Here is a 144,179-nt window from a genome sequence, read left to right as displayed (position 1 = left end):
TTGATTCAATCTTTCTTTTTTCTTTTCCTTTTTTTGCCTTGTATTTATGAAATTAGTCAAAAGCCGAGAGTCATTTAGAATTGGAATCTTCTTTCCTAGCTCTATGATAGCTACTCACATTTTAAGAACTAAACTTACCATGGGCGTGTACTTTTTAGTCTATGGTCTTACTAGTTTCATAGAAATTAATAATGTAACCTTCCAAGAAGTACCTGTAACCTGCATGAGGAGTGTGTCCACCAGAGTTATTCGATCTATTTTCTTTTAGTGCCACCCTCCCCCCACAAAATACACATACAAAGTCCACGTCAAAATGGATGAAACCACCCTTTGGGTTGGTTCAAAGTTACTTCACGCAAATGAAGAGCTTTTAATCCAAAACCTATGGATAGTGGGTGGAGGAGAGCTTATCCTAGATGACGAAGGCAATTAGATATGGCAATTTTCACGTTTTATCGGTATGGCAATGAGTTTTAACTATTTTATGGCTGAGAGACAAACTAATGATTGCTAAAGAACTTGAAATCGAAATAGTTATTATGAAATTGTGACGCAAGCGGAAAGCCACAAGAAGCAAAACATATTTACTTCAAGATAATAACCATTAAATTCATATGCAAGGGGTTGCTTGTATCAATAAGGAAAACTTCCAAAATCCACTAGAAAAAATAATAGAGAAAACTCTTTGAAATTTTATCAAGTCAAAATTTAATTGTCTTGGAGGTTGCAATGTTCTTAAATAGGAAAAGAAACCCTAACGCTACCAACTTCATTCCAAATGCAACTAGGAGACACTAAAAACCCTAATTTGTGTTAGGCACAAAATTAGGCTTGAAAATCACCAAAATATGCATAATTGAAAAAAATTGCAAAATCAAATCCTAAAGTCTCTAGGAGACATCCCAGATATTATTCAGACTTTATTTAAGTTAAAATTTATAATGAGAAGAAAATTATTATAAATAGCAAAACCAATTAATTTGGGGCATAAACGAAGGAATTTGCTCAAAAAGTGGCATATGTCATAGGCAAAGGCAGAGTTTTGAACCTTGCATCTACTTCAAGTGACCAATATTCATGCGATTCAATCATTGGCTCATATGATTTCTATTAATACTTTTCTACTTCTTGAATTTCTTACGTGCAAACTTCAAACAGCCTCTTTACTCAAGAAAAGTTTGTACCATTTGTTCAACATCAAATTGGAAGTTTAAGAAGTAGTGATTGACATTATGCTGATAGTACTAGTAATATTAACAAACTAACTTAGATTTTTGTAATAGACTGCAAGTTTATGCTCTAAGCTATTCAAGATTACAGGCTGGAGCACAGTTTCAAAGAAGCAAACAAAGCAACTCACAATCTAACAAGAAGAGGATGCAACCAAGCAAAACCTTTTATAGTTCATTTTGTTTCACTTTTGAAAGTTTCTTTTTTATTAGTCCTTGATAATTCAGATGTGAAAAAAATTTACCAGTCAAGATTCATAAAATCGTTCATGTATATCTTTTGTTACATAACTCAGTTAACGACTCCCTTTCAAAAAAAAAAAAAAAAAAAACTCAGTTAACGACTCATTTAGCTTATTTAAATAATACATGTGTATGTTTTTATGAATTATCATATAATATTTTAAAAAAAAATCATCTAATGGGTTAAGAATAAACTGTCCGTTGGCATGAGAAAAACTAGTATAAAATTATCTTCTTTGGCTTTTAAAAAGAAAAAAAATAAAACTAGTTGAAACTTGTAAGCCAAGCCGAGAGACCCATTAATCCAACCAACACAACAACTAGGGTAACTTTTGGTAGCCATGTACAACAAGCTGAGTAAGCACAAATAATAAACAGACCCAAGTCACCAAAACCATATAGTAACGTTGATTTTTTTTTTTAAAAAAAAAAAAAATTAAAGGTACCGTTTAGTTAGTGGCCTTGTCGGGCCTACTTGTTTCTTACTAAAATGGAAGAGTTATTAGAACTGAGAAAGATCACGGACCATTTCTGTATAGCTCAGCTCATCTGTACCATCATGACTCATCATCATCTTCATCAACAGTATAAAGTGTATATACACATCCAAAAAAAAAAAAAAAATCAAAATTTACTGTTTTATCAAAATTTATTTAGTTTTCTAATTTTAGTTTTATTTATTTTAGTTCTCTAAATTTATATTTATTTAATTAAAGTATTTTCGTTATATATCATGGCTGATTGTCCTTTTTTTTTCTTCAAAATTTTTATATTAAATAAAAATCCAATTAATGATTAACTGTATTTTCTATTTAAAAAAAACTAATATGAATTAACTAAAAGTCTTCAATTAAATAAACTTAAAATTTAAAACACTGAAAAGAAAGAGAATGAAATGAATTATAATGAAACTTAAAACATAAATTTTATATTTTAACAAAAAATTATAAATCATAACAATTTTTTCAACCGTTAAATTGACAATATTTCACTCATTTTTAGCAAAACCTACTATTAATATTATTTTATTACGTACCACTCACTCACGAATTACTATATTTTATCAAATTTTTGTTTTTTTTATAAACTCTACTATCAATATGATCATCAGGATATTCTCAAAAAAAAAAAAAAAATGATCATCAAGATTATAGAATCCGACTCTCGGCCGCGTAAACCTGAGTCCTAAGATATGGATGGACCCCACTGAACTCACAGTTAAAGAACCCGATCCCTGGTCCGACCCGGACCACCACATCATGTACCTATCTTAGGGTTGGCCCGCTATATAACAGGTTATGTCATCATCTCATCATTTTGTTAATTTTTTTTCCATAAAGTATTTGAAAACTGTGAATTTATGATGCTGTCTACCTACTGAAATTACTTTAACACCCTTGTGAAAGGTCATTTATGTCATGTAGACGAGGGACTGATATGGAAATTCGATGAACAAGAAGAATCTGGGGGGGCCCATTTGGAATGATGACTAGCAGTATCAATAATGGTCTATGATCACAGGGTACCAGACCTGACCGATTAGTATATAGTCTGACCAATTGTGGCCATAGCCATAGACCCAGACCCTATTTCTATTGTTTTTGTTTTGCCCAATATTTCAAAGAAACCTCTTTTTTTTTTTTTTTTTTGAATAAAAAAAAGTTATTCATGTGAACTCATCAACCAATGGTCACGGCAATAAGTAAAATCTTTTTTTTTTTTTTTTGAGAAACTCAATAGGTAAAATCATATACCTTGACGGGTGCAGATCGCATAACATATTTGTTAAAAAACCATTATTCGAATCGATCTAATCAATTATCAATTTATCATGTAAAAAAATGATACGAAAATTCCTATCACTGAGTCACGTCATAACATTTGACACCCCCATACATACACAATATCCACATACAATACACAAAGCATTAAGCGTGTATAAAGATGGAATTAAAATTATCGATAACAAATATTTTTTTTTCTTTGTTTTACTTTTGTAAATATAAGATATATATATATATATATACACACACTTATATTTAGATTAAGTTAGAATAAAATTTATATTTTATATAAAAAAATATATTTAACATAAAAATACATTTAAACATAATCATGTGTTATCAAAGTGTAGAAGTATTTCTTTCTTAAAAAAATGGAAGTAATTAATAACTATTATGTTCGGTGTAATTGAACACATATTCTTTTGAACTATGCTACGCACTTAACACTAGAAATACCAGAAATTTTTACTCATAAACCATAGTTTATCCAATGATTTTTATTATAGAAAATATCATGTAAATGAAAATTTTCAAAGAAAACAAAATACGATTAAGTTTATATTAAGAACTATTATATTCGAAATGAAAATTATGTAGGCAACAATAAGAACTATGTTAAGACGGTGGATCATCTTCTTCCAAGTTTGTAATTTGTCTAGATGTTTATTCCAACCCCTAAGGAGGTTCATATAGCACTTCATTAAATGCATCTTTTAAAATCCCCAAGATCGGATGGTATTACTAAACACGTGTGAGGAACAACAAGCAAGTGCTCTTACTTCAACCCGCTTTATTCAAAGTAAAAAAGGAATTAACCAATTACAAGATCCTCTTTACTCATCAAATCCAACATCTCCACACACCGTTTTGCACTAAGCCTTTTCTCGTAACCACCCAATACCTTTCCCAAAGTCAACTTTTCAGGCAAGTCCCTTGCAATTCTCACAATCTTACCCGCAACTTGATCCAATTGGTGTTTTCATTATAGGTTTCGATTTCAACTTTGATATCAGAAGCTAGGTGCCATGTGGAGCGGTGATTCTTTTGGAGTGAGATTTTGGATGAAGTGCGAGACTTAAAGAATCTTATCAATGTGTTTTCTTCATCATCTTCTTCTCAGTGACGGTTTGATGCATTTAGGGGTCTCAGGTGAAAACTCAAATTAAGACGTTTTATATATTTAGATATAACTTTAAAAAAAATTAAATGTTACTTAAACTCTAATATATTGTTTTATATGCAAAATTATTACTAATTAACATGAATCACGTAGAATTTTTTATTTTATTTTATAGAAAGTCTATAAATACAAAAAATTTAACAAAATTTTCACATCTATTGATGTGGTAGATTGACAGTGGTAAGTAAAAGAGTGATGTTAGTGGTGAATCTAGGTGAAATTAGTAAAAATTTGCAACTCAAGTATTGTGAAAAATGTTATAATTTTTTTTGGGCATTTTTTTTTAAAAAGTGTTATATTTACAATATTTTGTTACTGGTTTTAATTTGAACTCACTACTAAAATTATTTTTTGAAATCAATAACAGTCTGTAACAACTTGTTACTTAGAATTTGTTGTAAAAGTTGTATAAAAAAAACACTTCTCTATCTTTTTACTTTTCTTTTTTGTCATTTGATAAAAAAATTTATTTTATTTATTGGCTGATATTTGGGCTTAATTAAATTAAAATCTACGGAGTTTTTTTTCATTCTATTTAGGGCCTTAGACAACTGCATCAATTACTTATAGTTTAGAGCTTTTTCTTCTTCTTCTTTTTATTCTTCTTTATTATGATATTCTTCTTCTTGTCTTTGGGGTTCCGTGTGCTCCATCTTTGAAAACGTGGTTTTTGAGGAAAAACAACAACTAGGTCATGTAGAGAAGTCAAATTTGAGGCCATTGCCTAAGGGAGTTGTGGGTGAGAATATGAGAATTGTGAGGGACTTGCCTGAAAATCTGACTATGGGATAAGAATTGGGAGGTTATGAGAAAAAAGTCACTGAAAAACATTGTGTGGAGATCTTGGTTTGACCAGTGATGAGTATCTTGTAAATTTTAGTAAATATCTTAAAATGGAACGAGTTCAGAAGCATTTTCTTGCCTGCGTTTTTGTAAAGACCCCGTTGCTTATATGATTGTAAAATTCCCTCTTTGTAAATCCTTTTTTTCTATTTCTCCTGAGATTGTTTAGTCATATATGCCTTCCATTGGCAAAATATTGGCAAAATTATTGAATTTTTTTTTAATTATTGTTTAATATTTTTGTGCGTTAGTACTTATTATAAGCTAGTGTGTCATGTGTGTGTCTATATATATATAATATATTACTCAAAAACCATTGCAACCAACTTCATCATATTAAATTTGATTGGTAAATCTCAGTGTTTTATGATCTATGGGGTTAATCTCCATGGTTGGAAATAAAAAGATGGAAGTAAAAAAAATAAATAATAAAATAGGATGTAAAATCCAAGAAAAGCTATATGAAATCTTGATCCCAGTAGGAGCTGGAATAAGCATCTAGACAAATTATAAGTTGGAATATAATCCATGTATTACATAGTCAATTTACACTTATTCGTATTTTTTCCATAACTTTTTCTTTGATAATTCTTCATTTAATGATGTTCTCTAAAAAAAATCATTGCAAGAACTTAATTCAAGCGTTAAAGTTTCTAGTATATTAGTGTTAAGTGCATAGATAGTGAAAAGAATATGTGTTAAATGAATTGAACATAAGCCATTATTATTTCATATATAAATAACACATTGTTATGTTTAACTATAAATTAACATGGTTATGTTTAAATAAATTGTTATATTATGTTTTAAATTCAATGGACATTAAAAGCAATAATAATTTTTTTTTTTGNTTTTTTAGAGCACACAGAACCCCAACGACAAGAAGAAGAATATCATGATAAAGAAGAAGAAGAAGATGATGACGACGATGAGGAAGAAGATTCAATGATAAGATTCTTTGAGTCTCACACTTCATCTTCAACCCAAGACCTACAATGTGAATCCAAACTCTCACTCCAAAACAATTGCCACTCCACATGGCACCTGGCTTCTAATACTGACGTCAAAACTGAAATCGATATTGAAAACGTGGTTTTTGAGGAAAAACAACAACTAGGTCATGTAGAGAAGTCAAATTTGAGGCCATTGCCTAAGGGAGTTGTGGGTGAGAATATGAGAATTGTGAGGGACTTGCCTGAAAATCTGACTATGGGATAAGAATTGGGAGGTTATGAGAAAAAAGTCACTGAAAAACATTGTGTGGAGATCTTGGTTTGACCAGTGATGAGTATCTTGTAAATTTTAGTAAATATCTTAAAATGGAACGAGTTCAGAAGCATTTTCTTGCCTGCGTTTTTGTAAAGACCCCGTTGCTTATATGATTGTAAAATTCCCTCTTTGTAAATCTTTTTCTATTTCTCCTGAGATTGTTTAGTCATATATGCCTTCCATTGGCAAATATTGGCAAAATTATTGAATTTTTTTTTAATTATTGTTTAATATTTTTGTGCGTTAGTACTTATTATAAGCTAGGTGTGCATGTGTGTGTCTATATATATATAATATATATACTCAAAAACCATTGCAACCAACTTCATCATATTATCAACTTTCATGTGAGATAGAATTATCTCACTTTGTTTTCTCTGACTCTAAGAAAGCTTAGTCTCTCTAGGCAGTAGAATTGGGGTCCCTTTTTTACAAAGGTGTTTTTGTCTTCCTCGAAAAACAATTATTTCCAGGATTGTGGGGTCTTTTTTCTTGGGTTACTGGGAAACAGAAGTGTGTCAATCTACTTTCCTTTCACTATCATCTCATACTCTACCATGGAAGATCTTACAAGAAGTTGGAATCGCTCTCTTTGTCTGAGAAAGAGGGCCCAGGTTGGTTAAACAAGTGAACTCAAGTCTCAAGAATACATCATCGCAGCGAAGTTTCTCACAGAGACAGCGCTGAATATTGATGCCATTGCACAAACTTTCAACCCACTGTGGCGGACAAGGAATGCTTTAAAATACAAAACCAAGGTGACCACATGGTTCTTTTCATATTTGAAACAAGGAAGATATGGAACGGTACTCAAGAGTGAACCTTGGAGCTTCGATAAACATTTGATTATTATGCAACGGTATGTGAAGGACAACCCACTTACGGCTTCAAGTTTTAACAAAACTGCTTTTTGGTCCAGGTGCATAACATCCCCATACGATACATGAACGTGCCAGCAGCAGAAAATTTGTGAAGTCCTTGCGAGTGGTACGAGGTCCCAGAAACTTCAGTTAACGAGGGAGGAAATTTATTCGAGTTAGAGTCGTGATGGACGTTACAGTGCCTATTTCTCGTGGTCGTGTTATTACACTTGAAAAAGGAGAGCAAGTGTGGGTGAATTTCAAGTATGAAAGACTCCCTAATATTTGCTATGGTGCGAAGCTTCGAGCACGATGACAAAGACTGTGATATCTGGATTGACAGTGATGTTCCCTCCTGCCAGAGCAAAAACAATTCGGTCCACACCTAAGGGCTGCGGCTTTTGGTCAACTAGGAAGAACGTGGTGTATGTCCCAGGTTTTTACAAATCAAAAAAAGAAGCAGTGCAGAAATCCATGGATTCCGATGAGCAGCAAACCTTCAACTGTGACACAGATGGAGCATGAGCCGCCTCCCCAACCACCGCGGTGACAGCAAGGGAAGAGCCGTTACAGGTTTCAGTGCAGCTAAGCAAGGAAGTTAATGCTCCGGAATTTAATTTGGCAGAACGTGGAGGCTGGGACAGCATTAAAGTGGGTGAAACGGATCCAGGTGTCTCACCTCTTAATGAGGGCAAGGCACACGCTATTAATATGGAGACAAATACGGTGGAGTCTGATAAGAAGTAAATCCCCTTAATGACCCGTGTCCCCTGCAATCATTGACCCAATCATTTACGGCTCCAAATTAATCTCCCCAGCCAGACGTAGGAAATTAATGTGAGTCTCAATGAAGAGGTGGCAGCTAGGGCTTCATCACATGAAGCCAATTGCGTGTCCTCCCAAGTGGACTCGTTGATCAGAACAACAACACAAGGAATCAGTACACACTCAAAGTATCATACGTAGCAAGGGGAAAAGGAGCCTTGAGCAAGCTGAATTTTTTCAGAACTATCGGGGAAACGGGTGCAGGTGTTCAACCGTTGGGGTTCTGTGTGCTCTAAAAAAATTTGATATTATTTTTTAGTATTTGTTTGGATCTGGTTGTTGCATTTTGCGTTTGCGTTTTTTCTCTTCTTTTTTTGTTTTTTTTTCCTCTGCTACAGCATGTGTTTCAGGGAGACAAACAACTACTATTCATGCTACTGTTTGTGAACAGTAGCCGTATATTTCTGACTTTTTAGCCCCTTTTCATCACACCGTGGGTTCCGTGCACTGTTCACGGACCTACAAACTTCACTTTTCAGCAATTTTTTCATTAAAAATGGGTCCTATGACACTATTCATATATTTAAAAATTATTTTGCTACAGTGTTTTTAGTTTTCAGTTTCAGCAAAATAAGTTCTATCCAAACGGAACCTTAATCTCACATGAAATTTGAAACATAATGTTTAACATAACAATATAGTTAAACATAACAATGTGTTATATATATATATATATATATGAAAATAATTAATGACTTATGTTCAATTCATTTGAACTCTTTTCTACTATACTATGCACTTAACACTATAAGTACTAGAAACTTTAACACTTGAATTAAACAAAAAACTAAAATGACTTTCAGCTTTTTATGTTTTTTGACGGCAAAGACTGAAATTTCTATTGCTCCGGGTGAAGTCATTATGAGTGCAGTTGCCCAAGCCTGTTTCCATGAGAGCAATCCGAACTTTCTGGATATTAGGAGAGAGAAAGTAGGCGGATGCTATATACTACAATAATTAAAATAGCACATAAATTTTTTTTTTTTCCTTTTAAGTTGATACAAAATATATTTATATTGAAACTTAATATAGATATAATTACACTTGATTGATAATATATTTTAATATAGACATAATATATTTTAATAAAATCATCAATTTGATTGATAACCATGGATATACTTGGCATGCTGGGAATATTCCCAGGATTAAAGATATAATTACAGTATTATTAGTCAAAATGTTGTTCATTAAAGAGTTACAAACACCAACTGACACGAAGACCAATATAATCATTACAGATCTATTTGAAAAAAAAGACAAAGTAGAAACAAAAACAATTAGGGGCCTAAAAAATAAAAAGACAAAAAGGACAAACACTAAAAAACATAGAAGATGATTGGGAGAGAGCGTCGGAGACGCATGACTATGTTTATCGTAAAAAAAATTTACCTAAAGCGTACAGTAAAGATATCAACAGTGATTACCAAAAAAAAAGATATCAACAGTGACTTCACTAATCATAGAAGCAGATAGGATATCTAAAGAGATAATATCGGAAGAAAGCTTAAGGTCTTCTAGGTTTAGGTAAGTTGTGGGATATGAGGGAGAAGAAAGGGCAAACAATAATAGTGAAAAACCCTTATGCCCCTCCTTTTCAATTTCCCAAATGTATTCAAAAGTTTTTTCTACCTATTCCCATAATAACATAACAATATAGTTAAACATAACAATGTGTTATTTATATATGAAAATAATTAATGGCTTATGTTCAATTCATTTGAACACATATTCTTTTCTACTATTCCATGCACTTAACACTATAATTACTAGAAACTTTAACGCTTGAATTAAAGTTCTTGCAATGATTTTTATTTTAGAGAACATCATGTAAATGAAGATTATCAAAGAAAAAGTTTATGGAAAAAAAATACGAATAAGTGTAAATTGACTATGCTAATACGATGGATTATATTCATCCAATTTTATAATTTGTCTAGATGCTTATTCCAGCTCTTAAGGAGGTTCATATAGCTTTTCTTGGATTTCAAGAACTTCATATAGCTTTTCTTGGATTTTACATCCTATTTTATTTATTTATTTATTTTTGACTTCCATCCTATTTTATTTTCCAACCATGGGATTAACCCCATTGATTATTCAAAGCTTATTTTGTGATGTGCACACAAGATGATGCCACATGGCACAATTTAGACCATTAAGTGGTTGTAGTGGAATTTAATAATCTTTTACCTGTATATATGAGAATTTCTTTTATTATTATTATTTTTTTTGAGAAAAAACATACATAAAAATGGAATAGGATTCTAATACAAAGGTACAGAAACCCCCTTCTCTTTCATCCTCACATTCCCAGTCTTATTATTGTCTCCTTAATATGTAATTGACTCATCTACGCATTTTGGTTGAAGAATCCAATATATGAAATGAAACACGCACAAGCACATTTCCATAATTTCTCTTCCAATATCAAAGGAAGGTTGAACTTGTAGCACAAAATTTCAAAATCTTCCAATCTCCATTGATCATAAAGTACACATGTTTTCAAGTTTTCAACCCACGAAACACTTGTCTTTTCTTCCAATTATCTGCCAAGAAGGTTATTAAGAAATTTCACTTCCCTATATACCATGCATACTTCCTAATTTAATAAATTAAGGAAAAGAAAAATTAATGCGACATCGTTAATCTTAAAATACTTACTTATAGAATTTTCATCTATGCAATAAAACCTCAAATTTATGACATCTTCATAGACTGCTCTAACAGCTAGTATACAATAATTGATCTTAAAATTCTTATGGTTATGTGTATATTAGAATCCTATAATAATCAGTTACATATCAATCAGATCAATTAGTAATTTTTTCAGATCAATGGCTTTTCTTACTTTTCTTTCTCTAAGTTTTTCCATTTTCTTTGACTCTCCATTCTTTGTTTAGTTCATAGTCCAATTGCTTAGCTTTGCTTTGAGACTGTAATTGGTATTTGATATAGGTGGGAATTAAACTCAAATATCTTATTTGATGACAATAAATTTTACTAGGTGAATTAACTAGAACTCACTGAATTTTTACTCATTGAACTTAATTCTTAATATTCAGTCTTTTAATCCCTTTTTTTAAAGTAGAACTGTACATTTTACTGAATTTATCACTCAATTAAAATAAACCTATAAAAAGGGTTATATCAAACAACCTAAATATTTTTAATTGGACTGTGGTTTTCTTAAATAGATTAAAATTAGGTAAACCATTATTAAACAAAGAACAAGAGAAAGGTTTTATCATATAAAGTGGTGAAGACTTGTAGGTAAGTAGGTTGTAACTTGTAAGAGACCAAGACTGCAAAAAAAATATATCAAACAAGTTTTGCTCATCTCGTCCCATCTCTCTACTCTGTCCTAAATGTGTTAGTATATATACTATTTAATTATATTTGCATTAATCTTTTTTATACACTCTCTCTCTCTCTCTCTCTCTCTCTCTCTCTCTCTCTCTCTCTCTCTCTCTCTCTCTCTCTCTCTCTCTCTCTCTCTCTCTCTCTCTCTCTCTCTCTCTCTCCATATAAATGCGCGTGTAATGGATCTCTTACTTTTATTTTGGACAAGTTATGATCGGTGAAAGTATAAATTCACTGTTATTCTTGTATTTTTATTTACTAATCACAACCACAGGTTTGCATCTCAACAAATTATAAAATAAAAAGCATATAAAATAAAATCCATAGTAGATATACTCATTTCATTTGCTTAATATACTTTAGAATGATGGTAGAATTCCTCTGCCTGCATTTAAAAAAAGGAAAAAGAAAAAGAGATCATTACTAGTGCATGGTTCTCAGAACCGGACTGGACTGGGAGGTCGAACCGGGATGAAAACCGGTTTTTTAAGCTTAAAGAACCGAATTTTTTGTTAATTCCGTAAACCTCTAAACCAGGGTTGGACTGCACTAACCGGTGAGAACCGTGGGGTCCAACCCCTTAGCAATTTTTTTTTTTAAAACAACTTAACATGATTTTATTCTACTTAATTAAATTATCCATCTCTTACAAGGAATAAAAAAAATTATAATTAAAATCCTTCAAAAATATTCAACTTTACTTCAAAAATTAATCATAAATTTTAATGTTTTCATGGTTATAATTCTATTTTGTTAACTTTCTTATTTAATTATTAAATATATGCTTGAAAATAATTAAATTTTCCTTACATATATAGATATATTAGTCAATTTGGCTAGTTTTATAAATTTAATATCTATATTTAGGCTTTAATTAATTATTAAATTAATTATGACGTTATCACGGTTTGACCCTAGTTCGACCTCGGTTCGACCTCAAAAACCTTGAACTTCTCCCTTTTACGGTTCAATGAACGGTCCGGGTTTAAAAACCTTGCACTAGCGCTGAATATATAGCATTTGGCATTAGCACCCGTATCACGCGAAAAACCTTATCACCCAAATAAAAAATGACAAAACTAATGGACTGAAGGCATTGCAAAATGGAGAGGTTGAGGTTGTAAAATTTTCACAAAATTAAACTCTTTAGAACATGCTAATTGAGGTTGCAAAATCCATGACTTTCGCCTATTTTAGACAGAAATATAATTCATTCATATTTAGAAAGAGTGTGCTATCAAATTTTGATGATTTTTCAGGCCATATATTTTTAACTATAAATAATATTAATTTAAGGTGGTGTTTATGTGTCATAAATAATGTCATCAATTTGCTATATTTGAAAGTAGAGCATGTAAAAATCTCTGTGGTAGAGGCGTAGAGATCACGGTAGGAATAATAGGTTTAATTTTCATATGATCATTATATAACCAGTTGCTAGGTCTTTAGTCTTGATCCAATGAGAATATATATGTTAAAAATAGTGGTTAAAATTTTTCATTCACACTTTTTTATTTAAGTTTTTGAATAAAGTATAAGTTTGTTTATCCTCTAATATCTTTGTAGGTGATTTTGAATTTAAACCAATCCCTATCAAATTATTATTATTATTATTATTATTATTATTATTATTGAATAGTGGGCTTAGCAGCCTTAGATTCATCATGTGCAAAATGAACATTGAACCTAAGTTTATTCTATTGTACACAATTTTTTTTTTTAAATTATAATATAAATAAACCCTAATTGGGATTTGGGGATAGATAATATGCCTAACCTCGACACTAATTATTAGACGAGTTGGGACATAGGTGTATAGAATCCTAAGTAAGGTCGAGCATATAAACCTTTTTCGTTTCCCAACGAAAGATAGGCATATGTTAATAACTTAATATAAATCTTTATTTGCATATACATATAATAATAAAAAGTGGCACATCAAATTTCAGTAGGAAAAAAAAAAGGAGGACATCAAATCGATGAACATCTAGATTACTGAATTTGCTGCCTTTAATTAAGAGTATTAGTATTGGGAAATGCTAATGCTAAATGTAAGGAATATTTGGCATTTCTAACTCTAAAATGTTTTACATCAGGAAATGCTATTGCTAAGTATATATTGCAAATTTTTTTGCAATAGTGCTACACTGTAGCACAATTCTAAAAAAAAAACTAATATTTTATTGTGATGGTGATTGGGAGAAAGAAAGAATAAATGATGGTGATTGGGGGAAATATTATTTTATTGTATAAATATATTATTTTAATGAGTAGAATAGGAAAACAAAAGATTGGGATGCTGGAAGTATTGTATAATAGGATGGTATAATTAATAGATGAACTTTTTGAGATGGTAAAATAGAATAGAGTAGCATTTCCTTATGCTAATGTTCTAAGGCTTTAAAATGTAAATAAGTCTGGCTGTAATTCTGCAACCCTTTTTTTACTCTCTAGTTTCTAGGTTCGCAACTTATGCATTCACTTTTTTTTTTTTTTTCTTCTTCTTCTTCTTCTTTATTATTATTATTTTTAAAACATTTTACACTTCACACCTTAACCATCAAATTTATCCACACACACCAAAAAATTGTATATAAGATAAAACTCTAAAAATTAGAATAATGAATAATCCCAAATGACAATAATATTTTAGCTTATCCTTCTATTCGAACAAATTTTGGCCAAAAATCTAGAATTTAAATTTTCAATTACTTTATCGTGCATATTAGAGTTTTAAAACAGTGGTTATAGGGATTCTCGAATCCGTATCAACCAAAAGTAAATGAAACCTATAGCTGCACCTATGGCTTTTCTATGCACTAAAAAAACCCTTATGTGAATACCATGGGTATTTTAATTTTAATTTTAATTTTAATTTTTAAAAATTGCACTACAAAACAATAGGGCACTACTATTTTTAGCCTCAACTTTAGTCGAGTAGGATTTGGCAGTTTTTTCAACCAACCTAACCTATATGTTATTTTATTACTTTTATTTTAATTTGAGTTTGATTTATTTTGGTATTTTGAGAATTAGTGTTGATGAATCTGAAATTTTGAAATACAATTTAGTTATATTATGTGAATTATAATAATTATTGACAAAAAAAAAATGCTTAAATAATTTATGAAAATTCAATTTTTACCACCCATTAAACATTTAAGCACAACTTGCTAAACCCAATTTGACTCATGTATACACTTGGATTGGGTTAGAAATATGTTCACTCCACTGGACAAGGTCAATTTAGGTGAAGACACCTTCCAACCCAAACCATGCATTTCTTTGTGAGATATGCTATGTCCACAACATTTTCAAAACAAATCTTATGTGGCAAGTTGTCATTAGTTGTTACGGATGTGCAAAAATGTAATTTAAGCCATGAATTCAAATTAAAACTAATAACGACTTTCCGTCTATGATTTGTTGTAAAAGTATTATGAAAATGTTTTGGATGTAACATTTCTCTTTCCTTATCGGTAAGGGGTAATTATAAAATACTTCTAAAGTACTATAAATGCGTACTACCCCTTTCACATAATAATGAATTTCACTAATCAAATTCATGATGGGACTCACAAGTCATGTATGTATAAGTAAAATGTATTTAATTACTAGTTGAAAATTAATGCTATCATTTTTTTTATACAAGATAGAAATTTTACTCTAACCTAATTTAAGTGTATATGTGTATGAATCTCTCTCCTAGAGACTTGAACTCCGACTCTTGCCATCATCACTTGTTGAAGGAAAGTTTCAAAATCCCATGCCATTAATGCTAAACTAATGTGTAGCCCCATGTATATGTACGAGTACAATTAAAAAAAATTACAATTATACAGTTCAAATTATACTTTTTTTAAAAGAGGTTCAAATTATACATGGTAGTAGTTTACACTTTTTTAAAACCATACATTTTTAGAGTATGTAATAGTTTCTCATTATATATAAATATGATTTAAAGTTTAATTAGTTAAACCCATACATTTCTAAAATATGTAATGGTTTCTCATTATATATATAAATATGATTTAGAATTTAATTAGTTTTAAACTTTTCGGTTTTTGCATCCAATAATTCACTTGTCACTAAAATTAAAAACTTAGATGGACACATGGTGGAAAATTAGATTTTAATTGAAATCCAATTTAGAATCTAATTGGATTTGGACACTTCAATTTTTACACTCAATAATTCAGTTGGCATAAAAGTAAAAATTAAAAATTAAATGAGATACAATGCGCAAAATTGAGAATTTAATTAAAATCTAATTGGATTTTCTTTAAGCTTTTGGCTATTAATATATATATATATATATATATTAGTCTTTGAAAATTGAAACTCAATAGACTAGTTACGCCATTAAGTTTTCTTAACTCCCTTATTGTACAATGGTCAAATTACTAATTCTTTAATTACTAAATAATTTTGCATAATGTTATTTTAAAATATTAAAAAAAATATTTTTTCTTAAAAATTGCATCTAAAATAAGGTTTAAATTCAAAAGCTAGATTTATATGAACATAAATGTAACTCTTGGGAGGAAGACGCCTTTAATCCCTAATGAACTTATTTGAAGTTTGCCTTTAATACTAAGTTAGCAGTTGATTCTCAACGACTAGTTACACGGTAAAGTTTCACACTTTCACTAATTCCTTAAGTCTAGACTTTAAGCGATAATCTAGTGGTAATGGAATCTTTTGTGATGCTTTATAGTTGTTTTTTCAAAGCCCACATCTTCCTCTTCACTATTGTTCATATGCCTTCGAACATTATGGACTAGAGACATGACAATGATCTATTTGCAACTTGCATCCTATTCATACGAAAATAGAATGGACTTAAGTGGACTATCAACATCCTTCCTCTCTTTTCCTTCCTTAATTTCTATCCTACTTGACAATAATGAAACACAAGAATCCCTCTCTTGTGTAACTACTTATTTGCCATAAGGTCATGTCCTGGAACAAAAGTTCGAAAGGATGAGTTATAACCGCCCAAATGTCTTTTTAATAAAATAGAAAAGAGTCAAATTTTTGAAGGAGCATTTGCTTAATTATGCTCCGAACAAACAATCTACTGTACTCTTTTTTTATTTTATTATTATTGATGTATGTTACGGTCCTTAAAAAAACAATATATGTTACAGTTGTTTTCTTTGTTATTTGTGTTGGGAAATTTAGTCACTGGTTAATAGAATTAATAAATTTTAAACCCAAGTTGTTAATTAAATTTATTATGAATAAGCCTTGATAAAACGAATTAACATCAATATCATGTCAATATCATGCACAGTGGAATAATAAATAAGCCAAGATATGATAACCCAAGAAAATTAATGAAACAAATTAATTTTACAATAAAAAAACCTGAGGGGAAACCTTCCCAAAAAGTAATTCACTATAATAAAGAGAAGTTTCAGATCTAATACAAAACCTTTATCCTTAGACTTTACAGTTTCTGTAGATGAATTTACAGCATAAATCTTCTACCGCTTCAGAACCTCTGAACTCTTCAAACGCCACCATTTTGCACAGATTCCAGTACGTGACTAACCAATGATGTACGGCTCCTAATACGTGACTAACACATCAACTTGAGGAAGATGTTGGCTACAAAATTCTTCACTTCATCAACAATGAAGATCAAAAAGTATTTGGTTACAAAATCCTAAGGCGCAAAGATGTAGTAGCTTCTTTCAGAGAGAATAAGTCATCGGTCACTTTTTGTATGTGTTTTCCTTGACGGCTTTTAAAATAAGCCTTATATATGTCTAGGGTTATGAGAGAAAAAAACCTTACACATACATGTCAGCATGGGCTGAAAATCAGATCTAAAAATTCTGATTTTGTAATTCTCGATAGATACAGCTGGCGAGCTATATGTCAAGACCTTGATAGATAGGTTATCTGTCGAATAGCTGTCAAGTTTTAATGAATCAGCACTTATTTACTTGTTTCTTGGACATATTAGCATAGCTTCAATACTAGACTTAAACTCTTGTTCTTTGAAGTATTAAACACATCCTAGATTTACCCAATTACAAATAAAGTGCGTTTTGTCAAAGGATAAGCCAATTTTAAATTACATATGTTCATAACATGTTCCACATATGTCTTAACAATTTGGTTGTTATGCGAGACTATTTTTATCTATCATTCCTTTTTATAATTACAATGATCAAAAGTGAATCATATGGTGACTTCAATTGTATTCCAAAATCTTTTTGAATGCGACTAGAGGCAAGAACTAAGCCTAAAAGAAAAGCATTGTAGATATCCAAGAGATGGTGACAACAACTTAAAATTTATAATTGTTTAACCTCTATTAAATTTAAAACATACTTTTGAACATAAAAGTATATTTAAACATAACTATGTGTTACTGATATAAGGAAGTAATTCCTTCTTAAAAAAATGGAAGTAATTAATGACTATTATGTTTAGTGAATTTGAACACATTCTTTTGAATTATACTACGCACTTAACACTAGAAATAATAGAAACTTTTATGCATGAACTATTCATGCAATGATTTTTCTTTTAGAAATAATCATGTAAATGAAAATTTTCAAAGAAAAAATTGAGGAAAAAAATACGAATAAGTATGTGTTGACTACTATTATATTTTCGAAAATGAAAATTATGTAGGCAAAAATATTAACTATGTTAAGACGATGAATCATCTTCTTCCAAGTTTATGATTTGTCTAGATGGTTATTCCAACCTTTAAGGAGGGTTCATATAGCTTTTTGTTAAATGTGTCTTTCAAAATCCCCAAGATCGGATGGTATGACTGTTTATTATTTTTATTTTTTATTTTTATCAATCTCATTATCATACTGTGGATACTAATTAACATTGTGAATGTTGTTTTCTGTAATATTAGTCTATTAGATATAGGGAGACGTTTCGTTGTGCTCCTTGGATTTACCATAAAGGCATTAAAGAAAGTAATCCAATTACACAATTTTCTAACCGGTCGTACGTATAACCTTGACAATCACAACTAATAAATCACACAATTATCTGACTGGTCGCTTGACCTTGTTAGTCACAATCATGCGAAAATAGGATCATCGAAGCTGTTTCCATCATTTGTTATTTACTCCATTGCTGAACTCATTTCAATAATTTTGGACATATTTGAAATGTTGTGGATATCTAAGTAATGGAGGCGGCATTGTACGGAATTTCTTTACACTTATTTCTTCACAAACTTGACTGCTTAGAGGTAAAATTGATATCCTCTTTAATTTGTTCTTTATCTCTCTGTAGATTAATTTGTATCTTTTTGTTAGGTTTTTCATGAATTTCAATTCTTTATACCACCAAGGAGATCTAAGAGGGATCGAAGACTAGGTGGCTAGCTGTGTAAGTGTTTGGGTTTCAATTATAAATGTAGAAACTTGAACTTTATTATTGTTTAATCTCTTTTTAATGTAAACATAATGTTTAACATAAACTTATATGTAAACATAACCATTTATTATTAATAATATATTAAAGTAATTCTACGGTCCATAGTTCCACTCAAGTTAATCCATCTCTCTTCTCATTTGTGAGGGTTAAAGTGTGGACTTAGGTATATCGCCATCCTTCCTATCTTTTTCTTCCCTAATCTTTTCCTTTTGAACTTTTATTTATTTATTTTATTTTTTAATATACAAATTTTAAATCCTCATTTTTCATATGAATAATCATACATTTACTCAATTTATCATTGAAATAAAATAAATTTATAAAAAAGGGTTATATAAAATTAACTCTAAATATTTTTAATTGAGAATGTTGTTTTGTTAAATTGATATAAATTAGGTAAGTCGTTAAAAGAAAGAAAGAAAAAAAAAAGGGGAAAGGTTTTCTCATATAAAGTGGCAAAGACTTGTAAATAGTAACTTGTTAGTGATCACAATAGAATTATGTCAAAAATTCTTGTCTTACAGAGGTGGTGTGACAAGGATAGATTTTGCTCATTTTGTCTCATCTCTCTCCCCTACCCTAAATAAGTGTGTGTATATATATATATATATATTTATGTATTTATTTATACTTACATGTAAAAGTTAATTTTTTTTATACATATCCAATTTATAGTTTTAGATTTTTTCTTTTTCTACTTTATCATGATTGTTCATCTTCTTTTTCTTTAATCACTCTCTTGTTAAGCTCAAAACCATCTCATCGTGAATGACAAAATACCTTCAACTTGTTACGTCCTCGACTTGTCCCGCCTCTTACCCTGTGCACTTTTTTTAGGTCCTAATCCGAGAATGGGACACCTTTGATTCGACCTCGCCACTTCCATTGTCTTCCTTACGAGAACAAAAAATAAAAAAAAAAGGGTTAAGGTGGACCCATTCCCTATTCTTGTCTTTCACCCCACATCATACGCTTGGCGAGATTTCCTTTATGTGCAGATCCCTAGTATCACTTTTTAACCTTTTAAGGGAACTGAACTTTTTAACCTCTTCTTCTGCACGCGAACGGTACCCAAAACCAAAGGGATCCTTACACGTGGCTCTCTTAGATTGCCATTGAATTTACCACTGCACCACTAGAGTCATCAACTTCGTCTGACTCAAAAGCCACAGATTAATCAATGACTCTTCTCATAAACATGACTACATGAGTGTATAATAAGTCAAAAAAGAAAGTTCTTTTTTTAGTATTACTTAAATAAATGTCTTCGAAGGAATAATTAAATTTTTTCCCCTTCATTGTGGCTTAAGAATTCTGACAATGACAATTTTTTTTAATTACAATTTTTTACCTCATAAATTATTCTTAGATTCCCATTTTTATGGTTGATTTTGAAAGGCTAATTATAATTTCAATAAAAATAATGATAACGTGGTAAGAAGGATGGAGATGACTATTAATTAATTATGGAAAAATTGACATTACTATTATTATTATGTATTAGTAGATTTCTAGTTCTAATTAATAATACCTATGAGATTTTATTATTATTTTAATTACTGCTTATTTACATGGGTGATTGTAAGTTGGAGAACTTGATTATAAAAATGTAGAGAGCAGTATAGTGCCGGTTTGGATAGCACTTCTTTTCACTGATTGTGGCGTTGCGTTTTCAGTTTTTTTTTTTTTAGCCAGACTTATTGACTTTTGAGGGAAAAAAATATTGTACATGAACAGCACTGTTCACACATTAAAAATATTAAAAATGGGTCCTACGATACTATTTATACATTTAAAAATTATTTTACTACAGTGTTTTTAGCAACAATCAGTTTTTTACAATAACAAACTGTATCTAGATGGACCCATAAAAGAAAAGAAAACAAAAATTTGAGTTGAAGATTCAGGCTCAAAGAGTTGAAATTAAAAATATAAAAGAAAGATCAACATTTCAATTATGTTGAAATGATTTTTTGTCTAGTTGTGGTGTCGCTTGCATCCCATGATTAAAAACCACTGTATTTGCATTATTGAATAAATTAATTGCTTATTTAAGAAGTTTGTCCGTTTGCGGGGTTTAAGGTACTCCAACCAATCACTATTTCCCATCCCAATTTTGCATTATAAATTTATACATGCAGTATTAACTTTGCACAAAAAGTTTTCAACTTCTTATTTGATTTTTTTTTACCACATTTTATTCACACATCCTCATAAAGCTCTATAAACAAGTTCAGAAAGTGTACATATGCACTATTAATTCATTAATATGCAAATAAAATCAAAGATTCAAAGTTGAAGAATTCACAAAGTTTGAGGGCTGCCATGGCCAAGGCAGTGTACACGCAAGCATGTCATGGTTTTGGCTATGTGCTCAAGCAGGCATGCGACATGCCATAGTCTTGGCTTCATGCCCATCTTGGACTGTCCAAATAACTTTCTTTGGGTATGTTGGCCTACTCAAATAACCTCCCTAGCATGCCCATGACAGCCCAGCGTGCAAAATGCCTTTAAATGAAATATCCATTCATATCTTACACTATATAATACAAGTTTGGTTTAGTCTTTTTTACATTGTTCAAAGCATTTTTTGTGTACTTCTTTTACACCACGTTTTGGAAGATATATACATATCCATTTAGTAATTATTTTAATACTGTTAGAATATAATCCAATTAGTTTAGTAATTGGATTTTTTGATATGTAGTTAGACTAACAATCCATAACATAGTCACTTGATCTTCTAGGCTAGGGAAGGAGCTAGAACTTTGAGTTAGGGGGGCAGTTTATTGCCCCCCCTAGTCCAAGGGTAGTTCCGCCCTTGTGCGAGGCCCCATATTATATTACATAATAGTCCACAAATTATATGAGTTAATTTTATATGAGTATCAAATTGTCACTTTTTTGTTTTTAGAAAATTCAACAGTTGTAACAAAAATGAAGAGAGGATTCAAACCATGTTTCTTCACATAAGCAAATGCCAACAATGCCATTGAATTACAAGGATTTTGAAAAAATATCACGTACCAGCTTTATAGTTCATATTTCGTCTCATTAATAATTTTTAAAGTTGAACCATTTGAGTTTAAAGTATTTTGGTTGGCTTAATGATTCTTAAAATGTCATGTATAAGATCTATGAAGTTCTATGTTTCGACATATTTGTTCAACATTTTAGAGTCACTCTTAAGGAATTCTTCTAAATAAATTGTATTTATTTATTTATTTTATGAATTCTATGCAATTACTTGTTGTGTGGGACAAAAATGAGAAATAATCAAGTATTTGAAAAGCTGTTGATACTTGTGGTAAAGATATAATTCACCGTTTAAAAGGAAAGTCAATTAAATTTAATAAATACATCATCACAAAGAAAAGGCAGAAAATGGTATCATATCGAAGTTGAAATTTTTTTTTTTATTGATTTATAATTTAACGTCCAACCATGGATTGAATAAGTGGGCGAGGTTTGATTTCCTGCTTCTTTTATTTTATTTTTTGAAAAACAACGTATAAGTCAAAATCATCATTATCCCAATTTCTTTGTATGCATAATTTTCTACAATTATTGGTCATAAGAAACAAAAGGGTACCATGTCTCTAAATTTTATAATTTCAATTAGAATCACACTGTTTTAAAGTAGAATACATTGTTCAATTGCCAATAAAATATACAGCATTCCATTAACTAGTGTTTTGTACCTCAAAATGGCACTTAAATTGAACAGTTTCACTGGACCATGACATATGATACGAACCTAGAAAACAACAAATAATACTGAAAACTAACGTAGCAACAAGGATTACCTTTGTTTTGTTCAAACCTCAATCTACTAGAGAATAATATGATTTGCATTAAACACAATGACTAAATCAGCTAATCGATGTGTAATATTGTATAATGTGATTGGTGTACCTCTCTAGAATACTGAGCTAATTCTTAAGGATTATATAAATCTATAATAGAATAAGACAATAAACACAACTAGTATGATATACTATTCATCCTATATATAATGGAGTTGGTCGATAGCGTTCAAAACATATCTGCTAATTTTTTAATAAACCAATTTACGTAACGTCAAACCATGTCAGGTTATCAGGACTCAATTATTTAATTTATATTCCACAAGATTAAAAAAAAATTAATAATAAACAGTGTTTGTTTTGGTTTTATTAATGGAATTTTCTAACTTCTAGATCATACAATATAGTTACTAATTAATATTTACCACATATAAGCAACAGAATATTATATGCTCCCTTGTAAGAAGACAACACCATTTACCTCTGTGATTATTTTCTACAAGGAATTTTAATTTTTTAAGTTGCTTTTGTCTTTCTACTATTTAAAATTTTTTTGGACTTCGGAACATAATCTACTAGTATGGATATTAGTTTTTAAAAAAAGGGTTTTGTATTCCAATCTATGGTTTTACAGCAACAAAACTCAAACGGTGGTAATTTTCAAATGACAACATTTGTTACTTGTGTTCCTGAAAGTTTACCTTAGTTGGAGACAAGGAGTGGTATTACATTCTCCCAAGAAAAAAACAAATGAAAGAGGTATGACTTTAAACGTAATTAATGATGCAACCTTAGGTTTTTTTTTGGATAAGTGAGTTTTGGCTCTTAAGGGAAGAAAAGATTAGAACTAATAATTTGTTTTTCATATGATTAGATCAGATTAGGCCCCTCCATTTTATGAGTTGTCGCTCTTATGCATTGTCCTATACTTGAGTTTGATGGTGTAAGCTTTATTAGTTAAAAAGAGTTTGATGGTGTAAGCTTAAAAAGTATATATATTCATGAACAATGTGAGGGACACAAATTTTTTGTTTTTTATTTTTGGGTCCTGTTAATGTATGCTCCAAGAGAATATATTAACAAATTCGTTTTTTGGGAAAAATTTTATCAAAAATTGAAAAAGCTGTTAAAAATTTTTAAATTTTCAATAAAACTTTTTTCAAAAATGGTATACTATTGTGTGCCCTATGAGAACACGTTAGTAAAATCCATACCACGTCAATAATTATATAAAAATATATATTATCATTATTATTATTATTTGAGGCATTGTATATATATTTTTCATGACAACATGATATCAGATTGACAAGAACATCCCCTCTTTGTTGGGTTATTATTACAAATGGGGTCTCCTCGTGAAGATGTTCCTTTCCCCAATTGGTCTTTTGCATATTTTTTGTTTGCTGATGGATGGTGCTAGCTATATAGGTGTCCCTTCCATCCCATGAGAGGAGCTGTAAAATGCAAAGCTCAAAACCGATTCATATTGATATTGTAATCTGTAATCATTCAAAGGTGTAGGCCGGTACCTGCAGGGTCCACATTGACTTGGTCAGTTATTGGCATCCACGTCACTCAGATTAATATGTATATATATATATGTATATTTATGTATATGTCTCATTGACAAGGGAGGATCCATGGCAAGAACATGATAAGATTAAGAATTTAAGAGTAGACACCACCAAATGGCCCAAACAACTTCCTAACATTTTCCGGTTCCAACTAGCTAATTGCTAAATCTTAGAAGTCATGTGGGTCCAACTGCATAAATTATAATTTTGTTTCTATATGATCAAGCTATTTTTTTTATATAATAATAATTTTATAGCTAGTTATGATTGAGGAGAGAGAATTTAAATCCTAAATGTTTTTGATAAAAATACTAAAAAATACTTACTATAAGGCTCTTGACATGATCGTGTTATTCAAGAAGCGAATTAGAGTTTTATAACTATAGTCTATTTTTAATTGGAAAAAAAAAAAACTCTAGTTAAAAACGAATTTAAACAAATTAAGGGTATTCGAACGAGGTTATTCAAATTTTAAGTTAAATTTGAACTAAAAAGCAAATTTTTTCTATTTTAGTTTCCACTTTTTTTCTAGATCCACTCATGAATGATCAAACTCTATATTTTATTTCTTTATTTTCTTTTTCAAAGTTTAGAGATTAATATGTAACTTATAAAATTATATGATTTAATTTGAAACCTCTTCGAAACTATTGGATTTAATTTGTAACTTGTAAAAGTATAGAATTTAATTTAAAACCCACCATAAATTATAAGTTTTATAATACATTTTAACTAGTTTTTATTACCTACTTTCTTCTTTGAAGAAAATGTTTAAACTGTTTTCTTTAGAATAATAAATAGATAAACATGTTTTATTATTTTCTCTTCCCTAATAATAAATCAAACACTATGTAAGGAAATGGGACCCTTAACCTCACTATATTCTTACTCAAAATATACCACCATCGATCTTCTCAAAGCACATCAGTCTCACCCTAATTTTCACTTACTTTCCATTTCTCATGAGTGGGTCTATGCTGACCTTTTCTAATCCTATAATGCACCTCAAAAAAGGATAAGGAAGATATACATGACACATTTTTTTGTCATAATCTCTCTCTCTCTCTCTCTCTGTACTATGATTCAATTATGGAGTTTTCTTCAATACGTTTGGTTTTTTGTCATCTCTAATCAATCAGTCTGTGTTTGCATGCATTGCATAGACAAAACCTTTCAACTAAAACCAAAATTTAGTTAAAGGCGTTGGTGGGCAAGGCATCCACTTGTTTCTTAATGCCACATGAAAAAGCACAGGAGATAGGGCCCTGTAATAAGGGAGACCTCTTCAGATGTCCCTTCTCTTATAGGTTTAAGTGCTGATGGAACCCACTGGCTTTAGTGGGCTTTAAGTTGGGTTCCCCCACCAGACTAGTCCCACACTTGTAGGGCTTAGCCTTTCACTTGTACGTTTTTGCAGGCATGCACTAGTTAAGGGACCATGTCCTGTAATCAGATAAATGTACACACCAGCAAGAGAAGCCAGGTCCAGTGCCTTTCTCATGTTCAATTAGTTTACCAAAGTCACTCTCAACATTTAGCCAAAGCAAAACAAAAATGTCTCTCTCAAAAACAGTAAGGGTAAAAAATAAAAACAAAAAATCTTTGCTAGAGGAATTTAAGGACCCCTAAATACTGTTAACTGTAAGGCTATACCACCTTATCTTTGTTTTAGAATCTGAGAAGCACTCGACACTCTAAAACTTTGGCATGTTTGTGTAGGATATAGGCATATCCGGATAGTGTGAATTTGTGTTCTCAATGTGTCAAGAATTTACAATGTAACTTGATCTTGATTCTTGACCCAAATATTTTATTAATTAATTATCATATTTTCACTGTGTTTTATCCTTAATTTTTAAGAATTGCTTTTATCATTGTGTCCTATATAGTATTGTATCTGAATGGATTGGAATTTCAATCGACTTAGTGGGAATACTGTACCAGCTCCAAACAATCTGTCGGCATTGGATTACGTTAGAAGCCATTAAGCTCCTTGTATGTAGAATATTAAGTTCCTCAATTAAATTTAAACACATGGTTATATTATATTGTCTAATAAAAAATATTCAATGCTATTTTTTCCCTATCAATTAAATTCAATGCACCTACACATTTGAAATTTCCAAGCATAATAATTTTTTCATACTTTTTTTTTTGGTTGCATAAAGTTCTTCACCTTCTAAGAGACTGCATCTTTGCCAAACAATTTTGGAACATGTTGCAAACCCAATTACTTTCCTCCCCTCAAACTTGAATCTGAGGCAATTGTGCTTTTAAGAATATATCATTTTATGTCAAGAGCTTTGTAACTTAATTGGTTGGTATTTTTTAGTATTTCCAATAAAAACATTCAGAGTTGAAATCTCCATTTTCCAACTATCGAATTAAAAAAAAAAAAAAAAAAAAAAAAAAAAAAAAAAAAAAAAAAAAACACAGAATACATCCTCCTATGTCTGGGCTCCCTATCTGGCATGTATTAATTGGGTTTTGGCCCATACGGTTCACTAGGAACTGAAAGGCATTTCAGATCAGGCCCTTTTAGATCCGGACAAAGTTTGTTGTCAATGAGCAATTGAAATCATTGAATATTTGCATGTTGTTAAGTGCTTGCCTTTATCCATTAAGTATGGTAAAATAGGCCCGGCCCTGCTTTTGGTGGTACAAACTTAATTCTGATGGATTTAAAAAAAAAAAAATTATGAATAATTCTAATGGATCTTAATCTTTTAAATAGTGGTGGTTTTTTCTTTTCTTTTTTATTGGATTTTATTTAATTAAATCACTAAAATATTTGTCAGATTTAGTTAAAAAGTAGCTAGAAGAAATTCAAGAAAGTAATCGTGTAAAAAAGAAAATAGGAGTAAAGGAGAAGAAAGTGAGTCATATGGCCACAAGAGGAATTTTTATGAGCAGTGTTTATTACACACAAATTGTTTTACACACACTCCTTCAAAAGTAACTGAAATTGTAACTTCTAATTACGAATTTTAATTTGGAAAACACTATATGTGCAACAAGTTTAATCCAATTTGTATTTTATGTAAAATATGTGTAACCCCTAGCCTCTAGTGGCAAATTCACTTAGTAAATCAGTTTATTTGGCTGACCAACAAATTCATTTTGCTCCTTCAGATTTCCTTGGAATCCAAGATGCCCTCAATCTGAAATTTGAATATTAACTTTTACCCAAAAATACAAAACAAAAATGAAAAAAAGGAACACCTAAACTGAACTAGCTTCATATTATTTTTCTTCCCAACAAAATTAAGATTCTTATTATTTCAGCTTAATAAAATTAAGATTTATTGTGAATTTCTTTCACTGTATGGAGCACAAACAAGTGGTGGGGGTACTTTTTTTCTTGGTCTATGTTTGCATATATATTTGGATCCCAATTAGAATCGAACCAAAGAGCGGTCCCGCATTAGTTAACACAGATACCAAATTTCAATTCAATTGGACTTCCTTAGCAATCTGATTTTGACGTACTCAAATCTCAACCTGACTTTACAGCTCCCCAAGTCACATATTAGGTATGTTATGGTTTTTTCAAGATAAAGACATGGCTTGTTTTGCTTCATAAAGATGGAAATAATTTCGATCCCTTGATTTTAATATGTTCCTATTTACTTATTGGTTTAGATAAAGGTGAGGCTTAAAGTGACACAATGAACTTGGCAGGTAAGACCAAGAGAGTTCCCCCCGCACCGCTTTTTTTATTTTATTTTTTATTTTATTTTATTATATATATATATATATTTTTTTTTTTTTACTTAAATGACTATAGTAATATTATATTTAAGTATCGGGTACTCACGAAGGTTGCACTAAATATACTAAAATACCGGGATCAAGAATGCTATTTATGCGAACGATAAGAAAAGAGTAATAAGTGCGTACTCATGAAGATTGCACTAAATATACTATAATATTGGGATCGAGAATGCCAATTACGCGATCGATAAGAAAAGAGTAATAAGTGCATGTATGAGTTGTAAAAGCATAAAAAAATGATTTGAACTGATTGTATCAAATGCTTCATTATCTTATTCCTTATAGTATTCATTAACCGGATCCTCAAATTTATCACGGACTGTTCACATAATTACATTAGTATTTACAATGGGAATTAAAGGCTTAGGGCAATCCTCTGACAACAACTATACGGGCTATACACTATCCTAAGTTTCAGCTTGCTGAGCTAAAAGATCTATTACCACATTGTTTTACATTTCTCAACCTAAGCTAAACTGTCTAAAACATCTCATTACAAACTTAAAGTTCTAGAAACCTGTTTCTTGCCCCCATCTTAGTGCAAATAGTAAAGTCTGTGCTGAACCATATAATTGGATCTGTGCCCACAAAACCCCACATACACTTCCAGAGTAAAGGTTCCAAGTTTGAACTGACATAGGGCAAGCAAAATGCATAACAATATTAACTATTAACAAGATCCTGTTTTGGCTTTGCGAAAGCACCTGTGACATATTAACTTACTGTCTTTTAGCATAAAAACAAAAATTAACCTGATATATTATCCATTTAGAAATATTCACACTGACGCAGATATAGGCCACAATTTGTAGTTTACTACTGAGATAAATTCCAAGAGAGATAGGTCCCATGCTCAGTTGGAATAATTAAGCAAGCCAATATAAATTGAATTATATGGATGTGGACCTTACCTAATTAACTTTTTAATACATGATTTGGCTTTTAAGTTAAGGCTGAAAACATGACAACAATGTGGTTTATCAGCCATTCAATAATTTCAATTCCAAGAAACAGATCAATGATGATCTTCAAACACTAAAAACCTTGTCCAAACAATAAAGAGCTGGCAATTTTGGACTTGCTTATAGTATAAGATAAATTGGTCATTATCATTCCAAGCTACGATTAGCTGTTTTCCAAATTCCAATAATACAACATTGGAAAACAAAGCGGTTTTGTTCATTACTGTAGTATAGGTACCAAATACAATATTGAGCTATGGAAGAATAATCTATAAGCATAGGTGCTGCTATTGTTGGAAGAGGGAGAACTTCAAAGGTCATACAAGACCTCACTAAAAAAGAAGAATGCAAGACAACTAGACAAAACCATCTACCTAATTTTATTTCTACTAATGTCTAGTGATATTGCTTCCTCAATAGTCAATACATCAATCTTGAGGAATCCATATTGCCCAAGACCCTATATGCAGCCTTGTTCTCTGACTCAATCAAAACTTAAAGCCCAACCACATCCACAATTTGTATATATGCAGCCCTGTTCTCTAACTCAATCAAAGCTTGAAGCCTAACCATATCCACAATTTGTATCCCTTCATAGATGGTTAGCCATTATCAATACTCACAATTATTATTATTATTTTTTTGAAAGAGTTTTAACTTATGGTGTTCGCTTCTGATGATAGCTCTTTATCATCAAATAAAGACATCGATCAGTTTTTTGGTGTAGGCAGAGATTGAACCTTAGATCTCTACAACCATTAGAGACTTTATCAGTTAAGCTAACTAGAACCCACACTTATAGTTATTTTTGTTTGAGTAATACTACCATCATAAACCATTTTAGAACATTTTTACTGGTTTTTATTTGAAGCCACTACTAATATCATTTTTGTACTTATCAGTAATAATTTACCATATCAATAGTATGTAAAAATGTTCTAAAATGGTGTATGACGGTAGTATTACACAAACAAAAATAACTGTGAGTACTGATAATGGCTAAACATCTATGAAGGGATACAAATTGTGGATGTGGTTAGGCTTCAAGCTTTGATTGAGTTAGAGAACAGGGCTGCCTATATACAAATTGTGGATGTGGTTGGGCTTTAAGCTTTGATTGAGTCAGAGAAGAAGGCTGCATATAGGGTATTGGACAATATAGATTCTTTAAGATTGATGTATTGACTATTGAGGAAGCAATATCACTAGACATTAGTAAAAAAAAAAATTGGGTAGATGGTCTTGTCTAGTTGTCTTGCATTCTTCTTTTTTAGTGAGGTCTTGTACGATCTTTGAAATTCTCTCTCTTACAACAATAGCGGCACCTATGCTTATAAATTATTCTTCCATAACTCAATATTGTATTTGGTACCTATACTACAGTAATGAACAAAACCACTTTATTTTCCAATGTTGTATTATTGGAATTTGGACTTACTTTTAGTATAAGATAAATTGGCCATTATCATACCAAGCTACAGTTAGTCGTTTTCCAAATTCCAATAATACAACATTGGAAAACAAACTAGTTTTGTTCATTACTGTAGTATAGGTACCAAATACAATATTGAGCTATGGAAGAATAATCTATAAGCATAGGTGCTGTTATTTTTGGAAGAGGGAGAATTCAACGATTGTACAGGACCTTACTAAAAAAGAAGAATGCTAAAAAAGAAGAATGCAAGACAACTAGACAAGACCATCTACCTAATTTTATTTTTACTAATGTTTAGTGATATTGCTTCCTCAATAGTCAATACATCAATATTGAGGAATCCATATTGTCCAAGACCCTATATGCAGCCTTCTTCTCTAATTTAATCAAAGCTTAAAGCAGAGATGCACACAGGTAAGGGCCCGGGCCCCCATGGCCTAATATTTTTTTAGTAGGTTAATTTTCCCCCCAAAAAAAAAGACTTGGGCCCCCTTACATTTTTCTTGGGCCCCCTCCCAATTTGTAAAACCCAGCCGGCCAGCCCACATGTAAAAAAAAAAAAAAAAAAAAAACAAAAGAAAAAGGTTAAGTTCAGAAATGTAAACCCAGGCTACCCACTACCCAGCAGTCCGAAGGCTCCACGCCAAAACGCTGCTGCCGCCCACGCCGCCGCCGCCACGCGACACCCATCTCGCCGTGACGCCGCTGCTGGCTTTGATCTGCTCCAGCCTTCACACTCAAGTATTTAATCTATCCTTCAAAATCTCAGAATCAAGTTACCTGGCTCTTTATTTAGTGGCAATATTCCTAATTTGTTATTAGTTTATCCATGAAATATGTATTTTACCTCTAAATGATCGATTTACCACGAATGCTTAATTGGATAACTCAAAAGGAGAGAATTCTTTTTTCATTTTCTATATTTCAAATCAATTGAAGCGAGTATAAATTTTCCATTGTATTATTTTCAGTACAGTTTCTGTCTAAATGACTTGTGGTATAGTAGAATTATTATTACTATTTTTAAAATAATTGCAATGATTATATATTATAAGGAAAAGTGAACGGATGTCCTAACAGTATTTTATAAAATATTTTGAAAAATTTTTATGGGGAAAGAAAAAAAGCAACTATTTTTTTTTTATTTATTTATTTATAAATTTTTATATTTCTTATAAACATTGTATTAAAACTTTCTTAAAATGTTCCATTAACTCATAAGTTGCCCTTGTTATAATAGTGGCCATTTATTTTTTGGGCTAAAAGACTTGTGACTTGTATGTAACTCAGTAACTCACGCATGCCCACTAGCTCAACGACTTACAGCTCAAAATCTCCTTGTTCTCTTTTGGATTTGTTCTTATGGTTGTTTGGTCACTTGGGTCATTGATAATTTGTCAAATTTTTTTTTTGGTTCAATGGGCAATCATTTAATTGAATGCTTTTGATGGTAATATAATCTCATATTCACAGGGAATAATAGATAAGTACAAAGATGGCTTCTGGGTTTGCTTCGAAATGGTCTAAAGGTGTGTGATTGATACTGAAAGATTCAATTTTTGGCCCATAAGTTGCTTATATTGTGCCTTTTGATGCTTTGGTTTGTTTAAATGTATATTTTAGTCATGCAGTTCATATGGGTTTTATTGATATGATATGATATGTGAGTGCATTGATTGAAATGCTTGTTCACAGGTTGTTAAGTTGTTCCTTTTCCTGGTACTAGTTCTTGATTTAATATATGGGAAGAAGTACTAATAACTTCTTGCTGAAATATTATTTATGTGAATCTACGATTGTTTGGGTGGTAATGCATTAGGCTGATACACTTTTTTTAGATGTATGTAGGGTTTTAATTTACTTTATGAGTTTGGTGTGTAAATGAGCTTGAGCTGGGAAATCAAATGAGTGTTGAATTTTGATGTTGTTAAACTTTGTAGTAAGATTGAGAAAGCGAGTACTGAGTTTCAAAACCAGGTTTAGCAAATCTTCAACAAATTAGCTTAGGTTCTAGTCTTTGAACTTGCATTCTTTTATATTACTCACCACCAATAAGAAAGTGGAGTCTTACTCATGATTGGTTTGCCTCATTCAAGACTGGGTTGAATAGATTTAGTGATTTAGCCAAAGCTAAATTTCATTCATGTGAGTCAACTGTATGCTTTTGAAATTATTGGTGCTTAATTGAATTGGCTTCAATAGAAGGAATTGGTATCCAAGCAACTTTGAAGTTGGTGAGAATTAGAGGTAGATATCTAAGTTACTATTATAACCTTCAGCAAGAATTCATTAGCTACTAATACTTCCTTGTTGGTCTCATATAGAGTTAGAAAGTCACCTTTGCGAGTACAAGAGTCTTGATAGTCCATGGATGTTAAAAATCCTGTGTTGTGAATGTAGAAACCCTATTTGTATTAGTACATGAATGATTTTGAAGAATTGATCTGGAGCTTGTAACTATACACTGTTGGGACAAAAGAGTTCATGAAGGTTCAATCACATAGGCTGCCATGTCTTGTAGATAGCTGATTTGGCTATAACCTAGCATGCTTTCTACATAAATGGTTCATTTATCTAGGATTTCATGATACTTGAAAATGGGGTGCATAAGAAATAGTTGATTTTAAAAGTTTCTAGCTGATTGATTAAGAGGATGCCTGCCTCTATTATGTGCAGAAGTTCTGGTTATAAAACAAGTCCAGTTTTCTGCTTAAGAGCATGCATGTTGAAGTCACCACACCTACACAACAAGTATGCCAAAGAGCATTTGTTATAATAGAAGTTTTGGGTTGTGCATGGACACTCTTTTCATTAAGGGATGGCATGCTGCTGACTTGATTTTCTAATTAAATGGTGAATAACTGTTGGTTCACTTGGTGTGGAGTTGTGGTGCCCATTGGAGGGCTGCTCTTTTTTTTTGGTGATGGGAATTGAATGGTTGCTCCTTGCTTAGTATCTGATGTAGATTGGCTGATTGGATGTGAACCATGCCAATGCCAAGCTTGGATTAATTAAGTTTCTTGCCTTGTTCTTTCTTTCCTGTCTATGCTATGTTTGCACAGTCCATATTTGTGTGATGCATGTCTTGGAATATGTGGAAACTGCATTTCATCCTATGAAGACATATTTATAGTTTTGGACTCTGAATTTTTTATGTGGTTGGCTCACTGCATCTTATTCAATGCATTGGGGGAAAAAAACTACTAGTGGGCCGTCAATTGCTAGGGGGCGTCGGCAACAACTTTTCTGGTTTACTTAGTACATCACATGAGATAACATGCGGTAATCCCTTATTTCAGGTCAGTGTTTTCCTCCACTGTTGTAGTTTTTTTTTTCCTTAATTTACTTAAATATTATTTTTATAGTTATAATTGTAGAAAATTTTCTTTTGGTTCTCATGCAATATTCTTTGAAATCTTGTATTGTTTGGATGGTTGATAAATGGAAGTAATTTCTTTGTAATCTTGAACACTACTATGCATAGAATAGGCATAATGAGATGGACCGAGGAGCAGCTTTTGATGGGCTAATTATGACAAAGAGTCATGATTATGCTTTTTTTTAGCTGACTGAAAACGAGTAAGGGGGTGTCTAGCAGTGGCAATCCTACCTGGGCATGGTTATAGTAGAAGAGGCATAATTATGTGGTTTTTGTCAGTTTGCGTAATTTATTTTTATCTGAGATATCTTTTGAAAATATTCTGTCAAAAATTTATGAGATACTGAATTGAACCCTTTGATTCTCAGTAGGCCAGAGGCAAGTTTATTCCTCTGGGAGTCTGGGTAGATGTATTCACATCCAGAGTCAGAACGGGAAACCTGCCTGGATTTTCTGAATTCAAGGTGGTATTTGATGGGGGTTGAAAATATATTTCTGACCAAGCCTATATTAAATTTGGTTTTTATTACATCTGCCCCAAATGGTAGCTAAATAATGTTAGCCACCTCCCTTTGGAAGGCTATAAGGATGTTCTAAAAATTGCCTAGTGCCTACAATTTATTTGAAAGATTAAAAGAAACCCTGATAAAGGTCCACTGTTTTGATCTCTTCTGGATTTTGCCTTAGTTTGTTCTTTGCAATTTCACAGCAACAAAGGACTTTCATTCAGATGAGGACCGTTCTCAAAGTTGTGGACAACTCGGGGGCAAAAAAGGTGATGTGCATACAAGCTTTAAAGGGGAAGAAAGGTGCAAGATTGGGAGACACAATAGTTGCGTCAGTCAAGGAAGCCCATCCCAATGGAAAAGTCAAGAAAGGAAAGGTTGTATATGGTGTGGTTGTGCGTGCTGCCATGCAACGTGGCCGCTGTGATGGCAGTGAGGTTAAGTTTGATGACAATGCTGTGGTGCTTGTTGACAAGCAAGGGCAACCAATTGGGACAAGAGTTTTTGGGCCCGTCCCTCATGAGCTAAGGAAGAAAAAGCATGTCAAGATTCTTACTTTGGCGGAGCATATTGCCTAAGTAGGGACTCCAGGTACATGAGTGACAGCTATAGTCATAGTATAATAGATCTAGCATATGCTTTGTTAGACTCTTGAAATTTATTTCAATTTGTATGCACTTCTTTGTGAGAGGGGAAAAAAACCCGAAAGGAATGTTTTTTATCCCATCAATTTTCAAGTAGTGAGGTAATAGAATGACCTGTAATATTCAAATAAGCAATGCTTATATTGCTGCCAGCCTGCCATTAGTTAGCTCAATTCGTGTATTATCTACGCTGCTGTAGAATGGGGATTCCTCACTTGGTCTCATATTTCGAACCTCCCTAATTATCATCATAAGATAGACCGACCAATAGAAAGTCAAATAATACGGTTAAAGAGCTAAAATAAAATAAAAAAGGTTTGTATGCTTACCGAGTCAACTCTCACACCCTAATTTATAGTAACGACTAACAACCCAAGAGGCAGTAAAACCTACTTTGTAGGTGTGTAAACATAATAACATATCACTAAGAAAAATGACTTTTTTGTTTTATCCCTTCTTCTAATTTTAATATGCTACTATAACCAGACCAAGAAGAATGAAAACATACTGTGTTTTTCCTCAGTTATCTTTTCTTTCTTCCTTCTTTTTTATTGTTCTACTACCATATGAGATCTGGAATTTTTAGAGCATTGAAGGGAATGCTTTGATACCATTCAATCAAAGGTAAACAGAAATTGTGAACCCCACCCTTTATGCTTTCATTGATTAATTGATTTTCTCTTTGCTAGAAAAATATACTAAAGTTTCTCTCCTTCAATTATTTGTTATTTTGTTATAAGTGCATGTATCGTGTGTGCACACTTCCACTCCATCATAATATAATTATTGAGAGATATAATTGGAGAGAGGAGATTTGAACTTTATACGATTTTGTTAGAAATATTAGGTGATACCAATTGAACTACAAAGCTTTTGGCTATAATCAAATTATCATGTTAGATAATTGTGTCCTATCAAAATATGGCTTCCAACTTGACTACTAGTTTGCTACTCATTGAATTTATCACGGTGTAAGCAGCAGTGTGCTTATTGTGATTTGTGACCTGTAGATATCCAATGCTTTAACTCTATAAAATTACCATAATTTTTCTCGTGCACTCAAAGAGCTGTACACTTTTCATATAACTGGAATGGTCGAAATTTAGTACTTGCTGTAGGATACAAACAAGTATGTAATGTCTCATATTTTGCAACTCTAAAGACAGACGGTCACATGAGTCTTGGTGAAAGACACGAAGGTTGTTATTTATTTTAAAAGGAAAAGAGCATAAGATAATGCAAATTCACGGTCTCCATGTCATTGATTGTGAATGACCCAAAAAGAACAAAAAAGTGACTGTGATATAGGGTTCGTTTGGATACAATTTAGGCGAAAAGCACATTTTCGTCCCTACATTTTTAGGCGATTTCTATTTTGGTTCCTAAATTTTATTTTTACCGTTTTTAGTCCCTATTTAGAAAAACGCCATCTATTTTAGTCCTTTCCGTCAGTGCCCTAACGGAAAATCCTAGGTGGCAGACGGAACTTTTAAAATAATAATAAAAAATTTTATTTTGCTATTAAAAAATACCACGTCAGCATTTAAATTAAAAAAAATTAATTTATTAATTTTAACTAAATAAAAAATATTAAAAACAGAATTAAAAACCAAAAATCAAATGAATTGAGATTTAAGTGTGTATTGAACAAGAATAACAAGAACACAAACTCAAATCTTAGAACACAAACCCAGAAAAAAAAAAAAACCTCCAAAACTGAAATTTCGTTTTCCTTTGCTTTTCTCAGGAACCAAACAACCGCGAAGGATCATTTCTATCTAAGTTTATGTGAAACCTTTCTACTGTCCAAATAAACAAAAACAACAGAAAAAATTCAAAAAGAGGAAAACTCCAAAATTTATTTTCTTTTGCTGAACCCGACCAAGATCTTTTAGAATCAAAGAATCCCCAACAACAAACTGCTCATCATCATCATCCAAACCTGACAAAATCAACAATCAATAACTTAAATTTACTAAATTGAACAAATAATTCTAAAATCACACAAAAAAAACCATAACAATTCATTAAATATAATAAACCAAACAGATCCAAAACTCATATCTGAGTTTTGAAAGACAAGGACCCATCAACGACGTCGTCGAAGGCACCCAAAGAAAGCGGATCTGAATCAGACCAGACTCGCCGGCTCCAGCTTCGGCACCGCGAGACATGAAGAGTTGCTGTTGGAGCATGATGGCAGCAGCGGCAGCTGCGGTGGAGGACTTAGTAGTGCCGAAAATCTGGTGGTTACGGAGCTTGGAAGTGAGGGCGGAAGAGATCTCTGGGCTTGAGGTCCCACGGGATTTTTGGGTTGAGGTCAGGCCAAGAACACGATGGGATGGTAGAGAACATTTGCTCCAAGAAGTCATCGTGGGTGTTGTTGGGGTCGAAGTGTGAGTTCTGGAGGTGTTGAATCTGAGAGTTTTGGATCTGCTGTGACTGTTGTTGATGTTGTTGCTGTTGATGATGATGATGATTTTGGAGGTCTTGGAGTGAGATTTGAGTTGGGTTTAAGAGGGAGTTCATTCCTTGCATTTCTCTGCTACAAGGTTGCATATCTGTTTGTGTTGGAATATGAGAGAGAGAGAGAGAGAGTCTCTCTCTCTCTCTCTCTCATATTCCAACACAAACAGATATGCAACCTTGTAGCAGAGAAATGCAAGGAATGAACTCCCTCTTAAACCCAACTCAAATCTCACTCCAAGACCTCCAAAATCATCATCATCATCAACAGCAACAACATCAACAACAGTCACAGCAGATCCAAAACTCTCAGATTCAACACCTCCAGAACTCACACTTCGACCCCAACAACACCCACGATGACTTCTTGGAGCAAATGTTCTCTACCATCCCATCGTGTTCTTGGCCTGACCTCAACCCAAAAATCCCGTGGGACCTCAAGCCCAGAGATCTCTTCCGCCCTCACTTCCAAGCTCCGTAACCACCAGATTTTCGGCACTACTAAGTCCTCCACCGCAGCTGCCGCTGCTGCCATCATGCTCCAACAGCAACTCTTCATGTCTCGCGGTGCCGAAGCTGGAGCCGGCGAGTCTGGTCTGATTCAGATCCGCTTTCTTTGGGTGCCTTCGACGACGTCGTTGATGGGTCCTTGTCTTTCAAAACTCAGATATGAGTTTTGGATCTGTTTGGTTTATTATATTTAATGAATTGTTATGGTTTTTTTTGTGTGATTTTAGAATTATTTGTTCAATTTAGTAAATTTAAGTTATTGATTGTTGATTTTGTCAGGTTTGGATGATGATGATGAGCAGTTTGTTGTTGGGGATTCTTTGATTCTAAAAGATCTTGGTCGGGTTCAGCAAAAGAAAATAAATTTTGGAGTTTTCCTCTTTTTGAATTTTTTCTGTTGTTTTTGTTTATTTGGACAGTAGAAAGGTTTCACATAAACTTAGATAGAAATGATCCTTCGCGGTTGTTTGGTTCCTGAGAAAAGCAAAGGAAAACGAAATTTCAGTTTTGGAGGTTTTTTTTTTTTTCTGGGTTTGTGTTCTAAGATTTGAGTTTGTGTTCTTGTTATTCTTGTTCAATACACACTTAAATCTCAATTCATTTGATTTTTGGTTTTTAATTCTGTTTTTAATATTTTTTATTTAGTTAAAATTAATAAATTAATTTTTTTAATTTAAATGCTGACGTGGCATTTTTTAATAGCAAAATAAAATTTTTTATTATTATTTTAAAAGTTCCGTCTGCCACCTAGGATTTTCCGTTAGGGCACTGACGGAAAGGACTAAAATAGATGGCGTTTTTCTAAATAGGGACTAAAAACGGTAAAAATAAAATTTAGGGACCAAAATAGAAATCGCCTAAAAATGTAGGGACGAAAATGTGCTTTTCGCCTACAATTTATTTTGTTGAAAACTGAAAACACTGTAGAAAAATAATTTTTAAATGTGTGAATAGTATCGTGAGATCTATTTTTAATGAAAAAATTGCTGAAAAGTGACGTTTGTGGGTCTTGTAAACAGTACACAGATCCACTTGTGTGAGCGCACTGCTTATTTTGCTGTGAACAGTGCACGGGTTGAAAAGTCGAAAACAACTGCCAAAAAAAAAAAAAAGAAGAAGAAGAAGAAGAAGAAACACAAAAACGCAAACACAGGAATTATAATTCCTATCCAAACACTCATGTGGTAGTCAATAAGGCGGCCATGAGAAGCATTATATATGTATTTGCAATTAAATAAACTACAACTTGCTCACCACTCCAAGTACAAACCCCCTAGAGTGTGAATCCCATGTATGTGAGATGTGAGACTAGATGCAATGAGACAATGGTCTCATAAGATGGTCAAGTGCGAATCCTCTCATTGTCAATTGGGTTAGACCTAATCGATGAGGATTTCACACTAGTGGGATATAGACAACAAACCATTTGTAATTTCTCTGAAATGCATTAACATGCGTTGTTGTCACCTAAACTTCTTGCTATGGAAAAGTAGTCAACAAAGGCGGCTATTATAGCAAGCAGCATCAGGTTAACTCTCTGGTAAATACAAACCCCAACTTGGTCGTCACTCCAAGTAATGCAGAATTGGAATAGTGGATTGTGAAATGCATTAACATGCGTTGTTGTCACCTAAACTTCTTGCTATGGAAAAGTAGTCAACAAAGGCGGCTATTATAGCAAGCAGCATCAGGTTAACTCTCTGGTAAATACAAACCCCAACTTGGTCGTCACTCCAAGTAATGCAGAATTGGAATAGTGGATTGACTTGAATAACCTCTGCTTCCAGGCAACTTCTTGTGGATCATTCTCTTGTATAAAAGGCCAACACCTTGCACACTTTCGCACACTTTCCAAGTGAGTCTTTACTCTTTCCTTTGTACCTTCTTTCTTACATAGTCCTGTCAGCCAGGCTCAAAATTCATACAAACCTCTGCTACATAATCATTATCATCAAGAAGTACCAATGGAAGGAGGTGGAAATGAATTCACTGGTGAGATCACTCTTCGGCCATTGGAGCTTTCTGACATAGATGATTTCATGGTGTGGGCTACAGATGAAAAAGTGACTCGCTTTTGCTCATGGGAACCTTACACTAACAAAGAAGATGCAATCAACTTTATCAATACCAAAGTTATTCCTCACCCATGGTTCAGGGCAATTTGCCTCAATGGCCAGCCCATTGGTGCCATTTCAGTGACCAAAAATTCAGGCAATGATAAGTGTAGAGGTGAACTCGGCTATGTTTTGGGCTCCAAGTACTGGGGCAGAGGGATTGCAACTAAAGCAGTTAAGCAGGTGGCTAATACTATATTTGCTGAGTGGCCACACTTGGAAAGGCTTGAAGCTATAGTTGATGTGGAAAATCCGGGCTCCCAAAGGGTGCTAGAGAAGGCTGGGTTCCAGAGGGAAGGTGTTCTAAGGAAGTATATGCTTTTGAAGGGGAAAACTAGAGACCTGGTGATGTTTAGTCTTCTTTCTTCTGATCCCAAGAGCTGACTATTTTTTCAAAGTTTTTGTTTTACTTTGTATGTGATTTATGAATCTTAAGCCACCCACTAGCAGAAAACATCGATTAAAATTCTATTCAAATGCTTTGAATGTTCTCTCTTGTCATATAGAACATTCTTGAGATTATAAAAATTCATATCCATAACATATAATATTTGTTTAAAAAAAATATGTTATTCCTACTACAATCTTTCCATAAGATAGCAGCAGATTAATCATACACAGGAAATTTGTTCAGTGCCAGGCCATCTAGCATATAAAATTTGTACTGGTTGAAGTACAGAATACATATACTATATAAAATGCACATATAATATGCTTCTCAGGCATGAATGACAGTTGAAACTTGAAACCCACAAAATTCCTATATGTAATGGGAATGGCCTAATGGGGTCTCAAAGATTCGGTCCCTGCTGCAAGTCTTTCCAGTAGTGCAAAGAACTGCAATGGACCCTCCCCTTAAAAATTTAACATCATGTAAATCTTCTTCCCTAACATACATATTATTTTATTATTATTAGGTGCCAAATATCCATGATGAGAAAGAACACATACCAAACACTTGATGTCAGATTAAAAAGACTAAAAAGGGTAATTACTTATTATTATGGAGTGCAAAGGAACTGAGTTTATCTTGTATTGGGCCTTGTCTTCGGCTCCTTATGGCCAGCTTTTCCAAGTGGGATAGAATCCTAATCACACAATCAACTTACTGCATCATTTGTACCTAAATCATTATACCAATTATATATCTATATACATGGGGCACATAACTCTAAAAGGGGAAACAGAAATTGACAAGAATGGCTTATTTTAAGTTTGCAGATTTACTGACAAAAGAAAAAAAGAAAAAGAAAAGCAGATTTGCTCATGTCATGATACCAGTAGTTACTGTCGTCGCATGTACAATAATTATTTCATATATTTATCTTCTTTCAATAGATCAAATAAAAAAACTAAATTGAAAAACAAATTTGCAACCCAAATTTGCAACACAATAACATCAATAGTCTTCCCAATTACAATGACATATTTCCTAAGTTCATCTTCGTTTTGAAACCCAACTTTTCCAAAACCCTTTGCGAGGCCCTAATATCCACATTAACAAAGCTTTCCAATCTTTCCATACCTAGAAACTCTTCAAACACACTAGAAATAACCATTTTCACAACCATTGATGGTTATACCTCCGCCCCAATGATGAGTGCAGAGGTGAACTTGGCTATGCTTTGGGCTACAAGCACTGGGGCAAAGGAATTGCATCTAAAGCAGTTAAGCTGGTGCCTAATACTATTTTTAGTGAGTAACCACACTTGGAGAGACTTGAAGCTCTAGTTCTTGTTTAAAATGTGGGGTCCCAGAGGGTGTTAGAAAAGGCTGGGTTCCAGAGGGAAGGCATTCTAAGGAAGTATATGATTTTGAAGGGGAAGACTAGAGACATGGTGATGTTTTGTCTTATTTTTGCTGATCCCCAGGGCTGAGTATGTGTTCACAGTTACTGTTGTTTTAATTTGTATGTGATTTTATGAATCTTAAGGCACCCAAAAGCAGAAGACATTATTAAAAAATCTAATTCAAATGCATGCTATGAATGTTGTTTCTTTTCATGTAGAATATTCTTGGGATTACAAATTTTATATCCACAACAATTAATTTGTAAGAAAATGCGTGATTTTGTATAAGAATTCAGTGCCATGCAATAGACCATATAAAATACACATCATATACAAGCAACTGCAACTTTCAGTACTGTTGTGCTTGGTCTTTGCCTAATGGCTCCTAATCACACTAGCAGCTTTCTGCATCATTTTTACCTAACCAAATCATTATACCAATTATATCTATTTATATTAGTTAATAAGGCACAGAACTCTAAAAAGGGGGAAAGGAAATCGACAACAATGGCATAGTTTACTGGCAAAAAAAAAAATACTGATTTGCTAACAGATGGTGACATAATACCAATTTTTGTTGCTGCATAATTAGTTCATACATTGAATATACGCATTATCTCTTTCCAGTGAGTGAACCCCACAACTGTGTGGGATAGCATAGGAAATCCAACATAACACTAGAAAAGTACTGAGTTAATAGAACTTTTCAAGCCTGTTAAGCTTGTCCATCTTCAACTCATTGACAGAAACTGATAGGCCAACCTTATTAACAATAGATCAAATATCAATCAACAAATTGGCAACACCCAGAGAGAGAGAGAGAGAGAGAGAGATGAGAATTAAAAGAAAAGAACCCCTTCAATTAATTACTAGGTCAGTTTTTAAAAAGCTATAAGTAATGACATCAATAGTCTTCCCATGGACAATGACATATTACCTAAGTAGACATTCCCTTTGAAAACCAGCCTTTTCCAAAACCCTTTGTGAGGCCTTAATATCCACATTAACAAAGCCTTCCAATCTCTCCATATCCGGAAACTCTTCAAACACACTAGAAATAACCAAATTCACTGCCACTGTGGTTATATACCTTTGTTCCAATACTTTGGTCCAAAAGCATAGCTGATTTGCCCTCTACAATCTCATAGTCAGACCCTGGTTTGACACATGAATCCAATTGGATGGTCCTCCAAACATATGGCTCTGTAGCATGAGTGAGGCATTGAAATTTCCTTAAATAATCAAGTGCATCTTTTCCTGAAGTGTAGTACCTTAGTCTGCTAGTGCGAATGACTCGATCATCGCATGCCAATTCCATAAATTCGTCCACATCAGAAAATTGATAGTGGCATTGGTTGATTTCTATCTGATTATATTAATCTATATGCGTTGGTCTTGTAGTTGACTCGGAAACACTAAAATGATTGCTAAATATTTAGGAAGAAAAGAACAGGTTATAACTTAAGAAGACCAAGAATTAGAACTACAAGTTAAAAGGAACTACGTGAATTAGGGATCAAAAACACAGAAATTATAGCTTCAATTCAAACAAGTTTAACATAATTAAGGAAAGAGAGAGCCTATGTTCTGCTCTTTCACTTGATACTCATATCCTTTTATGATACTAGCAATTAGCAAAGGCTCTGAAGATCTTCTTGTACGCACAAACTAGTACAATAATGTTACCTATTACAACCACACGTCACATGGCTTGTACTATAATTGGCTGACACTTCACACAACTCTTTTTAGTGACAGACAACTTCCGTCAAGTGCACTAGAGCACTAGACCCATATGATGCAAGCACCGTGTCTAAAATTTGGCATGTGTCTGTATTGTTTTGGATTCAGTGCACTGGACTCAAGTTTTGCCCTTTAGTGACAAAGTAGGAATCTCTCAACTATTAATTAGAACTAGCCACGAACCCGCGCGTTGTGCGTGATAATTATTTTTATGGTGGTTTTTTTTAAATTTAATTTTTACAATTTAAACTAATCTAATAATGAGTAATGATTTCGTAATTATATTTTTATTTACTATAGGAACAATCATAAATGTAATATAGGAACAATCCAAAATGATGATGCCAAAATCATTAGTTGGGTCACTAGTCCAATCGGGAGCATTATATGATCTTGTAGAACTTGCAAGATAAAAGAGAGATAGACTGAAGAGACCACCAGGTTGTGCCCGGTGGGAGAGCCTCCAATGCTTAAATTAGTATTAGCCCATATATTTTGTATATAGATAGTGTTTTGTAGTATTTTATAATAGTTTTTGACATACCTTGACTAGTGAGACCGATTGTCTCTTTTATAAGTGATTTAGGTAGCTGTTGTACATAAATTAGAGTGATTATTACCTTGATTATAATATTTTTTGTCTTGATGAGAGTTTAAGACCTTTGATGATTGTTATTGAATGTGTTGAGCGGTTATCTTTGATGGTCTACTAATGATGCAAGGTCGTCTATATTAATGGACGACCTTAATGATTTTTTTGGACTCATCACAAAACAGCAAAAAAAAAAAAAAAAAAAAAAAACGTAAACTAAAATTAATAAAACTTAACAATGATTAATTGGACCAATATTATGATAAAATTTTGTTTTTGATAATCTATTAAGGTTATTTTCTTTGTAGAAATTATAATTTCGATCACCCAAAACATATTATCAAATAAACAATAATTAGCAAAATCTAAGAATTAAATTTCTATACATGCATTGTTATAAAATAATAATAATAAAAATAAAATTGCAAAAGTTAAAATTTGTCATCTATTCGATTATTTTCGTTTGGCTAACTTTTTTGCTTTTCTTTAAATGAATGACATTATAGAGTACTTCTAAAACAACTATTAAGAGTACTTTGTCCACCACAAAGAATTAGAAAATAAACAAAAATTAGTAAAGTCTTATAGTTTAACATCTAAATTGAGCACTATAAAAAATAATGATATGTAACAGAATAAATACCAAATTATCTAAATCATGCTATGTAATAGAATAATATTATATTTTTATATGCTACATTTAATTCTTTGGAACGCAATAGGATAACATTTAACGATCAAAGAAAATAAAAAATAAAAACAAAAACAACAACAACAATTTAAAAAACAAAACTAAATCGCATTAACCAAAAATAGAGTTTTAAAGAACATAAAAAATTATCAACTTAAAGTAAAGATGCAAGGAAAATAAAAAGATCCACCAAAAAATTTAGAGAGAGAGAGAGAGAGAGAACCATTTTTTTTTTTGGTGAGGGAAAACTATGCATAGAATAGAAGAGATAGTGACAAATTTATAGTAAGAGAGTGTGAATAAGAAGAGAGAGAGAGAGAACCATTTTTTTTTTTTTTTGTGAGGGAAAATTATGCATAGAATAGAAGAGATAGTGACAAATTTATAGTAAGAGGGCGTGAATAAGAAGAAACAAAAATAAAGGAAGATGAAGGGAAAGAGGAAGAATGATATTAATGTAGAGGGTAGTGGAGAGATGAAAAAGTAAGGGATGTAGAAAGATTGAAGAAGTAGTGGAGAGATAAAATGGTAAGGGAAAGAGAAAGGTTGGAGAAGTGTAAATATTAAAAAAAATAAATGTTAAAAATAATTATAGGAAAATTGGAAAAAAAAAAAAAAACCCCTAAAGTTTGAAAGGCTTCAATGTTTTTGTTTTTGTTTTTTGTTTTTTTCTTCATTTCAGTTGAAAATGCTCACACAAAATCTTAAAACTAAACTAAAAAAGATTTGGGTTGGGGTTGAGAGTGGAACTAAATAAATAAGAGTTGGGTTGGATTAATTATACAGATTTATTATAGGGTGATAGTGGAAGTAAATAAATAAGTAGTGGGCTGGATTTATTATAGAGTGATAGTGAAAGAAAATAAATAAATAGTGGACAGCATTTATAGGGCTAAAAATTGTAAAAAACATTTAAAATTGTAGGACAAATTATATATTTTTTTAAATGATGTGGCAGCTGATGTGGCGCAATGTGAAAGCAGTAGTATTAAACGCTACACTTCAGCTTTTAGTAATATATAGATTCAGCTATTGAGTTATCTTCCCAGTTGTTAAGTATCATAAGACAACTTTTATGTTTTGAGGATGAGAAATAGTGCATTCCAAATATAACATGGATGTCCTACTGATTTCAGGTGATAAGGTTAAATTCTAAACTTTAGGAACTAAAAAAATTTAAATGTTAAGAATGTGTTGGTTTTCAAATAGCCCAAAGCTCTGTAAATTGCATAAAATTACCACTCATAAATTTCATTGTGAAAATAGTCTCTGTTGCCAAAACAATCTATTCCATCTCCCATTTTTTCTTGCTTTGAGTCTTATGTGTTTTATGTGAAGAATCCTATTTTATTTTTGTTTCAACTTTCAGCTACGGCATTTTTTTATAACAGCAAAGACGTTTATTTTTCTTCAAATCACAAGGATATATCCATACTTGCGCATACAATGGGAAGCATTTTTTTGGTTAATGCGAGGGGTTTAGACTATTTTCTTTGGGTGTGTATAATCCCTTAATTAAAATAACCACAACTAGTGTATCTGGTCTCATAAGTCATAACTTGTACCAAAGACAAATCAGCATTGAGGGTCATTTACTCATTTTACTCTTTGGTTGTCACCAAAAATTCTTGACACGGTAAAGTAATCAACTAAGGCGGCTATTTTGCAGCATGAGGTTATCTATTGAATCGGGCAGAAGCCACAAGAAGCCAAACATGTTTACTTCAAGAAAATAACCACTCTTCAAATCCACAAGGAGAGATAGTTTGGAGTCTACCAGAAAATATAGGAACAAAACTTTGAATTGTCTTGTAGGCTATAACGTGTTTAAGCAGTAAAAGAAACCCTAGGGCAGCTAAGAAAACACACAAAAATTAGACGGCAAAATTGAGCTAATTGCAAAACTAAATACTAATATTTCTAGGAGACGTCCCAAAATAGATAATACATTATTCTAAACTTTAATTTAAAAGTTATAATGGAAAAAAAAAGTATTAGAAATGACAAAAACACATTTTTTAAGACCTAAACAAAGGAATTTGCCCAAATAGCAGCTTCAATCTTGGCCTAAGGCCACAAGTTTTACCCCAAGCGTCATGATGGATTATCACAAAATTCTATCTTTGTCACTTATGATTTCTACTAGGGCTTTTCTACATTTTGGATTTTTTGTGCACTGACTTTCTAATGCTCTCTTTACTCAATGAAAGATTATGTTGTCAGTTCAACATCACCTATCTTGTTAGTTGCACTGACACGAACAAGGGTACAGATATGACACGGGTATGGACACGGGGGTACGACAATTTTTGAAAAATAAGAATATGACACGGTGTGAACACGACAATTTAATAATCAATTAAATTTTATATTTAGGCATATTTTTTAATATTTTTAGACATAAAATACATTTATGTTTATAATTTAAATAATTAATTATTTTTAGACATAATATAATTAATTAAAATTTATTTTTAGACATATTTCCATAGAAGAGCAACTGACTCAGTTGATTTTTCACTTTCGTTATTCATTTTAGTAAAATCACTTACAATATTTAACTTTAATGAATAAATAAAACTATGGCAAGACACACAAAAACAAAAATCACTAAATTCATAATAAACATTATAATTTATAAGGCAAAAGGCTAGGCTTGTTTGTTGATCCACTGGCACCGACTAAAACCGGTTTGACCGCATCGATCCACCCCCCTCAGGGCTTTGCTGAAGGATTTTGGCACAGTGGTCGATGGCATCTCTTCAGTACCGACGTTGAACCGGTGCAGCCATTGGTGCCGAGATATACACACCACAGAAAACTGAACCACATCGAGTATGTTTAATGTATATATACTTTTTTTTTTTTTTAATATATGGCGTGCTAAGCACGCCGTGTGACACTGTGACTCTCAGTAGGCTCAAGGGGTGTTTGGTAGAATAGTTTGAGAATTATTGTTTGTAATTTTTTAAAATACATATAAATAAAAAAATATGTGAAAATATGTATAATATTGTTTAAAATATGTATATTTTTTTGATTAAAGTAGGTCCAATTTTTCACAATCTCACCCCGTGCGAAGTCAAAAAAATATAAAGGTAGTGTGCCTTTCAAAAATTAAAAAAAAGGTAGCGTGTGTCAGTCCTAGAGTCTGAATAGTCTTACTCAAGTCTTGTCTAAGCTGTCTTGCATTAAAAAAAAAAAAGAAAAAGAAAAAGAAGCAGGCCTTGGAGGTTTCTGTAGCTATAGGTCCATTGTTTTTCTCATGGCCGTCTTTGCTTGTAAAGCTCCTGGGCCGGGTTATGTTTTGTTTTGTTTTGTTTTGGTTTTTTTTTTTTTTTTTTGATTAATAGGGACTATTTGATGAGTAAGTTTAAACTCACATTTTTATATTTTTGTTTTGTTTTGGTTTTTTTTTTTTTTTTTTGATTAATAGGGACTATTTGATGAGTAAGTTTAAACTCACATTTTTATATTTTAAATAACATTATATATATTTTTATACACTTTTTTTATTTATATGTATTTCACCCCTATACTTCTCCCATTTTAATAAAAAAAATAAAATAAAAAAATAAAAAAAATAAAAGAAAAGAAAAATTACGCGGTATTTGGTTAGTGTTTAAGTCACTATATAAGATTTTTTTTTTCTTGTTTACTTTCAGCCATGCACGTACCCTGACTTGTCTCTTTCTCTCTTTTTTAGACTTTTGCTCCTGGGCTTAACTCACTCGATCACTCAGCTCGGTCACATTTATTTTATTCCAACCCCTAATCCCGCGAACAAATAGTAAAGTTTCCCTCTCAATCTCAGGTTTAGTTGAGTACATTCACTCAAACACATATTTTCAATTTTTAAATAATATTACACATTTTTTTACCTACACATATTTTCATTTATGTTTTTAAACACATATTACATTTCAAATACCCTCTCAGATTCTCAGAGCCCATTTGGTATGTGTGTTTAAATAATAGTTTTCAGTTTTTTTAAAATACGTGTGGGTAAAAAAGTGTATGAAAATACGTGTAATATTGTTTAAACACATAATATTGTTTTTTTAAAATATTGTTTAAAAACACATTTAAGCTCCCACCTAATCATTTTTCTCTAATCTTTTGCCCTCAGTCACACAATTTTTTTTTTCCATACCCTGATCCCGCTGAACAAATAATAGTTTTTCCCTCTCAAACTCTCAATCTTAGGCTCCTAGTCCCACCTATGACCTAACCTTCTACTCTTTAAGAACACAAGCTCTTAGTCTCACACTCTCATCAAGACTCATCTCTGATTCTCAGTCTCTCTCTCACAAAGAAAGACTTTCCTCTAAGTTAGTCTCCTTATCATCTCTGTTCTCCACCGTGGCTCTGCCACTATATAGTTTTGTCTTTGGTAACCTTAACCCTTGATTTTTTTAGTTTTATTTTGAATTCATTGAATGTTTCTTATTGATTCTAATTTTTTTTTTTTGGCGTTATTTTCTTGTAATTTCAAGGGTAATTTAAGAGATTCAGCTTTAGCCTAGTAAAGGACTAAATCTCAAAGGCTTAAAGAGTTCTTGGGTATTTTCTGATACTATTTATAATTTTTTTTTGAGTTCACTAATGTTTGATTTTTTTCAAATTCATACAAACCATTGCTAAAACAAAGTCATTATCAAGAAGTAACAATGGAAGTAGGTGGAAATGAATTCACTGAGATCACTCTTCGGCCATTGGATCTTTCTGACATAGATGCTTTCATGGTGTGGGCTACTGATGGTAAAGTGGCTCGATTTTCACATGGGATGCTTACACTAGCAAAGCAGACGCACTAGACTATATCAAGAATAAGGTTATTCCTCACCCATGGTTCAGGGCAATTTGCCTTAATGGTCAGCCCATTGGTGCCATTTCAGTTACCAGAAATATAGGCAATGATAAGTGCAGAGGTGAACTCAGCTATGCTTTGGGCTACAAGTACTGGGGCAAAGGAATTGCAACTAAAGCAGTTAAGCTAGTGGCTAATATTATATTTAGTGAGTGGCCAATACTGTATTTAGTGAGTGGCCACACTTGGAGAGACTTCAAGCTCTAGTTCTTGTTGAAAATGTGGGGTCCCAGAGGGTGTTAGAAAAGGCTGGGTTCCAGAGGGAAGGTGTTCTAAGGAAGTATATGACTTTGAAGGGGAAAACTAGAGACCTGACGATGTTTAGTCTTCTTTCTGCTGATCCCCAGAGCTGAGTATTTGCTCAGAGTTACTGTTGTTTTAACTCAATCAAAGCATCCACAATATGCATTCCTTCACAGATGGCTAGCCATTATCAGTACTCACAATTATTTTTGTTTGCTGTAATGCTACCGTCATAAACCATTTTAGAACATTTTTACATAACATGGTAAATTTTTACTGATTTTTATTTGGGCTCACCTCTAATATTATTTTTGTATTTACCAATAACTATTTACCTCATCAATAATTTATAAAAACATTTGTAAAATAGTTTGCAGCTTTAGGATTTTTCCAATATATAACCCATGCAATCCCCTATTTTGGCTTTAAAGTTACCTGGCTCTTTATTTAGTGACAATATTCCTAATTTGTTATTAGTTTATCCATGAAATATGTATTTTATCTCTAAAGGATCGATTTACCAAGAATGCTTAATTGGATAACTCAAAAAGAGAGAATTCTTTTTTCATTTTCTATATTTCAAATCAATTGAAATGGGTATAAATTTTCCATTGTATTATTTCCAGTACAGTTTTTGTCTAAATGACTTGTGGTATAGCAGAATTATTATTACTATTTTTAAAATAATTGCAGTGATTATATATTATAAGGAAAAGTGAACGGATGTCCTAACAGTATTTTATAAAATATTTTGAAAAATTTTTATTGAGGAAAGAAAAAAAGCAACTAAATTTTTTTTTTTTTACAAATTTTTATATTTCTTATAAAAATTGTATTAAAACTTTCTTAAAATGTTTCATTAACTCATAAGTTGCCCTTGTTATAATAGTGGCCATTTAGTTTTTGGGCTAAACGACTTGTGACTTGTATGTAACTCGGTAACTCACGCATGCACACTAGCTCAACGACTTACAACTCAAAACCTCCCTAATTATCATCATAAGATAGACCAACCAATAGAAAGTCAAATAATACGGTTAAAGAACTAAAATAAAATAAAAAAAGGTTTGTATGCTTACTGAGTCAACTCTTACACCCTAATTTATAGTAACGACTAACAACCCAAGAGGCAGTAAAACCTACTTTGTAGGTGTGTAAACCTATCACCATGGTTTTAAAAATGGGTACGGTGAAAGAACTGAAAAAGGAACTAATTACCGGTTTTTTGATCGGACTGGGGTCCAACCGATGGTCGAACCAGTAACGACATAAATAATTTAATTATTATTTATTTAAATTATATAAATAATTAATAATTTTTTAATATACTAAAACTAACAAACCAATAGTAATAAATAGTTTCCTTAACAAACATACAAGTATATAACATCTTTTATAGAATTTAACATAATAACATTACAAACCAATCACCCTTAATATAATAAACTTTCAACAAAACCAAATAAATAAGTTCATTATTCATTACATTTACATCCAAATGGCAAATAGCAAATAAGTTCATTACATCCAAATAGCAAATAAGTTTTAAACAAAGAACTAAATAAATAAGTTCATTACATCCAAATAGTGGAGAACTAAATAAATAAGTTCATTACATTTAAATAACAAAAAAATTTCAAACAAACAACCACTAAGTTTTAAGGTTCATTTGATAATACAATACCTGATGAAGTAGGGCATAGAGCGTAGAGCGCAGAGGACAGACCGAGAGGCGAGACCGAGACCAAAGAAAAAAAAACCTAGATTTCAGAAATTCAAAATCAAGTAATCAAAAATCAAAAGCAAAGGAAAAAGGAAAATAAGTTCAAGACCTAATGATTGATGAAGCCATTGAAGTAGAGTGGGCAAGACTGAGACAAAGAAAAAAAAAAAAAAAACCCAAATTTCAGAAATTCAGAATCAATTAATCAAAAATCAAAAGCAAAGGAAAAATGAAAATAAGTTCCATACCTGATGATTGATGAAGCCACTGAAGCAAAGAGGGTGAGACTAAGACAAAGGAAAAAAAAAAAAAAAAAAAAAAAAAAAAAAAAAAAAAAAAAAAACAGAAGTAGATCATGCGTGAGGTGAGACTGTGAGAGTGAGGCAGAGAGAGCGAGGGATATTCAAAGAGAGTGAGCTTGAGTTGAGTGAGGTAGAGAGTTTGAGACTGTGAGAGTGAGGCGTAGAGAGGTAGAGAGCTTGAGATGAGGTTGAGGTGTGAGATGAGAGTGTGAGAGTGCTTAGGACTTCAGTCTTTAGGGTTAGTTTTTAGGTTCCTGGTCAAAACGACATAGTCTTAGGCTGGGAAAAGGACAAAAAATCCCAACCGGTCAATAATCGGTTCGACCATGCCGGTTCCTGGTTCTTTGGTTGAACCAGCTAGTTTTCACATTTTCTTGGTTTTTTAGCTATTTTTGGTTTTTTTTCCCATAATTGAACCGGATTGAAGGCCAGTTCCCGGTTGAACTGATCAGACCGGCCGGTCCGGTTTTTAAAACCATGCATATCACTAAGAAAAATGACTTTTTTGTTTTATCCCTTCTTCTAATTTTAATATGCTACTATAAGCAGACCAAGAAGAATGAAAATATACTGTGTTTTTCCTCAGTTATCTTTTCTTTCTCACTTCTTTTTGATTGTTCTACTACCATATGAGATCTAGAATTTTTAGAGCATTGAAGGGAATGCTTTGATACCATTCAATCAAAGGTAAATAGAAATTGTGAACCCTACCCTTTATGCTTTCATTGATTAATTGATTTTCTCTTTGCTAGGAAAATATACTAAAGTTTCTCTCCTTCAATTATTTGTTATAAGTGCACGTATCGTGTGTGCACATTTCTATTCTATCATAATATAACTATTGAGAGATATAATAGGAGAGAGAAGATTTGAATCTTAAACAATTTTGTTAGTGTTGGAAAATTTAGACCCCGGTTTGATAGAATTAATAAGTTTTAAATCCAAGTTGTTAATTAGATTTATTATCAATAAAACTTGTTAAAACAAATAAACATCAATATCATGTCAAACTCATATGCAGCGGAAAAGTAAATAAGACAAGATATGATGACTCAGGAAAACCAATGAAACCAATCAATTTCATAGTAAAAAACCTCGAGGGAAACCTTCCCGAAAAGCAATCCACTATAGTAAAGAGAAGTTTCAGATCTAGTACAAAACCTTTGTTCCTAGACTCTACAATTCCCGTAGATGAACTCACAGCAGAAACCTTCTACCCTTTGATGTTGCACGAATCCCAATACGTGACTAACTCCTTTGCATGAATCCTAGTACGTGACTCACTCACTAACTTGAGGAAGAAGAATGTTGGCTGCAAAGTTCTTCACTTCATCAACAATGAAAATCAAGAAGCACTTGGTTATAAAACCCTAAGGTGCAAAGACGCAGTAGCTTCTTTCAGAGAGAATAAGGTATTGGTCACATTTTACATATGTTCTCCTTGTATTCTCTTATGTGACGGCCTCTAAAATAAACCTTATATAGGTCTAGGGTTGTGAGAAAAGAAACTCTACACAAATACAAAAGCCTGGCCCAAAAATCATATCTGAAAATTCTGATTTCCGTAACCTCGATAGATACCTCAATAGATAGCTAGGTGTCGAGGAGGTGTCGAGAAGCTGTTGAGGGGACAGGAGCTTTCTCGATCGATCCACTAGCTGTCGAGAAGGTGTCGAGATTGCAATAACAATCAACTGAAAAGCTCGATAGATAGCCAGCTGTTAGGAGGTGTTGAGCAGGTGTCGAGCTATCTGTCCAGCTTTAATGAACACATTTTCTTCACTTGTTTCTTGGTCTAATTTTCATGGTTTTAATACTAGACTTGAACAACATGTTTCTTCAAATATTAAACATAACTTAGATCTACCTAAATACAAGTAAAGTACTTTTTGTCAAAGGATTAGCCAACTACATAAAAGAATGACATATGTTCCTAACATGAATCACATATGTCCTAACAGTTAGAAATACCAGGAGATGCCAATTGAGCTACAAAGTTTTTGGCTATAATCAAATTATCATGTTAGATAATTGTGTCCTATCAAAATATGGCTTCCAACTAGACTACTAATTTGCTACTCATTGAACTTGTCACGGTGTAATCAGCAGTGTGCTTATTATGATTTGTGACTTGTAGATATCCAATGCTTTAACTCTATAAAATTACCATAATTTTTCTCGTGCACTCAAAGAGCTGTACACTTTCTTCATATAACATGGACTGGTCGAAATTTAGTACTTGCTGTAAGATACCAAGAAGTATATAATGTCTCATATTTTGCAACTCTAAAGACAGTATGGTCACATGAGTCTTGTTGAAAGACACGAAGGTTGTTATTTATTTTCAAAGGAAAAGAGCATAAGATAATGCAAATTCACGGTCTCCATGCCATTGATTGTGAATGGCCAAAAGAACAAAAAAGTGACTGTGATATAGTAGTCAATAAGGCAGCCATGAGAAGCATTATATATGTATTTGCAATTAAATAAACTACAACTTGCTCACCACTCCAAGTACAAACCCCCTAGAGTGTGAATCCCATGTATGTGAGACTAGATGCAATGAGACAATGGTCTCATAAGATGGTCAAGTGTGAATCCTCTCATTGTCAATTGGGTTAGGCCTAATCGATGAGGATTCACACCAGTGGGATATAGACAACAAATTATTTGTAATTGCTTTATATATCTTTATGTATAAAAGCGGCTATGTCGCTACAATACTTCAGCATTGTGCACTCGGTGTGTTTGCACTGTGCAAGCGCATTGTTTTTTCGGTTTGTTTTGTGCTTTTTGTTTTTGTTTTTGTTTTTTGTTTTGTTTTTTGTTTTTTGTTTTTTTTTTTTTTTTTTTTTTTTTTTTTTTGTTTGTTTTGTTTTGTTTTTTGTCTTTTCTTTCTTCTTTATATACAATGCTTTTGGTTTAGCTAACCTAGCCACAGTCACTAATTTTTTTTTTAATAAAAAAATATTTATGGAAGCTGGTATATAGACAACAAATTATTTGTAATTTCTTTATATATCTTTATATATAAAAGCGGCTATGTTGCTACAGTGCTTCGGCATTGTGCACTTAGTGTGTTTGCATTGTGCAAGCGCATTGTTTTTTCGGTTTGTTTTGTACTTTTGTTTTTGTTTTTGCTTTTTTTTTTTTGTTTTTTGTTTTTTTTTGTTATTTTGTTTTTTTTTTTTGTTTTTGTTTTTTTTTGTTTTTTTTTGTCTTTGTCTTTGTCTTTTCTTTCTTCTTTATATACAGTGCTTTTGGTTTAGCTAACCTAGCCACAGTCACTAATTTTTTTTTTTAAATATTTATGGAAGCTAGTATATATATTGTTATACTGACACAACAAATTTCACAATATTTTTATAATTATTGATAGGAACTGTAGCTACAGTGCCTAAAGTTTTTTTTTTTCCTCAATAATCAGTTTGTGTGTTTTTTTTTTTTTTTAAATATTTATGTAAGTTGGTATATCTATTAACTATATAAAAAGAGCTAAAGGCTCATGAATAGTGATTTTTTGGTTTATTCAATTAGTGAGGTGCACTTTTTTTTCCCTCCTCCAAGTATGCCAGTTGGTTTGAGCTTTTTTTTTTTTTTTTTAAAGATCTTTATATGTTTACTTTGTACTTGCAATGCAAGTTTACATTGTAAATACACAAAAGTGGTTAATATTATACACATTTGCACAAAAAATGGTAAATGTGGGGGAAAAGCCCAATCTAACGTAGTGGGCTTAGGACCCTATTTGAGGATTACTGTTTGTCCAAAGAGAAGGAACCGGTTGAGATAAAGTCCATCTGGAAGAAGGATACTTGGAAACGAAGGAGGGGTACAATCCAAAGAGTTTACTAGTAGTCCGAAGAGGTCCTACTCCTCGGATACGAATAATATTGATTAATTAAACGTGTGGAAGGTCCGAATGATCTTCCTAGCAACCCCAATGATCAAGATAAGCTCTGAGTATATCTGGAGACGATAAGAACGAATAAATATCTAAAGGAAAAGCTGCTACCACCGTATTAAATTGACTGCAGCAACTTTTCTGGCCGCATTTATGTGGAGAAAACCCCTGAACAGTGTAACCTCAGCTACTGCCACTCACAAAAAGCTAAAGAAGATACATGACATGACATACACTCAAGTAGGTACCCAGATGAAGAACAAGTGGATGATGGGGATGAGGGGGAAGGATACTATATAAAGAAGAAGGGGCTCCTGATGGAGAGGGGGGTGAAAAAGGAAAGAAAAGGGAGGAGAAAAGAAAAAAGAAAGGTTTTACTGTAGCCCTAAGAATTGTAACCAGTATTCAATTTATCATAAGTCTCTTCGGATTTCAGCTTATTTGATCTTTACGTGTATTTTTATGTTGGTTTATACTTGGACGTTGTGATCAACTGTTGTGAGTTCCACAGTCAACCTAGCTCTATCATCCACACTCTACAAATTTATTGTTTTGGGCTTGAGTCACAAATCCTAACCCTATAGTAAATATTGTACAAATTTTGTAAATGTGTACAAAATTTGCCAATTTTTTTGTGTCTACAATATAAATTTACATTATAATTAAGTACAATATATACATAGAGATATTATGAAAATATTGCGACGTATGTGTCAATTCCTTATGGGTCAAAATAAAATAATAAAATATTATTCCGAGATCTAGCACAACTAAAAATGTCGTGACATTTTATTGTTATTATAATATATTCACAACTATTGAGGTGTAAGTTATAAGTCAAAATAAAATAATAAAATATTGGACTTGGATATGTTACAATCTTATACGAATGAGATTAACTTTTATGACATAATTTTCAAAATTCTTAAAATTAATGTCTCTTTTGATCAATATAAATCTATGTATTTAAAAAATCAAATTATTTATATCTTTATTTTGTGATACAAATAAAATCTAAAATTAATCCTAATTACTACTTTTTTTTTTCCTCATGGCTAGTGACTAGTTTTCTCTAAAATGCATTAATATCATAATATGCATTGTTGTCACCTAAACTTCTTGCTATGGAAAAGTTGTCAACAAAGGTGGCTATTATAGCAAGCAGCATCAGGTTAACTTTCTAGTGAATACAGACCCCAACTTGGTCGTCACTCCAAGTAATGCAGAATTGGTCTAGTGGATTGACTTGAATAACCTCTGCTTCCAGGCAACTTCTTGTGGATCATTCTCTTGTATAGAAGGCCAACATCCTTGCACACTTTCCATGTGAGTTTTTACTCTTTCCTTTGTGCCTTCTTTCTTACATAGTCCGTCAGCCAGGCTCAAAATTCATACAAACCCCTGCTACATAATCATTATCATCAAGAAGTACCAATGGAAGGAGGTGGAAATGAATTCACTGGTGAGATCACTCTTCGGCCATTGGAGCTTTCTGACATAGATGATTTCATGGCGTGGGCTTCAGATGAAAAAGTGACTCGCTTTTGCACATGGGAACCGTAAACTAACAAAGAAGATGCAATCAACTTTATCAATACCAAAGTTATTCCTCACCCATGGTTCAGGGCAATTTGCCTTAATGGCCATACCATTGGTGACATTTCAGTGACCAAAAATTCAGGCAATGATAAGTGTAGAGGTGAACTCGGCTATGTTTTGGGCTCCAAGTACTGGGGTAGAGGGATTGCAACTAAAGTAGTTAAGCAGGTGGCTAATACTATATTTGCTGAATGGCCACACTTGGAAAGGCTTGAAGCTATAGTTGATGTAGAAAATCTGGGCTCCCAAAGGGTGCTAGAGAAGGCTGGGTTCCAGAGGGAAGGTGTTCTAAGGAAGTATATGCTTTTGAAGGGGAAAACTAGAGACATGGTGATGTTTAGTCGTCTTTCTTCTGATCCCAAGAGCTGACTATTTGTTCAAAGTTTTTTTTTTGTTTTAATTTGTATGTGATTTATGAATCTTAAGCCACCCACTAGCAGAAAACACTGATTAAAATTCTATTCAAATGCTTTGGATGTTCTCTCGTCATATAGAATATTCTTGAGATTATAAAAATTTATATCCATAACATATAATATTTGTTTTAAACAATCTTTTCATAAGATAGCAGTAGATTAATCGTACACAGGAAATTTGTTCAGTGCTAGGGCATCTAGCATATATAATTTGTACTGGTTGAAGTACAGAATACATATACCATATAAAATGCACATATAATATGCCTCTCTGGCATGAATGACAGTTGAAACTTGAAACCCACAAAATTCCTGTATGTAATGGTAATGGGGTCTCAAAGATTCGGTCCTGCTACAAGTCTTTCCAGTAGTGCAAAGCAACTGCAATGGACCCTTCCCTTAAAAATTTAACATCATGTAAATCTTCTTCCCTAACATACATATTATTTTACTATAATTAGGTGCCAAATATCCATGATGAGAAAGAACATATACCAAACACTTGATGTCAGATCAAAAAGACTAAAAAGGGTTATTATTATGGATTGCGAAGGAACCGAGTTTATCTTGTATTTATTTTCAGTACTTTTGGGCCTTGTCTTTGGCTCCTTATGGCCAGCTTTTCCAAGGTGGGATAGAATCCTAATCACCCAATCAACTTTCTGCATCATTTTTACCTAACTAAATCTTTATACCAATTATATATCTATACTCTAAAAAGGGAAACGGAAATGGACAAGAATGGCTTAATTTAATTTACTGATTTACTGACAAAAAAGAAAAAGAAAAAGAAAAGCAGATTTGCTCATGTCATGAAACCAGTAGTTATTGTCGTCGCATGTAAATTAATTATTTCATATATTGAATATATGTATCCTATTTTTCAATAGATCAAATAAAAGAACTAAATTGAAAAACAAATTTGCAACCCAAATTTGCAACACAATAACATCAATAGTCTTCCCAATTACAATGACATATTTCCTAAGTTCACCTTCCTTTTGAAACCCAACTTTTTCCAAAACCCTTTGCGAGGCCCTAATATCCACATTAACTTCCAATCTTTCCATACCTAGAAACTCTTCAAACACGCTAGAAATAACCATTTTCACAACCATTGATGGTTATACCTCTGCCCAATGATGAGTGCAGAGGTGAACTTGGCTATGCTTTGGGCTACAAGTACTGGGGCAAAGGAATTGCACCTAAAGCAGTTAAGCTGGTGGCTAATACTATATTTAGTGAGTAGCCACACTTGGAGAGACTTGAAGCTCTAGTTCTTTAAAATGTGGGGTCCCAGAGGGTGTTAGAAAAGGCTGGGTTCCAGGGGGAAGGCATTCTAAGGAAGTATATGATTTTGAAGGGGAAGACTAGAGACATGGTGATGTTTAGTCTTATTTTTGCTGATCCCCAGGGCTGAGTATGTGTTCACAGTTACTGTTGTTTTAATTTGTATGTGATTTTATGAATCTTAAGGCACCCAGTAGCAGAAGACATTGTTAAAAAATCTAATTCAAATGCATGCTATGAATGTTGTTTCTTGTCATGTAGAATATTCTTGGGATTACAAATTTTATATCCACAACAATTAATTTGCAAGAAAAGGCGTGATTAGTATAGAAAATGTTTTTTTTTTTTTGATAAGTAGAAAATGTTATTCCCTACCATAGAATTCAGTGCCATGCAATAGACCATATAAAATACATATATTATATACAAGCAACTGCAACTTTCAGTTTTGTTGTGCTTGGTCTTTGCCTAATGGCTCCTGATCACACTAGCAACTTTCTGCATCATTTTTACCTAACCAAATCATTATACCAATTTTATCTATTTATATTAGTTAATATGGCATAGAACTCTTAAAAAGGGGAAAGGAAATTGACAAGAGTGGCATAGTTGTAACGACCCCGCTCCAACTATGTAGATATTGTTTGCTTTGGGACCCATACCCCTCACGGTTTTGTTCTCCCCCAAAGTACATAGCAGTAGGGGAAAAGACATTTACACATTGAAGGGAGGTCATTTTTTATAAACACATTCCCATGTGCTTCTCTAGACGATGCAGGATTCTATGGAATGCAAGACCTCCATTTTTGGGTCACTACAATCCACCCCCTTTACGAGCACACGCGTCCTCGCGTGTGGGACCCACACTTCCGGCTAGGGCATGGCTCTGATACCATCTGTAACGACCCCACCCCAAATGTGTAGATATTGTCCGCTTTGGGATGGGTAGGGTTGACCATATCCTGACACCCGCACGGTTTTGTTACCCCGAGCAGGGCACACCTCTACCACTACCACACGTGTAGTAGTGGTAGAGGCATGCCCTGCTCGGGGTAACAAAACCGTGCGTGTGTCAGGACATGGTTAGCCCTACTCATCCTAAAGCGGACAATATCTACACATTTATGGTGGGGTCGTTACAATAGTTTACTGGCAAAAAACAATGCTGATTTGCTAAACAGATGGTGACGTAATACCAATTTTTGTTGTTGCATTATTGTTTCATACATTGAATATACGCACGATCTCTTTCCATTGAGTGAACCCCACAACTGTGTGGTATAGCATAGGGAATCCAACATAACACTAGAAAAGAACTGAGTTTTTTTTTTTTTTTTTTTTTTTTTTTTTTGAGAAGGAAGAAAAGAACTGAGTTAATAGAACTTTTCAAGCCTGTTGAGCTTGTCCATCTTCAATTCATTGACAGAAATTGATAGGCCAACCTTATTAACAATAGACCAAATATCAATACAAATTGGCAACACCTAGAGAGAGAGAGAGAGAGAGAGTTAAAAGAAAAGAACCCCTTCAATTAATTACTTGGTTAGTTTTTAAAAAGCTATACATAATGACATCAATTGTCTTCCCATGGACAATGACATATTACCTAAGTAGACATTCCTTTTGAAACCCAGCCTTTTCCAAAACCCTTTTTGAGGCCTTAATATCCACATTGACAAAGCCTTCCAATCTCTCCATATCCGGAAACTCTTCAAACACACTAGAAATAACCAAATTCACTGCCACTGTGGTTATATACCTTTGTTCCAATACTTTGGTCCAAGAGCATAGCTGATTTGCCCTCTACAATCTCATAGTGACCCTGGTTTGACACATGAATCCAATTGGATGGTCCTCCAAACATATGGCTCTGTACCATGAGTGAGGAATTGAAATTTCCTTAAATAATCAAGTGCATCTTTTCTTGAAGTGTAGTACCTTAGTCTGCTAGTGCGAATGACTTGATCATTGCATGCCAATTCCATAAATTCATCCACATCAGAAAATTGATAGGGGCATTGGTTGATTTCTATCTGATTATATTAATCTATATGCGTTGTTCTTGTAGCTAACTCCGAAACACTAAAATGATTGCTAAATATTTAGGAAGAAAAGAACAGGTTATAACTTAAGAAGACCAAGAATTAGAACTACAAGTTAAAAGGAGCTACATGAATTAAGGAACAAAAACACAGAAATTATAGCTTCAATTCAAACAAGTTTAACATAATTAAGGAAAGAGAGAGCCTATGTTCTGCTCTTTCACTTCATACTCGTATCCTTTTATGATATTAGCAATTAGCAAAGGCTTTGAAGATCTTCTTGTATGCACAAACTAGTACAATAATGTTAGCCATTACAACTACACGTCACATGGCTTGTACTATAATTGCCGACACTTCACACAACTCTTTTTAGTGACAGACAACTTGCGTCAAGTGCACTAGAGCACTAGACCCATATGATGCAATCACTGTGTCTAAAATTTGGTATGTGTCCGCATTGTTTCGGATTCAGTGCACTGGACTCAAGCTTTGCCCTTTAGTGACAAAGTAGGAATCTCTCTACTATTAATTAGAATTCAGCTATTGAGTCATCTTCCAAGTTGTTTAGTATCACACAAAAGTCAACTTTTAAGTTTTTAAGGATCAGAAATAGTGCATTCCAAATATAACATGGATGTCCTGATGATTTCAGGTGATAAGGTTAAATTCTAAACTTTAGGAACTAAAAAAAATTAAATGTTAAGAATGTGTTGGTTTTCAAATAGCCCAAAGCTCTGTAAATTGCATAAATTACCACTCATAAATTTCATTGTGAAAATAGGCTCCGTTGCCAAAACAATCTATTCCATCTCCCATTTTTTCTTGCTTTGAATCTTATATGTTTTATGTGAAGAATCCTATTTTATTTTTGTTTCAACTTTCAGCCACGACATTTTTTTATAACAGCAAAGACGTTTATTATTGTCTTCAAATCACAAGGATATATCCATACTTGCGCATACAATGGGAAGCATTTTGTTGGTTAATGCGAGGGGTTTAGACTATTTTCTTTGGGTGTGTATAATCCCTTAATTAAAATAACTACAACTAGTATATCCGGTCTCATAACTTGTACCAAAGACAGATCAGCATGTAGGGTCATTTACTCATTTTACTCTTTGGTTGTCACCAAAAATTCTTGACGTGGTAAAATAATCAACTAAGGTTGCTATTATTGTAGCGTGAGGTTATCTATTGAATCGGGTAGAAGCCAAACATGTTTACTTCAAGAAAATAACCACTCTTCAAATCCAAAAAGAGAGATAGTTTGGAGTCTACCAGAAAATATAAGAACAGAAGTCTGAATTGTCTTGTAGGCTATAAAACACACTAAAATTAGACGGCAAAATTGAGATAATTGCAAAACTAAATACTAATATTTCTAGGAGACGTCCCAAAATAGATAATACATTATTCTAAACCTTAATTTAAAAGTTATAATGGGAAAAAAAAAGTATAAGAAATGGCAAAAACACAAATTTTAAGACTTAAACAAAGGAATTGTCCCAAATAGCAGCTTCAATCATGGCCTAAGGCCACAAGTTTTGCCCCATGCGTCATGACGGATTATCACACAATTTTGTCTTAGTTGCTTATGATTTCTACTAGGGCTTTTCTACATTTTGAATTTTTTGTGCATTGACTTTCTGATGCTCTCTTTACTCAATGAAAGATTATGTTGTCGGTTCAACATCACCTATCTTGTACTAAGTTGCATTGACACGGACACGGCGGTACGGCAATTTTTGAAAAATAAGAATACGACACGGCAATTTAATAATTAATTAAATTTTATATTTAGGCATATTTTTAAATATTTTTAGACATAAAATATGTTTATGTTTAGAATTTAAATGATTAATTATTTTTAGACATAAAATAATTAATTAAATTTTATTTTTAGACATATTTCCATAGAGGAGCAGCTGACTTAGTTGATTTTTCACTCTCAATATTCATTTTAGTAAAATCACCTCCAATATTTAACTTTAATAAATAAATAAAACTATAGAGGACACATAAAAACAAAAATCACTAAATTCATAATAAACATTATAATTTATAAGGCAAAAGGTGAGTAAAGGAAAAAAAAAAATATATATATATATATATATAAGGAAAAAAAAAAAATATATATATATATATATATACACACAGCATAACACAGTGACAGTAAAAAAAAAGCCGTTATAAGTAACACTAACAGAGTAACAGTACACCTATTCCCCCAAAGAAAGAAAAAAAAAAAAAACAGAGAGAGAGAGAAGAGAAGAGGTCGGACCTGTCACGCCGAGAGAGAGAGAGAGAGATCGTGAGGGACAGGGCACGGCGTCAACGTCTATGGAGCTCGCCGACTCGCCGATCGGCCCGATCTAGCACTGGCGAGGGATAGAGGGCAGCGGGCAGAGGCAGAGGGAGGGTTGAGCTGTGGGTTCCAACTTTCACGGTGACTTCTCAGATTCTAAGCTTTTTTGTTTTAGGGTATATCACAAAATCAACGGTATTGGTAAGTTCATCTGTCAAAATCTGTGATTTTCTGTTTTTTTTTTTCATTGCTGGCGTGTCCACCGTGTCGGCACTGCGTCGGAGAAGCGAAAAAAAACAGAAGACACCGCTCGGACACCGGTACTTCGCCAAAATTGCCGTGTCGGTGCAAAGAAATCACTATTTGCTCACCACTGCAAGTAATAATGCAGAATTGACCCTTAGGGAATTAAGGTCCTTAGTCCTTTATTTCCATACAACTTCGTGTGCCTCATTCACCCATTCTCCAAGTGCATAAAAGGCCAACAACCCTTATCCACTTTCCAAGTGAGTCCTCATTTCTTTCAGCAAGGCTCAAATTCATACAAACCATTGCTAAAACAGAGTCATTATCAAGAAGTAACAATGGAAGTAGGCGGAAATGAATTCACTGAGATCACTCTTCGGCCATTGGATCTTTCTGACATAGATGCTTTCATGGTGTGGGCTTCAGATGATAAAGTGGCTCGATTTTGCACATGGGATGCTTACACTAGCAGAGCAGACGCACTAGACTTTATCAAGAATAAGGTTATTCCTCACCCATGGTTCAGGGCAATTTGCCTTAATGGCCAGCCCATTGGTGCCATTTCAGTGACCAGAAATATAGGCATTGATGAGTGCAGAGGTGAACTTGGCTATGCTTTGGGCTACAAGTACTGGGGCAAAGGAATTGCGACTAAAGCAGTTAAGCTGGTGGCTAATACTATATTTAGTGAGTGGCCACACTTGGAGAGACTTGAAGCTCTAGTTCTTGTTGAAAATGTGGGGTCCCAGAGGGTGTTAGAAAAGGCTGGGTTCCAGAGGGAAGGTGTTCTAAGGAAGTATGTGACTTTGAAGGGGAAAACTAGAGACCTGATGATGTTTAGTCTTCTTTCTGCTGATCCCCAGAGCTGAGTATTTGTTCAGAGTTACTGTTGTTTTAATTTGTATGTGATTTTATGAATCTTAAAGCATCCACTAGAATAAGACATTGTTAACAATTCTAATTCAAATGCATGCTGTGAATGTTGTTACTTGTCACGTAGAATATTCTTGGGATTACAAAATTTATATCCGCAACAATTTATTTATTAGAAAATGTTATTCCCTATCATAGAATTTAGAGCATTGAAATAGACCATATAACATACACATATCATATGCACAGGCAGCTGCAAAGGACCCGGATCCCATCAATAAATTAATACAATATCATATAAACCTTCTATCCTAAAGATAAATACATATTCTTTTACTTCATTAGGAGGCGATGACAAAGAACGTACACCAAGCACTTGATTTAAGATCAGAGGTTATTATGGTGTTGAAAGGTGTTGAGTTTATGTTGTATTTATTTTCAGAAATGTTGTGCTTGGTCTTTGCCTCTCCTAATCACACTAGCTACTTTCTACATCATTTTTACCTATCCAAATCATTACATCAATTATGTCCATTTATCTTGGCTAATAAGGCATAAAACTCTAAAAAGGGGGAAAGGAAATTGACAAGAATGGCATAGTTTACAGACAAAAAATGCTGATTTGCTAAACAGATTGTGACATAATACCAATTTTTATCGCTGCAGAATTAATTCATACATTCAATATACGCATGATATCTTTTCAGTGAGTGAACCCCACAACTGTATGGAATAGGAAATCCAACATCACACTAGAACAGAACCGAGTTATAGAACTTTTCAAGCCTGTTAAGCTTGTCCATCTTCAACTTTTTAACAGAAACTGATAGGAAAACCTTATTAACAATAGATGAAAAACAAAATACAAATTGGCAACCCAAAAGATAGAGAGAGAGATGAGAATAAAAAGAAAAGAATCCCTTCAATTAGTTTGATCAGTTTTTAAACAGCTATACATAATAACATCAATAGTCTTCCCATGGACAATGACATATTTCCTAAGTACACCTTCCTTTTGAAACCCAGCCTTTTCCAAAACCCTTTGTGAGGCCTTAATTTCCACATTAACAAAGCCTTCCAATCTCTCCATATCCGGAAACTCTTCAAACACACTAGAAATAACCAATTTCACTGCCACTGTGGTTATACCTTTGTTCCAATACTTTGATCCAAGAGCATAGCTGATTTGCCCTCTACATATCTGATAGTCAGACCCTGGTTTGACACATATGAATCCAATTGGACGGTCCTCCAAACATATGGCCCTGTACCATGGGTGAGGAATTGCAACATCCTTAAGATAATCGAGTGCATCTTCTCTTGAAGTGTAGTACCTTAGTCTGCTGGTGCGAATGACTTGATCATCGCATGCCCATTCCATGAAGTCATCCACATCAGATAATTGATAGGGGCGTAGTTTGATTTCCATCTTGTTAATCTCTCTAATATCTTGGGTTTGTAGCTAACGCCAAACACTAACATGATTGCTAAATATTTAGGGGGAAAAAAGAAAGAGAATAAATATATAGAAAAGAACAGTTTATAACTTATAAGGATCAAGAAATAGAACTATAAGTTAAAAGGAGCACCAAGAACTAGGGAACCAAAACACACAAAATTCATTGATTCAAACATGTTTAACATAACAAAGGAAAAAGACTGCATTTGTTCTGCTCGTTCACTTCATACTTGTACCCTTTTATAATTCTAGCAAAGGCTGTGAAGATCTTCTTGTGCACACAAACTAGTACAATAATGCTACTCATTACAATGACACTTCACATGGTTAGTGCAATAATTGGCAGACACTTCACACAACTTAGATGCTTTTAGTGATGGACAGGGATAGTGCACTAAATCCAATATGATGCGGATAAATGATTAAAATTTACCATGTGTTCATATTGTGTTGGGTCCAGTGTACTAGACCCAAGCTTTGCCCTTTAGTGACAAAGTAGGAATATCTTTACAATTGGTTAGAGTTCGTCTAATTAGTCAAATGATCCAAGTTGTTTTTAAATTAGAAGGATCAGAATTAGTACAATCCAAACATAACATACATGTCCTACTAATTTCGGGTGTTTGATTTTTAGGACTTTACTTTCTCAAGACTCCAAAGGACACATACACTTCATGGAAAATATTGGATCATTTGACATCTTTAAATTTTCGATGTGGTGATGATTCCATCTATATGTTAAGTGGGGATGCTAGAGCTACACACATCATATGGTCAAGTAAATTCCCACAATAAATTAAATTGCAATTATTTGAGCACTGATCAATCAGCATGAACACACAAAAGATATTAACAAGAGTCAAAATCAGCTTTACCTTCATTCAACACTCTTTGAGGCTAAAAATAAATCATGTCGCATCAATCACGGAGCTTTCAGTCAGCAACACCAACAGGAAAATCAAGTTTTAAGGACTGATAAATAAACTTGTTGATGACTAATTTAAAGCCAGCCTAGCTAACGTTCTTCCTGGTTCTTGTCTGAATTTCATTATCCTATCTAACCTTCAAAATTCCAAAATCAAAATTTCATTATAAACAAATATGACTAGTATGACTGCTGAGGCATGATTGTGGTGCATACTTGGTATCTAGACTCTAGTTGTCAATTCCAAATACCTACTCCAAAAGAGTAGCTTCTTTTTTTATTTGGTGAGGGCTGCCCTCTCTCCTTTCATAATAGTGAGCCTAACTAATTAAATTCACCGTACCAATTTGTGTCCCAACTTGTGTATTGTATTGTATTTGCATGTTTTGTTTTAGTAAGATGATGCCCAACTTGTGATTAAATAGAATGAATTATAGAACTAATCAAGCCTGCTGAGCTTGTCTGTCTTCACTGCATTAACACTTTAATGGAAACTGGTATACCAACCTTGGAAACAACAGATTTTATAACAAAAACAAATTTTCAACAAAACAAAACGTTTAAATGATTATTTTATCAGTTTTTAAGAAGTTGTACATTGAAACATCAATAGTCTATCCTCATACTTATTATAGAAACCTTCCTCTTGAAACCCAATCTTTTCTATAACCCTTTGTGAGTCCTGAATGTTGTTTTTGAGAGAGAAACTCTAATAAAATCCATATGAATGCACTAAATCAATATAGGGGTCGCCATTATTAATTCAGTAACTAATTGCTTTGGAGACAGTATGGAATTATTAAAAGACTAATTGCTTTGGAGACTGTTAGGAATTATAAAACTTGGTATAGATTTGGGTGGGGTGCGCCAGGCCCGAGCTTTAGTGCAACGCATGGGAGACGCTTGAGAACCCCAGTAGCAAGCTACTGTGGTGGGCTCTTCCCCTCAAGAAATAAATTTAATATCGTGTGGGCCGATGACCCACATATCAGATATTAAACTGATAAGAACAGATACTACACTTGATCTTAGCCAAAAGGCCGAGAAAGGTATGAGTTTACTCCTAAAATGTTCTCTTTTTTATAGTAAGACTGCTTTGAGCTCTTTCCTGCTTTCATGATGTGGGACGTGATTGTCAAACTCTTATTATGCTTATATTATACATGGCTGGTATAGGAATACAAACATATCCGCTTTAATCAGTTCACAGAAAACACTCTCTCAAAAAAAAAAAAAAAAAAGAGTTCACAGAAAACAAAGTAGATGCCAGCAAACACCATAGTGATGTAGATGATAATGTTTGAAATACAAAAATTTCTGCCTTTAAATTCAAGCTCTAATTGAAAGACAACAGAGTGGGGACCTGATTTATATTGCTGAAATGATACGACTTATAAGTGATAAGTAGCATTAGAGGCACAGATGTAGCTCACAATGAATGCAGAGATAATGGATGTTGTGACAAGTAGGAGATATAATCAATTTCCAGCAGGGAAATGTAATCAACTTCTAGCTTTTGCAGGTTCAGAGTAAATGGAGGGCCTAACCTTACCAAACTTTTAAAATCTAGCTCCAATAGTTCATAACTCAAAGACATGGGAAAACAAGAATTGAAAGAAGAAGATTGTAAGATTGAAGGCACAGCTTATAATTAATATCACTCACAACAAACTATCTGTTACTAAGAAGCTATAGATAAACATGTCTCTGATCTCTCCTTTACAAAATCCGTACTTTCTTAACAATCCTTCTTTAAGAAATCCAACCTTTTCTAACACCTTTTGAGACCCCTTATTTTCTACCTCTACCATTGCCTCTATCCTCACCAAATCTGGGAACACTTTGAACACCTTAGAGACGGCTATCTTCAATGCAGTGGTTACTATCCCTTGCCCCCAGTAATCTGTGCCCACAGCATAACTAATGTGTGCTCTGCATCTGTCATCGCGGGATTCTGGCCTAATTGAAACGTAGCCAATTGAATGATCATCCAAACATATGGACCGACGCCAAGGATGGGGTATGGCAACCTTCTCAAGATATATCAATGCTTCTTCCCTAGAGGTGATGGAGTCCCATCTAAGATACCGAGTTACTCTATCATCACTAGCCCATTTCAGGAAGTCATCAACATCAGAGAGCTTGAATGGACGTAGGGAAAGTCGTGAGGAATCCATTAAAACTAGTCTGAAATAGTTCTAGGTTCAATTAGATTCATCAGGCATATATATGTGGCATACGGTGGATTTTTTGTAAAAGCCAAGAACGTCACTGGCCCCATGGCCATGGACTATTAGACATGGTCAATTATGGTATTCACTATTGAGAATCTGGCCCTAGTAGCAGACAGTTGGACATTCATTCCAAGACGCAACTAGCGATTCTTGATAAGCTGAAAAAAATTGACTGGAAAAATACATCATGTACTTATAAGCAATTCTTAATTTACCTTTGGTAAATATGACATATGATATTGGTAACAAGTGATGTAGATGATAATGTTTGAAATACTAAAATTTCTGCCTTTAAAGAGCTCACAGCTGGAACAGCTTCTCCGCATATTGGATTTTTTGTTTTGTTTGAATCTAGATTGTTTTTATTTTTATCATGTTTGTATTACAATTTATCTAACTTCAATCGCAAACTTCACAGGCCTATCAGACTATCATGGATTTCATGTTGGTATTGAGCTGAAGTTTGAACACTGATTTTGTGTTGGAGATGAGTTTCCTGGCTTCTGACCCGTTGAATTAATAGCTTCTTTTTCTATTTTACATGATTTTACATACACTGGTGCGAATGCTCTTAAAATGGTAAAATAAAATAGTTCAAAGATACCGGTTGGATATGCTCTAAGGCAGCTATTATAGCAGCATGAGGTTACCTATTAATTCGGACGGAAGCCACAAGACGAAGTAGAGCATGTTTACTTCAAGAAAATAAACTTGAATCCACGGGGTTCTTTGAATGCACAAGAAGAGATTAGTCTGAAGTCTACTAGAAAATAAAGAGACAAAAGTTTGAATTTCCTTGTAGGCTACAATGTGTTTAAATTGTAAAATAAACCCTGGGGTAGCTAAGAAAACAAACCAAAAATCCTAATTTGCGTTAAACATAAAATTAGGTGGCAAAATGAGATGATTGCAAAACTAAATACTAATATTTTTGGGAGATGTCCCAAAATAGACAAGACATTGTTCTAACTTTAATTTAAAAGTTACAATGGAAATTAAAAAAAAAAAGTATTAAAAATGGTAAAAACACAAATTTTAGGACCTGAACGAAAGAAATTTGCCTAAATAGCAGCTTCAATCATGGCCAAAGGCCACGAGTTTCGCTCCAAGCGTTGTGAAGGATTTTCACGCAATTCTTCAATTAGTTTGATCAGTTTTTAAAAAGCTATACATAATAACATCAATAGTCTTCCCATTGACAACAACATATTTCCTAAGTACACCTTCCTTTTGAAACCCAGCCTTTTCAAAAACCCTTTGTGAGGCCTTAATTTCCACATTAACATAGCCTTCCAATCTCTCCATATTTGGAAACTCTTCAAACACACTAGAAATAACCAATTTCACTGCCTCTGTGGTTATACCTTTGTTCCAATACTTTGATCCAAGAGCATAGCTGATTTGCCCTCTACATATCTCATAGTCAGACCCTGGTTTGACACATATGAATCCAATTGGACGGTCCTCCAAGCATATGGCCCGGTACCATGGGTGAGGAATGGCAACTTCCCTAAGATAATCAAGTGCATCTTCTCTTGAAGTGTAGTACCTTAGTCTGCTCGTGCGTATGACTTGATCATCACATGCCCATTCCATGAAGTCATCCACATCAGATAATTGGTAGGGGCGTAGTTTGATTTCCATCTTATTAATCTCTCTAATATCTTGGGCCTGTAGCTAACACCAAACACTAAAGTGATTGCAAAGTATTTAGGGGGAAAAAAAGAGAGAGAATAAATATATAGAAAAGAACAGGTTATAAGGATCAAACAATAGAACTACATGTTAAAAGGAGCAGCAAAAACTAGGGAACCAAAACACAAAAAATTTATTGATTCAAACACGTTTAACATAACAAAGGAAACAGACTGCATATGTTCTGCTTGTTCACTTCATACTCATACCCTTTTGTAAATCTAGCAAAGGCTCTAAAGATCTTCTTGTGCGCACAAACTAGTACAATAATTCTACTCATTACAATGACACTTCACATGGCTAGTGCAATAATTGGCAGACACTTCACACAACTCTGATGCTTTTAAAGCCATACTATCTGTCGTTCTTCCTGGCTCTTGTTTGAATTTCATTATCCTATCTAACCTTCAAAATTCCAAAATCAAATTTTTATTACAAACAAACATGACTAGTATGACTGCTGAGGCATGATTGTGGTACATACTTGGTATCTTGACTCTATTAGTTAATTCCAAATACCTACTCCAAGTCACCAAAAAAGTTGCTTCTTTTTTTATTTGGTGAGGGCTGACCTTGTAGCAAGCAACAGTTATGGTTCTCCCTCATCTCACATAATAGTGGGTCCACCGTACCAATTTTTGTCCCAATGTCCACATTAACAATGCCTTCCAATCTCTCCACATATCTCTTCAAACACGCTAGAAATTACCATTTTTCATTTTTCACTGCCAATGTAAATGCCTTTGCCCCAATACTTTGATCCTAGACCATAGCTTGTTCTACTTCTGCATATGAATGCAATCAACATGTTTGTAAAACATGGAATTTCTATATGGAGGTCGCCATTATTAATTTATTCAGTAAATAATATGTAAAACCATTTATTAAAAAAGTTATTGTTTTGGAGACTGTATGGACTTAAAAATCTTGGTCTAGAATTGGGTGGGGTGCACCAGGCCTGTGCAGTAGTGCAACGCATGGGCAACGCTTGAGAGCCCCAGTAGCAAGCTACTGTGGTGGACACTCCCCTTCAAGAAATAAATTTAATATCATGTGAGCCAATGGCTCACATATCAGATATTAAACTGATAAGAACAGATACTACACTTGATCTTAGCCAAAAGGCCGAGAAAGGTATGGGTTTATTCCTAAAATGTGCTCTTTTTTATAGTAAGACTGCTTTGAGCTCTTTTCCTGCTTTCATGATGTGGGACTTGATTGTCAAACTCTTATTATGCTTATATTATACATGGCTGGTATAGGAATACAAACATATCTTCTTTAAACAGTTCACAGATAACAAAGTCGATGTCAACAAACACCGTAGTGATGTAGATGATAATGTTTGAAATACTAAAATTTCTGCCTTTAAAGAGCTCACAGCTGGAACAGCTTCTCCGCATATTGGATTTTTTGTTTTGTTTGAATCTAGATTGTTTTTATTTTTATCATGTTTGTATTACAATTTATCTAACTTCAATCACAAAGTTCACAGGCCTATCATACTATCATGGATTTCATGTTGGTATTGAGCTGAAGTTTGAACACTGATTTTGTGTTGGAGATGAGTTTCCTGGCTTCTGACCCGTTGAATTAATGCTCTAATTGAAAGACAACAGAATGGGGACCTGATTTATATTGCTGAAATGACATGACTTATTTACCAAAAAAATTTTAAAAAGTTGATATAAGTAGCATTAGAGGCACAGATGTAGCTCACAATGAATGCAGAGATAATGTATGTCGTGACAAGTAGGAGATATAAATATATAATCAATTTCCAGCTGGGAATTGTAATCGACTTCTAGCTTTTACAGGTCTGGTATAAATGGAGGGTCTAACCTCACCAAACTTTTAAAATTTAGCTCCAATAGTTCATAACTCAAGACATGGGAAAACAAGAATTGAAAGAAGATTGTAAGACTAAAGGCACAGCTTATAATTAATATCACTCACAACAAACTATTTGTTACTAAGAAGCTATAGATAAACATGTCTCTGATCTCTCCTTTACAAAATCCGTACTTTCTTAACAACCCTTCTTTAAGAAATCCAACCTTTTCTAACACCTTTTGAGACCCCTTGTTTTCTACCTCTACCATTGCTTCAATCCTCACCAAATCTGGGAACTCTTTGAACACCTTAGAGACAGCTATCTTCAATGCAGTGGTGACTATCCCTTGCCCCCAGTAATCTGTGCCCACAGCATAACTAATGTGTGCTCTGCATCTGTCATCGCAAGATTCTGGCCTAATTGAAATGTAGCCAATTGAATGATCATCCAACATATGGACTGACGCCAAGGATGGGGTGTGGTAACCTTCTCAAGGTATGTCAATGCTTCTTCCCTAGAGGCGATGGAGTCCCATCTAAGAGGCCGCGTTACTCTATCATCACTAGCCCATTTCAGGAAGTCATCAACATCAGAGACTTGAATGGACGTAGGGAAAGTCATGAGGAATCCATTGAAACTAGTTTGAAATAGTTCCAGGTTCAATTAGATTCATCAAGCATATATATGAGGCATAAGGTGGATTTTTTGTAAAAGCCAAGAACGTCACTGGCCCCACGGCCATGGACTATTAGACATGGTCAATTATGGTTTTCATTATTGAGAAACTGGCCCTAGTAGCGGACCGTTGGACTTTCATTAATTCCAAGACGCAACTAACAATTCTTGATAAGCTGAAAAAAATTGACTGGAAAAATACATCAAGTACTTATGATCATTTCTTAATTTACCTTTGGTAAATATGATATATGATATTGGTAACAAGAAGAACAAGGTTTGGGTATAAATCCTCAACAAATTCGTCAGGTTGACCATATATATTCATTTTTACCATTTCATTCTGTATGAAGGCATACTCTGTCTTTGTGGGTATAAGATATGGTAACAAAACAAAATAACAAACAAAGATATCAAATAAACACATTAAAAATCAAGCCGAGGGTTGGAGAAGGGACAGTTCAAGGCATAAAATCAGTAGATAAAAGACTGTACATGACCATATCCCTAGTCTCACCTTTATTAAAGCTATACTTCCTCAACACACATTCCTTGAGGAAGCCAACTTTTTCTAAGACCCTCTGAGAAGCCTTGTTCTCTAACTCAACCAAACCTTGAAACCTAACCACATCTGGGAATTCTTTTAGCCCTTCACTAATAGCCATCTTCACTGCTCTAGTTGCTATACCATGACCCCAGTACTCAGCAGCTAAGGCATATCCAACATCTGCCCTACACCGGTCATCACCGGAACGTGGCATTATGATAACAAAACCAATTGAACGGTTGTCTATGCATATGGATCTGCAATAAGGGTGTGGAATGCAATAGTCATTGATGTAAGAAACTACTTCTTGCTTGGAGGTGAAGGAGTTCCACCTTGTGAAGCGCGTCACTTTTTCATTGCCACCATACATTAAGAAGTCATCAACATCTGAAATTTTGTATGGACGAAGTGTGATCTTTGAAAGATTAATCTCCATCTCCTTTGACATGTCAAATGGTGGGAACAATAGGTGGTGCTGTTTGTTGAGAAATGGAAGTAATATGTGATTTCGAAAGTTTGCAATACCTACCACAGGATTCTTATAACTTTTCACCTTATCATAAAAAAAACCTAGCTTATTCATTCAACAAACAGGAAAAACTAATTTAATAGCTCAATATGGATATGCTAACCTTGGCTTTCTTAAAGATGTATCAAAGCTCTGACTGTTCCCAACCTACACTACACAATTAATGTAGAAAAAGTTACAAAATGCTTTTTAAAAATTAGCAACAGCTATAGTTGGTGGTTTAATTTAACTCTAAAATAGAAAGAAAAATATTCTCACACTAGTTTACATCCACTATTTCACACAGGCATCTACAATTGATGTAGGAATCTCCACATTTTAGCATATAAAAGTGGTGAAAAAAAACATATATGAAATAGTTGATGTGTGAGAATCAAAACTCTACAATGCACAACTTTTAAAATCGCTTATCTTTCTCTCTCTTTCTGATATAGTTGTATTTTTATTCAGCTTATACAGTTCAAGTAAAATAAACCAATAAAAATAAATCATATCAAACCAACACTAGATAATTGTTCTTCTTGCTGACTCAAAAATTAAAATATAGTGATTATACTTTCATTACTTTGCTGACCTTCTCCCGTTATCTGACAAACCCCAACAACCCCCCAAAAAAAAAAAAGAAGAAGAAGAAGAAAAGCCCTAATGGAATACTTTGACATAATAGTGTACCTCTTATTATGGATCCCAATCCACCGCTCATTTGTGATACACGTAAAGAAGAAAAAAAAAAAAAAAAGAATTATATTTCACTAAATATCTATCTGTCATTGCAAGGAAAACCAAAAACAAAACTCACACAACCAACTTGTGATTCTGAATGATGGTGCATCCAAGGGGAAAACGTTAAAACAACATTGTCTTGAAGGGAAGAAGAACATCAAGATTGGAAATTCAAGGTCCCTACTTGACATGGAAGTTCTGTTTAATATTAATTATACAGTTATAAAAGCTCTATCAGAAAAATAAATTATGGGAATCTAGGCTATTTGATTTGAAAAAGCAGTCGATTGAGTTAGTCATAAACATCACCATATAAATGAACTTTTGTATTACTTTGTTTTCTAGCTTATAAAAAGGAAATGAGGAGTGGTGAAAACCGTGACTACCCTACCTAATTGTGACCATAAGGACCACCAAGCATTTGTTAAGTAACTTTTTTCTTCTATTTAGGAATAATTGAACCCTAGATGCTTCCAATAAAAACTAAAAAAAGAAAAAGAAAAGAAAAGTCAATTGAGTTAAGTAATTGTTTTTCTTTTTATGTAAGAATAATTGAAACCCTTGACGTATCGAATAAAAACAAAAAGAAAAGAAAAGAAAAGAAAAGTCAGTTGAGTTATAAGTTCTTAACTCTCTTTTAAATTAACTTAGTCAGTTGAGTCACAAGAAATTCCCCTACCTACTTCGGTGGAGACAGTGGAAGTGATAGCAGCGAGAAGGGCTCTCTTGTTTGCCAAAGAGCTTGGTTTTGAGAGAGTTTTGGTTGAAGGAGACTCTAAAGTTGTCATCAAAGCCATCAAGGAGAAATCTCTCCTCTCTTTGGATTGGGGCCACATTTTAAGAGACATCCATGCTCTTTCGTATTCCTTTAATAGTATTTCTTTTCTTCATGTAAAGCGCTCGGGTAATAGTATTACTCATCGCCTAGCCTGTAGATCATTTTGTAATCCTCTGTTAGTTTGGATGGAGGAAGTCCCTCTTGACATTATGGATGTTTACAACCATGATCTTGGTCTTATTAATGATTAGCTTCTGCCCTCTCTTGTGGGCTGGTTCCTCAAAAAAAAGAAAAAAAAAGAAGATAAGTCTTATATCTAATATAGTTTATTGTTCATCATGTCTTAGATAAGTCTTCTATCTAGATATGTATAGTTTATTGTGACTCATAGATCAACACCAATACTTTAACGTTCTAGAATTGTGATTTGAGAGCATACCCTTCAAAGTAGTAATTAAAAATCTAGAGCGTGAAAATTGTGGCATTTTATGTTGACTACCAGAAATAAATTATAATTACACCAAACAAACTAGAACTTAACGGACATCAAACCCTCACAAAAGAAAACAAACTTGTGATGCTTCAATCAAATTCAAACTTTCAGACTAGAATTGGGTGGGGTGCGCCAGGCCCGAGCAATAGTGCAACGCATAGGCGACGCTTGAGAGCCCCAGAAGCAAGCTACTGTGGTGGGTTCTCCCCCTCAAGAAATAAATTTAATATCGTGTGGGCCGATGACCCACATATCAGATATTAAACTGATAAGAACAGATACTACACTTGATCTTAGCCAAAAGGCCGAGAAAGGTATGCTTTGCCTATATTCTGATTTTCCCTTTTATACCTCAGCTCTGTTTATCCCTCCTCTCTCTTACACAATGTGGGACTCGGCATTTGAAACCAGCAAGAGTGGAAGCACATCTATTCAATGTATCTCTCTTATGCACTTAACCAGGAAGGTGTCTTAGCATATGCTATTATTTGCAGGCGAAGAGCCATTGCATTTGGTGATAAAATATATTTTACTTAAAATGTAATACAAACTACCTTACAAACTCTTAGAGATAGTAGATAGACTGTATCTCACTTATTTACATGCTCAAAAATAGTAGATTTAGATTTTTATTATTTAGATGGGTAGTAGGCTTTGATATCAGTAACACAAACACAAAGATAAAGACATGGAAATATGGAAGAAGACTGCTTGTTGCATTCATTGGTTTCTTACAAAAGAATTACACTCCTTTTATAGGAGGAGAAATGGAACGAAAGAATATATATATATATATATATATATATGTGTGTGTGTGTGTGTATATATATATATATATATATAGAGAGAGAGAGAGAGAGAGAGAGAGAGAGAGAGGTGTCCCAATAGTTCATGGGCATCTTTGTGTGTGTGTAAGAATATATATATATATATATATATAGAGAGAGAGAGAGAGAGAGAGAGAGAGAGAGAGGTGTCCCAATAGTTCATGGGCATCTGTATTTTTTTCACATAGTATGATTTGGGTAGCACCTTGCTGTTACAATGGTCCACCAAGTTTCACATGTGCAAATCCCATTCCTCCATTTGGTTGATGAGGTTGTAATATTCTTTTTTGTCTAAAGATGACAAAGAGATAAAACTTCTATTTCATTTGCCATTAAAAATAAGTCATACGACACATCAAGAGTTTTTCTTGTGGTCATGTCAAATCTTCAACTTTTTTTACTCGATTTTTAGTTAGACATGTAGTTGATTGGTATTTTGAGTACCATAAAAAAAAAATAATTTCAATATTTTTTATCTTCTAGAAAATGAAATTTTAAATCTAGATTCTGAAAAACACAAAAGAATCATATTATTTGAGAAAGCAAAATCCCTCTTGCTTTGAAGCCACAAATATATCAATTTTCATGGACGATTATTGAAGTCAATAGCCATTGAAGATTAAGAATGGGGAATTATTAACCAATTGATTTTTCAAGCTTTACCAACAAATCAATTGAAGACATGGCCACAAGTTTAGCATGATGGAGAAAAAGTGGTAAAAATTCTTCCAGCCATATCAAATTTGGTTCTTAAAGACAACAAAGGAAGAATAATTTGCTAAAAATGGAATAATTAATAGCAAGGTGCCAACCATATCATACTCTGCAAAAATGATATAGATGCCCATGAATTATTGTACGTATAAAAGTTGTAGATATCCAACCAATGGAGGTAGTATAAACAAAATTATAAAAGTTTTGTAATTCAACTAATACTTTCTGTTATTTCCAACCGAAACATTCAAGGTTTAATTTATCCCTCCCTCTAAGGCCTTTACTACGAAATTATAAAATAAAAATAAAAGTAAATAATACCTCCTCTACCCATATTAGGAGTGACCATAATACCTCCTTTACCCATATGGCTCTGTACCATGAGTGAGGAATTGCAACTTCCTTAAGATAATCAAGTGCATCTTCTCTTGAAGTGTAGTACCTTAGTCTGCTCGTGCGAATGACTTGATCATTGCATGCCAATTCCATGAATTCATCCACATCAGAAAATTGATAGAGGCGTAGTTTGATTTCCATCTGATTATATTAATCTTTATGCATTGTTCTTGTAGCTAACACCGAAACAGTAAAATGATTGCTAAATATTTAGGAAGAAAAATTGATAAGGGCGTAGTTTGGGAACAAAAGCACAAAAATTATAGCTTCAATCATGTTTATCAAAATTAAGGAAAAAGAAAGTCTATGTTCAGCTCTTTCACTTCATACTCATATTCTTTAGAAATGGCAACGGGTCGGGTTCGGAGCGGTCATGACCTGAACCCAGCCCGTTTAATAAATGGGCTTTTTTTAAACCCCAAACTCGGCCCATCGGGCCCTGTTGGGCCATGGTACTTCAGGGCCCATTCTGTGGGCCAATAAAAAAAAATGTTTGCCTGATATTGATTTTCATAGCAACCAAACAGTAGGGGAAAAAAAACACAAGAAAATCTAGATCTAAACAGATCGGAAACTAATAAAAATTGTTATTTTCTTAGCAACTAACAAATTGGAACAAGAATTATAAAAATAACACTTAAACTAGAAAGTACAAATTTGATTACAATAGAAAATACAACAGATCGGAACAAAAACCATTATTTTTCATTACAATATTTTCCCACATCAAAAGTAAAAACAAGAATTAACATATAAACCCTAGGTCCAAACAAGAAGACCCTACAAAATCAAATCAAACAGGCCAATCCTATTCAACAAAAATAGCACTTAAACTAGAAAATACAAATTTGATTCTTTGAACAAAAAGAACGGTTTTCATTGCAAAAGCTTGAGTTCACAACAAGGTGAGGGAGATGAGAGAGTTGTGGCCTTGTGAGGTGGAGGAGGGCTTGTCGAGGTAAGGGAGGAGCAGTGGCGTCTGCAGGTTGTGGCAAGGTGAGGGAGGCAGGGAGGAAAGACCGGCGAGGGGGAGAATGGAGCGGCGTCGGCGAGGTGAGGTATGCAAGGAGCAACGGCGCCGACGAAGTGAGCATCAACGGTCTTGTTCAAGTGAGAGTGAGGGTGAGGGAGAGAATGGGAGGCGGCTTGGCAAGACAGGGAAAGGGTAAGGGTGAATGGATCTGAGGGATTTAGGGTTGGAAAAGTGAGTATTTATACTTAGGGTTTTTTTTATATTATAATTTTTAATATTATATATACGGGTTGGGTTCGGGCTGAGTATGCCTAATACTCGAACCCAACCCAAACTTGCTTCAGGTTTTTTTAATTAAAACTCAAACCCGACCCTAATGTTAAACAGGCCGGGTAAAACTTGACCTATTAGGGTTGGGTTGGGCTGGGTACCTGCGGGTCGGGTACCTTTTGCCATCCCTAATATTCTTTTATGATACTCAAAGACTTTGAAGATTTTCTTATATGCCCAAACTAGTACAATAATGTTACCCATTACAACCACACATCACATGACTTGCCGACACTTCACACAACTCTTTTTAGTGATAAACACAACTTGCATCTAGTGCACTAGAGCATTAGACCCGTATGATACAAATGTTGTGTCTAAAATTTGGCATGTGTCTATATTGTTTTAGATTCAGTGCACTGAACCCAAGTTTTGCCCTTCAGTGACAAAGTAGGAATCTCTCTACCATTAGTTAGAATTCATCTATTGAGTCATCTTCGAAGTTGTTTATTATGATATTCCTCAATAAAAAAAATTTGTTTATTATGATACAAAAGTCAAATTTTAAGTTTTATGGATCAGAATCAGTACATTCCAAATATAACATAGATGTCCTACTAATTTCAGATGATAAGGTTAAATTCTAAGCTTTAGGAACTAAAGCAAATTAAATGTTAAGAATGTGTGGGTTTTCAAATGGCCCAAAGCTGTCTAAAATGCATAAATTATCACACATAAGTTTCATTGTGAAAATACTCTTTGTTGACAAAACAATCTATTCCACTCTCATTTTTTTTTTCTTGCTTTGAATCTTATGTCTTTTATGTGAAGAATCCTATTTTATTTTTGTTTCAACTCTCAACCATGACATTTTTCTATGACAGCGAATACGTTTATGTTAGGTTCTAAATGTTTAGAACAATTGGCAAATCGTGAACACAAACTTGTCTAGATATAGATCTTAGAGTCTATAGGTTTTATTAGACAATGCTCAAGGTGATTCAAGTCAAAATTCAAGAACATACAAGCTGCAGGAAGAAGACTTCATATTCTGCCTGGTTCGATCGATCGAAGAACAGGCTCGATCGATCGAAAATCGTATCTGTAGAATTTTAAGTCGGCCCAAACAGCAGCTTAAGCCCATTAAAGATTAGGGTTTCAGATATAATTCTCCCACTATATAAAGGAAACCCTAAGCCACGTTTTTGAAAGCTTTTGGAGAGAGAGAAGAGAGTGCCTCTTTTGTATCTAGGGTTTTGTACCCAAACCTCTCTAAGGTATTTGTTGCTCATATTGCTGTTTATGTGAATATCTTGTGAGATCATTGAGGAGCTTTCCTTCACATATACTTAGGGTTTCCAAGATTCAAGATAATGTCAAGAACTTGGTAATCATTCAGTTGCAGATTCAAGAACTTAAAGATACACAAGCGGGGGTGCTTGTACTTGATTGAAGAGTCCAAGAAAGAATGAGTCCGTGAATTCGGAGCTTGCATGTGGTCGTGTCAGTAAGTTCTACTGGTGGGTAGCATTAGGAAGTCAAGTGAGGAGCTTGTAGTCCTTCTGTATGAACTTCGATTCTTTCATAGTGGATTCAGGTTTGCCTTGAGGATCGGTGGGTTAAATCCTCCCCAGGTTTTTACCGTGTGGTTTCCTGGGTGATCATATCTTGTGTTATTTATTATTCCGCTGCATTATATTCTTGATATGATTGTTTGATTTTTTTAACCTAGAATTGTTTAATTTGACTAAGTAACAACTTGGCTAATTAACTAGGCTACGCAATCTGGTTGGTTTAAGGGGTCTAAATTTCCAACAGTTTATTTTTCTTCAAATCACATGGATAGATTGATACTTGTGCACACAATGGGAAACATTTTTTTCGTTAATGTGGGGGGTTTAGACTATTTTATTAGGGGTGTATAATACCTTAAAAATAACCACAATTATTGTATATGGTCTCATAACTTGCACCAAAGACCTCAGCATGTAGAGTCATTTACTCATTTTACACATTGCTTGTCACCAAAACTTCTTGACATGGTAAAGTAATCAACTAAGAGCATCCACAGTGGTCCTGCGAAATTCCAAATGTAAGATACATTTGACATTCAGGCCTAAAACGTGCTCAACAACTAGAAGTGGGAAAGTGTAAAAATCCAAAATTTTTTTGGCATAGTGCTACAGTACCATCCCAAAGATAAGATGGTATTGTACTGTAGCGCTTTATTCAAACATTATATTCTATTTTATTCCTCTTTCTCCCTCGTTGCACTGTCTCTTATCTCTCTGTCTCTCACTCACTTTCCTCTCTCTCTCTCTCCCTCTTCTCTACAATCAACGAGGCTCCACCATGATCATCAACCTATGGGTAAGCACCAACAGAGCTCCACATATTTGGTTGTGGGTGGTGATGGGTTTACTAATTAGTTTTGACCGTGGGTTTGGAGCTTAGTTTTGGTGGTGGATTGTGGTGGCCATGGGTGTGGTGGTCTGGTGGTGGCCTGGCGTGGTGTGGGTATTGATTGGTGTGGAGGATCGTGATGGGTCTCTCATGGGGATCGGTGTGGCGTGGAGGATCGTGTGGGTATTTGTTTTGTTTGTGGGTGAAGATCGAGTGGGTTTGTGGTGGGTTAGTGGTGGAGATCGTGGCACATCGGTGGTGGGTCTTGGCACATTGGCGTGGCATTGTGATTGGCTCAGATGGCTTTGTTAATTGGTGGTTTTTTTTTTTTTTAAAACATGGTTTTGCTTTTGGTTTGATGGTTCAGTGGTGGTGCTGAGATGCATGAGGGTGGTAGTGTGTTCATTGTGTTGTTATTTGGAGGCTGTTTGGTGGTGAGAGAGGTAGTGCGTTTACTGTGTTGCTATTTGGAGGTTGTTTGGTGGTGAGAGAGAAATAGTAAAAAAAGAATATTTAAATAAAGGAGCAAAAAATATAGAGTTTAGGAATGTTGGGAGTGTTATAAAATGGTTTGGTATAAACGATAAAGTAGGTTTTAGAGCATTCACATCAGCATGTGTATTTTACACATCTATTTTTACACTAAAAACCTACTTTTTCTATTTTACACATTCACTTTTACAAAACACCTACATCAATTCTTTATTTTACAAGTTATTCCAATAAAATATACATTATACTCTATTTTTTTATTATTTCTCACCAACCAACTCTCTTAAATACGCACCCTCTCTCTCTCTCTCTCTCTCTCTCTCTCTCTCTCTCTCTTTCTCTATACCCATTTTCTGATTTCTCACTCTCTCACTCTCTCTCTCTCTCTCTCTCTCTCCCTCTCTCCATCTCTCTGGCCTTCCTCTTCCAAATCATAAAACGCCATATCTCCGCTCCGCTCCTCTCCGATCCGATCCGCTCCGATCCACCAAATACCATATCTCCGATCTCCGCTTCGATCCACCAAACGCCACATCTCCGATCTACGCTCCACTTCGATCTCCGCTCCGATCCACCAAACACCACATCTCCGATCTTCGCTCCGATCCACGCTCCCCTCCGATCTCTACTCCGATCCACCAAATGCCACATCTCCGATCTACGCTCCGCTCCGCTCCACCAAACGCCACATCTTCGATCTACGCTCCGCTCCATCAACAAGCTCCGATCGTTCCAGTCAAGCTCCGATCAGTATCTTTGTTGTTTGTCTGTGTGGGTTTGCTTGTGTGTGGGTGTGTTTGTGTATCTCGTGTTTTTTTTTTTTTTTTTTTTAAGCAAGTGANATTAAAAAAAAAAAAAAAAAAAAAAAAAAAAAAAAAAAAAAAAAAAAACTCAGGAAGAACATGATGAAAACAAGAACTCCAACCCAGATCAAAGAACTCAAGAACACAAGCTTAAACACAGAATTTTCTTTCTTGACCCGTGACTGCCCAAAAATCACAACCACAAATCCACTGAAATTTGCCACAAAACCATCAACTATCCACCGCAAATCCAAAACAATAAACCCATCCACTACCTACACAAACCCATCGGAGCAAACTACCCCACCCAAATCTTATTAAAAAAAAAAAAAAAAACCCCTTAGCTAGTCTAGGCGCCCTTCCTCTTTGATCTAAGAACGAAACCCATCACCAAACTCCAATTTGTGAACGAATCCCACCACCAAACTCTGATCTGTGCCATCATCGAAATCCAGCCACTGAAACCCACCCCCAAACTTCAATCTAGCCACTAAAACCCACCACCAAACTTCAATCCAGTCACTAACCATTCCCGATCCAGCCACCGAACAATCATGCAACCCATCACCGACCGACCCAAACTTTGATCTGTGTCATCACCAAAACTCCACCACAGATGCCGATCCCCACAAACCCACACCCTCCACCTCACCATGGCAAGTTGGCAACACCATATGCACAGAAACCCACAAAAAAAAATGCAAAAGAGAGAGACCCATTGATTTGAGAGAGGAGCTTGAGGCATATGGGTTTGGGTTTGGGTTTGAGCAAAATCAAGAGATAAAGAGAGTTCAAGAAGGCTAAGCACCAAGATAAAGGGAGAAAGAAGAAAAAGAAGAAGAAAGAGAGAAGAAAAGGAAAGAATTTAAGTGGAGAAACTGAGAGACCGATCTGGGGAAGAAAAAGAAAGAGAAAGAAGAAAACAAAAAAGAAAAAGAAACCCACAAGCACCATTAAGATAAGAGAGTTTTAGAGAGTTGTGATTTGGGATTGTGGTGTTTTGATTTGTATTGGGCTTGATTTTTTGTTTTTAATTTTTTTTATTTAGTTAAAATTAATAAATTAATTTTTTTTAATTTAAATTCTGACGTGGCAATTTTTTAATGCTAAAATAGATTTTTTTTTAATTATTATTTTTCTGTGTCGTCAGCCACGTCAGCATTTTTTGTTAGTTGGGTGACAGTAAGGACTTAAATGTCATGCGTTAATTGGTTTAGGGACTAAAAGTAGTAAAAATAAAATGTAGGTACCAAAATAGAAAAAAGTCAAAATGTAGGAATTAAAAGTGCATTTATGTCTAAAAAAAAAAGTCTTAAATCTCTTTTAAATTAAATTATGCCACAAACTCCGTCATTATGAACATTTATCTAGATAGTTTATTGTGTGGCTCATCTTTCAGTAGATCAACACCAATACTTTGATGTTCTAGAATTGTGACCACACCCTTCAAAGTAGAAATTATAGATCTAGAGCAAGAAATTTATTGCTTTGTTAGAGCACTCACAATAGTGGTGCTATATTGTTGTATTGCTAAATTTTAGCTCATCATACACTAAATTCATGCTCTAGCAGTGGAGCTAAATCTATTTTTTTTAGCTCCACTGCTACAGTGCACATCTATCTCTATAGATGTGTGCACTATTCATGAGAGCTAAAAAAAACATTATTTTATTCTACCAGTAGATTAAAATAATAAAAAGTTTTCTCTCTCTCAGTCATTCCGTGCGTCTCTCTCTCTCTCAGTCACTCTCACCTCTTTGTCTCAATGTCTTCGACACACGCCTCCACCGGCCTCAACATCACCGGCCCAAGCTGACCCACTTTGTCTCAACGTCTCCAACCCACGCCTTTGCTGACCTCAACGTCATTGGCCCAAGTCGACCCAAGCCCTAAGCCACCGATCCACGCCTTCAACCCACGCCTCTGCCCAATCCTCCATCCTAACGCTCACCCAATGCCAATCAGACCCACGCTGACACTATCCTCCCCAAGCCACTGCTGCCGCCCATCTTTCTATTCTCTTTGCTGTGATTGAGTTTTTTTTTTTTTCTTTCTTTTTTTTATAATGTATTTTTATATGGGTTTGGTGCTGGTGGTTGATTTTGGCTATGGTAGTGGTGGTGGATGATTTTAACAGTGGGTTTGTGGATTTTGGTTGTGGTGGTGGTGGATGATTTTGACTTTGGCAGTGGGTTGTGTATTTTGGCTATGAGTTTTGTGGTTTATGGTTGTGGTAGTGGGTTGTGGTTGTCATGGTTGCTTGTCATGGCTAGTGGTTTGTGGTGACTGGTGGTAATGGGGTTATGATTGTGGTTTTGTTTTTTTCTTCTTTTTTTTCTATGTTGTGTTGTGGTTGCCAAATTAAGTAGGGGTGGTTATGGGTGTGGCTAATAGGTGATTGTGATTGGTGCTGTAAATTTTTTTAAGTAACAAAATATATTATTTTATTATAATATTTATATTATTTTATTATGCTGAAAACAAATAAAAAAAAATTATAATTACACCAAACAAACTAGAAATTAATGGACATCAAACCCAAACAGAATATTGCACTAGGAGACAGCTCAACCTAGTAGAACAAACTTGTGACGCTTCGATCAAATTTAAACTTTTAGACTAGAATTGGGTGGGGTGCGCCAGGCCCGAGCAATAGTGCAACGCATGGGCGACGCTTAGGAGCCCCAGTAGCAAGCTACTGTGGTGGGCTCTTCCCCTCAAGAAATAAATTTAATATCGTGTGGGCCGATGACCCACATATCAGATATTAAACTGATAAGAACAGATACTACACTTGATCTTAGCCAAAAGGCCGAGAAAGGTATGCCTTGTCCATCATCTGATTTTCCCTTTTATTTCTCAGCTCTGTATATCTCTCCTCTCTCTTACACGATGTGGGACTCGGCAGTTGAAACCAGCAAGAGTGGAAGCACGTCTATCAATGCATCTCTCTTATGCACTTGACGAGGACGGTGTCTTAGCATGCTATTATTTGCAGGCAAAGAACCTTTGCATTTGGTGATAAAATATATTTTACTTAAAATGTAATACAAACTACCTTACAAACTCTTAGAGATGGTAGATAGACTGCATCTCACTTATTTACATACTCAAAAATAGTAGATTTAGATTTTTATTCCTTGGTTTCTTACAAAAGAATTACACTCCTTTTAGAGGAGGGGAAATGGAACGAAAGAATATATAAGAATAGGTGTCCCAATAATTCTTGGGCATCTATATTTTTTTACATAGTAATCTGGCATGCACCTTGCTGTTACAATGGTCCACCAAGTTTCACATGTGCAAATCTCAACTCTCCATTTGGTTGATGAGGTTGTAATATTCCTTTTCGTCTAAAGATGACAAAGAGATAAGGCTCTAGTTATTATCATCAATCTAACGTAGGACTTCTATGTCCTTCGCTAATAAAAATAAGCCATATGACGCAGCATGAGTTTTTCTTGTGGTAATGTCTTCTAGCAAATCTTCAACTTTTTTTACTTGATTTTTAGTTGGACGTGGAATTGATTGGTATTTGAGTACCCAAAAAAAACAATCTTAAAAAATAAATGTGTCAATATTTTTAACTTTTAGAAAATGAAAATTTAAATCTAGATTTTGAAAAACACAAAAGAATCATGTTATTTGAGAAAGAAAAATGCTTATTCCCTCTTACTTCGAAGCCACAAATATATCAATCTTGATGAAGGATTATTGAAGTGAATAGCTACTATTAATCAAGAAGAATGGTATACTGAAAAGGAAAATGTTTTCTTGCATACTTATATGCGGCAATTGCTGCATAATGGGTTATGTGACAATAAAAAGAAAGTAACAAGTGTTTAAGAGTCCACTTGATTATGTGCACTGCACATAACCCTTGGCACATATTGCCTTCTTTTTGCTGCTACATGACCCGTTATGCAGCAAAACTTTTTCCCTATTGAAAATAAAATGGGGGATCATTAACCAATTGATTTTTCAAGCTTTACCAACAAATCAATTGAAGACATGGCCACAAGTTTAGCATGATGAAAATTCTTCCAGCCGTATCAAATTTGGTTCTTAAAGGCAACAAAGGAAGAAGAATTTGCTGAAAATGGAATAGTTAATTCGGACAAAATTGCTTTTTGCCCCTTTCTGAAAAAAAATCCAGTATTTTGCCCTATTTCTCAAACTAATTAGGGAAATGCCCTTCTTTTAAAAATTGAGTTTCTGAAAATCGATTTAGGCCCTATAGCGCCATTTTTAGGGACCCTATAGTGACATTTTAAGGACCTATTGTGACGTTTTGTAACTTGATTTTCATAAAATCGAGTTATAGGTAGAAAAAAAGAAAAAAAATTGCATGTAACTCGACTTTATGAAAATCGAATTACAAAACGTCACTATAGGTCCTTAAAACGTCACTATAGGGTCCTTAAAAACGCCGCTATAGGGCCTAAATCGATTTTCAGAAACTCGATTTTCAAAATCCCCTCCCGCCACAACAAAAAATAATAATAATAATATAAGAAGAAGAAGAAGAAGAAAAAAGAACTAATGGAATACTTCGACATAATAGTGTACCTCTTATTATGGATCCCAATCCACTGCACATCCGCGATACCCGTAAAGAAGAAAAAAGAATCATATTTCACTAAATATCTGTCTATCATTGCAAGGAAAACCAAAAACAAATGTCACACAACCAACTTGTGATTCTGAACGACGATGCATCCAAGGGGAAAATGTTAAAACAACATTGTTTTGAGGGGAAGAAGAACATCAAGATTGGAAATTCGAGGTCCCTACTTGACGTGAAAGTTCTATTTAATATTAATTATACAATTATAGAAGCTCTATCAGAAAAATAAATTATGGGAATCTAGGCTATTTGATTTGAAAAAGCAGTCAATTGGATTAGTGATAAACAGCACCATATAAAAGAACTTATGTATTACTTTGTTTTCTAGCTTTTAGAAGAAGGAAAAAAAAAAAAGTGGTGAAATCCGTGACTACCCTACCTAATTGTGACCATAAGGACCACCAAGCATTTGTTAAGTAACTTTTTTCTTCTATTTAGGAATAATTATTGAACTCTAGATGCTTCCAATAAAAACATTAAAAAAAAATGTGTAAATGTACTTTTAGTTCCTACATTTTGACTTTTTTCCATTTTGGTCTCTACATTTTATTTTTATCACTTTTAGTGAGTCTTTTGACTAAATATTGCTAAATTTAAAACATAATTGTGTTATAGGTACTGTTATTAGATATTTCGGGAAATAAGGAGAGAGATTGAATTTCGGCAACAGTGTTGCCGAAATTCAAGAAAAAGTAGGAGAGAGAATGAGAAAAAGGGAGGAAAGAGAAAAATTTGAATTTCGGCAACAGTGTTGCCGTAATTCATCTGCCCAATTTTCCTCACCTGCCCGGATGTGTGAGTGTGAGAAGTGCAATGAGTGAGTGCCAAGAAAAAAAAAAGTAATTGTGGCAATGGTATTGCCGAAAATGGTAGGGGAAAAAAAAAAGTGAATGCCAAAATTTGGAGAAGAATTAAAGAAAAATATAATGTGCTACGTACACAATATTTTTACAATATTTTCACAATAAATCACAAGTAACTAATTATTATTATTTCAAATTTAAATATAACATTGAGATTACTATTTTAATCTAACAATAACAATAAGTAACAACCTGATACTTAGAATTTATTGTAAAAATGTTATAAAAATTGTATGCACTTATCATTTCTTAAAAAAAAAAAAGTGTAATGGATTTGTCGAAAATGGAAAAAAAAAAAAAAACTTTTTTTCCCAATTGTGGCAATGGTATTTTCGAAATTGTGGGGAAAAATTTTTTTCCCCACAATTTTGGCAATACCATTGCCACAATTAAAAAAAAAATTAAAAAATTTTTTTTTTTCCCAATTGTGGCAATGGCATTGCCGAAATTGTGGGGAAATTTTTCCCCACAATTTCGGCAATGNATATTTTTCTTTAATTCTTTCCCAAATTTTGGCATTCACTTTTTTTCCCCCCTACCATTTTCGGCAATACTATTGCCACAATTACTTTTTTTTTTTTTTTGGCACTCACTCATTGCACTTCTCACACTCACACATCCGGGCAGGTGAGGAAAATTGGGCAGATGAATTACGGCAACACTGTTGCTGAAATTCAAGTTTTTCTCTTTCCTCCCTTTTTCTCATTCTCTCTTCTACTTTTTCTTGAATTTCGGCAACACTGTTGCCGAAATTCAATTTCTCTCCTCATTCTCCTAAATAACTTGTAACAGTACCTATAACGCAAATATGTTTTAAATTTAGCAATATTTAGCCAAAAGACTCACTTTTAGTTCCTAAACCAATTAACGCGTGATATTTAAGTCCTTATCGTCACCTAACTAACAGAAAATGGTAACGTGGCTGACAGCACGGTAAAATAATAATTAAAAAAAATCTATTTTAGCATTAAAAAATTGCCACGTCAGAATTTAAATTAAAAAAAATTATTAATTTTAACTAAATGAAAATTTAAAAAAAAAAAAGAAAGAAAAAAACTCGGGAAGAACATGATGAAAACAAGAACTCCAATCTAGATCAAAGAACTCAAGAACACAAGCTTAAACACAAAATTTTCTTTCTTGACCCGTGACTACCCAAAAATCACAACCACAAATCCATTGAAATCCGCTACAAAACCATCAACTATCCACTGCAAATCCAAAACAATAAACCCATCCACTACCTACACAAACCCACCGGAGCAAACTACCCCACCCAAATCTTATTAAAAAAAAAAAAAAAAAAACCCTCAGCTAGTCTAGGCGCCATTCCTCTTTGATCTAAGAACGAAACCCATCACCAAACTCCAATTTGTGAACGAATCCCACCACTAAACTCTGATCTGTGCCATCATCAAAATCCAGCCACTGAAATCCACCCCCAAACTTCAATCTAGCCACTGAAACCCACTACCAAACTTCAATCCAGTCACTAACCATTACCGATCCAGTCACCGAACAATCATGCAACCCATCACCGACCGACCCAAACTCTGATCTGTGTCATCACCAAAACTCCACCACAGACGCTGATCACCACAAACCCACACCCTCCACCACGCCGATCCACAAACTCAGACCTCCACCACGCCGATCCCCACAAACCCACACCCTCCACCTCACCATGGCAAGTTGGCAACACCATATGCACAGAAACCCACAAAAAAAATGCCAAAGAGAGAGGCCCATTGATTTGAGAGAGGAGCTTGAGGCATATGGGTTTGGGTTTGGGTTTGAGCAAAGTCAAGAGATAAAGAGAGTTCAAGAAGGCTAAGCACCAAGATAAAGGGAGAAAGAAGAAAAAGAAGAAGAAAGAGAGAAGAAAAGGAAAGAATGTAAGTGGAGAAACTGAGAGACTGATCTGGGGAAGAAAAAGAAAGAGAAAGAAGAAAACAAAAAAGAAAAAGAAACCCACAAGCACCGTTAAGATAGGAGAGTTTCAGAGAGTTGTGATTTGGGATTGTGGTGTTTTGATCTGTATTGGGCTTGATTTTTTGTTTTTAATTTTTTTTATTTAGTTAAAATTAATAAATTAATTTTTTTAATTTAAATTCTGACGTGGAAATTTTTTAATGCTAAAATAGATTTTTTTTAATTATTATTTTTCTGTGCCGTCAGCCACATCAGCATTTTTTGTTAGTTGGGTGACGGTAAAGACTTAAATGTCATGCGTCAATTGGTTTAGGGTTTAGGGACTAAAAGTGGTAAAAATAAAATGTAGGGACCAAAATAGAAAAAAGTCAAAATGTAAGAACTAAAAATGCATTTACGCCTAAAAAAAAAATCTTAAATCTCTTTTAAATTAAATTATGCCACAAACTCCGTCATTATGAACATTTATCTAGATAGTTTATTGTGTGGCTCATCTTTCAGTAGATCAACACCAATACTTTGACGTTCTAGAATTGTGACCACACCCTTCAAAGTAGAAATTATAGATCTAGAGCATGAAATTTATTGCTTTGTTAGAGCACTCACAGAAATGGTGTTATATTGTTGTATTGCTAAATTTTAGCTCCTCATACACTAAATTCATGCTCCAGCAGTGGAGCTAAATCTATTTTTTTTAGCTCCACTGCTACAGTGATAGATGTGCACTATTCATGAGAGCTAAAAAAAAACATTATTTTATTCTACTAGTAGATTAAAATAATAAAAAGTTTTCTCTCTCTCAGTCACTCTGTGTGTGTGTGTCTCTCTCTCAGTCACTCTCACCTCTCTGTCTCAACGTCTCCGACGCACACCTCCGCCGGCCTCAACATCACTGGCCCAAGCCGACCCACTTTGTCTCAACATCTCCGACCCATGCCTCTGCCGACCTCAACGTCACCGACCCAAGTCGACCCAAGCCCTAAGCCATCGATCCACGCCTTCGACCCACGCCTCCGCCCAATCCTCCATCCCAACGCTCACCCAATGCCGATCAGACCCACGCTGACACTATCCTCCCCAAGCCACTGCTGCCGCCCATCTTTCTATTTTCTTTGCTGTGATTGAGTTTTTTTTTTTTTTTCTTTCTTTCTTTTTTTTTAATGTATTTTTATATGGTTTGGTGGTGGTGGATGATTTTGGCTTTGGCAGTGGGTTGTGTAGCTATGACTTTTGTGGTTTATGGTTGTGGTAGTGGGTTGTGGTTGTCATGGCTAGTGATTTGTGGTGACTGGTGGTGATGCTAAAGTAGAGTGGTGGTGGTTGTGAGTGTGGCTGATAGGTGATTGTCGTTGGTGCTGTAAATTTTTTTAAGTAATAAAATATATTATTTTTTTGTGTTAAAAAAAAAATTATAAATACACCAAACAAACTAGAAATTAATGAACATCAAACCCAAACAGAATATTGCACTAGGAGACAGCTCAGCCTAGTACAACAAACTTGTGACGCTTCCATCAAATTCAAACTTTTAAACTAGAATTGGGTGGGGTGCGCCAGGCCCGAGCAATAGTGCAACGCCTGGGCGACGCTTAAGAGCCCCAGTAGCAAGCTACTGTGGTGGGCTCTTCCCCTCAAGAAATAAATTTAATATCGTGTGGGCCGATGACCCACATATCAGATATTAAACTGATAAGAACAGATACTACACTTGATCTTAGCCAAAAGGCCGAGAAAGGTATGCTTTGTCCACCATCTGATTTTCCCTTTTATTTCTCAGCTTTGTGTATCTCTCCTCTCTCTTACACGATGTGGGACTCGGCAGTTGAAACCAGCAAGAGTGGAAGCACGTCTATCAATGCATCTCTCTTATGCACTTAACGAGGACGGTGTCTTAGCGTGCAGGCAAAGAACCTTTGCATTTGGTGATAAAATATATTTTACTTAAAATGTAATACAAACTACCTTACAAACTCTTAGAGATGGCAGATAGACTGCATCTCACTTATTTACATACTCAAAAATAGTAGATTTAGATTTTTATTCCTTGGTTTCGTACAAAAGAATTACACCCCTTTTAGAGGAGGGGAAATGGAACGAAAGAATATATAAGAATAGGTGTCCCAATAATTCTTGGGCATCTATATTTTTTTACATAGTAATCTGGCTTGCACCTTGCTGTTACAATGGTCCACCAAATTTCACATGTGCAAATCTCAACTCTCCATTTGGTTGATGAGGTTGTAATATTCTTTTTCGTCTAAAGATAACAAAGAGATAAGGCTCTAATTATTATCATCAATCTAACGTAGGACTTCTATGTCCTTCGCTAATAAAAATAAGCCATATGACGCAGCAAGAGTTTTTCTTGTGGTAATGTCTTATAGCAAATCTTCAACTTTTTTTACTTCATTTTTAGTTGGACGTGGAATTGATTGGTATTTGAGTACCCAAAAAAAAACAATCTTAAAAAATAAATGTGTCAATATTTTTAACTTTTAGAAAATGAAAATTTAAATCTAGATTTTGAAAAACACAAAAGAATCATGTTATTTGAGAAAGAAAAATGCTTATTCCCTCTTACTTCGAAGCCACAAATATATCAATCTTCATGAAGGATTATTGAAGTGAATAGCTACTATTAATCAAGAAGAATGGTATATTGAAAAGGAAAATGTTTTCTTGCATACTTATATGCGGCAATTGCTGCATAATGGGTTATGTGACAGTAAAAAGAAAGTAACAAGTGTTTAAGAGTCTACTTGATTATGTGCACTGCACATAACCTTTGGCACATATTGCCTTCTTTTTGCTGCCACATAACCCGTTATGCAGCAAAACTTATTCCCTATTGAAAATAAAATGGGGAATCATTAACCAATTGATTTTTCAAGCTTTACCAGCAAATCAATTGAAGACATGGCCACAAGTTTAGCATGATGAAAATTCTTCCAGCCGTATCAAATTTGGTTCTTAAAGGCAACAAAGGAAGAAGAATTTGCTGAAAATGGAATAGTTAATTCATACGAATTAGCTTATGTTGATAAAACAAATTATTGGGCACAAATCTAATTAAATTTTTTGATAGAGCAAAAGAAATATAGGAATCAACCTTCAAAAAAATTATTGTAATAGGTGGCAAAAGGTTGTTTGTTACTCAAATATCAATCAACTGCACGCCAATTGCACATCAAGTCAGAAAAGCTGAAGATTTGCTAGAAGACATGGCCACAAGAAAAAAAATCTTGATTTACTCTATGACTTATTTTTACTAGCAGATGGTATAGAAGTCTTACATTAGATTGATGATAGCTAAAGTCTTATCTCTTCTCCATCATTAGATGAATAAGAATATCACAACCTCATTAACCATATGAAAGCTTGGTGGACCTTGTTAATTGCATAGGTGTTAACAATTTCTCTTAAAATTATGGATTACTTGCGGGGTAATGCCAAATTGACCTCCAATGGTCGCAAGACCGATTTACTTTAAGGTTAAGAGTTTCTTATGAACTTTAATGATTAAGCTTATCCATCACATACAGCAAACTTGTGAAACTTTGGGCTAGTTTTGGTAGGGTGCGCCAGGCCCGTGCAGTAGTGCAACGCATGGGCGACGCTTGAGAGTCCCAGTAGCAAGCTACTGAGTGGACTCTCCCCCTCAAGAAATAAATTTAATATCGTGTGAGCCGATGGCCCACATATCAGATATTAAACTGATAAGAACAGATACTACACTTGATCTTAGCCAAAAGGCCGAGAAAGGTATGCTTTGCCCATTTTCTGATTTTCCCTTTTATACCTCTGCTTTGTTTATTTCTCCTCTCCCTTACACGAGGTGGGACTCAGCATTTGAAACCAGCAAGAGTGGAAGCACATCTGTGTATCTCACATCTTTGCGTTATTTTGTTGCCATAATTGGCTAATAAGCTTGTTCCTTCTTGGAATCCAATGCATTTACTCAGAAAATGGTTCTGTCCGTCCTACCTGTAACACACTGCTGGTAACCTATCATCTTTTGTTTTCTATCCCTCAGTGGATTGTTGCACATCCTATATAGCATTGAACCAGGAAGATGTCTTAGCGTATGCTATTATTTGCAGGCAAAGAACCATTGCATTTGGTGGAAAAGGCAGGATGCTAACATTTTATTGACTTGTTTACTGTCACATGAGTTAGATGAAACATATAGCAACCAAATTACAACATCTGTGAGTAGGAAGTATCTAGCCTAAGAGCATTAGCATTGGGGAATGTTAATGCCATATGTAAGGTGTATTTGGCATTTCAAGGGCCAAAATGTATTGCATCAAGGAATGCTAAAGGTAAGTATTGTAAATTTTTTTACAATACTGCTACAGTGCAATTCCAAAAATGGAATTGCACTGTAGTAGTATTGTAAAAATAATAATAATATTTTATAGATACTGATGCGTACTTTCTTTCTCCTCTCTCTCATTTTCTCTATTCTTTTCTCTCTCTTCTTTCTCCCTTTCTCATCTGCTCTCTCCTCTCTTCAGACCCAAACACCCTCCATCCTCCCAACATCAAAATCACACATCACAGTGGCTCATTTTTTTTTTGGTGGGTTGCAATTCAGCGAGTTATGTGGTTGCTTTTTTTTTTTTTTTTTTTTTTTTTTTTTTTTTTTTTTNTGGGTCACAGTGATGGGTTTGGTGGAGATCGGCGTGGGTCACGACGTGGGTCACCGCATGGTTGGCTGGTTCTTTTGGGTTCTGCCTTTCTGATGGGATTTTTTTTTTTTTTCCTTCTGTTGTGACGCTTGGGTGGTGGGTGTGATGGTCAATGTTGGCTCAAACTAGTTTGATGGTTTGTGTGTGTGTGGCTTTGTTGAAGGTTTGATGGTTTGTGTTTGTGTGTGTGTTTGTGGTGATGGGTTTGGATAGGTTGATCGGTGTATCATGGGTCTTTATGTGTGTGGCTTTGTGTGTTGAACCGGTGCTAGAGGTTGAGGGAGAAAGAAAGGGGGAAAAAAAAAGATTTGGCAGGAAAACCAAGTTTGTGACTGTTGAAAAGAAAAAATAAAGAAAGATTCAAAAATAATATTTTAATAAAAATAGAGTTTTGGGATGTTAGAGGTATTGTAAAATGGTATAGTATAAATGATAAAGTGACTTTTTAAGATGGTAAAATAGAGTAGAGTAGTATTTTCTGATGCTAATGCTCTAAGAGGGACAATCAACCTAACATCTTTGTAACCCATTTTTTTCCCTCAAATGACTTGCATTATTCACTACTTAGACATTGGTCAATTCTTGCAACTGCAACTTTTCTTTTTCTTTTACCTCTTTCTAACAAATGGGGCTACTTTTTTGTTAAACTTTTCATCATGGTGGCATTATTTTTGGTACAAAAATACTGGCACTGGTAAGTACATCCACCCTCAATTATTCAAGACCGCCTTCTCCAGCAATGAAGAGCCGGTTAACAAGTACAACTAGTCGATCGACTAATTCCATACAATCACTTCGATTTAGATTTAGTTATATACTATTGCTCAGAAAGCAAAATATTAAAATTATTTCATTATTATAATTAGAATATGAACGAATTGAGTTCTTCAACTGCATCATTAGAAAAACTTTGGCTTGATTTGGTGGGGTGCGCCAGGCCCTTGCAGGCTTACAGCCTTGCTGTACTGCAAAGCTAGGACGACACATGGGAGCACCGGTGGTGTGGTGGACTCCATGTCTCTACCCTTCAAAAATTAATTAAAAAATTGTGAGCCCCAGTGGTGTGTGCACATCTGTGAACTAGAATGGGATATCCGTGCATCAAAATATAGTTTCTACCATTGTAGTATCAAATTTATCACAATAAAAATAACACAGGATCAGTGATTAAACCTTTGTACTAGATTTGGGTGGGGTGCGCCAGGCCCAAGCTATAGTGCAACGCATGGGCGACGCTTAAGAGCCCCAGTAGCAAGCTACTGTGATGGGCTCTCCCCCTCAAGAAATAAATTTAATATCGTGTGGGCCGATGACCCACATATCAGATATTAAACTGATAAGAACAGATACTACACTTGATCTTAGCCAAAAGGCCGAGAAAGGTATGAGAATTTCAATCACACATGCCATCTTTTATTGTCCAACTTGTACAGATTCTCATCTTCTGGAGGCAGTGTGGGACAAGTACTGTGGTAACCTATCAGTTATTTTTTACCTCCGATTTTGTATTTCTAGCTAAGATGTCAAATACAAGCTCAAAGTTAAAACAGTTTTGTATTAACAGATAACGATTTTTGTGATTGAACAAACAGTTTTGTATTCACAGATAACGATTCTTGTGATTGAACCTGATAAGGATTTGAGTCTAAAGAAGATCGAAACTTTGTGTATAATAAATAATTTACGAGATTATCAAAATGATGCAGCGTAAGTGGCCATCCAGAGAAAAAAAGAAGAAGAAGAAAAAGAAGAGAGGATTTTTTGCAGNTTGGACCAAATTAGAACTAAGTGACCGAGCAGACTGAAATTGACCGAACTGGACCAAGTGGACTGAAGGAATGTAGGAGACTGAATTATACAGACTTGGACTGAACTGAACTTAATGGACTGATGGGGATCGAATTGGACCAAGTGGAAAATGGATCGTATTGGACCGAATAAGTCCGAATTGGACTGAATAAGACTGAAAGTGGACTGATTTGGACCAAATATACCGAAGTAGACGGAATGGACAGAAGTGGACCCAAATGCGTCGGATAAGACTAAATTGGATCGAAATGGATGAATAGACCGAACAGACTGAAGTGGACTGAAATAGATAGAATGGACCGAATTGACCAAGAGGGTTGCTTGGATTCAGCTATAAGAGGATCCTAGACATCAATAAAGTCAGGACTTCTCCCTTAAGATTTTGCTTTGTCGTCATTGATGGCAGTCAACTGCATATCAAAAAAGGGCAAGGTGAATTGATTTACCCAAATTAGTTTTTGTGACTGGTGAACTTTCAATGTTTCACTTACTAAAAAGAACGTTCCTGTTTATGCGGTCACTTAGTTCTAATTTGGTCCAATTCGGTCCATCAGTCCAATTGGTTCAATTTGGTCCACATCTGTCCATTTGGTTCACTTCAGTCCAATTTGGTCTTATTTGGTCATTTTCAGTCAATTTTGATCCACTTTGGTTCATTCAGTCCACTTCTGTTCATTCAATTCATTTTGGACTAATTAGGCCTTAAATTTATTCTTTTTATATACTACATTTTTAATTTTGGGCTGAATTTTTTTTTTTCACAACTTTTTTGGGCCAAACTCTATAGTTTTGGGCTAAAAAATACATATAAAATAGACATTAGAAATTAGAGATAAGGGACTTAAAATTCAAGTTTCAATAATGTAAATATTATGCTTATATTTGGAAAGAGAGAAAAAATGCTACAATTTTAAACTTATTTAATAATTTAAACTTAATATAACATGTTACATGTGTTTCATGGAATGGGGGTGTACATTTTTTTTAAAATATTCTTGATATGCTCAAATTAGCCAACTGATTATGGTATATTTAAAACCCTTTTAATAACATCATCTCCATTTATATAAAAAAAATATTTTAATTATGAAATTTAAATATTTTGATTAAATTATGTTTTTCATATATATATATATATATATATTGTGGAGGATAAATGAGCCAAGTAAGAACATTGGGCCGTGGGCCTTGTCCGAGGATGTAGGATAACCCGAGGAGGGTTGAATAGTAAGATAAGCTTGTACGACAAAAGGACGAGAACAAGGACAAGTAATGACGAACAATAAATGTTTCCCGAGGATCTACCCCTCCTCGAGAAATGTCCTGGGGGGATCGAAGCCCGATTACCCAGAAGATATCGTGCAAGAGGGCACCATACCTCTAAGGATAAGCTTCAGATAAAAGAGTCAATAGCGAACCAGAAAATATCTAAGAAGAAAGCTGCTACCACCACATTAAATGTTCTGCACCTAACCATCTGGCTGTATTTATGTAGAAATGATGCTTGAACAGTGACGTTGAGTCTTACAGCTGTATATAATGGTTCCAAGAGGGCTCTGATGGGACAAGCATCTAGAAGATTACATACACAATCAATAGATGGAAGGCTTGGATTGAAAGGGAGTACAAATATATAAAGAAAAAAACCCCACGAGAATTGGGGTATGTAATCACAAAGAAAGAAAGGAAAACGGAAGAGAGAGAGAGAGAGAGAGAATATCTTGTACTTTAAAAAGCTTGAGTGAATATAAGAACAGCGAATTCTCGGACTTGACCAAGGAGGATTATTCCCTTTTTAAACTGTGTTTTCTTATCTTTTTGGCGTGAATCCAATCCCTTGTGGCTCATACATGATTTGTTAAGTCTTATCTGTGAAATCCACTTTCTAACAAATATATTGTTTTAGGCTCGTTAGGCCATCATCCATTGCTAGTAGGCTGAAGGTCTAAAACCAGTCCTTACATATATATGTATGTGTATATATATATATATATATACTAATCTTCTAAAAAAAAACACCTAAAATTAAGAGATGTGCTTCCATAATAATGATAGGAATGAGATGTTTTTTCAAACCAAATTCACAGAAGTGCTACTTAAAAAATTTGCAAAATATGACCAAAAATTAATTAAAAAAATTTACATGGTAATTGATTTCTATAAAATCAAGTACCATTAAAAAAAAATAATAATAAAAGATAAAAACAACAAACAAACAAACAGATGCCTACTTGGTTTAGTCATTTAAAAAAAAATAAAAGACAGCCGTTTACCATGCCGTCTCTCTTCTTCTAACACTAGCATCCATTTTCAATACTACTCACCTCTCTCTCTCTCTCTCTCTCTCTCTCTCTCTCTCACAAAATGGATCCACTCTCAAAGGTCCACGACTACACGATCTGAAATGAGCTGGATTGGATCGTTCGGTACAACGACGAGTTCTGATTCGGGTTGCTCTAGTACCAATCAACTACACGCCATCTATAGATCAAGTCAAAAAATCTAAAGATTCAATAGAAGACATGACCATAAGAAAATACCTTGATGAATTGTATGACTTTTCTTTACTAGCAGATGACATCTCTTTGCCATCATTCACAAAACAGAATATCACAACCTCATTAACTAAATGGAAGGATGAGATATGCATGCCTGAAGCTTGGTGGATTCTTGTAATCAGTAAGGTGCTAGCCATACCATACTTTGTAAAAAGATATAGACGCTCAAATTAAAAAAGTTGTACATATCCATGCATTATTGGGACACCTATTCATGTACTAATGTACTATGTGACTTGTATTGTACCTCAAGTTAAATGAAGCAACAAGAACTAGGGAGTTAAACGAAAACACAAATTTAATTGATTCAACATGATAAAGGCAACTAGGCAAGACTGTCAACGTTTGCTCTTTCACTTCACACTCTTCCCCTTTCTTAATTACTAGGAAAGGCTCTGATGAGTCTTCTTGTGCAATAATGCTTACACCCAGGCTTTACATGGTGAGTACAATTATTGGCTTACACTTCGGATAACTGTTCAATAACATGTCTGACATTTCAAACAACTCAGATGCTATTGGAATAATTGCATTTACTTTCATAAAGACTCCAAGGATGCGGATGCACTCTACATGGATCATTTGACATAGTTGGATGCTACACACATCAGACGGTCAACAATAAATTAAATTTCAAATACTTGAGCACTTATCAATCAGCATTCCAGAGTCAAAATCACCACTACCTTCATTCTACACTTCTGATGAGGCTGTCATTAACATACAGAGAGCTTATTGGCTACAGAAAATTTGGGCGATCCACATAAAGCAAACATGTGAAGCTTTGAACTAGAATTGGGTGGGGTGCGCCAGGCCCGAGCTATAGTGCAACGCATGGGCGACGCTTAAGAGCCCCAGTAGCAAGCTACTGTGGTGGGCTCTCCCCCTCAAGAAATAAATTTAATATCGTGTGGGCCGATGACCCACATATCAGATATTAAACTGATAAGAACAGATACTACACTTGATCTTAGCCAAAAGGCCGAGAAAGGTATGAATGTTTCTGTCACACATGCCATCTTTTAATGCCCAACTCGTCTTGGTTTTCCTCTTCTGGAGGCAGTGTGGGACAAAACTGCGGTAACCTATAATTGGAACCCACCCGTACCCTTTTTTATAGTTAACTTCAATGCAACCATTAGTGAGGACAAAGCTTATAGTAGCAGTTGGCAAAAATAATAAAGGAGAAGTCATCTTGTTTAGACTCAGTTTATTGATATTAGGATCCTCTTATAGCTGAAGCCAAAGCAAAACCCATTTTTGTAGAAATATCAGAGGCTTTAAGAATATAAATACACAAACTTTGAAAGGATATGTTTATTGCACACATTATTGCTAGAGCAAAATTGTGTCTTGAAACCTTTTCTGATTGGTCCATAAATCATACATATTGAAATTTTGTCAAAACTTAACATGAAATCGGTTGGTCGTGTTTTGGTTTAACCCACTATGGTACAAATCAAATTGAGTATGTGTCAAAAAAAATTTTGGACAATTGGATTGTTATTTGTACGACTCTTACTCTGTCTTTTATACATAAATCCTTGTTTATAATTCAATAGTCATTAATTGAATATAATTCCATTAAAAAAAAGATATATATATATATATATATATAGACATACACACGTACATCTTAGAGGGAAAATTTGCGCAATCTTTATTCTAAGAATATTTATCCTCCGAAAAGAGGAAAAAACAAAATCTTTGTCTAAAGACATGCCTTGAAATAGGAAAGATGTATAGAACATTTCAACGAGAGTGTTTTTTCAACTCTTTCAAAATGAAATCTATTCAAAACATATGTCATGTTTCCTGAATACAAATATCTAAATTTGATATTTTTAAATACTTTTCAGATGTATTGAAAAAACGACAGCCATTTAACATGCCAACTCTCTTCACCTATATATAGATTCTAAAGTGGGTGATGGCAATGGTCATCTTTTTGTATGAATAAGAATGGTTATGAAACCATTAGTCCATAACGCAAATTTCAACACCAGTGAATAAGCTATGACTTTTTCCAATTATCAAAATAAGTCAATAATTGTTGGGTTAATAAACAATTATCGTCTGTAAAAATACAATTGTTGAAGTAAATAGAGGAGTAGGGATTCTGGGACTTCCAATGTACCAGTTAATCAATGAAAAAAAAAAAAAAAAATCTTGCTCCATTCCTGCCCTATACCTTTGTGGGGCAGGTAAAAACTTTTGCGAGGTGGGATGGGTCAGGGCAAGGAGAAATTGTCAGGCCTACTTGACATTTGTAGGTTCAAAGGCCAAAGGTAGTTATTGGAACCAGTGGAGTCAATACCGTACCGTTCCGGCCGGTACAACCGGAATTTTTCGTACCGGCACCTTGACCGGAACAGAAACGTGGCTATTTCGTACCGCTTTTTGTACCGGAGCTTACCGGGTTGTACCGGAAAAACCGGGCAAAAAATCGGATACCGGCTGAAAAAAGGATACCGGACGTTAAAAGAAAAACAAGAAAAATGGAAGTGATTAACGGTAAAGGACAATACCAAATAACCCATAATACTGCCATCGCCAGCACTGTTCCGAAAGTGACCACCCATTCTTCTTCTTCTTCACGCCCATCCCTCCATCCGTCTGCATCTCTTAGTTTTTAAGTTTTTATTTCTAAAGCTTTAGTTGATTGTTTAGCTGTGAGTCTTGTGACTTTTAATAGTAAAAAACTAAAAGGAGAGTAGGTTTGGTTTTGTTTATAACTTGTGGCAATGTGCCCTCTGACACACCCACCCACGTGAATTGTTACAAACTTTTGAGATTTCAAAAGTTGATTTTTCTTTTTTAATGCAAAGAAGTTTTAAACGGCATTTTAACTTTTAACTTATTATTATTATTATTATTAAAAAAAGTAGGAACATCAATTCCCTATTATTGTTAATATTATCTAGTTGAAATTTTAACTAAAGATTAACATATTAAATGACATAAAGATTTATAAATTTAAACTTTTTAATAAATAATATAAATTTTGGTTATATATATATAAAATAGCGGTAAACTCGAAACGGTACACCGGTATTGACCGGTACCCGAAATATATCGTACCGGTGGCCAAACCGGTACAGCCTCCGGTACGGTATTGACTTCCTTGGACTTATAATATGGGTACAATATGGTTATGACATCCCAAATGAAGTATTTGTGTATCCCAGCCAATAAATGCATTGAGAGGTGCCATTGGATAAACAATGACATTGCATGGGGCTATATATGTGAAAACATTCTAATTTGCTCATTTGTGACCAATGATCAATCTAACAACTAGTAAACCTTTTACTGATTGCTCGATGCATTTCAGCTTTTGGAAATATTATAATAATATTGAATCTTAATTACGTGCTCTAAAAATTACATGGAAAGTTATTAAGTTATCACATTGTGGTGGCGGTTTTAATGAACATTAGTTGGTCATGTCGAGAAGTCTATGACAGAAATATTATTATGTAGTTGAATTAAAATTCTCGAGAATAAATTTTAGGGTAATCTACGGTAGAGAGAAAAAGTAGATGTATGCAGTGCAATTACAAGAAAGAAAACGAAAATATATTTATAACCTGTTTTTTAGAAGATAAAATATATAACCTAAACAAATTGTTTGCACCTCCTAAAATTCGGACATAATGCGTGATATTCACAGTCTTCGTTGTTTCTCTTCTTTAGAAAATTTATACTCCATATTTTGAAAACTAGCAAACTTTTATGTCCTTTGGTTGTAATTCTTGATCAAGAAATTAAAACTATATATATCTTATTATGTTATGCCGTTCCAGAGAACTCAAATGATAGGGGTTTTTATTGTAAAATAAGAAACTTGAATCGAATTTCGTCTATCTTAAAAATTACTTGATATTTTGACTTGAAAAGAGTAAATATCATAAAACATACATTATAGGTTCAAATTTATCGTATCATAAAAATAATAATAGAAATAAATTTTAAAAAATTTATATGATCATTTTATATTTTATTACGTTTAATTTGAGACAAGTGGAAGTGTACGCATACAAACTACCAATGTTAACATGCAATAAGTTTGTGGGCTTTAGGCACACTCTACTTGTCTTGCTTAGCACACATACTTGTATAATTAACATACTTGCCTACTATATAAAGACACTCTTGTATATATTATATGGTATGAAATAAAATACTATCTTCTAAAATTAAAATTAACATCCAACAAGACAAAACTAATTGTTTAACCAGTAATATTATTTCTTTCTTTCAACCCTAGCTAACTCAATCAGGGCACGGTACTATTGGATTGATATTTGATACGCCTTTATGGATCATATATTCAGCTCTTTGTGAGTCCTAGTGAGTACATTCCATTAATTAATGACCTTTCAGGTTTGAATTTGATTAAGTAGTTCATCATTAATTTTGGAAAATTAATGATGAACTTGGGATGAAGGGTGCTTTTAGAGCTTGGACAGGGCCTCATAAGTCATAAATTAGAATAAAGAAGTATGGATGAATCATGAACTACTCATTTTAAGGAATTAGATCGAGTCTCTTTAGCAAAATAATATATAAATAAAATAAATATAAGAGTTTTATTAGATCAGGTCTCTATTTATGTAGTCTTTTGTATGTGATATCCACATGATTGAGAAATGAGGTGCTATACCACCGCATGCAATTGCATGATTGAGAGTTAAAAAAGTAATTTTCAATCCCAACCATTAAATTAAAAAAATTAAACGTTAAAAAGTGAAAAAGTATTAAAAAAAATTATAAGAGAAAATAGAGTAATTACACGTACTGAATCCTAGTCCATATCAATTATCGATAAATTAAAGTTTCTAAATTAGAAATATACAAGCAAGCAACGACAAGTCGACAACACGTGTTGGACTAAAAGAACCTTTTATTTTTCAATGATCTAATAGTTAGATGGCGTATCGCTTCTTTCATAAGTTTGAAATCTAGGATTTAATCCCTATCTTACTTATAGACGGAAAAAGAAAAGTACATTTTGCCTAAAGAATTCGGACATGAATAAGAACAGGTCCAATTATATTGTGATATTGACTTGTTTTTGGACCTTTTCTGGTCTGAATTCTGAATGTTGACTATAACTCTAATTGAAATGTTGAAAGTTGCAGGCCTGGGAATTGATAATTAGAACATCATAGTAATAAGAATTTAGCGTAGGTATATATCAAATTGCGTGGACGGAAGTTTGATAATGATATCCTTTTTTTTTTTTTTTTTTTTTTTCAAATATCTAAATTTGATATTTTTAAATACTTTTCAGATGTATTGACAAAAAACGACAGCCATTTAACATGCCAACTCTCTTCACCTATATATAGATTCTAAAGTGGGTGATGGCAATGGTCATCTTTTTGTATGAATAAGAATGGTTATGAAACCATTAGTCCATAACGCAAATTTCAACACCAGTGAATAAGCTATGACTTTTTTCCAATTATCAAAATAAGTCAATAATTGTTGGGTTAATAAACAATTATCGTCTGTAAAAATACAATTGTTGAAGTAAATAGAGGAGTAGGGATTCTGGGACTTCCAATGTACCAGTTAATCAATGTTTGAACTAGAATTAGGTGGGGTGCGCCAGGCCCAAGCTATAGTGCAACGCATGGGCGACGCTTAAGAGACCCAGTAGCAAGCTACTGTGATGAACTCTACCCCTCAAGAAATAAATTTAATATCGTGTGGGCCGATGACCCACATATCAGATATTAAACTGATAAGAACAGATACTACACTTGATCTTAGCCAAAAGGCCGAGAAAGGTATGAGTGTTTCTGTCACACATGCCATCTTTTAATGCCCAACTCGTCTTGGTTTTCCTCTTCTGGAGGCAGTGTGGGACAAAACTGCGGTAACCTATCACTTCTTTTTTAGATTTTGTATTGCTGGCTGAGATGTCAAATGCAAAGCTCAAAGTTAAACCAGTTTTGTATTAACTGATACGATTCTTGTGATTGAACCTGATAAGGCTATTGAGTCTTAAACAGGTCGAAACTTTGTGTATAATAAATAATTTACGAGTTTATCAAAATGATGCAGCGTAAGTGGCTGTCCAGAAAAAAAAAATAGATGATTTTTTTGCTGCATTAATGTAGCCTGTTACCATGCAAGGATGATGGATGCTAATGACAACATTCAATGTGTTACAATTCTCAAGATGATTGTGGCTACTGCAGATTCAATATAGAAACATGGTTTAGAGTTTATACACGACACAGGAACATTCTTCTTTAACAAGTGAAAGATTGAAAGTTTCAATATTATGAAGTGATTTGACGATCACCAGTAACAAAAACTCAATTCACCCTGGCCTTCCAGATTTTTTGATATGCAGTTTGACTCCATCGTTGATGGATGAGCCTTATGATAGAATCACAAGAAAAGTTGAAGTTCTCAAAAGAAGATGCAAGAAACTTTACATTATTCGTAGCGTATTGTTGTGGTATAATATGAATGAAAAGGAACAACATTCTATATAATACAATCAGAAAGGGAAGTTGTCCATCCTTTGTTCTTACTTAGACAAATAAACAAAATATATAATGATTATCTAACATCTTGGGATTTTGTAGACAGTTGTTGGAACCCACCTCTACCCCTTTTTGTTAAAGTTAACTTCATTGCAACCATCAGTGTCAATGATGACAAAGCAAAATCATAAGGGAGAAGTCCTGGCCTTATTGATGCTTTTAGTATCCTCTTATAGCTGAAGCAAAAGCAACCCTTCTTGGTCCAATTCGGACCACTCGGTATTATTCAATCCAATTTGGTCTTATTCGATGTATTTGGTCTTATTCGGTCCATTTGATCAAATTCAGTCTTATTTGGTCCATTCAGTCTACCTTCGTCTACTCTGTCCGCTTCCGTCTTATTCAGTCCACTTCTGTTCAATTAGGTCTTATTTGGTCCAATGTGGTCCATTTTCTCTACTTTGGTTTTATTCTTGCCATTCATTCCACTTCGGTCCACATCAGTACATTCACTTCACTTTAGTCTAAATTAGTCTTATTCGGTCCAATTGGTTCAATTCGATCCACCTCAGCCCATTCGGTTGATTTTAGTCCAATTCGTCCACTTCATTCCTACTCAGTCCATTCAGTCCACTTGGTCCAATTCAGTCCACCTTTGTCCATTTAGTTCACCACAAACTCCATTTTCTATCCTCCCATTTCTCTTTCCAACCAAATAAAAAAGTTTTTCATCCCTCCACTTTTCCACCCTTTCAACATGAAAAAAACTAAAATCTTTTCTATATTCTCACTTTTCCAAACAATCTCTCTGAGGGAATTTGCAGAGTAGACTGATGAGGGGGTTCTATGTAGTAGGTTAAGCAACGTTTCAAAGTTTTAAGAAAAATAGCATTTCGAGTTTTAGAAACTCGAGATCCATATTAAAACTTGAGTTCCAAAGACTCGCTTTACTAGTGTTTGGCTAGATGATCTCCCCATACAAGGTTCAGGGAGCCCTATAGTGGCGTTTTTAAGTCCTATAGTGATGTTTTAAATCCCTATAGCGGCGTTTTCCTGCAAAAGTTTTTTTACAAATGTGATAATACCATATTTAGTGAGCCCTATAGTGGCGTTTTTAAGCCCTATAGTGACGTTTTAAAGCCCTATAGCAGCATTTTTCTGCAATTTATGGAAATCGAGTCTTTAAAACTCGATTTCTTCGTGAATTTTTTTCCACATCACAGCCATCCACTTACAAATCGAGACTTAAAAACTCGAGTTTTATCTTGGAACTTGAGTTTTAGACACTTGAGAGGCTAGTTTTCAGCATTGTTTTGAAACGTGACAACTAACTAAATTTTTTGATATTTATTGTTATTTGGAAAGGGTGTTCCGATCTCTATATTTTCTATCTTCCCATTTTTCTATTTTTCCATTTTCTCCCATTTTTTCATCATTTGAACCAAGCTCTACATTTTTCTATTTTTCCATTTTCTCCCATTTTTTCATCATTTGAACCAAGCTCTACATTCCATTTGCACACAAACTGCAATTTGGTACCACGAAAATTAGCATTTCTCTTTACTAAAATATAGTCACTAAGGTAAACATTGAATAGGGTTCACAAGATTTGTTAACCGTTATCTTAATTAACCGCATCTTAGAAGCATGGTTTAACCGTTTTCTTAGTATGAAAAAGATTGTTTATGAGACCAGCACAACCAAATGGTAAAGTCGCTGGGCTCTCTAAGAGGTTTATTAAGTTTTGAAATAGAATTGGGTGGGGTGCGCCAGGCCCGAGCAATAGTGCAACGCTTGGGCGACGCGTAAGAGCCCCAGTAGCAAGCTACTGTGGTGGACTCTCCCCCTCAAGAAATAAATTTAATATCGTGTGGGCCGATGACCCACATATCAGATATTAAACTGATAAGAACAGATACTACACTTGATCTTAGCCAAAAGGCCGAGAAAGGTATGAGTCTTCCAGTCACACATGCCATCTTTTATTGTCCAACTCGAAAAGGTTCTCTTCTTCTCGAGGCAGTGTGGGACAAATACTGCAGTAACCTATCACTTCTTTTTTACATCTGATTTTGTATTTTTGGCTGAGTTGTCAAATGCAAAGCTCAAAGTTAAACCAGTTTTGTATTAACTGATACGATTCTTGTGATTGAACCTGATAAGGCTATTGAGTCTTAAACAGATCGAAACTTTGTGTATTATAAATAATTTACGAGATTATCAAAATGATGCAGCGTAAGTGGCTGTCCAGAAAAAAAAGAATAAATGATTTTTTTTGCAGCATTAATGTAGCCTGTTACCATTGCAAGGATGATGGATGCTAATGACAACATTCAATGTGTTGCAATTCTCATGATGATTATCAAAATGAAAGTTTCAATATTATGAAGTGATTTGACGATCACCAGTAACAAAATCTCAATTCACCTTGGCCTTCCAGATTTTTTGATATGCAGTTTGACTCCATCATTGATGGATGAGCCTTTTGATAGAATCACAAGAAAAGTTGAAGTTCTCAAAAGAAGATGCAAGAAACTTTACATTATTCGTAGCATATTGTTGTGGAATAATACAATCAGAAAGGGAAGTTGTCCATCCTTTGTTCTTACTTAGACAAATAAGCAAAATATATAATGATTATCTAACATCTTGGGATTTTGTAGACAGTTGTTGGAACCAACCTCTACCCCTTTTTGTCAAAGTTAACTTCATTGCAACCATCAGTGTCAGTGATGACAAAGGAAAATCATAAGGGAGAAGTCCTGGCTTTATTGATGTTTTTAGTATCCTCTTATAGCTGAAGCAAAAGCAACCCTTCTTGGTCCAATTCGGTCCACTCGATATTATTCGGTCTAATTCGGTCTTATACGGTTTATTTGGTTTTATTCCTTCTATTTGATCCAATTCAGTCTCATTTGGTCCATTCAGTCTACCTTCTTCTACTCTCTTATTCGGTCCAAATTCGTCCATTTTCTCTACTTCGGTTTTTATTCCTGCCATTCATTCCACTTCGGTCCATATCAGTACATTCACTTCACTTCGGTCCAAATTAGTCTTATTCAATTCAATTGGTCTAATTTAGTCCACCTCAGCCCATTCGGTTGATTTCAGTCTAATTTGCCGGCTTCATTCCTACTCAATCCATTCAGTCCACTTGGTCCAATTCAGTCCACCTTTGTCCATTTAGTTCACTACAGTTACAAACAAAATAGGAAATAGAAATTAGAGATAGGGGCCTAAAAAATGCAATAAAATTAATAAATATTCATAAAATTACCTCAAAATTCAAGTTTCAATAAATTTTTTTTTGATAGGTAATAACAGACTTTATTGATAATAAAAGTACAATGAATTTACGATAGTAAACTCATTGCACTGAAAAGAATACAAATTAATCAAAAAGAGAGACTAACAGAATTAAGAAATTCAAACAAAGAATGACAATGCGTAAACTCCCAAATACGAGACCACTCAATCAAAGTCCTAAGTAGTAAAGACTTCACACAGTCTACAAGTCTCTTAGATTCTTGAAAAGTTCGGGCATTGCGCTTCTTCCAAATTAACCACATAGGACACGTTGGAACCATATTCCACACATTTGAAGTGTGACTCCCCAACCAATTCCACCATGCAGAGAGAAGAGAAACAACACTCTTTGGCATCACCCATTGAACCCCAAACAAACGAAGGACTTCACTCCACAAGGTATGAGCATACTTACAATGGATCAATAAGTGATCCACAGTTTCCTCTTCACATCGACAAAGGCAGCACCAATTAACAAGAGGTAACTGCTTCTTAACAAGGTTGTCTATCGTAAAAATCCCACCCCTAGCAGCAGTCCATAAGAAGAAAGCCACCCTTTTAGGTACCTTAACACACCAAATACTCTTCCAAGGAAAAGACACCATCGGGGTTGCTAGCAATGAAAAATAGAAAGAGCGCACATCAAAAACACCACTACGATTCAATTGCCATATCATGGTATCATTACCCTCTCTAGGTAGCTTGGATGAAATATGCTCAAAAAAATCATAAAAGACCCCTGTCTCCCAATCTTGAAAAGCACGACAGAAATGCAAGTTCCAACTTCTACCACCCCCATCCGGTGCACAGTCAACCATATCAGAAATCATAGCTGCCTTATCCACAGCAATAGCAAACATAGCCAGATATAAATCCTTCAAGGCAGTAGGGCTACTCCAAGGGTCATACCAGAATCTAATACGAAAACCCTCACCCGCTGCATACAACACATGCCCAAAAAAGCTCTCAGCCCCCTTCCTAATGTTCTTCCACATGCCACATCCATGTGTCCCTCTAACAACTCTAGTACACCATCCCCCACTGGCTTCCCCATATTTGGAAGCTATAACTTGCCTCCATAAATGTGTGACCTCATTCCCAAATCTCCATAGCCACTTTCCAAGCAAAGCTTGGTAGAACAGCCCAATCTTCCGGATCCCTAAGCCACCTACCTCCACTGGCCACACAACTTTCTCCCAAGCAACAAGTGAAAATTTAAAAACATCATTAGATCTCCCCTAAAGGAAATTCCTCTGAATCCTCTCTAATCTATCCGCCACGTGTTGTGGAATAGTGAACAAAGATAAATAATATGTAGGGAGACTTGATAAGGTACTCTTCAATAAAGTAAGTCTACCCCCTTTTGATAAATATAATTGCTTCCAACTTGCAAGCCTTTTTTCCATCCGTTCAACAATAGGGTTCCATATGGAGGAATCCTTATAATGTGCCCCCAAAGGCATACCCAAATAAGACATGGGTAAACAGCCTACCTTACAACATAAAATACGAGCTAAGGCATCCAAATTCCTAACCTCACCAACCGGCACAATCTCACTCTTACCAACATTTACTTTCAATCCTGTGATAGCTTCAAAGAAAATTAGAACCATACAAATATGTAATAATTGTTCCTCGGATGCATCACAAAAGAGAATAGTATCATCAGCAAACAAAAGGTGAGAGATATGCAAACCTCCACTTGTATTGAGATTTGCTTGGAATCCACTGAGAAAGCCTCCATCTTTTGTCCTCTTCAACAACCTACTCAACACCTCCATTACCAATAAGAATAGGAGTGGAGATAAAGGATCCCCATGGCGAAGACCACGAGAACTGCCAAAAAAACCAGCTGGAGACCCATTAACAAGTACTGAAAAACGAGCAGTAGAAATACACATTTTCATCCATCTTCCCCACTTCTCCCCAAAACCCATCCTCTCTATAAGATAAAATAATGCACTCCAATTCACATGATCATAAGCCTTCTCAATATCCAATTTAACAATCTCACCCGGAATACCACTCTTTAATCTGCTGTCCAAGCATTCATTTGCGATTAGAACAGAGTCAAAAATTTGTCTTCCCCCAACAAAAGAATTCTGGGAATTGGAAATAAGTTTATCCAAAACACAACGAAGTCTATGTGCCAAAACCTTTGAAAGTAGCTTGTACAAACTACCCACAAGGCTGATAGGGCGAAAATCTCTAATATTGACTGCACTAATCTTCTTGGGTATCAAACATTGAGAGATTTTTCAAAGATACATTCTTTGTAGAAGTCTGCAAAAAAAAAAGCCAAGATCTCCTTCTCAAAAACACACCAGCATTTTTGAAAGAAAGCCATCGTAAAGCCATCTGGACCGGGGGCCTTATCTCCCTTAGCCTCCCGTAGGGCTGCTATGATCTCCTCCTTCTCAAACTCCCTTTTTAAAGTAACCCTATCAGTTTCATCCAAATTTGCAAACTCTAAACCATCAATAGTGGGCCTCCAAGATTGGGTCTCCTGGTACAAAGACTTATAAAAACCCACCACTTGATCCTGAATGGCAGACTCATCCTCATTCAAAATGCCCTCAACCTCCACAGCTCTCATAGCATTTGTACGTCTATGAGAATTAGCAAGCCTATGAAAAAACCCAGTATTATTATCCCCTTCTTTTAAGTACAAAGCCTTCGATTTCTGCCTCCAAGAAATCTCCTCCAAAGAAGCTAAATGCTCAATAGTAGCCTTTGTCTCACCTCTTCTCGAACTATCTACTGGTGACAAAGATTGCATCCCTTCTCTCAAATCTAAGTCCAAAAGCTCAGCCAGCAAGCATTTTTTTCCTAAAAGACACATCCCCAAAAACATGTTTATTCCAATCCTTCAAGCCTCCCTTGAGAGCCTTTAATTTGCAAGCTAGAATATAACTAGGAGACCCCACAAAATGGTATCCGTTCCACTAACCTCGCACCAGATCCACAAATCCCTCCACCTTAAGCCACATATTCTCAAATTTGAAAGAAGTCTTTCCCCTCGACATTCCACCTGCCTCCACTAGAATAGGACAATGGTCCGAAATCACTCGAGGAAGAGGCCTTTGAGTCACATCCAAAAAGTGATCCTCCCAATTAGCGGATACCAGCACTCTATCAATTCTAGACATAGAAGGGTTCTCTAAGTCACGGAACCATGTAAAGTCGCCCCCCACCAAAGGTATATCAACCAAAAAATTCCTCTCAATAAAGTTTGAGAATTTGAACATTGCTGGACTAAAAGAATTGCAACCAAGACGCTCTACTGGGTAAAAGTTTCAATAATGTAAGTATTATACTTATATTTGGAAAGAAAAAAAAAATGCTACAACTCTAAATTTATATAATAATTTAAAAACATGTTACATTTGAGTTCAAATCTTCTATTCCACTCTTCCTACTTCACTATATACTCCACAAATAAAAACATGCCAAATGTCCACCTAATTTATTAAATGCTAAATTTATGCCTTCTATTATTTCAATTTGCTGAATTTATGGTTTGAGGCTCCGAAAGGACAGCCATAGATCAAGGGCCAGCCACCATACTAATTCAATAATTCATTTGAAAGGACTAGTTTTGAATCAAAATTGTGAAAGTGAAGTCGCACCAGTTTCTTTAAAGTACTCAAAAGCACTTAGTGCTGCCACATTACTTTCTTCTTAAAGGGTCATACTCACAAGAATCAGAGCTTCAGTTGCCAATTAGTAGAATTGTAAAGAAATTGAAAATTTGACTAAGTTTTGCACATAGATTAGTCATCTAAAAAAAAGTACAACGTCCATGATGGAATTATTAATAAAGATAAATTTAAATAGATTTGACATAATTGATAATTCAACACACAAGTATAAAAAATCTTGTAAAAATAGCATATTGTCAAATTATTGAAAATTCAAAATAAAACATTATTTCAGCAGTAGCATATTACTGAAACAGTTTAGCGTTCACACTAGACTATCTTCATATCAAGATAAAACAGTTCTTCGCTAAATAATAATTAAATTCAGAATCTTCCCTTAAGGGTAGAAACGACACATTTATAGAACAAATATATTACATGGGAAGATAATCATACTTAATATGTCAGAGCATTGTCAAAGAACAGGTAAGTTTCACTGCATGCCGATCCTGCAAGTGGATGAAACAGCAGCATATAAAAGCAAAACAAGACTGCCTTCTGAAGTAAATTATATACAGATTATATTGAACTATTAAAAATGGTATATGGTTCTCAGTATGATTAGCATCATCATTAGCTCAAAAAGACTTCTACTAAGATAATAAAACTGAAGATGCAGATTTCCTTCTGAATAACATATATATTCCTTTCATGATGGAAATTAAGTTCAAAATCTGTCCTCAGCCATATATATATTTAATATACCAAATTTCATGACATGAATTTCTAGCAAAGCAGAAATCACTAAGAACCTTTGGTGCAAATTTTCACAAAGTAACCAAGGATTTTTCTCAAAATTAAATGCCTGCGTTATTATCCAGCAGGGACTAAAAATGAAAAATATAGGAGCACATATCTTAAATACTAGAACTTAACCAATAAACCAATCCAATGGTGCTTTGAGATTTAAGACGAAAAAAAGTTCCTGCTTAATAGCAAGGCCACCAGCATCCATTGTTTCCTGTTGTAATCGACATAACATCTCCCAAATTCTTCTCCACAACCAGATGGACATATGCCAAAATCAACAGGGCCAAAACAGCCACAGAATAGAAAGAACATCAGTCGAGAACAACTCTAATCAAACATTTAACAAGAAATCCAATAGTAAAGTTACTGCATCATTAAAAGGAACATACGAGTAACTAAGGGGCATTTCCACAATCACATATTATAAGCAAGACTGATCAGAAAAGGATCATTGAGTCATAAACTGATAACTGCAAGGAACCAAAATAGTCAAAATTAAAGCAAAAATTATGTCATAAAGATGAAAGTATGATACTTTATGAATATAGAATATTGTGATAAAGAACATCATAAAATCTTGATTCTTGAGTGAACTTCAATTTTAACTTTTAAGTAGTCAGACAAAATGTTGAAAGGCATTAACTTAGGTAACAGCGTTTAAATTTTTTTTTTAATTGATCTAAACATTGCATTATATGATTTTCCTTTTACAATTTGTTTTTATTCTTTTCCTCTTTGAATCTGATTTCTGAGCTCAAGGTCAAAGGAGAATGTTGGATTTTATTTTTTAACCGGTCACAACAATTTGTAACAGTAAACTTTTCTACTATTAACATTTAAATTTTAGCAAGGAGAATCCTACTCTTTATTGGTATAGATGAAAACTGAAGAAGATGCATGTTCGTGACTGAAAAACACAAGAAAAAAAGTGTTTAACATCCCTACTGAGTTCTAACTTCCACACTTTTCTGAACAATAAAAATCATTTGATAATATATAAGACAAGCTAACAAGTGCGTGATAACCCACTTACCTTCTTCTCAAAATTGGAAAAAAAAGAAAAGAAAGTGCTTGATAACCATAAACTTCCAAAAAAAATTAAGCAGTGTGAAAAAATTAGGTGACACATCCACCATGAACCACGGCAACATTCACCATACAGAGTAATGATATGAGGCACACCAAAGGATATAAGTTTAAATAATCAAATTATTTTGACTATAAGTGTATTCGCATACTCTTCACTTGCAATGGCTTGTTCTGTCAAAGCTTCCTAGTCGTTAATGCATTGTCCAAATGACTTAAAATTTGTCATATGAATTGATTATCAGTTCACCTTTCTCTGTATGTACTCTGCCTTCCCTTATTCTTGCCCGTTGCCACCACCTTGTCTTAAATGAAAATTTTATACCACAAAACTATCAGATGCTACATGCATATGATAGATAATTAAGATCCTTCTTCAAAACATAGAAAGGTGTGTCCTGTTTGTATCATTGTGCAGATAACTTTAAACCAACATCTGTTTTCAATTAATTAAATCTTTTCTACTAGAAAATAGAGATAATAACAAGAGAAATTAAGGGAAATAACGTCCTAAAGAACACGTGCAGGATGTACTAGAGAAAATTTTGGATACCCTTATCCAAAATATAATTTCTGTCTACTCAAAATGACAGATCCAAAAGAAACAACGAAAGAGAAGATGAAAAAGTGTTCTATTCCCATGGGGAAGATTCTTGTGTTCTCTACATAGCCATATTTCTGCTGTGCGTGCATTATAGTATCGACAGCACATTTGCACTCCTCACATATATACCTTGCGAGACATTTTCTTCCTTCTCTACAGGAACGTGGACCTCAATGAGTCAAATGGCCTGATAAAATGAATCAATGCCAAAAATTTTGTTTTTTTTTTACTAACAGAATGCCACATCAAGAAAGCACATCCGTACTTCTAAATTGACCTTTTTCTAGTTATACTAACTCCCATAAACTAATCTAATCTAATCAATGCAAGAGGGATTGAGAGTGCAAGATAATAGTTACAATCAAACTGATGCACCTTTGGGATAAATTGTGAGGTTGCCTGGAACAAGAGAAACTACTAAGAGCATTCGCATCCCATATATTCATACTATTCTATTTTACTATCTTAAAAAGTCACTTTATCAATTATACAATACTATTTTATAATACACTCAGCATCTCAATTTTTATTTTACCAAACTACACATTAAAATAATATAAATTATACAATAAAATATATTTTTATTCTCTCTCATATTTTAGTCTCCCTTCCTCTTTCTCAACCAGTGGTCAAAACTTAATACACCATCTACATAGCAACCACCCTTTAGTCACCACCACACAGCAACCACCATGACACCAAAACCCGTTAATCAACAAAACCCTTATTCTTCTTCATCCTCGGGATTCATCACCATCTTCACTAAGATCAGTCACTTCAACCCAAAACCCCATTTGCAAGAACAAGCCTTTCCCACCACCACCAAGATCTTCCTCTTCCATGACTCGATCATCGACCCAGACCCACACCGCCACCATGATCTCCGATCTCCGCCGATCCAAAATCCAAAATCAACACCTAGCTCCATTACACCGATCCCAAATCCAAAATCTCCGATCCACACCAATCCACGCCCAAATCAACCTTGATCAACACCTAGCACTGTCACACCCAGATCAACCCAAATCCAAAACCCATAACCCATGGCCCACCTCGCCGATCCACCACCTGACCCATGATACACCGATCGGAGCAAACCACACCCACATCAGAGCAAACCCATTGAAGGCACATCGAACCCATGGGAGCAAACAACATTGAGAGAGAGGAAAGGGAGAGGGAGAAATCTGAAAGAGAGAGAGACGAGGAGGGCAAAGTTGAGAGAGTGGGAGAGTTAGAGTAGATGAGAGAGAAAATGAATAAAATAATATTTTTATTTTTACAATTGAGCTACAGTGCAATTCTACATATAGAATTGCATTGTAGCACAATTACAAATTTTTTTGCAATAGTATACATATACAATTCTGGATGCTGAGCAATTTTGGGCCTAAAATGCCAAATTTTCCTTACATTTGGCATTTCACAAGCTCAATGCGAATGCTCTAATCCTAAATATGGGAACCTTGGATCCCTAATTGTAGTAAACAATATGACTATCAGTATATCACAAAGCCATTATAAATCATCATTAACGCAAAGAGCTATAGAATAAGACAACACAATAACACTTGGTATTTTAAGAAAACCAGCAACATCAGATAAACAGAAACTAGCGGTTACAAATTCAAAAAAAATTATTATCCATCCCTGTAACATTACTTGCTGGAAGAATATAAACTACATATCTTTCATTACATTTTTCAGTGGTAAAAGAACTTTTAATTTTTTTTAGAAAAAAGTATACAATGAAGTGACATCCAGCGAAAATAAAATAGCCAATTACTATAACTTCAAGATTCATTCGTTTTTTATGGAATTATTAATAAAGATAAATTTAAATAGATTTGACATAATTGATAATTCAACACACAAGTATAAAAATTCTTGTAAAAATAGCATATTGTCAAATTATTGAAAATTCAAAATAAACCATTATTTCAGCAATAGCATATTACTGAAACAGTTCAGGGTTCACACTAGACTATCTTCATATCAAGATAAAATAGTTCTTCGCTAAATAATAATTAAATTCAAAATTTTCCCTTGAGGGTAGAAACAACACATTTATAGAACAAATATATTACAAGTGAAGATAATCATACTTAATATGTCAGTGCATTGTCAAAGAATAGGTAAGTTTCACTGCATTCCGATCCTGCAAATTGATGAAACAGCAGCATATAAAAGCAAAACAAGACTACCTTCCTGAAGTAAATTTATATACAGGTTATATTGAACTATTAAAAATGGTATATGGTTCTCAGTATGATTAGCATCATCATTAGCTCAAAAAGAGTTCTACTAAGATAATAAAACTGAAGATGCAGATTTCCTTCTGAATAACATATATATTCCTTTAATGATGGAAATTAAGTTCAAAATCTGTCCACAGCCACATATAAATATATAATATACCAAATTTCATGACATGAATTTCACAAAGTAACCAAGGATTTTTCTCAAAATTAAATGCCTGCGTTATTATCCAGCAGGGACTAAAAATGAAAAATATAGAAGGAGCACATATCTTAAATACTAGATCTTAACCAATAAACCAATCCAATGGTGCTTTGAGATGTAAGACGAAAAAAAAGTTCCTGCTTAAAAGCAAGGCCACTAGCATCCATTGTTTCCTGTTGTGATCGACATAGCATCTCCCAATTTCTTCTCCACAACCAGATGGACATATGCCAAAATCAACAAGGCCAAAACAGCCACAGAATAGAAAGAACATCACTGAATTGAGAACAACTCTAATCAAACATCTAACAAGAAATCCAATAATAAAGTTACTGCATCATTAAAAGGAACATACGAGTAACTAAGGGGCATTTCCACAATCACATATTATAAGAAAGACTGATCAGAAAAGGATCATTGAGTCATAAACTGATAACTGCAAGGAACCAAAATAGTCAAAATTAAAGCAAAAATTATGTCATAAAGATGAAAGTATGATACTTTATGAAAATAGAATATTATGATAAAGAACATCATAAAATCTTGATTCTTGAGTGAACTTCAATTTCAACTTTTGAGTAGTCAGACAAAATGTTGAAAGGCATTAACTTAGGTAACAGAGTTTATTTATTTATTTTTTTAATTGATCTAAACATTGCATTATATGATTTTCTTTTTACAATTTGTTTTTATTCTTTTCCTCTTTGAATCTGATTTCTGAGCTCAAGGTCAAAGGAGAATGTTGGATTTTATTTTTTAACCGGTCACAACAATTTATAACAGTGAACTTTTCTACTATTTACATTTAAATTTTAGCAAGGAGAATCCTACTCCTTATTGGTATAGATGAAAACTGAAGAAGAAGCATGTTCGTGACTGAAAAACTCAGGAAAAAAAGTGTTTAACATCCCTACTGAGTTCTGACTTCCACACTTTTCTGAACAATAAAAATCATTTGATAATATATAAGACAAGCTAACAAGTGCATGATAACCCACTTACCTTCTTCTCAAAATTGGAAAAAAAGAAAAGAAAGTGCTTGATAACCATAAACTTCCAAAAAAAAAATTAACCAGTGTGAAAGCATTAGGTGACACATCCACCTTGAACCATGGCAACATTCATCATACAGAGTAATGATATGAGGCACACCAAAGGATATAAGTTTAAATAATAAAATTATTATGTCTATAAGTGTACTCGCATACTCTTCACTTGCAATGGCTTGTTTTGTCAAAGCTTCCTAGTCGTTAATGCATTGTCCAAATGACTTAAAATTTGTCATGACTTGATTATCAGTTCACCTAACCCATGATACACCGATCGAAGCAAACCACACCCACATGGGAGCAAACCCATCGAACCCATTGGAGCAAACAGCACTGACAAAGAGGAAAGGGAGAGGGAGAAATCTGAAAGAGAGAGAGACAAGGAGGATGAAGTTGAGAGAGTGGGAGACTCAAAGCATATGAGAGAGAAGGAATAAAATAATATTTTTATTTTTACAATTGAGCTATAGTGTAGAATTGTACTGTAGCACAATTGCAAATTTTTTTGCAATAATGTACATATACAATTCTGAATGCTAAGTAATTTTGGGCCTGAAATGCCATATTTTCCTTACATTTGGCATTTCATAGGCCTAATGCAAATGCTCTAATCCTGAATATGGGAACCTTGGATCCCTAATTGTAGTAAACAATATGACTATCAGTATATCACAAAGCCATTATAAATCATCATTAACTCAAAAAGCTATAGAGTAAGACAACACAATAACACTTGGTATTTTAAGAAAACTAGCAACATCAGATGAACAGAAACTAGCGGTTACAAATTCAAAAAAAAATTATTATCCATCCCTGTAACATTACTTGCTGGAAGAATATAAACTACATATCTTTCATTACATTTTTCAGTGGTAAAAGAATTTTTATTTTTTTTTAGAAAAAAGTATACAATGAAGTGACACCCAGTGAAAATAAAATAGCCAATTATTATAACTTCAAGATTCATTCATTTTGCATTCAAATCAAATGGAAAGTATTACACGATTAACATATGCAATTAACAGTACAAGTCTTCAAAAAAAAAAAATAGTACAAGTCCTTGTTAATACAGACTGTACTGAATGTAAAGCCATGGAATTGATCAAAAGAAGGATCAATTAACTTAGAATCTAAGGAACCAACAACAAAAAAATAAAAATAAAAAGAAGCAAAATTGTGAAGGTCACAAAAGAAGCAAAATATAAAACAATTTGTTTAAGGCAAGAATAATATAGTTTGAGCTACCTCCTATGACCGGTTCTCTTAGTAGCACATTGGGTTAATTTGATACTTATACCAAGTATCAGGTCCATGGATTCGAGAACTGGTGAGAGAGAGCTACCTCCTATGATAATATTGCAAATTAGGCAAGTTCAATTTGTTGTCCTCATAATGCATTCATCTTTTTGACAGTTTTTAATCTCATCCCTAATTCCTTCAACAGATGACTTTCAATTCCTTATAAGCCAAACATTATATATAATTGAAGCTGTAATTTTCTTTTTGAATAACATATATATTCAAAATCTGCCCCCAGTCACGTATATATGAAACTTCTTTTCAAGAATTTCTAGCAAAAGTGTATCAAAAAAAAAAAAAAATTCTAGCAAAAGAAAAAATTACTAACCTTTGGCTGTAGATTTTCATAAATGAAGTAACAAAGGATTTTCTCCAAATAATATGTTATCATCCAGCAGGAACAAAAAAGAAAACGCCCGGCTTAAGTATAACTACAACTTGACACCATTAAACCAATCAATCCACTGGCGTAAGACAAAAAAACCATTTCTTCTCTATAGTCAATGGCAGGGCCACAATCAGTCGTGTCACCTGTTGCAAATTTGTAATCTAGCACATGCTATCTCCATAATTCCTTTCCACAACCAAATGAACATAACCAAAAATCATCAGAATTTCTTAGTCTAGTTTTAAAATAGACTGATCAGAAATATAATTTAGTGTCTCAAGAAAGTTTCAAGAAAGCCAAAACAGCCGCAGAATAGGACGACCATTACTGAATCCAGAAGTCAAACATCTAACTAGCAAATCTAGCAATGAATAAGCAACTGCAGTACGGACAATTTAATACTGCAGTAAAATATTATAATAAAATAATTTTTAAATGTGTAAATAATATTGTGTGGTTTATTTTTAATGTAAAAGTTATTAAAGAATGAAATTTATGGGTCTATAAACAGTACATACTATGTACTGTTCACAAAAAAAAGCTGAAAAAAAGAAAAACAACTAAAACGCAAACATGGGTACTTCCCAAATGCACACGTAATCACATCATAGCCAAAAATGATCACAAAAAGGGATTATCGAATCATAAACAGATAATTCCAATGAACCATAGTCAAAATTATTGCAAAATTTATTTCATTAAATACGAAAGTAGGAAAATTAACATGAACAACTACTACTTATAAAAGCTCCTAAACAAAGTCATGTAAATTAATCGTAGATTGCAAGCTTCTGGTACATCTCTCCAGAGATAGCTTCGTGCATGACAGCAACAGGGTTGATAATCCCACCATTTTCCAAGAACAACTTGACCAAATTCTTAGAAAACCCACTCACCAGAGCCACCCCACTCTGATCGGATGGAACAGGAGTGGCCTTAGAGTTCCTAAGGTTCCAAAACACAATCTCAGGCACCTTATTGTACCCCTTCTCCCTAAACTTTCTCTGTATAACCTCATAGTCAGTTTCCCACCCTGACCTCCTCAGCCTAGCCTCTCTCTCTTGCTGTTGTCTAGCCTCATTCCGCCTCTGCCTCCTCGCATTCACATCGCTCTCCGACTCGTCACTATCCATATCCGAAGAATCATCATCCATACCATAATATCCACCATACCCAAAACCACCATAATAACCACCATACCCATAATGCCCGGATGCTTCATCAAACTCCATATCACTGAAAACAAACACCTTTTGTATAAGTTGGTCCTCAGTCAAGTCTGCTTGAACAGCCACATCCAGAATCTGATCAAACACAGCCTGAAAGTTGGTGCTCCCACCCCACTTCATGTTTCTAATAAACTGAGTCTTTTCACTCAGGCTATCTCCTTGAACCATTTGAATGGTAGGGTTGGTGTCAAAAGTTATCACTTGACCTTTCCATGGGTCCTCACTAAGCTCCGAGATCATCAACCCTAGAGCCACACAAACGTTCATAGGCTCACCATGCATACTCCCCGACACGTCACACACCGCAATGCAGTTACTCAGCTTGCCCTTCTTCAACAAGTCATCCACCATTCTCTTCCACTGAAGCTCCGCCACTTGTCCTCCATCGCCGTCATTCAACGAAGCGATAATCTCATGTGGGAGCAACGCACCCGCCGCGATTGTTGCCTCACCATGCTTCACGCTTTCGAGGTACTCCTGGAATCGCTTCTTGTCGTGTTTCAGAAAGAGTTCCTTGTAATTCTTCATTGCCACCGAAGGTACACGGTTGTAAGGCAAGGTTTCCCACATATTTGCACTCATATACACTTCGGGAAGTTCCAGAACCTTATGGAGTGGAACCAAAACTTGCTTTCTCAACCTATCTCGTACTCTATAAGCATAGTGAGCATCTTCTAGGGTTTGATATTCCGGGTCGGACTCTTTAGGGAAAACCCGTTTTGCAATGCTCTCGCATATCAACAAAGACTTGTCGTAGGCCGAGTCAATCGTAGGGCACCATTTCGCTGCAAGACTGATATCTCTATTCTTTCCTTCATTCAAAGCTTGCATATCAGCCTTCAACATCTCAGCAAAAACATCGGAAACTGCATCGTGCAAGAACCGATAAACCGGATCTCGGTTATACCTCTCGAAAGCTTTCTTGGCCATGGCCAAGACCCGTTCTTTCCTCATCGTCCTTGCGTGCTCTCTTTCGAGATTGACTTTAGCGATATTCTGCTTAACCCTCAACTCCTTGGGCAACTTTGAAGTCTTATTCATGTTCTTGTTCTTATTCTTCTCGGTTTTTTTCATATTTGCGAGGCGTTTTCTCGCGTAAAAATGCACTCTGCCTGTGACTCTCCCTCTCCCCCTGCCTTGCATTCTTCTGCCTATGCCATTGGCTCCTTTTCTCTGGTTCCATTCTCTCTTGGCGATTTCGCGTGCCGACTCGCCTTCGAGAATTAGGTAAAGAATTTCGAGGAGGTCTTTGAAGTAACCGAAGTCGGCGAAGGTTCTAGCGTTGAGGGCTAGGGTTTTAGGGTGGTGTTTATGGAGCCAAAGCGCCGCCGTATAGAACCGTTGTTTGTCGGATTTGCCAGTGCCACGTACGCCACGGAGGTTACAGATGAGTTTGAGTGTGGTGAGAGGGTGGTAGGCCCAGGCTTTTTGGACTCGCTCGACGGTTTCGTGGGATGGTGTGGAGGGGACAACGTGGAAAAAGAAATCTAAACATGGGTTTCCTGTTGCTTTGTAGGTTAACGAACAGTTTTCTGTGAAGCCGAGTGTGGGTTCTTGGGTTGAAAGATTTAGGGTTTCTACTGAGGACTCGATGATGGCGGTAGTGCTGTTGATCTGGGGTGGGCCGAGAAGAAGGGAATCTGAGGCCATTGGGATTTTACGTTAGGAAGGGTGAGTGAGACTGAGATTTTTTATTGAGATTTGAGAGAGAGAGACGTAGTTTGATTATGAATTTGTTACTGTGAATAGGGTTTACAAAGGGAATTTATATAAGAGAGAAGATTACTTTGCAAGTAATGGTACTTATATGCTGGGTTTGGTCGGCTTTAGTATGAACTCGCCATCTAATTGATCCATCAGATGAAACCGAATGCACCTCAATTTTTTGCTGTTGTGTGGGGTGGGCTTGAAAGTTGACCCATTTTGGATGTCGAACCAACTTGAGAAAAACCCAAACCCAAACCAATCAGATCACTCAACCAAAAATCAATAATATACTTCAAGAACCCAGGTACAAAAAAAAAAAAAAAAAAAGAGAAGGAGGTACAAAAATTTAAACTATGCAAAACTCACAACAGTCAGAACATTTGGGGAACTAACCTGGCCATGTTGGCTGTCTGCTAGCTCCTCATGATCCTCACTGATTTAACGATAGATTTGCTTTTGAACCCATTTTCTTCTGGGTACTTCGTGTTGCAGCACATAGTTGCTTTAAGTATTTAGAGAAAGGGTGGCAATCAAAGCAGTGTTGGTGTGCGCCTTTTGGAGTTTTTCGATCAGCTCAATGTTCTATTTTATGAGATCTTTATATATATATATATATATATGTATGTATATATACATACATATATGCATCTTACGGCTTACTCAAAATTTATATGTAAATAATTATTTTATTAATTTACTTAAAATAAATAATAAAAATAAATGAATAATTTTTTTTAAGTTACATAATAAAAAGTGTGTTTTACACCAGCCAATCTCGACTTACCACATCAACAAAATATCTTATTTCCAGTACACTCAAAACACAAAACTATAACCCAATTAAAACCCATCAGCCCTTTTCAAACACAACACAACAACACGTTCAGATTTTAGACCTGGAGCACGGTAAACCCAAATCTCATCTCCTCCTCCTCCTCACACCGGAACTCCACCCTGTCACAGATGTTGCCGCCCACGTCGTTTCTGGAGTTGGCGAAATCTGTTGGAGCTGTTGCAAGTGTGGTGTTGCGACTCAAGGTGTGTTTTTTTTATGATTTGTTATTTCCCCAAACTTTGAATTTCAAAATATTGATGGATTTGGATAATTTTTTGGATATCAGTCACTTGATTTGGTATGGGTTTTGTTGATTTGGTATGGAATTTTCCTTTTTCTTTTTTTTTTCTTTTTTTTTTTTTGTATTTTCATGGAGTTTGATTAGATTCTTGAGTGGCAAGTTAAAACCCAATTTTTTTTTCCCAGCTGGCCTAGGTTCTTATGAATTTTTTTTGGGCCCCAAATCATGATTCTAGCAACAACTCCATCGACGACTGTGGTGGGCTGGAGCTCCGGTGTGAGGAGGAGGAGGAGGATATTTTAATTTTATGCTGAGGTTTTTGAAGTTTGAACGTGTTGTTGTGTTGTGTTGCTTATAGGTTTTAATTGAGTTAAAGTTTTGTATTTTGAGTTTACTGAAAATAAGTTATTTTGCTGATGTGGTGGGTTAGGATTGGCTGGTGTAAAACACACATTTTACGCCAGCTTCTGACCCAATTACTCTCTCTCTCTCTCTCTCTCTCTCTCTCTCTCTCTCTATATATATATATATATATATATAATGATTTCAATAATACATTGAACTTTAAGGCTCAATTAAAGTTCAGAAACCTAAGTATAAAATTAAAATATTAAAAACTATTAAATAGTTAAAAACTAAAATTCAGACTTCAAAAACCCTTGAATTTAATAGTTAAAAACTATCCAAAACAATAATTAAGGCTCAAACTTTTGTACTCATTTATTATCTTCTACAATAATTCAGGTTTTAGTTACATAGTGAGTGTTTGGATTCTTATTATAATCCTTTTGTTTTATGGGGCGAGAGAGAAACGCTGCTTTTGAAAAAAAAAAAAAAAAAAAAAGAGAAAAAGGTCAACGTATAATATATAATAGCTAAGATATTAATCTTTAGAAGTGGTATTTCATACAAATTAGTATTTCAATTGTAAGTTTTGGTAGTAAGAAGTTAACACATAGTAGTTAATAATTAGAAAATTACTTAATTTTTTTTTTTTAACCAATCCCTTAAAAAAGTTTGAGTGGAGTTTAAATCACGTTAATAAATTTTCTCTCTATTCAATTTTTTAAAATCATGTTAATAAAAAGTTACTGATAAAACTATTATTAGTAAACATTTCCTAGGCTTATTTATTTAGCTTTGTTGCTAAATTTATATAAACTCTTTTACTTTATTTTATTTCTTTTATTCCTAAAGAATATAACACAACCAAAAACCTATAAACAACAATTTACATTCAATATAAAATATAATCAAACTTATTCATAATTTAAAATTAAGAAATTAACAAAAATTATAAATTAAGATATAAATTTATAAAAAGATCAAAGAATAAACTGGTTTGTTTTCTCTATCACTTTGAGAGATGCAAGTGTGAGTATGTAACTAAAACCTAAACCAATTATTGTAGAAGAGAATAAATAAGTACAAAAGTTTAATATTATGAATTGAGTTAAAACGTATGTGAGAAGTTCTTAATAATTTTTTTGAAGTTAAAGAAAAATAGCTTAAACAAAATGAAAAAATAATAATGAAGAAAGAATGCATACCTGTTGTGGGATTTAGGCATTCACATATTGTAATAAACTTCACTTCAAAAAGGATATATATATATATATATATATATATAGGTAGAGTTTCATTTGATATAGAATTAAAATCCAAATGGAATTAAGATTTCTAATCAATTTGTTTGTTGCTATCTCATAAATCCCATAAAAAGTGGAATAAAAAAAAGGTCATATGAATAGAAAGAAAAAAGGAAATTTTTTTTTTTTTTATGGAAAAAAGGAAACCTTTCTGATGATGCGAAGAAAATTAGTAGGCTGAATGATCCGAGCTTCAATGATCTAACAACTTTTTGGAAAACCTGAAAAGGAAAACACACAATCAATGGTGACCGGCGCATACCGGCAAAAACCCTTCGATACTTAAGTTAGTTTCTCTCTTAAATTCTGGAATTCCAACTTTTTGGGAATCGTGAAAATTTACCTTCATTTGATGTAAATGAGCTCTTATATAGTGTACACTTAAAGCGGTTACTTGTTTAGTAACTTCTCCTATTTTTGAAGAGGTCTAAAAATTCAGGGTTAACTTCCACAACCTCTATAACAGTTAGACTATTTGATCTTATCTTCCATAATCGTTATTGGAAGTTAAGTATTTAGTAAGAAGTTGTGGCAATGAACCTCGATTTTCACTCATGTCTCGAAATAGGAACGCATGATTCAATTCATTAACTCTTATAGAAAAACACACTTGGAATTTCCTAAGTGTCTGGGGTCGTCCAAATGTTTTCTTAATGACGACCCTCAAGCGCATGGACGACCAGTTCTATAAAGGAGGTCCATTCTTGACTTCTTAACATGGACGACTCTCACGGACGAGCTTGGAGTTCACTTAATTCTTAGTTCACCATCACTTTCTTTTATAACCAAAAAAAAAAAAATACAAACACAAACAAACATACAAACGTTTTTTTTTAGAAGAACAAACATTTATTATATATAGATACTTTTTTTTTTTTTTGGAGAAGAATGTGAAGGTGTTTACTTTAAACTTAAATACTTATTACCTTATTTACAATTGTTTTTTTTTTTTTTAAACTTTATCCAAAAACATTTTTCGTAAATCCGTATGAATAATAATTATCTTTAAAAAAAAAAGTCATGTGTGAAGAGAAAGATTTTGCTATTGAATACGTTGCTTTTTTTTTTTTTTTTTTACGGGTATTTTGTTGTTGTTGTTGTTGTTGTGGTTTTTTTTTTTACACAAAGTAATACAATTTAAATTTTAAAAAATGAATAGATGAAAATTGTTTTTTTTTTTCACATAGTAATATAATTTAAATAAAAAAGGTATTAGATTAAGAGTTTCAATTGTAATCAAATTAAAAAATTTTATCAAAACTTATAAATTATACTAAAAAAAGGATTAGATAAAGAGTTTGGATTGTAATCAAATTAAGATTTTTATCAATTTAGAAATTGTAGGAGAAGAAGATAAGTACAATATATATATATATATATTAAATTCTAGAAAAATTTCTGTAATTTAGTGCAACCATTTGACGCAACCATGACTTTTAAACCTAACTTTTATTATATAGTATACTAGCCGCTAACCTATGCAATGCACGAGAACTTAAATTGATTATGAAACTATGCAATTGCATAATTGCTCTTATTGACTTGAATTTGTGTTACAATTTGATGAAGAAGTCAAAGTTTGAAATCTTCGCGAATCGGAAGATTCATTACCTAGGAATTGTTGAAACAAAACAAAATATATATGGCTACACAATAGAGAAATATAAGAAAAATATTAGTTATTTTTAAAAGAATTACCCATGGTGTAGTTGTTGAAATCTACCAAACATGTTCAGATATTGCTAAAACTAATGCAAAAAGTCAGATGTTAAAACTTTTAAAATGCCAAAAAATAATTTTAAAAAATTAGAAGATTCTAAACCTAGAATTATTGAAACAATAGAAAAAAAAAATGTATGACTACAGTCATTACACACAAAAGAGAAATATAAAAGAAAGATGCTGTTAAAATATGCCAGGCAGTTTCATATAATGCAAAAAATAAATCCAAAAATTCAGATGAAACTAAGGAATTAGAAAATTCAGTGCCTACAAATTATTGAAACAAATTATAAACAAAAAAAAAAATGTAACTGCACATAGAGAAATATAAAAGAAAGATATTCTACCCTCAAAAGAATAACCCATTACTATATTTGTTAAAATCTACAAGAAAATTTTAAATGTTACAAAAAATTAACCAAAAAGTCAACAATTAAAACACAATAGAATTATTTAGATGAAACAATCTACTGGTGGGTTGAACTTAGCGCCAAGTTTACCCTAGGATAAAAGCTTGTTGTTGAGACTTGAGATCGAAATTATATATATAATGCGACTTCTTTTTCTTCCTCACCAATCAAGCTGTCACCATTGAAAGCCATCTATGCTGGTGCCCAGCGGCGTAACTAGGATTTTTTACATGGGGGGGTCAATTTTTGATGACGATGATTATCATTGTTGTATGGATAGTATATATTTTTAGGTTGATATGGACCTTCTTTGAGATGAGCTCGTCAGATTTCATATTATTTTTTTTATAGGAAATTCATATATTTGTTTACGTGATCCTAGATCACGATCTATCTCTTCAGATTGAATTCTTGAATATCTGGAGGGGTGTTCATCAGGCATTGAAGTATCAACATTTATTTCTACAGCCATAGGCGTCCTAAATTTTGAATTGCTAACATTTTTTTTCTTAAAGAATGCATCAATTGTTTTTCATTTGCTCATAATTCTTTTAACTTTAAGAGTATGACTCAAAAATTAACCTAAAAAGAACTTAAAAAATAAAATCTTAATTAGAAATTTTTACTTAATCATATGGATGTCATTCATACTCAAGAAAAAAAACAAAAAAAAAAACAAAATTTTCACTATAATTTAAACAGTCAACCCATCATCATTCCTATTATTAAAATTTTCCTGTATTTTAATTTTTTTTTAATTAAGAATAACCCCTCAAACAAAAGCAAAAATTAAACACACAAGTATACAACGTAAATCAAACAATTTAACAACATCCACTGCCACACGATATCTAACTAATCAAAAATAGGTAACAAAAAAAAAATAACCTTAGAAACTTTGTCTTCACAAAGTGCAAAGGTGGGTGTGGGTCATGTGGATGTGGCAATGCCTAGTAGATCTTCCATTCAAGACTCATCACAAACAACCTCCCCATGCCTTCAATCATATATTTCTCTAAAAATCTATGAAAAATTAAAGAGCATGTGAATATTTAAGTATAGATAGTTGAGGGGAAAAAAAAAAAAAAGAAGATAAAAGAGATGAAGGTGTTACCAGTGGGCAGTGTCGTGTACACAGAAGACTAGAAGAGAATAAAAAAATACAAAGAAATGGTTTCGATTTTGAGATTGAGAATGGGTGATAAAGTGTTATTTTGTTGGGTAGTGCATTTAGGTATTTAAATATAAGTGGGTCATGTTTTGTTTTATTAGAGGATAAAGAGGCCTACATTGAAACTAGAGCATGCTGGGAGTGAATTGAATAGAATTGGGGGGGGGGGGGGGGGGGAGCGCAAATGTACATCATGTTGGAAAAATACATGTTTTGTATCTCATACAATATATATACAGCGAAAAAAATAACGGATCTACTTCATTCGCAATCGATAATATGTACTATGTAAATTTTAAAATTCAAGAATAAGAAAGCGTACCTTGGTGTGGTGAAATTAAAAAACCAAAGACTAGAAGTATCTTTTTGGTCTATTTGGTCTTATCGGTCTTTTTGGTCCACTTCAGTTCATTCAGTCCATTCCAATACTTCAGTCCATTTGGTCCACTTCGGTCCATTCCTTATACTCCGGTCCACTTTAGTCTTATTCAGTCCAATTCGATCCATTTAGTTAACTTCAGTCGACTTTAGTCTCTTTCAATCCATTCAGTCCACTTGGTCCACTTTTGTCTTATTCAATTCAATTCGGTCAATTTAGTCAGCTTAATCTAATTCGGTCAACAACTATCCATTTGGTTCACTTCAGTTCAATTCAGTCTTATTCGATCCATTTTGGACTAATTGGGCCTAAAATTTATTCTTTGTAGGTTTCATTTTTAGTCTTGGGCTGAATTTTTTTTTTTTTTTTTTTTTTGCGCCAAACTCTTTAGTTTAGAACTAAAAATACCCCCCCNAAAAGAAGATAAAAGAGATGAAGGTGTAGTGTTGAAGAAATAAAAGAAAACTGAAAACTCATTGGTCTAAGTTCTAAATCCTAAAATCTAAAATTAAACATGTTGAATGCCTAAATGATTTATTTTAAGAAAGCAAAAGGAAGAAAATAATGGTCAGGTTTTTTGTTTTTGTTTTTTTTTTCCAGATCGTGAGGACTGAGTCTAAGAGGAAGGCTGAGTTGAGGGTTTTGTTTTGTTTGGGGGCTGCTGGTACAGTGGGACCCAAAAAAAAAGGCATTAGAAATTAGAAATATAAATCATAAAAATAATAAGTATTCCAAAGATTACATTCAAATTCAAGTTTTAATGATATAGACATACTTTTATTTGGAAAGAAAAAAAATGCTACAATCCTGAATTTATATAATAATTTAAATTTAATATAACATGTTACATGTGTTCCATGAAATGGGGGTGCAATTTTTTTTTTTTTTTAATATTCTTGATATGTATAAATTAGTCAACTGATTATGGTATATTTAAAAAGCCTTTTTAATAACATCATCCCTATTTATATAAAATAATGTTATAATGATGTTATTTAAATACTTATACTTTGAAAGGAGAAGCTATGAATGTGATCCTTCCACTTGAAAATTCCTTGGCTTACCCCATTGGTGAGCTAAATTGTGTCTTAGAACCTTTTTTGATTGGTTCATAAATCGTACATAATGGTGTTCTTAAGACTAAGTGACGTGATTCCAAAATAATAGGACTATAGGATTCCTAAAACTAATCTTCTAAAAAAAAACACCTAAAATTAAGAGATGTGCTTCCATAATAATGATAGGAATGAGATGTTTTTTCAAACCAAAATCACAGAAGGGCTCCCTTAAAAAATTTCAAAAATATAACCAAAAATTAATTATAAAAATTTACATGGTAATTGATTTTTATGAAGTCAAGTACCATTAAAAAAAAAGCCACCTACTTGGTTTAGTCATTTTAAAAAAAGACAGTCGTTTAGCATGTTATCTCTCTCCTTCTAATACTAGTATTCATTTTCAATACTACTCACTAATCTCTCTCTCTCAACATGGATCCACTCTCGGTAGTCCGCGATCCAAAAAGAGCTGGATCGGATCGTCTGGTACAACTACGAGTTCCAATTCGGGTTACTCTAGTACCAATCAACTACACGTCAACTATAGATCAAGTCAAAAAATCTAAAGATTTGCTAGAAGACATGAACATGAGAAAATATCTTTGATGTATCGTATAACTTTTCTTTACTAGCAGATGAAATTTGCGCCTAAAGCTTGGTGGATTCTTGTAATCAGCAAGGTGCTAGCCATACCATACTTCGTAAAAAGATATAGATGCCCACGAATTAAAAAAGTTGTACATATCCACGCATTATTGGGACACCTATTTATGTATTATTGTACTATGAGACTTGTATTGTACCACAAGTTGAATGAAGCAACAAGCCAACAAGAACTAGTGAGTTATACGAAAACACAATTTTAATTGATTCAACATGATAAAGGCAACTAGGCAAGAGACTGTCAACGGTTGCTCTTTCACTTCACACTCTTCCCCTTTCATAATTACTAGGAAAGCTAGAAAGGCTCTGATGAGTCTTCTTGTACAATAATGCTTAGAGCATCCTCATTAAACCTTTCAAATGCTAAAAATCCTATTTATTAGCATTTTTGAGACAAAAATACCACTCCATTAAACCGGCTAAATCTTAAACTTTTAAGATTCAAGCTACAATGCAATCTCATATTTGAGACCACACTATAGCTACAGTTGTAAAACAAAAATTAATTTTTATTCCTTCAGGCTCTCTCTCTTCTATCTTTCTCTTTCCTCTCTCCACTTTTTTCCAAGGTTTCAGACCCAGACTGTTCATTGAACCGTAAAAGGGAGAGGTTCAAAGTTTTTGAGGTCAAACCGAGGTCGAACCGTAATGACGTCATAATTAATTTAATAACTAATTAAAGCCTAAATATAGATATTAGATTTATAAAACTATCAAAATTGACTAATATGTCTATATATGTGAGGGAAATTTAATGATTTTTAAGCATATATTTAATAATTAAATAAGAAAGTTAATAAAATAAAATAATAACCATGAAAACATTAAAATTTATGATTAATTTTTGAAGTAAAGTTAAATATCTTGAAGGATTTTAATTTTAATTTCTTTTTATTCCTTATAAGAGATGGATAATTTAATTAAGTAGAATAAATTGTGTTAAGTTGTTTTAAAAAATAAAAAATTGCTAAGGGGTTGAATCGCACGGTTCTTGCCACCAGTTTGAGCAGTCCAACCCTGGTTTTCGGGGTTCATGGAATTGCCATATATACCCGGTTCTTTATGCTTAAAAAACTAGTTTTCATCTCGGTTCCCGGTTTTCCCTGTCCGACCTCTCGGTTCGGTCCGGTTTTGAGAACTATGCTTCTTTCTTCTCTCTTCTCTCTCTGTGCTTCGCCGATGAGTGTGCTCTACCGATGATTGTGCTCCGCCAATGGTCATGGGTCATGGTTTGATGTGCTTCGGCGATTTTGTGGGCCTGGGTTCGTGGGTCTACATTCGTAGATCATCGACGTGACTGGGGTTAAGATCAGGATGGTGGGTTTTGGCTGGGGTTGAGATCGAGGTGGTGGGTTTTGGTTGGGGTTGAGAATGAGGTGGGTGGGTGGTGACTGAGGTAGGTTGTTGTGGCTGAGGCGTGGGTCTTGGGTTTGATGGGTTTTGCTTGCAGTGGCCGCCGTGGGTCTTGGGTTTGTGGGTTTTTTTTGCCGCTCTATCCTCAGCCTTCCTCTCTTCCTCTCACGGTGAGCTTCTCTCTCTCAAGTTTAGTTTAATTTTTGTTGTTGTTGTTGTTGTTGTTTTTTTTTTTTTTTTTTTTTTTTTTTTTTTTTTTTTTTTTTTTTTTTTGGCTATGGGGTTGATTTTTGGATGGATGCTGATTGTGGTGGTAGTGGGTTGGCCGATTTGGGTTTGTTGTTGAATGTTGATGGTTATGGTAGTGTGTGGCTCACAATGGCTAGCCGTTGAGAAGAAAGTGGTGGAAAGAGAGAAAGTGGTAAAATAAAAAATAATATTATTTAAATGAAGTTGTAAAAAAAAAAAAAAGTTTGATATTTGGTGGATTGTAAAATGGTATGTTAAAATTGATAAAGTAGGATTTTGAAGTGTTTAATGCTAAAAAAATTTAACATTCTTGATGAGGATGCTCTTACAACCAGGCTTCACACGGTGAGTACAATAATTGGCTTATACTTTAGATAACTGTTCAATAACTTGTCTGACATTTCAAACAACTCGGATGCTATTGGAATGCATTTACTTTCATAAAGACTCGAAGGATGCAGATGCACTCTACATGGATCGTTTGACATAGCATTAAATTTCAAATACCTGAGCACTTATCAATCAGAATTCCAGAGTCAAAAAATCAGCTCTACCTTCATTCTACACTTTTAATGCGGATGTCATTAACATACCGAAAGCTTAATAGCTTCAAAAAATTTGGGTCATCCACATAATGCAAACATGTGAAGTTTTGAACTAGAATTGGGTTGGGTGCGCCAGGCCCGAGCTATAGTGCAACGCATAGGCGACGCTTTAAGAGCCCCAGTAGCAAGCCTACTGTGGTGGGCTATTCCCCTCAAGAAATAAATTTAATATCGTTGGGCCGATGACCACATATCAGATATTAAACTGATACGAACAGTACTACACTTGATCTTAGCCAAAAGGCCGAGAAAGGTATGATGTTCCTGTCACACATGCCATCTTTTATTGCCCAACGTCCTGGTTCTCCTTTTCCGGAGGCAGTGTGGGACAATACTGCGGTAACCTATGTAAACTTCTTTTACATCTAATTTTGTATTTCTGACCGAGATGTCAAATACAAAGCTCAAAGTTAAACCAGTTTTGTATTAACAGATTCGATTCTTGTGATTGAGCTGATTAGGCTATTGAGTCTAAAACAGATCGAAACTTTGTGTATAATAAATCATTTTCGAGATTATCAAAATGATGCACCGTAAGACTCCCCAGAGAAAAAAAAATAGAGGATTTTTATGCAGCATTAGTGGCAGGAAGATCATGTAGCCTGTTACCATTGCAAGGATGATGGATGCTAATGACAAATTCAATGTGTTACAATTCCCCAAGATGATTGTGGCAACTGCAGATTCACAACTAGAAACATCAAACATGTTTAGAGTTTATACACACACAGGAACATTCTTCTTTAATCAAACAATGATATCTTTAAATAATGCCAATGTTTTCTTTTAAAATTTTTAAAGTAAAAAAACATTTAAACTATATCATTTATTAACTAAATTTTTTTCGAAGTGACATGATTGATTAGCTTCACATCAATAATAGTACAAAAGTTTACTACATATAAGTCTTACAAATCTATATCTATATAATATTTAAAGTTTAAGTGTAACATTTATTATTGCTATGTTATTTTTAGCTACGTTAGCATAGAACTTTGTCCATTCGGTCAATGGGTCTACTTTAGTCCTTCGGTCCATTTAGTTCATTCAGTTTATTTGATCTACTTCGGTCCAATTCAATCTATTTCGGTCTTATTTTGTCCATTTTGGTATTATTCGGTCCATTCAATCCAATTAGGTCTAATCAGTCTATTAGTCTTATTGGTTATTTGGTCCAGTTCGGTCTTATTCAGTCCAATTCAGTCCATTCAGTTTACTTAGTCTATTTTATCTCTTTCGGTCCACTCAGTCCACTTGGTCCACTTTAGTCTTATTCGGTCCACTTTGATCCATTTAGTCTATTTGCTGCAATTCGGTCAACAACTATCCATTTAGTTCACTTCGGTCCAATTCAGTCTTATTTGATCCATTTTGGACTAATTGGGCCTAAAATTTATTCTTTTGTAGGTTGCATTTTTAATTTTGGGCTGATTTTTTTTTTTTTTTTTTTTGGGGCCAAACTCTTTAGTTTTGACTAAAAATTACCAAAAAAAAAAAAAAGCATGAGAAATTAGAAATATTAACCATAAAAATAATAAATATTCCAAATATTACCTTCAAATTCAAGTTTCAATGATATAGACATATACTTATATTTGAAATGAAAAAAAATACAACCATTCTAAATTTATATAATAAATTTAATATAACATGTTACATGTGTTCCATGGAATGGGATGCACAATTTTTTTTTTAATATTCTTGATATGTTTAAATTAGTCAATTAGTTACAGTATATTTGAAAGCCTTTTTAATAACATCATCTTTATTTATATAAAATAATATTATAATTAAGTAATTTAAATACTCATACTTTGAAAGGAGAAGCTATGAATGTGATCCTTCCACTTGAAAATTCCTTGGCTTACCCATTGGTGAGCTAAATTGTGTCTTAAACCTTTTTGATTGGGTCCATAAATCGTACATATTGAAATTTTGTCAAAATTGAACTTTATGTTAGGATTAGTGATTTAGTGCCCTTAAATCCTATTGTATGATGCTATGTATTATATTAAGTGTGACATCATGTATGACATTATGTATGACTTAATATTATGATTATAAATTTATTTTATTATTATCTGAAATAATGGTAACATGAATATTTGGACATTATCATATAGTCCATGAGATGCATATTATGTGATTTATGTGATTTAGTCACAGAAAATATAAGTCACAAGTTTTTTGTAAACTCATAATTTTAATTTGTAGTCAGTGATAAAATTGAGCATTTCATCTGCGAAGACTATAACATATCAACTAAGATGATTTGTCTTGATCATGGAAGTGGAGACTTCTAGTTGATGTGCTAATATGTTTTAAGAGTTAAGACATATTGAATAGGACCGTTGTGAGATTTATTATTCTCCTAAAGACTGTCAAATGAATAATAAATCTCACGACTTATATTTGCATGAACTCTTAATCCTGAGAGAATAGTGGACCTGATCATAAGGTGTAGGTTGCTTTGATATATCAGGAGTGAGATATAAAGTAACGGTCGAAATCTCAATATGTTGAGAAGTCACATTTAGTGTTGATAGAACACATATTTTTAAGATGGAATTCATAATCTCTTAACGGAGATACAAAATATTCCCTTAAGATAAGTTTAATGAGTTTGTTATTCAGAGAGTTAGGCTTAATCACTTTAGTAAAAAATCACTAAAGTATATATTTATGGAATTGGATTTCATAAATATATGATGAATAACTTAAAATGATTAAACCGGGTACTCAAGGATTAAGATGTAGTAATCTACAAAGTGGCAGTTTACATTTATGACTTTGTATTACTACGAATATTTTATGAAGGGGTTGCATGTATAATACAGTCTTGGGATATAATTTATTTAATAAGGCCTAGAGTTCAACTATATTTATATAGTGGAATTAAAATATAGTTAATGGTAACTTTGGACTTGTCAAGAGTTGACAGAAAAGCCCAAGGCCCATTAGAACTAGTGTCTTATTGGTCCCTTTTGGTCCCACTCCAAGCCACACAATAAAGCCCAATTGGAAATGCCCAAAAGGCCGACCCAATTAGATAATCAGTTAAATAAGAGAAACATACAGAATTTTTGAAGTAAGAACATGAAATAGTGTATGTGAGTGTTGGACACTCTAGAATTCTCTCTTGAACAAATTCATAGAAACTGATTGAGAGACCACACTTCTTGAGCGTTAGTGGAATTGGAGTAAAGATTAAAAGTATTCTCAAGTGCTTACAATCTTTTTTTTGAAATTCACCACACCAAGATACACTCTCTTGTTCTCAAATTCTGAAATTTACTTAGCGCATGTTATCAATTTCGAACGATGTAGATCCGTTACTTTTCCGCTACACACATGCATTTTTTCCATCAGAAATTCAGTAGTATCTTTTGCTACTGACCTTTTCCATGTGTTGTCTTTGCAAAACATATTCCAACTATTGATCTCACTATGGACAAAAACTGTACCACCATTGGATCTCTAGGGTCTATGATCTCATGAGAAATGAAAATGAGTCGATTCTAGCTAAGCATTAAGATTTTAGAATTTGTTCATTTATTTTTATTCGAATAAGAGCTAGACTCAATATCATCACCAAATTAGATTATATGTTAAACCATGATTCAATTTTTTTTTATTAACAAGTTTGATTTAATTAATTAAATAACATGGTTTTTATTAATAAATTATAAAAATAAGATTCACCAAACTTGTATTGTTAATAATTTTAACACGAAATTGATTGTTTCTATTATCAATAAATTACAAATAATAATTTCATATCTTATGAACTTATTAATTACAAACTTTCACAATCCAATCTCAAATCTTATAAGTATGTTTTAATTTATACATACATACATACATACATACATGCAACAACAACAACAACAAAAACAAGGCTTAGTCCCAAATTTTTGGAGTTGACTGTCAATCCTTGACAAATTAGTTACAGTTGATCACATTTATTCTTTTGTGCAATTTTATTATATCAAAAGTCATACTCTCTATTACTTTCCTAATTGACATGCCATTTTTTACTATTCTACTGATGTTAACTTTTATCTTCCTCTACATTTTTTTTTTTTAATTCTCTCAACATGAATAAACTCACTCTTTCTCATCAATGTATTAATCACTCTCCTCTAAACATGACCAAACCATCACGAGCAACTCTCCCTCTATTTGAATCCTACTTAATTGAAAGCCTTTAGATTCTAGAGCATTTCACCAAATTTTTAATAGTAAATTAACTTCATATCTAGTTTCATCCAAAAAAAATTGTATCATGTACAAAAAGAATACAATTAAGGATTTCCTTTTGAATAGAATTAGTGGTCTCATCCATCACTAGTGTAAAGAAATATGGACTTAATTCTAATCCTTGATACAAACCTATAATGATAGTGAAAGCTCAAATAGAGTGAAACACTATCGCTTATTTAGAGCCCTAATTTTAAACAAACGGCTAGATTGCTTTTACCCTACTTAACTAAGTGCGGAATAAGAGTAAGTGTAACGCAAGGAACTACTCTATAACATATGCAAATACAATAAACAATAAATGTAAAGCATAAAGAGTAAGGAAAGAGAGATGCAAACACAAAATAACACCGAGATGTGTTATTGAAGAGGAAACCAAAACACTCGGCGAAAAACCTATCAACGGTCCTCCAAGCCAAATCGATCCACTAGTGAATAAAGTTGGAGTACAAGGATTTCAAAAAAACCCTCCAAGCCTAATCTATTCAAAGTACTTGGACCCTCCAAGTTCCAGCTACCAATGGACTTCATCGAGCCATATCTTCACTAGTTATTTGGATCTCGCAATTAGCTCCAAATTGCATCTGCCAATCAATGGCTTCTTCCAATGCTTCCCACACGTACCAAAACTTCTCTCAACACTTAGATTAGGTGAGGTAAGTGTTTAGGCTAAGAACCTCTCAAGGATATGTAATTGTAAAGGTAGGAGTAGAGGAAAACTAAGAGAAATTGTGTAGATGATTGTGGGTTTACAATCTCTAACTCTCAAGTGTATTGCTAGGGTTTTCTCTTTGATAGTCTCCTTACAATTTCGTGGATAAAGTGGGCTTATATAGTATGTGTAAAGAAATGAGGAAAGCACTCTTTAAAATCCTCCAAGCAAAGAGTTTTGCAAGTCACTCACGAGTTGGCCAAGTCGCGAAGTGACTCGCGAAATACTGGCAAAAGACAATTCAAAACTTAATATACTTTATTGGAACTCATTTCGTTTCCAAAACTCACAACATAACCTCTCTAGGGACCCTATCATATACTTTCCTTAGATCAATAACACCATTTGGAGAACTTTATAGGCCTATCTATATTTTTTCATTTAACAATAAGAAAATAGCTTCCGTGGTAGATCATGGTATAAAAAAAAAAAAAAAAAGTGGTTCTTATATGTTGTTGTTTCATGTTTTAAACTTTGTTTAATCACTCTTTTCCAAAGTTTCCTAGTATGACTAACAAGTTTAATTCCATGATAATTTGTACAGTTTTGAATATCCCCCTTGTTCTTATACATAGGTATTAAAGTACTTCTCAAACATGAAATTTGTACAATTTCAACTGCTACCCAAACCTAATATCAAACCTAGTCAACAAGATGGAAGCATGGAAAATCCATTAATGGAAATAAAAAATAAAGCCAAAATCAAACCTGGTCGGTAGCACGAAAAATTCATCAGTGGAAACCCTGATTTTCAAACCTATCAACATAAACCCAGTCAACACCACAACATCCTACTAGTCTTCGAGACCCAAACCCTAACCAATGTGAGAGAAACGTTGTTGAGATCAAACCCAAACCCAACAGGTAGAAAGTGCCTAGAATTGGTACCATTGATTTCGTCCTCCTTCAACAACAACACGAGAGAGAGAGAGAGAGAGAGAGAGAGAGAGAGAGAGAGAGAGAGATGGAAAAGAATATAAGCTTTTAATTTTTAGACTTTGCTACAATGTCATATATAAATTTGAACAATAATAAAGCACCGGATGTAGGTGTGTTTTTGGTGATTTTTTACAACAATATCATCTTAAATACATTTATATGGATTTTACACCAATGGGAATGATCCTATACAAAGAGTTTCTTTAACGCATATATTTATTGTTTTAATAGATAAATGTTTAGGATTTGCATGGATGGCAGAATTATAAATAAATAAATAAAAGATAGAAAAATTGAAGGACGAAAAAGATTTCAATTTTTTAGTATGATGGTCACTCCACAAGAACTATAAGTACAAGTTTCCGTGAAGTTGGGGAGGACAAAGGCCAAAGTTAAAGTCTACATAAGGAAGCTTTACACACATGTACACGTAAATTTGTTTAAAGTAAGATTTCTATCTTTTTTTTTTTCTTTTCTTTTTTTTTCTTTTTTTTTTTTTTAACTTTATTAAGAAGAAGATAAAAACAGTACATCTTGAGCCAAAGTGGACTTAACAAAAGCTGGATTTTCCTTTATCCAAGTTACATAGTTGTCAATATTCTTGGCATGCTAAGCCAAGATGTGAGCTGGTCGGTTCCCTATTTGCTTAACATGGGAGAACTGGTAAGACCTGAATGCCTGTACCTTCTGACCAATGCCTGTAATGATGTTATAGATGAATGCTTAAGGACAACTAACACCGAGCACAGCATCTACAATCATTTTTGAATCACATTCAAAATGAGCATCCCTTATACCAACATCCTAAGCGAAGTCCACAACCTCCTCCAAAGCATTGGCTTCAGCCTCTAAAGGACCCAAAGGGCAGACCACCTTCTTGCTCAAGGCCGCTGCTACCAAGCCACCATGATCTCTGATGATGACTCCCACATTCGAGGCCTGTTGGGACTCAAATACTGCACCATCGACGTTGACCTTGTACCATGGCGGAGAAGGATTGGCCCACTGTCCCCTATCATGCATCACCGGCTTTGAAGGTTGGAAGTTGGCTAGCTGAAACTCATCAAGCAACAGTCGTGCCTTCTGCAGAATCGTTGCTGCCGTTTGTCTCACTTTTCCTTGCCGTACCACATTCCTATTAAACCACATACTCCAGGCAACTGTTATTACAAGTTCCAACAAATCATTACCTACCTGCTGAAAGAATTGTAGGTGCCACAAGAGATCAATGAAGTCTCGAAAGTGTACCCCACGGTTATCAAACGATTGATGCTAATGATCTTGATGACAAAATTGTAAGATACTTTACTCATATTGGGGAGTATGAAGAAGAGATACTTGGCAACTTTGTTTTGATATATTCAATAATTATAATAATTTCAAGGAGTAAAATTTAAATTTTGAAATTTCAAGGGATATGAATTCAAAGCCCCCAAAACTTTAAGGGTGTAATTTGCATTTTAGCCTCTCTCTCTCTCTCTCTCTCTCTCTCTCTCTCTCTCTCTCTCTCTATATATATATATATATATATGTATGTATTGATAAGAATCCAACCAAAATCACCATTAAGTGAATGAAAAATGCTAAAACTACTACCCAACCAAAAAAATAAAAACTTTCAATTAATTGATGTGCCAAGAATATGATCAGTGTTACTCAAGCAATATAATAAATTAATGTTTGAATTAATGTTTTTTGATGAGTGACACATCAATACATAAGGGCTATGTAGTAGAATGTTTAATATCCCTAGCATCACTCCAGTGAATTAGTCATATTAACAAGTAAAAATAATGGATTTTAAACTTTAAAAAATTATAATATATATATATATATATAGAACATTAACTAAATTATTAACAAAATTGTTGGTTAATAAAATAAGTGGCATTATAAATATAATAAAAAGGCCCATAAATAAGGTCTCACAAATCATAAAGAAATTTATGCATCTCATGCAACATATTAATATATGGGTAGACAACTATATTGCTTGCACTACTTGTTGCCATTACTGAAGTTAATTCCTTCTCAAAAAAAAAATAAAAAATAAAAATAAAAATTTCTTCATCGCCCATTTTGCTGATCCCACCTTCAACCACGTTTCACATCAAGTATAACATAGAATAGATGGAAGGTACAATTAGTAGCAATATTGTAACGTATGTCATTCTCAAAAAAAAAAATATTGTAACTTATAGGCTGTCACGATTGAAATATATTGTAATGAGTTACCAAAATATATATATATATATATATTGTAATGAAGGATGAACAGGTACAAAATCACCCAATGATACGTATCATTTTAAATATTGGTCAATATCATTCGGACTGTATTATGCTTGGTGCATACTAAAAGATTCGACCAATACTAGATTGGAGTTTGTCTTAGCTCCAGTAGTTTTTTAACTGGAATCTCATTTTGTTTTAATAATAAACTGTTATATCACCTATCAACTAAATAAAATATAGAGATTAAAACTCACTATCATTTGTCATTATATTTTTTTTTTTTTTTTTGAGTAAATTTGTCATTGTATATTTAAAATAAAAGGAAACCTTTTGTAGGGACTTAATTTGGATTGGACCGAGAGTATGAATGGGTTTTTAGCCCAATAAGCTCAAACAATAAATTTTTAGAGAGTGGATCAAAGGTTTAGGCGCTGGCCGGCGTTCTATGAGCATGAACTCTCTTCTTTTATTAGAAAATACTTAGAACTATTTACAACTGGGGGATGCTCCTTGGCCCATGGCCGAGGAGCCCTTTTTCTTTTTTTTTCTTTTCCTCCTCCTTTTTACTTTAATCATTCCTCTTTATATAGTCTTCATTGTCCTATCTCGTTCTTCCATCTGTTGACCATCCATTCGCCTTTCTTCTGACCGTCCGTCATATCAGAGGCCGTATCAACACTCAAGTGGTTCACACTAATCAACGTCGCCCTGCTAAGGGGTTGCATCCCCATTAATGTGGCCAGAGGGGTTAGGTGAATGCATTAAGTGTGGAGGTGACAGCTTGCTCTGGGCTTGTCCCTTCCCAAAATTATCCTTAGTATGCTGATGACGAAGAGATCCTCGGCGTGGATCCAGAAAAGAGTCTCCCTAATTTAGCCTTGGATGGTCATCCTTCCTCGGCACGGGCCTTGGGCCTACTACACGATGGGCTGAGGCTATCAGGTCCATGGGCCCCACAATAGCCCCTCAAAACCCTGCTTCACGTTCCCCCGGACGGGGAGGAGGGTTTTGATATCTACAGGCCCTCCAGACGAACCGCCCCACTTCGGTCCGCGCTAATGTTGGCGACTTTTCGACTGCCCGATGTACGTTTTGACGTTTCAAGACTCAGTGTGTGCCCACATTAAATTTTGGCGGCACCACGTTTCTCACTTTCAACGGTGTGATGGTAATTGTTCGGTGGGGATCTCCTGCTTTTATGGGTAGGCGGTTACATTTGGGGAGCCTAAGGGGGAGTATAAGTGCTTGTTTGAACCGCCTGGTTTCCTCATTTTCGCGCTTACGACCATTGATGCGTATAGTTTGAATCTGATTCAACTTGCACACTGCCTAAAGAGGATCGTCATATTTCTGTAAGTCTTCTTCTCCGGTGACCCCAAATTTTCCTTGATTCTACTCCTTCTTTTCTTCTTCTAGAACCTTTAGTCGTTCTTGGGGGATGGGTAAGTTTAAGAAGTTGGTTGAGTCCAACGAGATGATGAACAAATTCATTGTTGACTATGGGATACCCAACACTGTGAGTTTAAGGTACTATGAA

General features: G+C 34.0%; 8 protein-coding genes, 11 non-coding genes and 5 pseudogenes across 22 annotated transcripts; 5 read left to right on the top strand and 19 right to left on the bottom strand.

Moving 5' to 3' along the window:
• The first annotated feature begins 31,169 nt into the window (after positions 1 to 31,169).
• On the top strand, positions 31,170 to 35,232 carry LOC111987454 (large ribosomal subunit protein uL14mz). Of its 2 annotated transcripts, none has more exons than XM_024019172.2 (4): positions 31,170 to 31,313; positions 32,046 to 32,101; positions 33,780 to 33,871; positions 34,682 to 35,232. In XM_024019172.2, exons 2-4 carry the CDS (start codon positions 32,068 to 32,070, stop codon positions 35,033 to 35,035), a joined length of 480 nt encoding a protein of 159 aa, XP_023874940.1. In that variant the 5' UTR covers positions 31,170 to 31,313; positions 32,046 to 32,067; the 3' UTR covers positions 35,036 to 35,232. The 2 variants fall into 2 exon arrangements, with proteins under 2 accessions (XP_023874940.1, XP_023874939.1); XM_024019171.2 differs by having other exon boundaries at positions 31,172 to 31,313; positions 34,661 to 35,232.
• A 4,479-nt stretch (positions 35,233 to 39,711) lies between these two features.
• On the top strand, positions 39,712 to 40,699 carry LOC111987458 (uncharacterized). Its single transcript, XM_024019176.2, has one exon. The coding sequence runs from the start codon at positions 40,042 to 40,044 to the stop codon at positions 40,573 to 40,575; it is 534 nt and encodes a 177-aa protein (XP_023874944.1). The 5' UTR covers positions 39,712 to 40,041; the 3' UTR covers positions 40,576 to 40,699.
• A 1,975-nt stretch (positions 40,700 to 42,674) lies between these two features.
• LOC111987435 (uncharacterized) lies at positions 42,675 to 46,599 on the bottom strand (annotated as a pseudogene).
• Positions 46,600 to 49,632: 3,033 nt separating this feature from the next.
• Positions 49,633 to 50,252, top strand: LOC111987437 (uncharacterized; annotated as a pseudogene).
• Positions 50,253 to 57,356: 7,104 nt separating this feature from the next.
• On the top strand, positions 57,357 to 58,115 carry LOC111987412 (uncharacterized; annotated as a pseudogene).
• A 2,612-nt stretch (positions 58,116 to 60,727) lies between these two features.
• Positions 60,728 to 62,501, bottom strand: LOC111987438 (uncharacterized; annotated as a pseudogene).
• A 1,117-nt stretch (positions 62,502 to 63,618) lies between these two features.
• On the top strand, positions 63,619 to 64,945 carry LOC111987416 (uncharacterized). Its single transcript, XM_024019135.2, has one exon. The coding sequence runs from the start codon at positions 64,289 to 64,291 to the stop codon at positions 64,817 to 64,819; it is 531 nt and encodes a 176-aa protein (XP_023874903.2). The 5' UTR covers positions 63,619 to 64,288; the 3' UTR covers positions 64,820 to 64,945.
• Positions 64,946 to 65,726: 781 nt separating this feature from the next.
• On the bottom strand, positions 65,727 to 67,329 carry LOC111987482 (uncharacterized). 2 transcript variants are annotated; one of them, XM_024019207.2, is made up of 2 exons: positions 67,158 to 67,329; positions 65,727 to 66,298 (listed from the first exon to the last, which is right to left on the bottom strand). In XM_024019207.2, the coding sequence occupies exon 2, from the start codon at positions 66,250 to 66,252 to the stop codon at positions 65,746 to 65,748; it is 507 nt and encodes a 168-aa protein (XP_023874975.1). In that variant the 5' UTR covers positions 66,253 to 66,298; positions 67,158 to 67,329; the 3' UTR covers positions 65,727 to 65,745. The 2 variants fall into 2 exon arrangements, with proteins under 2 accessions (XP_023874975.1, XP_023874974.1); XM_024019206.2 differs by having other exon boundaries at positions 65,727 to 66,310; positions 67,158 to 67,327.
• A 735-nt stretch (positions 67,330 to 68,064) lies between these two features.
• Positions 68,065 to 68,260, bottom strand: LOC111987492 (U2 spliceosomal RNA). Its single transcript, XR_002880298.1, has one exon. It is a non-coding gene; the product is annotated as a U2 spliceosomal RNA (small nuclear RNA).
• Positions 68,261 to 68,632: 372 nt separating this feature from the next.
• LOC111987409 (uncharacterized) lies at positions 68,633 to 69,684 on the bottom strand. Its single transcript, XM_024019126.2, has one exon. It carries the CDS (start codon positions 69,382 to 69,384, stop codon positions 68,869 to 68,871), a length of 516 nt encoding a protein of 171 aa, XP_023874894.1. The 5' UTR covers positions 69,385 to 69,684; the 3' UTR covers positions 68,633 to 68,868.
• A 521-nt stretch (positions 69,685 to 70,205) lies between these two features.
• On the bottom strand, positions 70,206 to 71,515 carry LOC111987461 (uncharacterized). 2 transcript variants are annotated; one of them, XM_024019180.2, is made up of 2 exons: positions 71,346 to 71,515; positions 70,206 to 71,118 (listed from the first exon to the last, which is right to left on the bottom strand). In XM_024019180.2, the coding sequence occupies exon 2, from the start codon at positions 71,083 to 71,085 to the stop codon at positions 70,579 to 70,581; it is 507 nt and encodes a 168-aa protein (XP_023874948.2). In that variant the 5' UTR covers positions 71,086 to 71,118; positions 71,346 to 71,515; the 3' UTR covers positions 70,206 to 70,578. The 2 variants fall into 2 exon arrangements, with proteins under 2 accessions (XP_023874948.2, XP_023874947.2); XM_024019179.2 differs by having other exon boundaries at positions 70,206 to 71,112; positions 71,346 to 71,514.
• Positions 71,516 to 72,078: 563 nt separating this feature from the next.
• Positions 72,079 to 72,274, bottom strand: LOC111987493 (U2 spliceosomal RNA). The gene has a single exon (XR_002880299.2). It is a non-coding gene; the product is annotated as a U2 spliceosomal RNA (small nuclear RNA).
• A 624-nt stretch (positions 72,275 to 72,898) lies between these two features.
• LOC111987460 (uncharacterized) lies at positions 72,899 to 73,602 on the bottom strand (annotated as a pseudogene).
• Positions 73,603 to 74,058: 456 nt separating this feature from the next.
• Positions 74,059 to 88,287, bottom strand: LOC111987459 (uncharacterized). The gene is made up of 3 exons (XM_024019178.2): positions 88,163 to 88,287; positions 74,825 to 74,868; positions 74,059 to 74,717 (listed from the first exon to the last, which is right to left on the bottom strand). Exon 3 carries the CDS (start codon positions 74,638 to 74,640, stop codon positions 74,107 to 74,109), a length of 534 nt encoding a protein of 177 aa, XP_023874946.2. The 5' UTR covers positions 74,641 to 74,717; positions 74,825 to 74,868; positions 88,163 to 88,287; the 3' UTR covers positions 74,059 to 74,106.
• Positions 76,838 to 77,033, bottom strand: LOC111987490 (U2 spliceosomal RNA). The gene has a single exon (XR_002880296.2). It is a non-coding gene; the product is annotated as a U2 spliceosomal RNA (small nuclear RNA).
• LOC112034567 (U2 spliceosomal RNA) lies at positions 86,223 to 86,418 on the bottom strand. The gene has a single exon (XR_002885383.1). It is a non-coding gene; the product is annotated as a U2 spliceosomal RNA (small nuclear RNA).
• Positions 88,288 to 92,558: 4,271 nt separating the features above from the next.
• Positions 92,559 to 92,754, bottom strand: LOC111987498 (U2 spliceosomal RNA). The gene has a single exon (XR_002880302.1). It is a non-coding gene; the product is annotated as a U2 spliceosomal RNA (small nuclear RNA).
• A 1,832-nt stretch (positions 92,755 to 94,586) lies between these two features.
• On the bottom strand, positions 94,587 to 94,781 carry LOC111987488 (U2 spliceosomal RNA). Its single transcript, XR_002880294.1, has one exon. It is a non-coding gene; the product is annotated as a U2 spliceosomal RNA (small nuclear RNA).
• Positions 94,782 to 96,896: 2,115 nt separating this feature from the next.
• Positions 96,897 to 97,092, bottom strand: LOC111987500 (U2 spliceosomal RNA). Its single transcript, XR_002880304.1, has one exon. It is a non-coding gene; the product is annotated as a U2 spliceosomal RNA (small nuclear RNA).
• A 3,780-nt stretch (positions 97,093 to 100,872) lies between these two features.
• Positions 100,873 to 101,068, bottom strand: LOC111987501 (U2 spliceosomal RNA). The gene has a single exon (XR_002880305.1). It is a non-coding gene; the product is annotated as a U2 spliceosomal RNA (small nuclear RNA).
• A 4,611-nt stretch (positions 101,069 to 105,679) lies between these two features.
• LOC111987491 (U2 spliceosomal RNA) lies at positions 105,680 to 105,875 on the bottom strand. The gene has a single exon (XR_002880297.1). It is a non-coding gene; the product is annotated as a U2 spliceosomal RNA (small nuclear RNA).
• A 2,463-nt stretch (positions 105,876 to 108,338) lies between these two features.
• Positions 108,339 to 108,534, bottom strand: LOC111987499 (U2 spliceosomal RNA). Its single transcript, XR_002880303.1, has one exon. It is a non-coding gene; the product is annotated as a U2 spliceosomal RNA (small nuclear RNA).
• A 13,427-nt stretch (positions 108,535 to 121,961) lies between these two features.
• Positions 121,962 to 124,354, bottom strand: LOC111987439 (uncharacterized). Its single transcript, XM_065765169.1, has one exon. It carries the CDS (start codon positions 124,102 to 124,104, stop codon positions 121,996 to 121,998), a length of 2,109 nt encoding a protein of 702 aa, XP_065621241.1. The 5' UTR covers positions 124,105 to 124,354; the 3' UTR covers positions 121,962 to 121,995.
• A 10,204-nt stretch (positions 124,355 to 134,558) lies between these two features.
• Positions 134,559 to 134,753, bottom strand: LOC111987494 (U2 spliceosomal RNA). The gene has a single exon (XR_002880300.2). It is a non-coding gene; the product is annotated as a U2 spliceosomal RNA (small nuclear RNA).
• Positions 134,754 to 144,179: the final 9,426 nt, after the last annotated feature.

The sequence above is a fragment of the Quercus suber genome, unplaced genomic scaffold (genome assembly GCF_002906115.3).
Source record: "Quercus suber isolate HL8 unplaced genomic scaffold, Cork oak 2.0 scaffold_612, whole genome shotgun sequence".
NCBI classification, from domain to species: Eukaryota; Viridiplantae; Streptophyta; class Magnoliopsida; order Fagales; family Fagaceae; genus Quercus; species Quercus suber.
The sequence above is the reverse complement of the archived record's forward strand: the minus strand, read 5'-3'. Positions and strand labels throughout refer to the sequence as shown.

Coding starts and splice junctions, on each gene's coding strand:
- LOC111987458 (XM_024019176.2), top strand. CDS start 40,042: ATGGAAGGAGGTGGAAATGAATTCACTGGTGAGATCACTCTTCGGCCA.
- LOC111987461 (XM_024019180.2), bottom strand. CDS start 71,085: ATGGAAATCAAACTACGCCCCTACCAATTATCTGATGTGGATGACTTC.
- LOC111987439 (XM_065765169.1), bottom strand. CDS start 124,104: ATGGCCTCAGATTCCCTTCTTCTCGGCCCACCCCAGATCAACAGCACT.
- LOC111987409 (XM_024019126.2), bottom strand. CDS start 69,384: ATGGATTCCTCACGACTTTCCCTACGTCCATTCAAGCTCTCTGATGTT.
- LOC111987454 (XM_024019171.2), top strand. CDS start 32,068: ATGGCTTCTGGGTTTGCTTCGAAATGGTCTAAAG. Junction 32,102..33,779: donor TGCTTCGAAATGGTCTAAAG/GTGTGTGATTGA, acceptor AAAAACTACTAG/TGGGCCGTCAATTGCTAGGG. Junction 33,872..34,660: donor GCGGTAATCCCTTATTTCAG/GTCAGTGTTTTC, acceptor GCAATTTCACAG/CAACAAAGGACTTTCATTCA.
- LOC111987416 (XM_024019135.2), top strand. CDS start 64,289: ATGGAAGTAGGCGGAAATGAATTCACTGAGATCACTCTTCGGCCATTG.
- LOC111987459 (XM_024019178.2), bottom strand. CDS start 74,640: ATGTCAAAGGAGATGGAGATTAATCTTTCAAAGATCACACTTCGTCCA.
- LOC111987482 (XM_024019207.2), bottom strand. CDS start 66,252: ATGGAAATCAAACTACGCCCCTATCAATTATCTGATGTGGATGACTTC.